This window comes from Corylus avellana, chromosome 4 (assembly GCF_965113065.1).
Source record: "Corylus avellana chromosome 4, dhCorAvel1.hap1.2, whole genome shotgun sequence".
Lineage (NCBI taxonomy): Eukaryota > Viridiplantae > Streptophyta > Magnoliopsida > Fagales > Betulaceae > Corylus > Corylus avellana.
This window is the reverse complement of record NC_142493.1, coordinates 31,523,106-31,625,073: the sequence shown is the minus strand read 5'-3', so window position 1 is coordinate 31,625,073 and position 101,968 is coordinate 31,523,106. Positions and strand designations below refer to the sequence as shown.

General features: G+C 36.2%; 15 protein-coding genes, 1 non-coding gene and 1 pseudogene across 28 annotated transcripts; 6 read left to right on the top strand and 11 right to left on the bottom strand.

Moving 5' to 3' along the window:
• The first annotated feature begins 2,748 nt into the window (after positions 1-2,748).
• On the top strand, positions 2,749-9,175 carry LOC132178549 (uncharacterized). Of its 2 annotated transcripts, none has more exons than XM_059590991.2 (4): positions 2,749-3,125; positions 5,396-5,631; positions 5,747-6,566; positions 6,729-9,175. In XM_059590991.2, exons 2-4 carry the CDS (start codon positions 5,398-5,400, stop codon positions 8,939-8,941), a joined length of 3,267 nt encoding a protein of 1,088 aa, XP_059446974.2. In that variant the 5' UTR covers positions 2,749-3,125; positions 5,396-5,397; the 3' UTR covers positions 8,942-9,175. The 2 variants fall into 2 exon arrangements, with proteins under 2 accessions (XP_059446974.2, XP_059446973.2); XM_059590990.2 differs by having other exon boundaries at positions 5,367-5,631.
• Positions 9,176-12,075: 2,900 nt separating this feature from the next.
• On the top strand, positions 12,076-14,430 carry LOC132178731 (Pentatricopeptide repeat (PPR) superfamily protein). Its single transcript, XM_059591248.2, has one exon. The coding sequence runs from the start codon at positions 12,133-12,135 to the stop codon at positions 14,269-14,271; it is 2,139 nt and encodes a 712-aa protein (XP_059447231.2). The 5' UTR covers positions 12,076-12,132; the 3' UTR covers positions 14,272-14,430.
• Positions 14,431-14,663: 233 nt separating this feature from the next.
• Positions 14,664-17,377, bottom strand: LOC132179332 (Tetratricopeptide repeat (TPR)-like superfamily protein). The gene has a single exon (XM_059592036.2). The coding sequence runs from the start codon at positions 17,205-17,207 to the stop codon at positions 14,820-14,822; it is 2,388 nt and encodes a 795-aa protein (XP_059448019.2). The 5' UTR covers positions 17,208-17,377; the 3' UTR covers positions 14,664-14,819.
• A 775-nt stretch (positions 17,378-18,152) lies between these two features.
• Positions 18,153-22,104, bottom strand: LOC132179241 (uvrB/uvrC motif-containing protein). Of its 4 annotated transcripts, none has more exons than XM_059591912.2 (9): positions 22,014-22,104; positions 20,783-21,268; positions 20,595-20,654; positions 20,147-20,241; positions 19,799-19,971; positions 19,343-19,455; positions 18,815-18,860; positions 18,623-18,663; positions 18,153-18,507 (listed from the first exon to the last, which is right to left on the bottom strand). In XM_059591912.2, exons 2-9 carry the CDS (start codon positions 21,122-21,124, stop codon positions 18,352-18,354), a joined length of 1,026 nt encoding a protein of 341 aa, XP_059447895.2. In that variant the 5' UTR covers positions 21,125-21,268; positions 22,014-22,104; the 3' UTR covers positions 18,153-18,351. The 4 variants fall into 4 exon arrangements, with proteins under 4 accessions (XP_059447895.2, XP_059447896.2, XP_088372151.1 ...); XM_059591913.2 differs by having other exon boundaries at positions 20,783-21,195; XM_088516025.1 differs by having other exon boundaries at positions 20,783-21,309; positions 22,014-22,101.
• A 1,602-nt stretch (positions 22,105-23,706) lies between these two features.
• LOC132177616 (appr-1-p processing enzyme family protein) lies at positions 23,707-30,611 on the bottom strand. 5 transcript variants are annotated; one of them, XM_059590007.2, is made up of 15 exons: positions 30,564-30,611; positions 29,497-29,956; positions 29,337-29,414; positions 28,969-29,024; positions 28,215-28,334; positions 28,031-28,101; positions 27,377-27,470; positions 27,000-27,203; positions 26,288-26,539; positions 25,608-25,716; positions 25,290-25,357; positions 24,786-24,855; positions 24,629-24,703; positions 24,419-24,510; positions 23,707-24,082 (listed from the first exon to the last, which is right to left on the bottom strand). In XM_059590007.2, the coding sequence occupies exons 2-15, from the start codon at positions 29,809-29,811 to the stop codon at positions 24,004-24,006; spliced, it is 1,683 nt and encodes a 560-aa protein (XP_059445990.2). In that variant the 5' UTR covers positions 29,812-29,956; positions 30,564-30,611; the 3' UTR covers positions 23,707-24,003. The 5 variants fall into 5 exon arrangements, with proteins under 5 accessions (XP_059445990.2, XP_059445992.2, XP_059445993.2 ...); XM_059590009.2 differs by having other exon boundaries at positions 23,707-24,079; XM_059590010.2 differs by having other exon boundaries at positions 24,419-24,501.
• A 1,426-nt stretch (positions 30,612-32,037) lies between these two features.
• LOC132179797 (UDP-glycosyltransferase 708G1-like) lies at positions 32,038-33,453 on the bottom strand. Its single transcript, XM_059592576.2, has one exon. The coding sequence runs from the start codon at positions 33,421-33,423 to the stop codon at positions 32,038-32,040; it is 1,386 nt and encodes a 461-aa protein (XP_059448559.2). The 5' UTR covers positions 33,424-33,453.
• Positions 33,454-35,686: 2,233 nt separating this feature from the next.
• On the bottom strand, positions 35,687-37,163 carry LOC132179342 (uncharacterized). Its single transcript, XM_059592047.2, has 4 exons — positions 36,873-37,163; positions 36,564-36,653; positions 36,379-36,475; positions 35,687-36,037 (listed from the first exon to the last, which is right to left on the bottom strand). The coding sequence occupies exons 1-4, from the start codon at positions 37,096-37,098 to the stop codon at positions 35,896-35,898; spliced, it is 555 nt and encodes a 184-aa protein (XP_059448030.2). The 5' UTR covers positions 37,099-37,163; the 3' UTR covers positions 35,687-35,895.
• Positions 37,164-37,954: 791 nt separating this feature from the next.
• Positions 37,955-39,748, bottom strand: LOC132179484 (UDP-glycosyltransferase 708G1 pseudogene; annotated as a pseudogene).
• A 394-nt stretch (positions 39,749-40,142) lies between these two features.
• LOC132178808 (Ankyrin repeat family protein) lies at positions 40,143-44,669 on the bottom strand. The gene is made up of 5 exons (XM_059591366.2): positions 44,376-44,669; positions 43,553-43,685; positions 41,945-42,069; positions 41,636-41,782; positions 40,143-40,498 (listed from the first exon to the last, which is right to left on the bottom strand). The coding sequence occupies exons 1-5, from the start codon at positions 44,565-44,567 to the stop codon at positions 40,364-40,366; spliced, it is 732 nt and encodes a 243-aa protein (XP_059447349.2). The 5' UTR covers positions 44,568-44,669; the 3' UTR covers positions 40,143-40,363.
• A 5,663-nt stretch (positions 44,670-50,332) lies between these two features.
• LOC132178899 (nodulin-related protein 1) lies at positions 50,333-51,163 on the top strand. Its single transcript, XM_059591475.2, has one exon. It carries the CDS (start codon positions 50,432-50,434, stop codon positions 50,900-50,902), a length of 471 nt encoding a protein of 156 aa, XP_059447458.2. The 5' UTR covers positions 50,333-50,431; the 3' UTR covers positions 50,903-51,163.
• A 2,120-nt stretch (positions 51,164-53,283) lies between these two features.
• LOC132178519 (RING/U-box superfamily protein) lies at positions 53,284-56,494 on the top strand. Its single transcript, XM_059590952.2, has 2 exons — positions 53,284-53,414; positions 55,329-56,494. Exon 2 carries the CDS (start codon positions 55,394-55,396, stop codon positions 56,186-56,188), a length of 795 nt encoding a protein of 264 aa, XP_059446935.2. The 5' UTR covers positions 53,284-53,414; positions 55,329-55,393; the 3' UTR covers positions 56,189-56,494.
• A 1,469-nt stretch (positions 56,495-57,963) lies between these two features.
• On the bottom strand, positions 57,964-60,072 carry LOC132179746 (uncharacterized). Its single transcript, XM_059592511.2, has 6 exons — positions 59,864-60,072; positions 59,364-59,458; positions 59,045-59,263; positions 58,647-58,965; positions 58,412-58,493; positions 57,964-58,318 (listed from the first exon to the last, which is right to left on the bottom strand). The coding sequence occupies exons 1-6, from the start codon at positions 59,887-59,889 to the stop codon at positions 58,127-58,129; spliced, it is 933 nt and encodes a 310-aa protein (XP_059448494.2). The 5' UTR covers positions 59,890-60,072; the 3' UTR covers positions 57,964-58,126.
• Positions 60,073-60,308: 236 nt separating this feature from the next.
• TRNAT-AGU (transfer RNA threonine (anticodon AGU)) lies at positions 60,309-60,382 on the bottom strand. Its single transcript has one exon. It is a non-coding gene; the product is annotated as a tRNA-Thr (tRNA).
• Positions 60,383-61,309: 927 nt separating this feature from the next.
• On the bottom strand, positions 61,310-65,918 carry LOC132180086 (uncharacterized). 2 transcript variants are annotated; one of them, XM_059592933.2, is made up of 12 exons: positions 65,524-65,918; positions 65,282-65,429; positions 65,114-65,185; positions 64,737-64,808; positions 64,362-64,433; positions 64,112-64,255; positions 63,939-64,019; positions 63,757-63,828; positions 63,518-63,589; positions 62,455-62,526; positions 62,237-62,354; positions 61,310-61,618 (listed from the first exon to the last, which is right to left on the bottom strand). In XM_059592933.2, exons 1-11 carry the CDS (start codon positions 65,612-65,614, stop codon positions 62,264-62,266), a joined length of 987 nt encoding a protein of 328 aa, XP_059448916.1. In that variant the 5' UTR covers positions 65,615-65,918; the 3' UTR covers positions 61,310-61,618; positions 62,237-62,263. The 2 variants fall into 2 exon arrangements, with proteins under 2 accessions (XP_059448916.1, XP_059448915.1); XM_059592932.2 differs by lacking the exon at positions 61,310-61,618 and having other exon boundaries at positions 62,153-62,354.
• A 6,337-nt stretch (positions 65,919-72,255) lies between these two features.
• Positions 72,256-74,608, top strand: PAP9 (purple acid phosphatase 9). The gene is made up of 2 exons (XM_059592154.2): positions 72,256-73,075; positions 73,161-74,608. The coding sequence occupies exons 1-2, from the start codon at positions 72,380-72,382 to the stop codon at positions 74,439-74,441; spliced, it is 1,977 nt and encodes a 658-aa protein (XP_059448137.2). The 5' UTR covers positions 72,256-72,379; the 3' UTR covers positions 74,442-74,608.
• Positions 74,609-75,317: 709 nt separating this feature from the next.
• Positions 75,318-80,582, bottom strand: LOC132178911 (putative SNAP25 homologous protein SNAP30). Of its 2 annotated transcripts, none has more exons than XM_059591492.2 (6): positions 80,215-80,582; positions 78,901-79,505; positions 77,614-77,707; positions 77,391-77,524; positions 77,207-77,304; positions 75,318-75,583 (listed from the first exon to the last, which is right to left on the bottom strand). In XM_059591492.2, exons 2-6 carry the CDS (start codon positions 79,405-79,407, stop codon positions 75,484-75,486), a joined length of 933 nt encoding a protein of 310 aa, XP_059447475.2. In that variant the 5' UTR covers positions 79,408-79,505; positions 80,215-80,582; the 3' UTR covers positions 75,318-75,483. The 2 variants fall into 2 exon arrangements, with proteins under 2 accessions (XP_059447475.2, XP_088371910.1); XM_088515784.1 differs by lacking the exon at positions 80,215-80,582 and adding an exon at positions 80,086-80,175.
• Positions 80,583-94,582: 14,000 nt separating this feature from the next.
• On the top strand, positions 94,583-100,217 carry WRKY57 (WRKY DNA-binding protein 57). Of its 3 annotated transcripts, XM_059591489.2 has the most exons (4): positions 94,583-95,229; positions 96,697-96,840; positions 97,394-97,773; positions 99,757-100,217. In XM_059591489.2, the coding sequence occupies exons 1-3, from the start codon at positions 94,841-94,843 to the stop codon at positions 97,767-97,769; spliced, it is 909 nt and encodes a 302-aa protein (XP_059447472.1). In that variant the 5' UTR covers positions 94,583-94,840; the 3' UTR covers positions 97,770-97,773; positions 99,757-100,217. The 3 variants fall into 3 exon arrangements, with proteins under 3 accessions (XP_059447472.1, XP_059447474.1, XP_059447473.1); XM_059591491.2 differs by lacking the exon at positions 96,697-96,840; XM_059591490.2 differs by lacking the exon at positions 99,757-100,217 and having other exon boundaries at positions 97,394-97,774.
• The last annotated feature ends 1,751 nt before the right edge of the window (positions 100,218-101,968 follow it).

Below are 101,968 nucleotides of genomic sequence, written 5' to 3'. Positions count from 1 at the left end.
TTAAAATAAATGATCATGATTAACAATTGGAGAATCTCCAACTTCTCTCAAATTGGAAGAGATCCGAATCCTGTTTTTATATTGTTGGATACGATCATTAATTAACCTATGTAGTGTGGTCGTACAATTGTCCACGCGGTTCTACCTTGTTTTTTTGTGCGCATATAAATAATACAAAGGTAATAAGTCTACTCCGATCTTAGAACTCAATTTTTTTATTTTATTTTATTTTATTTTTTTAACATGGAGAAGGAAACCAATTTTTCTGGACAAAGTGATAGTCATAGACCATGCAAATTTTAATGAAGATCGGCAATAGATATTGTGAAGTTTGTTAACTTAGAAGTCTCGTATGCTCATACGGGTCGTTCGGCAAGGGACGATTATTGTTTAGCAAACAAAAATTGTAGTAAAAATTGATTAATACGAGAAAAAAGTAAAAATATTTAATATGAAAAAGTGATATATATATATATATATATTCGTTTGAAATGAATTTTTTATATGAATAGTAATAAAAAATGATTGATGTGATGTAAAAAATAAAAATGTTGATAATTATTATTTTTTTAAATGAATAATAAATTTTTTTGCCTAAATTTGAATAACAAACAACTTATGAAAGTATTAAATGCATGAGTCTAATCATAGCATAAAAGTTCTGATTTTTCTGAAACTTAAAGTCACTTCTTAAAGATATGGGTTAGGGTTTAATTTTGATTAACTCTTTGTTTTTTTAATATTTATTAATTCTGAACTTTGTTAGTTTTTTTTTTTGTTTTTTTTTGTTTTTGTTTTTATATTTTAAAACATTTTATTATAGAAATACGGTTATTAGCCTAATTTATTTTAGAGGCTTCCAAAAAATTTCATGAATTCCTAAATTTATTATTGGACATTCTAAAATAGAGAATCACCAATATTAGCCTCTTCATACCTTCGCCTAATAGAGTTATAAATATTAAAGGCTGACAACACTTTAATCGAGCTTAACTATACGCTTAACTACTTTGGGACCAATTAGCTACAAATGGCTTTTGGAGCTCATTGCCTAAACTAAATGGATCAAACGTTTAAGTTGAATTAGTGAAATTTTAAGAAAAAATTATAATACGAACAAAACTAGTAAATTAATTATCGTGTTTAATGATATCTGATTCATTGAGGTTAAAAAAAAAAAAAAAACATCAACCTCGTTTTTTTTTTTGAAAAGAATCACCCTGGAATGTTACCTAGTTGAATAAAAATGCATATCATAATTTTTTTTTTTATTTAAAAAAAAAATGTTTGAAAATTTATTTGTAATACAAGTTGAGTGAAATTATAGAGCATAGCTTAGGCATTGGACCTCAGACACAAACCACCCACTAGGTCACCCCACCCCACCCCATGTAATAAATTTTTATAATATAGTCGCTTTTCTTTTGTGGGTACGATTAATGTTACAGTTTGAGGATTCGTTTGTATTGACAATGACGTGAGATATATGAAATTCTGATTCACTAAACTGCAATCAATGTTGTGAAGGGATTCTACTCCAAAGTAAAAGCCAAATAAAATCCATCAATTTCGTTATTCATTTTTAAATATTTAGCCTTTTGGACTATTTCTTTTCCAGTAATGCTATAAGTTTTTTTTAGAGTTTTTTTAATGTTATATAGTTTTTAAAACCACCAAAGATCAAAAGTCAATCAATCACATCTCAAATTAAGTGGTAATTTTAAAAGTTATATTACATTTGAGATGACTATAAAAAAACTCTAAGAAAACTTATAGTATGACTGATATCTTTTCTGCTTTGCTTCCACCTTCCACCAACTGTCAATTAAAGAGTCAAATTTTTCATCCCTCAATCTTATCGATGTTCTTCAATTTGAATTAATGAAGAGCATGACATCATCTAAATCTAGCATCAAGATGTTAAAAGAGTTTGAAAAAGATTACATTGGGTAAGATTTTGATCGAAATAAAAGGTTGTCTTTAATACTTTTTTTCTTTCATTGGGTGACGAAGAAATGTTTTGACATTCTAGTAAACCTGGCGCCCATTGTATGGAACTAAAGATGATGTGCCAAAAACAGCCACGTATTAAGGAGCCATAATGTTCTTTTTTAACTACACAAAAAGGACTTCTTTTTCTTTTTTAACTGGTCAGACAGAAAACAGAGGATCAGCCAATCAGAACCCCACAGAAGCACGAATCCCATTCTCGTAAATATCTACCACCCAGATGGGCATTTATTATGTCAATCCTAATCCTCCCCACAGTAGGAGAGTGGGGCACACACTTTTGTCAGCTACAATTAGCCAATTAAACAATACTTAATATGGAAATTTTGTTGGAAACAAGCAACTTACGTTAATTGATTCGGTAGTATTAATCTTTTGAGGTAAACAAGTAGATTAGAAGAACGTAATTGTGAAGTTTGTTGTAAATTGTGATTGTTCCTGCTGAAAGGTGTGGTACTGTTTAAAATAAATACAATAATTATATAGTATATACGAGTGCGTTGGATTTTTCAAATTGTTAAATGGTGAAGAAATAGTTTTTAATATCTGTACCAAAAGCAAGGAAGGTGGAGAGAATCTAGAAATGCCCATTTCTTTTCATTACCTCAAAAACACAGAAATAAATTAGATTTTATATTTATATATAGAAGGGAAAAGAAATGCGTGTGTGAGAGAGAGAAGTGAAGAAAAAGCAGAGAATAAAAAGAGACCGGATGTTGACAAATATCATGTCACTGTTCTTAGAAGGTCGTTTGTTTGTGTGAAGATTTCTTATCTGGGATCTCTCTTTTTCTCTCTCTCTAAAGGAAGAAAAGGAAAAAAACTCTCTCTCTCCAAAAACTCTATTCTTTGAGAGAGAAAGAGAGTGGCCCAGCAGATCGAAATCTCCTCCTTTTCTTCAATCTTGTGACGATCTAAGCTCCTTCAACGGTGTTGCAAAAACGCCCACTTTTTTTGTTTGTTGAATAATTATTGTTATCATTTTCTCTAGCTGCTTTGGTCTCAGTGGTGAGAGTCTGGGACTCTGAATTTTCCATGATGTGGAGTTTTCGTTGAATGATTCAATCCATGCGGGGTTCTTGAGGAGAGAGCTGATAAGAGGATGTGGGTCTGAGGTAAAACTTATTCTTACTTTCTTAGTAAATTGATTTATGATTTCATTTTGCTTGATGATTTTGTTAATTGGGTTTTACTTTATTTTAATTATGTACTTTATTCTGCCTTTTGAAATTGTTAAATTGTTGCCTTTTTTTATGGCTTGATTGTGCATTTGTTTTTGTGGTTTCACTGCAACTTATAAACTCCACTGATATTTCTTTTGATATTTAATTTGTATTTTGTTTTGATTTGATTTGATTTTTATTTTTATTTTTTATTTTTTGAATTTGTTTGATGGTTGATTATAGTATTTGTTATGGTCCATTTGTCTTGTTAATATTTGCTTACATATGTTAATTTTAGGTTGTAACTGGGTAGGATCTGTTCTATTAACTTTTATTACCGATGTAGATATTCGTCATCTCGATAATTAGCAAAGAGAACTTCGAACTTTCCATCTTGATCTTAAGGCTTCTAAAAGATTCAGCGTACTGGGTTTTTCCTCCAAATTTTGGTCGGCGTTGAGGATTTTTGTGCGGCATGAAAAGCTTATGGTGATTACCGGCTGTCTTGGATTCTCTTCGCTACCATATAATATTTTCTTTTTCGGCGTCTACTTCTAACTGCATTAGTGAAGGATTTTTTTGTTTCTTCGTTACAAATCTTATCAATACTTTTGAATTTGGATGCTTTATTAAAATGTTGTATTCATTTTTAGCTCAGTGAAGGGAAGGGTTATATGATTATCCCTGTTCTACTATTGGTATCACGGGATTGTTCCTTGAGTTGCTTGTGAGTTCTCCTAGTCAATTAGAAATGGAGATTCCTATGCTTGGAGGAGCGTTATATTGGATTTAGTTAGAGATAATGGCTACTATCAGTATGGAATGTGAGGAAGGTAATGTAGTTGCTGTTCTGAAAACAAAGTGTCAGATAGCAGTTGAAGTGTTCAGCCAGGTCCATGAATATTTATAATTTGAGACTCGTAACTAAGAACTGCGTTAGTTTTGTTGAATTGTTTCTAAAGAAGGCTGCTGATCCTTATTTGTCGCACTGTCAAACGGTGAATTATAGCAATGAATACTCTAGAGCATCTAAAAGACTTTTAATATAATTGTAGCTTGCAGTAATAAACTGCTTGAGCAACTTGTCACTAATTTTTTAGTTCTTGGAACATGCAGGGTTTTTTTTAAATTATTAAAGATGCATAGGTCCTCCTTTGCTTTCTTAGACCTGAAATGGATTTAGTGATAAGAGAAACTATAAGTTTTATTATCTATTAAAATCCTATTTCGTTGAATGAAATACAATAATACTTTCTAGGATTTTTTGTTGCTTCTATCTGTTTCTTTTAGTGAGTGCTTTTTGTTGAGAGTCATGGTTTCAACATAGTTATAGTGAATGTGATTGCTAGTGTTATTAACTAACTCATTCATGTTTCTCTAAATAATTATTGTACCTGTGCATTCATGCTGCTCGGAATGCTTGCTTTTTAAGAGCCAATTTGTTTATGGTAAGAAAGCCTATTAAAGTTTTCTCTTTGAAGGTGCAAGAACTTTTAACTTTTCATTTTTTTCCCCTTGATACTTATATACAGTATATCAGATTGTAGATGCTCTCTAGGCTTCATAGAGCTGTTTCTGGAGAGTGATTCTTGAATTTCTAGACTGGAAAGCCTTTAGGATAACTTCTGCTGTTAATTCGCGTGCTAGGTCTATAAGGTCATGTGACTTAGGTGATAGAGGGAGAGTGTAGAATCAATTAGTTTTACTGTGAAGAAGATTTAGGATATGAAATTAGTAAATAGAAATGGAACAAAGAAGCAACCAATCAGCATTAGCTTAACTAGGAAACATGAAAAATTAAGACATTTATGAGGGAACATCTTTGAAAATACATTGGAAGGCTGGCAAATATGAAGTGATAATATATGTGTAAAAAAATGTGATGCCTATTATTGTGCAAAATGAGAATCTTGGTACCAAAACAAGTGCGTTCTTGAACTTATGAGACCTTTAATGTTTCCACTTTCCATAAAAATTGCCTAATGGCTCATTTCGTTCCTGCCCTTGGTAAGTAATCTTAGCATGCTTTGTTGGTTGTGAATTTCCTTGTATGTATATAACTGTATCCATTGCTTTTTTTTTCTTTTTTCCTTTCTTAATAAAAACTAGGGCGAGCAGTTCTGCTAATTGGGAATCGTTACATGGAACTAGATTCGCATTGTTAAGACTGATTGTTTTGCTTATTTGTTTCAGTGTTGATAAGTTCCTTCATTGGTGTTCAGGAATGGGAACAAAAGTGCAGTGTAAAGGTTATCTGCCAGGATATTACACTATGAGGGATCTTAACGAGAATTCTAACAGTTGTAGCTGGCCCCTGTATTATGGGGATAAAACCTTGGTAAATGGGCAGTATTATAATGATTTCTTGCCGAGGGCTGCCACAGATTCGTATCCTGATTATGATAAGGATGTAGTGAAGCAGATGATGCTTGAGCATGAGGCAATATTCAAAAATCAGGTATTCAAAATTTCTTGGCCCTTTTAAATTCCTAGGGGTTCAATCAATTGTATTCTTAACAGATTGAGTTTATTTAGTTTTATTGGATACATCTGATTTTTCTGCATTCATCCAGGTGTATGAACTTCACCGCCTTTATAGAATACAGAGGGATTTGATGGATGAATTTAAAAGGAAAGAATTACATAAAACCCGGATGCCCATTGAGTCATCATTGTCATCAAGTCCCTTAGCATCTCAAATTACGTCTGAAGATCCTCGAAAATGGCATATCCCCAGCTTCCCTTTGGCAAACTCTGTTTGTGCTAGACCATCTGTTTCGGGTGTTGAGGACATTCATTCTACTTTGAGTTCTATAAAAGGAAACAGCGCACAAGGTGGTCCTTTTTTATCCCAAAATGGGGGTAATTCAAAGGATTTAGAGGTGCTGGACTCCAGACCCTCAAAGGTCAGGAGGAAAACGTTTGATCTTCAACTTCCAGCTGATGAATACATTGATACTGAAGAAGGGGATCAGATAAGCAAAGAAAACGGATCTGGCATGTCAAGTTATCATTCTAATAGAAATCATAAGGCTGGTCCTGAGAATGGTGTAAAGTTGTTTCCTATCGATGGTAGGAAGAGTGGTTTTCAAGGAGAGGCTTCGCCTTCTGTTTCATGTTTAGAGAGCAGAAATGGTTTGGCAGACTTGAATGAGCCTATTCAGATAGAAGAAACAAATGCTTCTGGATATGTTGATGTTCTGGGCCGTCGTGCCTGTCACCTTGAGGTTCAAGGCCCTGATCTGTCTGCTAAACCAAACTCGCAGTTTCTAAGTTTGCAAAAGGAAATTTCACTCAACTCCCACAATGGAACTGATAATGGGACTTGGAATACTCGGCACTTAGAGAACAATGGAAATGGAAAAGGGTGGTTTTCCCATATGCTTGAATCAGGTATGGTTTCTTCATCAAGTTGCATCAAAATTTCTTAAGTTGGTTCTGTTTGAATTCTTCAGTTTTCTCTATTTTTTTAAACGTATATGTCTGGTCAGCTTGTTTCATTGGATTACAACTTTTTTTTTTTTTTTTTTTTTCCGGGTGCCAATTTGTTTATAGGGCACAGTAAAAGCAACTTGAACTCTGCTTCTCAAGGTTTCCAACCAGAAATATCTTCCCAGCCAATGCAAGTTTTGCTTAACAAAGCTCATGAATCTTCTGCTTACTATCTAACTGATCAAAGCAAGATAGGATTGTGGAATGAAAGAACAGTTTGTGCTTTGGAAATGTCAGACAGAGGTCATGAAATCTCCAGTAATAAGCATCTGGGGTCAATTGTGGCCTCCCATGTACCCAGTCCATATACTATTGCCCCGTCCTCTGATTTTGCCAAGTCTTGGTCTCACTCAGTTTCATCTTGGGAAAGGCAAAGTAGTAGCTTAAGCCAGAAGTCAATATCAGTTCAAAAACAACCATGTTTGAACTCATCTGCTAACTTGAGTAAGAGTTCTCAGTCATCAGTGCAGAGCAATGGATTTTTGGGAGATGCTTGGCATATTAAGAGCAATCCTAGATGTGACCCATCATTTGGAAGTGAAGTGCCTAACAGAAATGGATTTTACCATGGGTCATCATCGGGGTCCAAGGAACCAGGTCATCTCCCTTCAATCAGCTATGATTATTTGAACTCAAGTAATGGTCACCACAGAGCTCCTGACCACTTCTTCAATAATGGCATGATGAAGTACTTTAAGGGTTCAGATTGCCTGGACATGAATTCTGTAAAAGATGAGAACGTGAATGCGGTGCTTTCAAACAGTTCATCCAACAAAGTAGCTTCCCAGCAAGGTTTTGAGATGATAGATGGAGGACAGAAGCATGAAGAGCATCTTGCAGTCTTGCCATGGCTCAGACCTAAGCCTGCTTCTAAGAATCAGGCATCCAATGCAGGGAGAATTTTAACTACAGAAGAGCCGAGTTTCTTGCAATTTTCACCAAAACAGTTATCCAACAAAATTGAAAAGGAGAAGGGAACTAATGAAATTTTTACACAGAATTTAAAATCGGATTCATGTTCTAATGATGTTGAGATCAAGAGGACTGAAGTAGGAGCCTACCTGAGTAATAGAAAAATTCTTGGGTTTCCCATCTTTGAAAAGTCTCATATTTCTAAGAATGAGTCTTCTTCTTTCACCTCCCCCTCTGTGTCCCTTCCTCTCCCATCTGAAGGTGAAGTTGTGGAGAATAACGGGAAAAACAGAGTCCTTGATATAAACTTGCCTTGTGAACCTGCAGTTCCTGACTTGGGCGATCAGATAACGGCAGAAGTTCTGGTTAAAGATAAGAAAACAGATGCAAATGTTTCCATTTTCAGACATAACATTGATCTGAATTTCAGTATAAGTGACGATGAAACATCCTTGGTACCTTCTATTCCTAGCACTAATGTGAAGATTACAGCAGGGATAGATTTAGAAGCCCCTGTAGTTGTTGAGACTGAGGAGGAAGTAATTCCTGGAGAAGCTGCAGAAAAGCAGCATGTGGTTCTTCTGCAATCACCACAGCAGAAAGCTGAGCACCCAGAGGATGAAGTTATGATGGTAGCAGCAGAGGCAATAGTTGCCATCTCATCAACGAGTCTCCACAATCAGTTTGATGATACCACTTGCAATCCGTCAGAAGCTTCTGTGGATCGCCTTAATTGGTTTGTGGAGATAGTTTCCTCATGTGGAGATGATATTGAGAGCAAGTTTGACCTTGTTTTGAGAGTCAAAGATAGTGAGGATAATGAAGAAGAAGAAGAAGAAGAAGAAGGGAGTGATTACTTTGAGTTCATGACATTAAAACTAATAGAGACAAAGGAAGAAGATTATATGCCTAAACCTCTGGTTCCAGAAAACTTAAAGCTGGAGGAAACTGGAGCCACTTTATTACCAAATCGGGCCCGGAAGGGCCAGGCAAGAAGAGGTAGGCAGCGAAGAGACTTCCAAAGAGACATCCTTCCAGGCCTTGCTTCTCTTTCAAGGCATGAGGTAACAGAGGATCTTCAGACATTTGGGGGGCTGATGCGAGCAACCGGTCATTTGTGGCATTCAGGATTGACAAGGAGGAGCTCTACTAGAAATGGTTGTGGAAGGGGCAGGCGGCGGTCAGTGGCGAGCTCCTCCCCCACTGTGCCAATGAGCTCAGCTTGCACTCCGCTGATACAGCAGCTTAATATTGTTGAAGTGGGACTGGAGGATAGAAGCCTAACAGGGTGGGGGAAGACAACTAGACGTCCCCGCCGGCAGAGATGCCCTGCAGGTAATCATACATCTATCCCTTTAACCTGATTGTGGGAAGAGGCTTTGTATTCTTAATTTAGAATTTTATAGAGGGAAGTAAGGAGTTGTTTCTCTGGCTTTGGGGAAGTGAAGTGGTTCTGAGCCATGGGGACTGCCTTTTGTACATTTCTTAGTCCAAAATTTGGGCTTGCTTGATTATCTACCTTTGAGTGTTTACCAACTTTGTATTACCGTAAATAATGTTGTATGATTTGTTCCGGGATATATAATAGCATTCCTTCACTTGTGTGTGCAGTCCCTTGGGTCTTAGGGGTATTTTCTTAATTGTTTGGGTGCTATTATATATTATTTGCTTCATCTGATTGACCCACCGGCCGGAGTTTTGTTAAAGATGAAGGCTAAGAATGTCAGGTTGAAGCACAGCTAAAATGCTATCATCTGAGGACACATTGGGCAAACGAAACACAAGGAAATATGTTGTCTTTTTAGATGGGTGAGCTTGGCCTTTAACGGGAGGAAGAGAATATATGTTATCAACTGCTTGGAACAAGAGAGGCATTAATAAAGGAATTTTAAACAACATAGAAACATATTTGCCACTGTAAAAATCATCTGACCTGAATTCTCTTCGAAATCAGATGAGGAAATTCTGCAATACAAGGAGCACTAGTGTCAATAAATGTCAAACCCACATGAAACTCTTTCAGAAAATGAGAGACGAATTGACATGGAGAAATTTCAGACGACTTTTGGAAAATGGGTGTCCCTGTAAATGAGGGTTTGTTTCCCACATCACATGGGACAATGATGCTGCAATTGAGGAACCAAACTTGATGGCCAACCAACTTTCACGCAAGTGAAATAATTGTGCGGGGAGAGTAATTTAGAGTGTGGTGACCCAGTCATTTTCATTTATGTGAATCCACTTTTCTGATTAACAATTCGCTCCATATTCAAACAATTCTTTTCCGCCAACATAATCAGAATACTACATCCAATCGAAAAGATTGCTGGCTCTATTCCTATTTTTATTCCTCCACATTGAATGAAAAATAATATTAGTAATTATTAACAACCTGCATTCATCAATGATTTCCACGAACCTTTTCCACTTTCCATGTCCTTCTCCCTCTCTCCCTCCCTCTCTCTCTCTCTCTCTCTCTGCCTATCAAATTAAAGCCATATAAATTATTCTATAGATCTGCCATAAATGATCGTCTGTGCAGCTGTGCTAATGATTTGGACTTATCAATCGGTGGGACTATGTTTGTTCACATACGTAATCGAAACGAACCAAGATCTGTAACAATTACAATAAATGTAAGAATTTTATATGAAATTTATTTTTTCCAACATAGCTTGGGTAAATTAATTTTATCTTCTTTTTTTTTTGGTATAAATTACTATTAATCTAAATAAAAAATTATTAAAAAACCGGGTCCCGGGTCCATAACATTGGGCCCAAGTAGGCAGATATTGTGGGTGCGTTGTTTGTTTCTCAAAAAGCGGCTTTAACTTCATTGTCTGTACTTGTGGGTAGCCAATCGAAACTTTTAGCTAAACTTTGTCGACCTGAACCAACATTTTCTAGGAATTATTTTTTCCATAAATGAAAAAAAAGGAGAAAAAATTGTCTACTTCAAGACTCCATTATTAAATAATTAAATTTAATTATTTAGTAATTGACGTATTAAGGGTGCGTTTGGAATTGCAATTTCGAAAGAATAATTTGCGTTTTTAAAAGATATCGCAAAACGTAAGACGTAACACTTAATTTAAAATAGAAAAAAAACAAATCTGCAATTTCAATAAGCAAGCTATAAGGTGCTTATTTGAAAAAATGCGAATTTAAACCAAAATCATGAATTCACATAACAAATATTTAATTAAAAAGTACTTTTTAATAGATTTTACTAAACACCTTTACAATTTTAGAAAATAGTAATTTTAAAATTGTATTTATTGAAATCGTAATTCCAAACAAATCTTAAGATTATTGGCTTTAAAAAGTGAACCATAATAAAATTGAATTATTTACTAGCTAAAATAATAAATATTAAAAAATAAGTTGGTTGGAAAGAGGGAGAGCGTGTGCACGCGAGTGGGAGGGCAGGTGGGGGGGTGGGATAGAGAGGGGACAGAAGACGAGAAGATCTTTCTTTTTGTACGCAGTGTGAGGCTGCATATGCGTCGTCGTGTCGGTGTCCCAGTTGATTTGTCGTACAGTGGTCATAGTCAATAAGTCTCCCTTAGATACTCCTCCAACCAATCGCATTTCACAACAACTCCTTTGCTTTCTTTTTCTTTCGTCATGCAAAAAAGCAACACCCACTCCACTTTTCAGTGCTGCCCCCCTCCCCCCTACTTATCTGTCCTTTTCTCGGACTTACTTTTTATTTTATTTTATTTTGGTTTTTTATCTTTTTTGCTTTGTACCCTACTACCATTAATTAATTGCACCTGGGGCCCTTCACATTTATTTATTTTTATATTCCCAGATCTTCTTGTATTTCTACTTTGTAACCCTAGTACTACACGTGAGAGTTGAGATCATCATCTCACAACAAGTGGTCCATGGAACACGATCTTATCCGGTTCAAATGAATCGTAGAATATTCAGTTAGTTATAGTGAAAGGGTATTTTTATCTTTTTATTTTTTGAGAGACAAAAATATCACTCCACTATAACTAACTGAATATTTTCCAATTTCAAATGAACTGTAGAGGATCCTAATTTAATGTCCACATGTAACCATGAAATATTCTTTGGACTCCTTACTTTTATTTATTTATGTACTTTTATCACTTTATAATAATCCTATTCTTTCTTTGCATTTATAAAGAAAAAATCTTCGTTTAATTTAGTTTATTAAATTAACATACATGTATAATAAAACATGTAGTTTAAGAATATACAAATTTTGGATAGCCCCCAACTTATTGTGACAAATGGGTTCCATAAGAAAAAGGTTGTCTTATATTTGCTATCAGAATTATTAACAATTTAGACAACAAATTGCTGAAAATCCGTATTGGACTTTGGTTAAGGTTGGCCCAAAACGAATATGTCCGGTAAACATTGGTGAGGCCCAATAGAAGTTGTCATTGGTATTATTAGGCCTTAGGGTTAAAAAGGGCGTCTTCTTTACGTTCTCGTTGGCATATTAACAATTAGGGAAGGAATGGCGGGAGCGCCACTGCTTTGCTTCTCCAGCAAACCCAGATGACCAAAACAGACCATGAAACTTGTTTCCACCTTACGTACACACTTCCCTCTTACCAAAAAGCCTTACCTTCCATGGCGGACTCTCACCTATGCAACCCACCAACAGCCCTTAGAATCTCCGGAGCTCGCTCTGGCTCAGACCATAGCTTCTATGCACTCCATTTCTTCAAACCCCTGTTTTGCTCTTCTGGGTTTCTGCAGAAACATCGATTCTCTCAAGATAATCCACGGCATGCTCATCGTAAACGGCCTCACCGGTGAACTTCTGTACGATACGAAGTTGGTTAGCTTGTATGGTTCGTTTGGGCACGTTGAGCATGCCCGCTTGGTTTTTGATAGGATAGAAAACCCGGATTTTTATGCATGGAAGGTGATGATCAGGTGGTACTATCTGAATGATTTGTATTCGGAGATTATTCGGTTCTATACCCGTAAGAGAATATGCGGTAGAGAGTGCGACAATGCTGTATTTTCATTTGTGTTGAAGGCGTGTTGTGAACTGCGCGATATTGATGATGGGAGGAAGGTGCATTGCCAGATTGTTAAGGCGGGGGGCCCCGATAGTTTTGTGTTGACGAGTCTTGTTAACATGTATGCGAAATGCAGAGACATTGGGAGTTCTCGTGAGGTGTTCGATGAAATTCTTGATAGAAATGTGGTTTCATGGACATCAATGATTGCGGGGTATATGCAGAATGACTGTCCCATAGAAGGGTTGGCTTTGTTTAACAGAATGAGAGAAGGGTTAGTTGAAGATAACGAGTTTACTGTAGGGAGCTTAGTCACTGCGTGTGCAAATTTACGAGCTTTACATCAGGGGAAGTGGCTTCATGGGTATCTGATTAAGAAGGGTTTTGAATTTAATCCGTTCTTGGTGACAGCGCTTCTAGACATGTATGTTAAGTGTGGGGATGTTAGAGATGCCCGTTCTGTCTTTGATGAGTTTTCTCCTACTGATCTTGTCTCATGGACAGCAATGATTGCGGGATACGCACAGAATGACCATCCCAATGAGGCATTAAAGTTGTTTATGGATAAGAAATGGGTTGATATATTGCCAAATTCCGCTACGACTACTAGTGTGCTTTCGGCATGCTCAAAGTTAGGCAACTCGGATATGGGACGGTCAGTTCATGGTCTGGTGATTAAGCTTGGGTTAGGAGAACCTACGGTGAGCAATGCTCTTATAGATATGTATGCAAAATGTCATATGATCAGAGATGCTAGTTATATATTTGAAACAGTTTTAGACAAGAATGAGATTACTTGGAATTCAATTATATCTGGCCATTCACTAATTGGTAACGCATATGAAGCTCTTGAACTCTTTAATCGAATGATATCAGATTCTGTCTCACCTGATGCATTCACACTTGTTCGTGTTCTCTCAACTTGTGCTTCCCTTGGTGCTCTTCGAGTCGGTTCTTCACTCCATGCTCTCTCTATGAAGAAGGGCCTACTATCATCCAGTGTCTATGTTGGCACTGCACTTCTTAACTTGTATGCCAAATGTGGGGATGTGAAGTCTGCTCGTATAGTTTTTGATGGGATGGGAGAGAAGAACACTATCACGTGGAGTGCAATTATTGGTGGTTATGGAATGCAGGGAGATGGTAATGGGTCCCTTGCACTTTTCAGTGAGATGTTGAAAGAAAAATTAGAGCCCAACGAAGTAATTTTCACTACCATATTATCAGCATGTAGCCATACAGGGAAGATTGGGGAGGGGTGGAGGTGTTTCAATTTGATGTGCCAGGACTTTAACTTTGTCCCTTCGATGAAGCATTATGCGTGTATGGTAGATCTGTTATCTCGTGCTGGCAGACTTGAAGAAGCCTTGGACTTCATTGAGAATATGCCTGTACAGCCAGATGTTCGTTTGATTGGATCTTTTCTCCATGGATGTGGACTCCATGCAAGGCTTGATCTTGGAGAAGTGGCAATCCGGAAAATGCTGCAGTTACATCCTAATGAAGCTAGTTACTATGTACTCATGTGTAACTTGTATGCTTCAGATGGAAGGTGGAGCCAGGTTAATCAGGTGAGGGAGCTGATGAAGCAAAGAGGATTGAGCAAGTCCCCTGGGTGTAGCCTAGTGGAGATGGATATTATTGATGATATCTCACCTGCCAAAGTGGCATCTCTTCCGTAGTTATAAGTTTATTGTGGTGGGGGTTGAGGAAAAGGCCAATGAATGAGTAAATTGTATATTTTCATCTTAAATTATAGGATTATTGGCAATTTAAAGCTTATATTTTTTTTGGTAGGGAAGATGGAAAATGTATAAATATGCTATTTATTGAGTAGTGATTCACCATCATATTTCATGACACAATAGTTTTAAGTTTATTCAATGTGACATAATATGAATTATGACGGAATATTTAATTGAAAATAATATATATATATTTGAATTTTGAAGGAGTTTGGGAAATAATGACATAAACAAAAAATATAATCAAGTAAAAGATATTGTTTGGAAAGAGAAGATTATTTGTAAGAATAAGAAACTAAGAAAATAGAGTATGAAAGGACAAGAGATGGGTAAGTTAGTGGAAATTAAGTTTACTACCAAGGAGGGTTCTTTTGCTACTGTCTTTGAAAATCTTGTCAAGTTTTATCCAGCAAACTAGAAGCATTAATTTCCCAAGTATTTTGCTTGCTTTCAACATCTTCCTGTGAACTGTAAGATTATCTTCCTTAGAGAATATTAGATATTGAACTATCATATTGTACATCATACCCTTGTTCGACAGCCAAAGTTGACAAATTTTCCGAAACCCTGTAAATTTCGTTCGTTTGCAAATGAGAAGTATCTCCAGCTCCAAATGTGTAGATTCTTTTGTCAAGTTCAATTGTACTCCATCCAGGAACCTTCGTCAGACCTATACCTTTCATCACTGATCTCACTTTCCCAAATTCATTCCAGTCTCCTCCTTCTGCATATATATTAGACAATAAAGTGAAGTATCCAGTGTCATCTGTGCGAATGTCTAAAAGGTCTCCTTCAATGCTTCTAATTATGTCCATCCTCCGGTGAATTCGACACCCATTAAGTAGAGCACCCCAGATGCTAGCATCTACAGGAAATGGCATTGATTTGATAATTTCATAGGCTCCATTGAGATCACCAGCTCGGCTCAGAAGGTCAACTACACTAGAAAAATGTTCTGTATTGGGCTCGATCCCAAAATCCTTCATTGAGCTAAAATATGAACTCCCTTCTTCCACAGATCCTGCATGACTGCAAGCTGATAGAATATTCATGAAGATAACTTCATTTGGTTGTATTCCGGAATCCACCATCTGACTGAATAGTGAGATGGCAGCATTGATCTGACCGTGTATTCCATAACCAGCAATCATGGTACTCCACGAAACCACGCTCCTCTCTGACATGCTATCAAAAACTCCTTGGGCTGCATGAAGGTCTCCACACTTGGCATACATGTCAGTTAGAGCTGTATCTACATAAAGATCTTTCTTCACACCACAGGTAATAAGCTTGTGGTGAACCCATTTTCCCTTTTCTAAATGACCCAGATGGGAGCAAGCTTGAATTGCACTTAAGAAGGTCACTTCATTCATCTCAGTGCCATTCAAATACATTTGATCAAATAGCCTGATTGCTTCTACTGAATTCCCATTCTGAGAAAACCCACAAATCATAGAATTCCAAGTTACAACACTTCTCTGGTTAATCTTTTCAAATATCATGTATGCGGAATCCACAAAGCCACATTTGGAGTACATGTCGATTAGTGAATTCTGTACAAACTCATCCATAATGCCTCTTTTGATAACATGGCCATGAATCTGATACCCAAGCTGTATTGAACCCACATTTCCACAAGCTGAAAGAGAACTTGACAGGCTATATGAATCTGGCATCAGTCTCTGTGTCTGTATCTGCACAAATAGTGACAATGCCTCCTTCAACAACCCTTTCTGAGCATAAAGAGAGATGAGCATATTCCATGACACAATATTTCTCTCCCCAAGTGCATGAAGAACCCCCTCGCAAGTATTTAGTTTTCCACACTCGGCATATAATTCTATTAAAGTTGGCCCTAAAAAATCAAGGTCAGCATCTAAAGCTTTTCTAATAACAAAGCAATGAACTGACTTCCCTTCTCTAAGCAAGCCTAACCTAGCACAAGAACGTATGATACTCATCATGGTTACTGAATTAGGTTCCGCTTTAGACCCTTGCATCTCAACAAAAACATCTATTGCTTCTCGGAAGAGACCATTTTGGTTGTAGCATGTAATCATTGCAGTCCAAGAACCAGTATGCCGGTGAGTGACATTTTGGAAGATCCTCTCTGCACTACGCAAGTCACCACATTCATTATACATTACAACTAGGTAAGAATCTAAAGACCCATCACTTTTAATTGCCCTTGTCACAACTTGACCATGAACCGCCCTCGCTTGTCTCAGAAAGCCCAAGTCACCACAAGCCTCGGCTACGCAAAGCATTGTCACTGAATCTGGTTCAACACCTTGAGAGACCATCCTACGGAACAAATCCAAGCCTTCTCTTGTGTATCCATTCTCAACATAGCATGATATAATTGAACTCCACAAAACCACATCTTTAATCAGCATTCCATCGAATATCATTCGTGCATCATCTAAGCAGCCCATTTCGCCATACACATTAAGCAATGAAGTTTCAACAATAGCATCAGTATCAAACCCACATTTGAATATCCTCCCATGCACCTTCCTACCAATACCCAGATCACCAAAACCAGAACAAGCTCTCAAAATGGAAGGATATATAAACCTATTGACCTGGACTTGATGGTACAGCATTTTATGGTACAGTGCAATTGATTCTTCAAAGAAGTGGTTCCAAACATAACACTTAATAAGTACACCCCACATGAATGAATCTGGGCTAGGGAAGGTTTCAAAGACAAGTCTTGAAGATTGGAGAGTGCCCATTTGGGCATAAGATTCAACGAGCTTGGTGGAAGCAAGTGGGTCTTTGTGGAGGCCAGTGACAAAGAGATGGGCGTGGAGTTGGGTTAGTGTTCTTAACATGGTGCAGCACCTAAACAAAGGCATGTAGAGCGTCATTATTCTTGTTTTTGAACAACTTTACAGGATTATTTATAGAGTCTATGTGAAGTCAAGTTCAGGCGAAGAGAAAAGAGTTTTCTTCCTTTCCGCTCGGTGGATTGAGCATGGAACAATACGGAACCAGTTTTGGAAAGGAGGTTAGTGCATCGGTATCAGGGGCAGACGTGTAAAAGTGCCACCATATACTACCAAATAGTCAGCGACTCAGCAAGAGAGAGAGAGAGAGAGAGAGAGAGGGAAGAAGAAGAAGAACATATAGTTAACCTCGGTCCCTTGGCATCCATTTCATACATGTAGCTTATTGATAGTTTGTTTGATTTCTGTGCATTTTCCACATTAAATTCAGAGTTGGGTAGTTAAGAGAAGCCATCCCGATTCCTCACCATATATCACCATCACAAAAATCTAATCCCAATTCTCAACAATTTTTCTGTTCAGTTTATTACTCTATGAAACCCGCATATCTCAGGTGAGTACACTAACCAAAACTTGTTTGGTCAAGTAAACCCGGTAAAAATTCTTTCATATTTGTTGTCTAAATTATTAACGACAATAAAACTATTCTCGAATCTTGACCAAAACTTGTTTGGTCAAGTAAACCCGGTAAAAATTCTTTCATATTTGTTGTCTAAATTATTAACGACAACAAAACTATTCTCGAATCTTGTTACTTACATCCCACTATTAGTGGCAAAATTCCAAGCCAAATTAAACATCTTGTTAATATGGATAGTTCCTTGAAAATATAGAATAGGTTCCAACGGTTGAGGGAAGGGCCTGGCCGTCTGAGCTACTTGGAACAGTAAAATTGTTTAGAAACCGGCGAAATTTCCACAATTTCAGTAAGAGAAAACTTCCACAACCGCTTTGTAAATCAAATCTAGCCGCCATAAGAGTTTGCTGAGAACAATACAATCTATCCAAAAACGTAGATAAACTGGATAGATGTGAACCAGGAATTTATATATACAATGTACAGCGCCTCCCAGGAAGCCAAAAGAATTCTACAAGTAAATGGATTACAGTAGATCATATCTAATGAGATTATAACAGTCAAAATAAACTTTCAGATAACGACTGAGACCCAAATTACTAAGTGCCATATGGTAATTATACTCCTAAAAGCTTAAATGTACATTCATTAAGCAACACCACCAGGCTTCTCATCTTCCGAATCGAAGGGTACTTCATGCCGCGGCCTATTGTATTTCTCACGCAGCTGCTTGATTGGGATGAAATCTCCAGCCCCGTCCACCCCATAGAATAAAAAGGAAATATAGGGATGATCAAACCTGCCCTGTACATGGTTAAGAGCAGCAGACGCACAATCAAGCAACATAGCACAGGAAGGGGTAATCGTGTTATTCAGGGCAATTCTACACACATTTAAAATAAGAAAAAGGGACAATCACCATATCTGGTTGGTCAGGGGCTAATAGATTCTCCTCAGGAACTGCAGCAAGGAAAACCATTCATGTGTTCGTCAGGAAATTTGAAAGGCAACCGGCAAAACCTCACAAAACAAACACTCAACCACCGCAACAAACAAAGCGCTCAAAAAAACCAATTTTAAAGAGTAATTGAATCAAGCAGTTGTAAATTACCATAAGCCACCAGTAGATTGGGGTCTGCATGTACATCAACCAAAACCTGCAAAACAATAAAAAGAATATTATTGGAAATAATTATTTGCACCATAGCTGCTCATTGAACTAACAAATAAAATGAGGCGAAAGAAAATGGAAACTGAAAACAATAAAAGAAAAAGGAAAAGAAATATGTTCAATTAACAAATTTAGGGCCAGTTACATAGAAATGCACCAGTGGATCCAAAATACTGGAAAATGTTTGAATCAGTCAATGTATTACACAATACTTTTTCTGCAGCCCCACATCCTTGTATGAGTTAATGTAACAAACATAAGGAAGAAACTCATTTTCATATGATATCAGAAAGATATATTCATTTCTAAGATGGGCCAACCATAGCGGAAAAAAGGCCAGGTAATTAAAATTCATGAGGTTAATCATATTTAGGAACTAAAAACAAATCTATAAATATTGTGGACTATGAAATAAACCTTCAATTCAAACATTGAATTTTTTTTTAAAATTGATACAGTTGGTTAAACCTGATAAAATGGCTGATTAGAACCCCGACTCAACTTTTCAACTTGAGCAATCTCCATCCATGAACTTGATTCACAGCACATAGGATCCATTCCACAAATTACAGCACAATAGCCTGAAGATGCAAGATGAGTCCTTAGTAACAAAAATCAGCAGGGAAGGGTAAGAAGGAAGATAACGTTCACTCATCAGAATGTGAGAAGCCAACTCCTGATTCTACTGATTTCACTTTGATTCATTTGGGTTTCTTCACTGTTTACAGATACTAAGGCAGTTAATATAATTTCCTTGTAAAGGCTCCAAAATCATAACAATCTTAAAACTAGATCTACTCACATCAAGGTTACAACCAAGAAAAAGAAGAAAAAAAATTCACATTTTACTCCGAGTTGACCCTTATATGGAATCAAACTAAAGAAATCTGAAATAATACAGTAAATGGCATTATAGTTTTATACCAAAGATTTTGTGCCTCACTTTCTGCCCCAAACGAAATGAATATTGTACATTTTCATATGCCAGAGCATTAACTGACGCTGCCAAGGACTCTGACTCAAGTTTGGAAATTTCATCCCGTAAGTCAGCTGCCAAAGCATAATTCTCACTCTCAATTGCGTGCTGCAGGTCTGCGCTGCAAGGAAAGAAGCAGAAGATGGTCTAATTTAATCTACAAGATGACACACTATGCCGCCAGACAAAGAGGACAAACAGATTGGAAACGATATCAGATATATTAGTATCTTTACTTACAGAATCACTTAAATCAAACTTTTAGCAGATGCTAGATTGAGAAAAGCAGGACTCACCGTAGACGTATGATACTTATAGCCTTATCTTGAACTTTGCTCTTTGAAGATGATCCCCTTTTTGCTTCTTGCTGTCTCATGACCTCTGCTTCTACCTTCCAAGAGAAAGACTTAATAAGAAGGTCGAAATTCACTTGATGCACTGATTACAAGGAAGCTTCTACACATGGACATGGAACAAATTAGTGCAGGCAAACATACTCATACTCATGGTGTCAAACTCTGCAAATCTAAAAGGTCAACTCAATAATAGTTCAAATTCCTATCATCAAAATGCATAACTGCATGCATTTTCATATAGCCAATAGTTTATAAAAACTTTATGAACTTCAAACAAAAATTACAGGAGAAACTATTGAACAACTTCTGAACAAGTCTTTAAAACAGGTAATTGATTGATATAATATCCATATGACATCTACATAGAAGCAGGATAGAGAGGACTAACCTCAGAAAGCTTGTTTCTCAGTTGTTGAGCGGTTTCATACTGCTCCAAATTTAAAGCATACTGCCATACATGGACCAAACCAGAGAAGAAAAAAAAAAAACTTGTTGGAAGGATTAAACTAAACTAAGAGATATGCTAAATCGCATTAACATTATAACAATTAAAACCTAAAAAACAGCCTGTTAAACCTGTACTCGAGTGGCCAAGTCAAGCTGGAAGAAGAAGATCAATATATCCTCATTAGCACTCTCACTACGTTCTGAGCTAGCATCCAACCCCTGGCCACCTCCTTTAAACAGCCATCCAGCTTCAACCCTTACATTTCTCTGTCTTAATATATTGGGATTAGCTGTTAAGAATAGACTCTGCACGTACTGAGGCCAGATGTAATGCCTATCAGTAGCAGAGGCTATCTGAGTTTTCTTCATTAGCTTGTAATGCTTCCTCCATGAAGTGATTGATCCATAGACCCCACTCTTTCCAGAGGTAGCAAGAGTGCTTAATGAAAGACCTTGCACCATTTCCACCATGCAATGATGTACCCTTTTTTTCCAGAAAACTATTCTATCTTTTCCACTCTTGCATACAATGACAGCTGCATCTACAGTTGGACAAAATGGCCTATATAGAGTCAATCTATGTAGGTAGGCCACTATTGGAACATCCAATCAAAACTGAAAACATGAATTTTGAATCTAAATTCCACTGAAGCAACCTAGAATCACATCACCCAAGAATACAAACATTAAAATTAAAGAATTAATGTGAATGAATTAGGCAACTTTACAAATCAGTAATAGTATGTCGTTTTAGACATTGGATCATGATTGCAAATCTGAGGCACTCATAGACACTGAGGAAACTTCCAACTAGATTCACTTTGAGATAGTTATTTATTTTTATTTTTTTTTTGAGTGGAGATATTTATTTAAGTTATATGTAAAACAAGACTGGGTTATGCTTCTCTCCTTCATCATTTAATTCTTTTATAGAACAATTTGTATTATGCTAAAAGATAGTTTGTTCTGTTTTCTTGAAGCACCTTTCATTTCTTATTCAACTTTGCTTTTTCTTCACCTATTGGGAAATAGCTAACTCACACACACTATACTATAAGGCGTCGATTTTCTCAACCAAACCAAAACTCAATATCATATACATAATGCATCCCATATTAGGGTTTGGGTCATCAACAATTTTGTAGACTATCACATAAATCCTCAGTAAGTGCATTTCAAAAATTACCAGAGCAACCCTAAAACCATTTTTAAGAAGCAATTATCTCGAGTGTTTCTAGTAATTCTATTCTATCGTCATTTTAACCAGAGAATATAATAGAATTGCATAACACCACTGGCATGAAAGGACTAGAATATTTTCCAGCATGTTGAAGTGTTTTCAGGACCAAGGATTTACTACCTCAGCGATCTTCTTCGTGGCAAAACTAAGAGGGAACCCTCCTGTACGGCAGCGTCGTTCTTCTAGGTTCTGACGAACCAGTGCGTGTGAGAGGTATGAGAGAGGGAGGAGATAAGAAAGGAGAGAGAGATAGAGGGAGAGGGTCTCAGAGAGACGCGAGAGAGAGTGGAGGCAGAAGATCCCAGAAAAATGATGTATAAACGTGTCGTTACGTGAGTGGATGATGGCATGTTTGTAAACAAGTGTAAAATGAAAGGGTTAAAATGTGATACTTCTATTTGCGTAAATATGTTGGGTTAAAATGACCCAAGACAAGCCAATTTACATTCCGCTCCTCAAATATTTTACAAGCTTATGGCACTCGGTTGAGTTAGCCTAAACAGTGAGAAATTTCAGTTCAACATGATAAGGTATTTCCTTAAATTTTATTATTTTCTCGGCATCCAAACAAAAACATCATAAATTCAATTCCCGAATCAAGATATTTAAATACAATTATCATGTACGTTCACCAAGAAGAAGAAGATGAGGTATATGCATATACAAGATTGGAGAAGTCACTAGAAAGTTACCGGAGAAGTATGAAAGGCAAACCTCAATTTTCTGTTCTTACGATAATTAATAAAAAATAATTGAAGAAGATATTAGTAGTGGCACATGGCACGGGAGTTCCACAAGGGTTGTATGATGTGCATTGCAGATTACAGCATTTAGTGTGGTGTTACTAGTGTGATGATGCGTAACCTCAGTTCAACTTATAAAATGGCTCACATCGAGTTCAAGCCAATCGGAGAGGATCCGGATCTCCTGTGGAGTAGGATTCTTTTTATTTTGATACATTTAAAGATGTATCATGTAGATCATTGTACATTATTTAATTTTTTTAAAAGATACACTAATTTTAAATCATGATCATAAAATAAATAGTATTTATTAAATTTGAAATGAAAATAGATTTCTTATGATCTTATCGATCACTCTTTGGGATCAATTCACAATATATATTTTTCTTTCTTTCCGATCAAACATAGCTTTTAAAATCACCATTAGTCTTGTGATTGATCATTATTAATTTTGATCAAATGATAATTTTAAAAACCACCTTATTTTTAGAAGAACAAAAGAGTGACACAAGAGGAACTCTTAAAATTACTTGTCAAACATACCCTAAAAGAATTAAGATGATTTTTTTTTTTTTTGTTTTTCTATGAAACTCGTATGAGATATTGATGCTTGGATTCTTTCTTTTTTCTTTTTTTTTTTGTAAATTGTTAAAAAAATGTTAGATCTAAAATTTTGTGACTCATACTAGCATGTAATCAGAAGTCAAAATGACCAAGAACATGCTGATCTGATTTCCTTCATTTATTTATTTAATTTTTTGCGCTTCCTTCGCTGAGAGGCCGAAAAGAAAAAGTCCCTCGCATATTGCTGACTAGAAAGATTCAATTAATTTTTCTAAGTTTACTTTTCATTTTTTCCTTCCTTTTTTTGGGCATCATGCTTCATTTCAGAGTAATGCATTCTATGCCAATTCCCATACATAACGTAAAGCTACCAAGAAGTCATATTATGAGGTAATGTCAAAGCATATGAAAAGTAACCAAACCAAATATTTGTGGAGTTTGTGTGTGTGGAATCCCCACAATTGCGCAAGGTAAATAACCGAAAGTAAACAAGAACTTCAATACCATAGAAAGCCAACCAACAAGCTTTGATGAGGCTCATACGCCTTTATTTTTTTATTGAAAACTCACCAAGATCATACAAAAAAAGAAAAACAAATGAACAACATTATTTCCATCTTCAGACAAACAGATCTCATCGCTTCAAAAATAAAATCAAAAAATTGATATGTATATTTTCTGTACACATTTAACAGACAAATGTGTACACCTCCACCTAGCACTGATGATAAAAGAGAAACATGCGAAGAAATCACAACCTGTGGACCGGCTTTTATCGCCTGATGGAACTGCACTTGTGATCCCTATGGTCGATGATATACATATTTTGTTCTCGGGTCAACAATGAGACCCTTCCCTCCATTCACTTCTAAATCATGCCTGCTAAACGTCAATAAAAAAATCAGAAACAAATATTGAATTTGTTGGATTTGCATACTTTATATTATCGTTGTACACCACAAATGGCATGCAACTTGCAACACATGCAGCAAAAGTGGTAAAGGAAAGGACTGTTAATCCAGCCATCTATCATGAGCCACTGGCTTCGACACCGAGAATATACAAATGAACGCAGAATCCTTGTGTATCATGTGTGCCGTCAGGCAAAGGCAAATTGCCTTGTAGTGCCCATTATTCAAAACTGTGAAACTTTTATTTAGTAATTGAGAACAAAACGAAACTAAATGGTGAGAAAAAAAAAGAAAAGGAACACTCAACTGAAATACAAAGTCGGGGATGGTCAACTGCTCACGGGGAACATATCTGAACAGCTGAAGAAGTCGATCAACATAGGCTACTTTCTTCCACACCTAAAGATTAGCTCTCATTAGAAATTTAAAAAAAAAAAAAAAAAAATTTCCATGTCGATGAACCATAATTTTGTTCAGGTCCCAATATTTGATAAACAGGAAATAAGTTCAGACATACCGTATTGTCTACAAGCAATTGCAGAGCAAATATTGCAGCCTTAAGTCCAAATGTTGGGTGAAGAACATATATTGCCTAAATATAGCAGATCAAGAGATCAGATCAAGATTGCGAATATTGTATTCCTAATTAGAACAAGTAATTCAGTAGTGCATACATGCAGATTGCGCTGGTGCTTCCGACCAAGTATCTGTTGTAATCTTCTCATCCATCCGAAGTCCGGTTGACTGTTTATTGCAAGGCGCATGCATAATGTACCGAGTGAGAAAAACTGGATTACTTCCAGAAGAAGGAACTTCACATGCAAAGCATAAAAACTACGCAAATATCCTGTACCAGTTCCACTAAGACTAAGAACCACATAGAAGAGCTCAACACCCTATTTCTATTGATACAACTAGTTCTATAGTTCTCATGAAATATTGCAACATTCTCTCATCCAATCTTCCAAAAGAGAAGTCCTGGTTTGTCTTCTTTTGTATGTAAATATGTCCATTAGTTCCTCCATGACAGAAAAGGTTACTACTTAAAAGGTTTCAGTAAACATCAACCATCTTAAATGAAGGCACTTACAACAAATAGTGTAAGATGGCAACAAAAATATAGGTCATGCATTTTGCATCTAATACTTTTTGATAGGTGTTTTGCATTTAATACTTACGGCTGTAAGGATGCAGCAGAGTGGAAGTAGACAATAGTATAAGGCTTCTGTATCAAGGGCTCGAACTCCTGAGATTTGAATCAAGATGGTAATCTTAGTCACAAAAGACAATACAAATAAAGAAAAAAGTAAAGATTATAACATTAGTAAAAGGGAGCATCATAAACAGAAGTATTCATTTTCCATCATCAAGGAGCTAAAAATCTGTTATAAGTTATCAAGATATCATTAAAAGCGTACCCAAGTACACAGGTTCCAAGCACTAACTATTTCTGCAGACACAAATTAATGTTATAGTGAAAGCCATAACCTAATTACCTTTACTACATGAAGCACAAATCGCTCCAAATCAAGACATCGCAGCAGGAAATGTGCCCCCACAACAACCATCACAGGACGACCTTCACTGTCTACCCCACCACGGTAACTGAAATAGAAATAAAGCGTTGATGTTAAATGTGAACCGAAGCCATCAATCCTTGAACACATGAATGAAAAATTAAATGTCTCTGAACAAAAAGTACTTCCCTAAGTTATCCATGTGGGAAATTTTAGAAAAACCCTAGGCAGAAAATTGTTGCGCAAAAATGAAAAGTTTAACATTTATGCGTCACATAATTGGGGCTCATCACACACTTAGTTTTAACCTTTATTGTGTGGCCACAACAAAAGCATCTTCCTTATGAAGTTGTAAACAAGGGTTTCTTGAAAGGTCTAGAAAATAACCACTGAAAGAGGAAATATACAATAGGCAAGGGAGAATCTAGGCCCAACGAGTTCACTATATTTGCAGCTGTCAAGGTGGCTAAGAATTCACAAACCCAAAGAGAAGAACTGCCATCAATTATACCAACTTAGTCATCTTAAGCATGAGAATTTAGTATTGACGGAAAAAATAGTAATTCAGAACCACAATCAAGTACTTTATTGATTACTTAGTAAAAACAAATACTATAGTAGGCATCTAAAACAGAAGAAGAAGAAATATGGATGCCTACACAATTTTCATCTCTGCAATTTCCGAAAGATTAAGAGAATTTGCTTTCGCAAGGTATCTAGAATGAAGTGAGTATTCTTCAGCAGCAGATAATGGAGGTGCACCAAGGTCACCAAATCCAAGCAGTTTAGCACAATTCCAACCCCTTTGTGCTTGAGCAGTTTTTTCCCATTGTTCTTTGCGTCTCTGATCTGGATCTTTGATTAAAGACATGAAGGCAGGATCCAGAAATGAACCCAAATGTGATGAATTCCTAAAAGAATAACAATCACCCAGTAAGGTAGTTGAATGTTGAAAACTGAACATCCAGTAATAGGTGCAATTTAGTTCCATCACAAAGAAACGATAAAATGATAAATACAAAAAGAGATATGTCAATGTATTGAGAAGCATAATTTAATAATGCTATTTATCCAAAAATTCAATAGTACACTTCAATCTAATAGTAGTCATTCTAAGGCTATTTTTCCAAAATTCAATCATAATTTAATAATGAAGTGTACCAATCAGAAAGAGATATGTCAATGTAACAGATACATATATATCTACACAGTGACTGTACCAATTCAAGCACATCTATATGATGGTTGCAATTAAACACCAGTCAGTAAAAGGAAGAATACATATTTTATCTGTTACCTATCAAAAAAAAAAAATGAATACATATTTTACAATGGTGATTGATTTTCTGAGATCTGCTAAAGTTCACTGACCTTCGTGCTAAGCCAACATCACTAACAGGAAGATCCACTGGAGCCTGGGGAGGTTTAGGAGCGGTCTTCTTGGGCAAAGGCTTTATTCTGATTTTACGTTCATCTATAATTGTCTCACCATTCTCATCCCCAACATCTGCAGGAAGCTTTGAGATGGCCACCTCCTCCTCGTGTTTATCTCTAGGAAAGTACAGTGGAAGCAACCTACAATGGAAAGATATGAAAAGAGATTATGCCTAAAGCCTATCAAGTCCTAAAACAAGTAGTCACAACAGAAGTAACAGAAAATTGCATAACATAACTGATGAGACATATCAAACAAAACAACACACTTCACATCTACAAGGTAACATATATAAATAGCAACATAGTTATACCTCTTGTATATTTCAGTATCAGTTGATGTGGTAGTACAAAAAACAACAGCTGTTATTTTATCTTTCTGCTTCTCAAGAAGCCGCCGCACAGTTCCTGGAAAGTAAACCAAAGGTGAATTGGACAAGGAACAAACTAAAAATATTCAACCTTCCAAAAAAAAAAAAACATGGACATGATAATTCACAAACATCCACAAGATCCTTAGGTTGTATCCACATTTAAAAACACTATTCTACTTCACATTTCTTTGTCATCCCACAGAATTTCACTGCCCCTATTGTATTTACTACAGCATTTGAAGCTATCAATCCATTGGATTGATTGAGTGCGGCCACTACTACTGGAGCAATCACTGCAGAAAAAAGTAAGAGATCCGTTTTTAGGAATTCATAAGTTAGACTACACCAAAGAGTTTCCATTTTCCTTTCTTTTTTTTCTTTTTTTTTTTTTGTTTCCCCTTATAATTACAGCATTTTAGCTTTTCTGATTGTTTGCATTGATGCCTATCGTTTAAGGATGGATTTGTACACAAACCCCATATGTAACAATATGGAACAGTTCAATTTACATGGGTTTCCCAGACCTACACTAAGGCAATTCGTGAAAACATCACAAGAATCAATTGAAGAACTGTAACAAGGAAAATATCTCACTTATAGCCACATGAGCAGCTGGTTCACGAGGATAGTTTTTAGCCTCTGTGTATATACATCCCATAGCAATGCTGCATTCATAAATGTCATGCAAAGTAAGTTCCAAGTTTACAAAACTACAGGAAAAGCAAGAGATGAGCAAGCTACAAGAAAGAAAATGACGTAGCATCTGCTACTAAACAACCTTTTAAGCCCATTTTCAATGAGAAGTTCAAGGCAAGAACGATAGCAATGACTAAGAGCATTCTCTGCAGCAGTATGGTATTTCACCGCATACTTGGGACCAACGGTATGGATAACCCTCCTGACAAGATTTACAAATAAACACGGATGCATCAGATACGAGGAGAGAAAATGCATCAAAATGAGACATGTAACACTAATCAAAATTACACATGTAACTCAATAATAAATAACTGTGAGACTATAGAGACCAGAGCACAACATGCAGCATGTGCATTATGATAAATCACCAAAAAAACACATGACAGCCACCTCATGAAGAATGAAGACAAAATTGATTGATGAAAGATCCAAATCTAAGAAATCCTCCAAGAATTTTGCTATGACAACCAACATTAGATATTTAATCAAAGCTGGTTTATTTATTCATCAACCAATTCATGTAAATAATTGACAATCACTCGTAATAAAAACAGAATCCTATGCTTCAGCCACTGCGAATTAAAACATAAACAACAGCAATGAATGCTGAGTCATTTCTTTTTTCTCTTTTTATTTTTTTTCAGGGGTTTGCTGTAAGTACTATAATTTCAAGTTAGAAATCATGGCACATCATCCGAGTCTATGATCTCCTAGGCAGTAGGCCCATAGGTGAAGAGCAACATGGTACAGAAATGAATTTCTGATATTGTCTATATTTCTGCTTTCTTCTTTTTCAAAAAGTAATAGATACAAAAAATCACAAACAAGCCCACCTAGCAGGAAGGTCATATGCATTAGTAACTTTTGCCATCCCTGTTCGACATCCACCCTGCCAAGAGACAAAGATATAACAGTTCAGTCAACTGTGGCCATTTCCCAAAATGCCTTGGCAATCAGACAAGCTTTATCTAAGAAAGAAATAACTCGCTTAATTATGCATGGCACTCTATGGTTTCAACAATGTTATGGCCTATCCTGACTATTGAATATCTTTTAAACTTATGTTGTAAAATCCTACGTACAATTTTCCGTGTCAAACTAGCAAGGATCTTGCAAAAAATCCACATCCAGTGGAAATTGGATACGTAATAGTGAAAGCTTTCCACATAAAAAACAAGTGCTTAACAAACAATTGTCGTACCAATGTGGCACATTCTTCTGCAAGACCAGGTCCAGCTGCAGCATGCAGACCAAGGCTGCTGTGTGCTTCATCCAAGTTCTGTTAGCCATCCAATTTTAAATCATATCAGGTATCAAATGCATTGTATCCAAGACCATACTACAAAGTATTAAGTGCTCACCTCATTTGTTGAGTTCACAACAGCATCTACCTCAAGATTCCATGGGTTCCCCCTCCAAAGATATATCTTTGAGTTAATTTCATGATCAACAGGAAACCTTGACACCATTGCATTGCTACCACTCTCCGCCCCCGGAGACGTCAAAGGATCAGGAAAGTATGAATTGGAAAATGAAGGATCTTCAACCTCGAATTCCAAAGAAGACCTATGCTCCGCATCACTCCAACGTGGAACTTGATCCAAGCTAACAATAGAGTCCCCACTATCTGTTGGTACTCCACCCCGGGTTGTGGCCGTAGCCACATTCCGGTACATTTTAACAACTCTCAATCAGAGTCTCACCCCCCCTTATCGTTGGATTTCTCAAACCACTACTATACACCAGTCCTTTCAAAATCACACTTCAACTGCCACAAGAACGAATTCTTGAATGCAAACCCAAATCGATCACAGACTTCCCCTGAATCAACACAATTAAACTAATCACATAGATACAAACACAACAAGCACAATTCAACCAGAACTTGTATCGTATGCTCAAAATAAACTTGATTACAATCAAGTCACCATAACCAGAAGAAGAATTTGTAAAACTATAAACCCAATCTTCATAGATAAACCATTTATAATTTCCCATTACGAAACATAAAAACAAAAACGAACTCAAATTTTGATAATCGTAACCCGCAAAACACAGCACAAGCAAAGAAAGAAGGATCACTCAAATTCTGAATCACTCGGCTCGGCAGCTGAGAAAATGGTAGCAAGAAAACAAACAAACAAAATTTCGAATCTCAAAATCTCAACACACAGCACCAAAACGAAACAAAAATGTCCTTCCAAAAATCTCCCCCTCAATTAAATTCAACACTACATTCGAATTTCGCTTTGTTTCGTATCCCACAGTTTTCGCAGCAACCAAACGGATAAGCAAAATTGAGTTTCGAACCCTAACCTGAAATTTTCCGCGGAAATGAACAATTATACAAAGAAAAATTCTACGAAACCCTAAAATTCGGGTAGAAGAGGTAGAGAGAGAGAGAGCCAGAGAAGAAAAAAAAAAGTACCTGTGATTGAGAGTTTCGGCTCAGAAATATTTTTTCTTTTTTTTTTTGGTTAGGTTAGGAAAGAAGTACAACTATTTTTGGTGGGTCGATGAGCTTGCGAAGACAAACAAGCTTAATTTTGCCAGGAAATTACGAGGAAAAAATGGTATCTTCTATATGTTTTTTGTCTTTTTGTGTAGTTTGACTCGGGATATCATCACAAACCCTCCATCTCTCTCTATGTTCCATCAAAGACCCTTCTTGATCCTTATCATCACCCACTGGAATTCACAATAATATTTCCCAACAGGTATGACGTGTTTTGAGCTGGTGTGCGAGTGTATGGAGCACCATGAACTATACCCGTTTACCATTTCAGGGGCACGGGAGGAAAAGCAATGCCATTTGGACAAAAATTTGCTCTAATCTCACGTAATAAAATGACATGTGTCTATATATTTTTTTAATAATATATATTTTTTATATGTTTTTTTAATAGTTATAGGATACATGTCATCTTATTAGATGGATTTGTATGAATTTACTACAAATCATTTTATAGCAAATTTTTGTCCATGTCACCTTTACGTTCGTTGTATATTCAGATTTGGATTTGACCTTTTTGCCACTTAAAGTGCTGCGCTCGAGATTAGGGTGTATGATATAAGCCCATCAGCTCGTTAACAAACGGCTTGGTTTGGTTCGGTTAAGATAAAAACTCGATTTTGTCTCAATTTGAATAATAAATTAATCGTTCGTAAACATAATAATATATTTAAATATTAAATAAGATATACTCAAATAAATTTAACTCGATTCGAATAACCTTTTATAAACTCGTATAACTTAATTTTTACAATTTTTTTAGTATTATTTTAATTTTGTAATAAGAATATCTTAAGTAAAAATGAATTTTTTTTCATAATATGATAGATATGACTTGTGAGTTTAGTTTTAGAGATTTGTGTGTTTGTATGTATGTATGGATGTGTGTAATGAATTTATATACATAGTATAAAATGTTTTATATAAACTTGAGATTCGATTATTTAAGATTCAAGTTAATTAATTCAATTAACTCAAATGATAAAATGTTAATAATTAATAATTAGGATAGATTTATGAAAAGATAAACAATCATGATATTTATTTTATATAAGAAATGAATAAGTTAATTAAATATGAGTTTGAACAAGTTTGAATTCGTCTGTAAAATAAATGAGCCAAACTTGAACATAATATCTAGCTCGATAATGAACTCGAGCTCAACTCGTGCTAAAAAATAAAATTAAATAAGCCAAAATTAAACATTCAATACTCGACTCAAAGTAGAATACAAAATACTCAATTCAAATCTTAAAAAAAAACACTTGTGATAATGCTCAATCATCCACACTAAAATGTACCAAATTTCCCATGTAGATTATTTTATTCGGTAACAATTCATTATTACAATAGGTTTAAGTCCCTATCGCCAATTACAATTGGGAAAGCATCAAATGTTCATATTCCTCATCTTCCACTCTTGAAAAAGTCTCATAAGATTTATCCCACAACATCCACCATCTCCAACAGCTTTCCTTGCCTCTTCTTTAACCCCTGCAGCTTTCCTCCTCAACAATTCACTCCCCATCATCTCTCTAATTCTGTCTCCAATCTCTTCCCCCTTTACCACAACCTGCTCTGCCCATCCCCAACTCCTCACCCACATCCCAAGCCCACTCATCTCCACCACCTCCGCATTAATCTTCTGATCCCCATGCTGGGGCCACCCTAAAATCGGCACACCATGCCAAGCAGCCTCAACCACCGAGTTCCATCCGCAATGGCTTACAAACCCCCCCACAGCTCTGTGACGCAGTATCTCTCCTTGGTCCACCCAATTCTTCACCACCAATCCCATCCCCTTCATACGCCCCATCAGCTCACGCCCCACTATTTCGTCCAAGCCCTCTTCTTCCTCCTTGTCAACTTTCTTGTCCTTCACCACCCACAAAAATCTACACCCACTTTTGATCAACCCATTCCCTATCTCTCTTGTTTGATCCCTCGACATGGCTGTCCGACTACCAAAGCTAACATACACCACCGACCCATTCGGTTGCTCATCGAGCCACTTCAATTGATCGCCGCACTCTCCTCTCTCAAACTCACATGCCGCGAAAGGTCCGACGGCAAATAAAGATGGAAACCCCTCAATTACTTTTCCGCCATTAAGAGCCTCTAGTGACTCTGCTTCAAGCCCTTCAAACGAATTGATTACAATCCCATTTAATTTTGGAACTTTAGGACTGTCTTCCTTGAATATGTTAGCAAAGAGATTATCTGAGATAAGAAGCAGGGGAGGGATTGAGGATCTGGGTATTGGCGTAAGGCCTGGAATTTGAGCAGAATCGTCGGTAGCATTGGATGCAAAGGTGGGGAAGTATGAAAAGAAAGATAACATCCTGGCTGATGATGTGAAGAGGATGTAGCTAGGGATATGCAAGGCTTCAGTAATTGGAATGACGGAGGAAATCAAAGTCACATCAAAGACGAGAGCATGGAGAGGTGGAGAAAGTGAGGCGAGGAGAGGAGAAAGCGGGTGAGCCGAGCGACGCATTTCTTCAAATCCGAGAAAGAAGGGGTCGGTAGATTTGGGTGAGGAAAGGTCCAAAGGGAGGAGGTGGAATTGCACCTCGGAGACTTGAGGGAAAGCAGAGAGGAAGCGGGAGACGAAGTGAGACTCGGCGAGTGAGACGGTGGGGTGGGTGGTGACGAGGGTGACATGGCAGTGGTGCTGCACGAGCAGTGCAGCAAGTCTAAGGAAGGGTGTGAGATGGCCCATGCCAGCGCTAGGGAGGAGAGCTACATGAAGATGAAGGGCTTCCGAACTCGACATGCTTGGTGTTGTTGAATCCTGGAGCCTGGGTCTTCGTTCTGGTATTCTTTTACGTTTTCATTTTTTTCTCCATCCAAATCCGATATTTGTTAACTATATAAGCCAAAATCTAAGGGTGAAAAGCGCACGGTTATTAGGTTAATAACCGCACTAACTTAACCGCTAATTGCCTTTTAAGGCGGTAAACAAAAATTGTTAACCGCTAACCATAAGTGGTTAGCAGTTTTAAGTTTTTTTCAAAATCACTAACCCCATATATATATATATATATATATAAATGATTTCATTTTTTCGTTTAAAATTTTAAATATATATAAAAATGTATAAGAATCTAGAAACGATGTTGTATATAGTATGATATTATTATATTACCATATAAAGTTATAAACGACATCGTTTTGGTTTAAAAAAAAATTAAATTAAATTTTTAACTGCTAGGTGCAGAGACGGAGCCAAAAAAAAATTTGGGAGGAGCCAACCAATTTTTTTTTTCTCTTTGTGAGTTCTTTATAATTTTTTTTTTATTAAAAAAATATATTTTGCTTTTTTTTTTTTTTAATGAACTAAAGACTACCCAAAACTATAATTATCGAATAAAAATTAAAAAATATTGCAGATTACAATTAAGTAACTATACTTATTAAATAATAACTAAATAACTATAATTCTCACCTTCCCTACTTGCATTGGTGCACCCATTCCCACACTTAAATTTTCACAACTTTGAAAAAATAAACAATAAAAAGTCACTACTTCACTCTTGTCTCTTGCCACGTGTGTGTACCCATTTACTCTCATTTTTCCAAACCACAAAACAAGTGAATAGCGGTCTCTTTTCTATGATTCTATAAATTTTGAAATGGAGGTTTTGCATGGTAAAGGACGTAAGGGCAAAAAATAATAATAATAATAATAATAATAATTAATGGGTATAGCCCAAAAAATTTAAGAATAGAGCCAAAAATTTTAAAAATATGGCCTAATTTTTTTTGTAAGGGCCAAATAAATAAAATTAAAATTTTACTTTTTTTTTTTTCTTATAAAATTTTTTTCCTTATTTTTGGAGAGGGTTCATGGCCTATGCAGGTCTCCCCTCCCTCTGTCACTGGCTATACAATTAATAAATTTTACTAATCCATTAGACAAATACAATTAACAGTTTTAATCAATAACCGTATTCGTAGTAAAAATCGAGTCAGCAAGAAATGAGACATTTCTTGTCTGTACAGGAAAAGAAGACCGACGTGTCCTCTTTATGTGCATGTGGAAAGAACGTGATACTAGTGAGTAGGTGCGGCAATTAACGTGTGTGGGGATGAAGTTTGGTTATGCGTCAGCAAGGGGGACCTAGCCTATATCATCGTGTAGGTGTAAAGGTGTGTCACGTTTGGAATAGGTTTTTTATTTTATTTGAAATAAAAAGGAGTCAATTAGGCCAAAAAAAAAAAAGAAAAAAAAGGACAGAACTGTTCTAATTTTAATAAAAAGGAAAATTTTATTTTTATTTTAATACTTTTTTTTTTTTTTTTTGCCTCTCCATTTCCAATTCTATTCTATCATGTGTAGAAAGAAAATAAAAAATTAATGATGGTGTAATTTATATTTTTATCATTTCAAAAGTAACATGAATTTTTAAATTATTATTGGATCAAAAGTTCAATAATAATTATCTTTTAAAAATATAAGATGAATAAAAATTCTACTTATAACCTTACTCATTGATGATTTTTGGAACATAAAAGATAAACACAGTTGGGGTAGTGAGTTTGTGTGGTGCAAAATTGCGTGAGTGTTTTCTTTTTTAGGGCACATTTGGTATGCGGATTAAAATTTTAAATGAAATAATTACTTCTTTCTATCATTTAATTGGTTGCTTTATTATTTCTGGAAATAGTTATTTAGCAGGAATAACCATTTCTCAAACAGGAGGGATTATGTATTCATTTCTTGATGGAATACCACACCCATTATTATTTACACAAAAGCCCTCCAAATATGTCTCTGTTCCCTCTTTCCATATTTCTGAAACCCTAGTTTTATTTAAACATAATAAGGCAGGTTTAGGCCACCATTGTTGATTGTTATTCATATTTTATCAAAAAAGAAACACTATAGAGAGAGTTTTCTATACTTTCCTATAATCTTAAAGTCTTTCTTCAGACTTCATTATAGAAGAGTTGTTGATCCCACACGATCTGCTGCATCAGAAAGAGCATGTTCAGCCACATAGGTTATAGTTATTATTGTCATTCAACCAGCCTAATTAAGAGGCAACTAAATATAGCAATAGATTAGCTAATCAAACACCCAGTCGCCCATATTACATAAAAGACAACAATTGAAAGAAAAAAAAGGATGCATATGCCATCCTGTTGTAAGAAACTGTTCTGAAATGTGATTTTACATGGTAAGATTTACCCATTGCTGCTAAGTGCTAACCCAAGAAACCATTACCTACAGGCTACAGCTGCTTCATTCTTTCACTCCAACCTTCTGCTTCAACATCAAAATGAACTTCTCTCTGTCCATAGGTGACATTCCCTCTGCTGAACAATCTCCCACACCCCATTCTGCCCCACGTAAGCAGTACTTGTCCTGTGTTTCTTGACGGTTCCTGAAAATTTCCAAAATGTGGCATCATTTACAATATAACATCACAAATCTAGTCAAGCAGACTTCAAACTCACAAGCCACAAGTAATCAACATCTTCTTATGTTACTTTCCCAATTTTCCTTTTTCCTATTTTACTACTTTCCTTGATTTGACCATGAAAATTATCATTGCATTTTAGACGGGTTAATGGCATCATCACAATATAACATCTCAAATCTAGACAAGGGGACATCTAAAAAGCTATTTCTAAGCAACACAAACACTGGATATGAAAAAAACCAATTCACTTATAGAGCCCAATTGAAGCTGTTTGATAATTAACACATAACCAAAAAAATTACTTTTCTTTGTTCGACTTGGATTTCTCTAAGTATTCTTTGAGCAGGGGAGATGATTTGAATCTTGAATCATTTTCCGCGTACTTCTTCTGGTTTTCTTCTGGAAAAGAAGAACAGTATGATGTCATTTGACACATCAACCATGGATTCAATGCTGATATTATAATAGAGAGTATCGAGTATCAAACCGTTGAAGCGATTGAGAAAGTCAATTTCAGGCAACTTAGGACCAGGTACTGATTCTATTCCAGGGGATCCTGACAGAAATCCAGCTTTGGCTGCAAACCCAAAAGAACGAGTAATCAGTTCTACTATGGACCTGGATTTTGTCACTCACATTTTGCGGAAAAGATTCAATAGGCAAATCCCCACCAATAGGCAAATGACAATAAGAGATATGAAATAGATGAATATAGGAAACTTGGGTTCTTTGTTTTTGTACAGGAGATATTAGAAAGAGAAATGAAATCGAGTTAATTATTGGGCTTTCCGGATACCTGGATTTGACGAGAGAAGAACAATAACTGAAGCAGCCAGAGGGAGAGACCTGTGAAGAACTCGGCGGCGTGGTAACGAAGATGAGGAAGAAGAAGAAGAAGAACCAGAACCGCACCCAATTTGGATCTTCTTTGGACGGTAAGTGGGTTTCTCACAGACGGTGAAGTTGGCGGAAGAAAATTGAGAGAGAGAGTGGGAGAGAGGAGAGAGTGAAGAGGAAACCATAGTTGTTTCTCCCTCACTGTCCGGCTTTGAGGGAGATGATAGGGAGGGAAAAACAAACGGTGGATAACAATCGCTGAGATACACTAAGAATGCTCTCGTGGCATACTTTTATTGGTTACATGTTTTTTCTTATGAATTATAATTGACCTATCAAACTTGTTAGAACATTCACAGCTGAAGAATCAAATGTTTCTCACTTATTTATAAGTTAAATGTAGCAGCATTTTTTAAGGTAAGTATTTTTTTTTTTTTCTCACTTGTTTTCTCTTTTTTCCAAATTTTTTTTTCTACTTTTTCTCTCACATGTTCTCTTTTTCCAAAACTTTTCCTATTTTTTCTATCTTAATTGGATGTATAAGACCTTTAAAAATTTATTAGCTGAACTAGATAAAATGCGTTTCGAAAAGCCATTTTATATAAAAATTTGGCTCCTCTATTAAAAATGCTCTTACAAAACATAAAACTTTTTTACAAGACACGTTTTTTCTTGCCTTTTTTCTATGCCTACAGTGTCCAGTAAGGACGGTACTCGGCATAAAAAAAGATTGGTGGACACCAAAACGGGATCTACAACCATATCTAGGGTTCTCTAAAGCCTAAAGGTAAAAATAAAGAACCAACTTTTGAAGTCAAGTGAGTGAAGTAGAGGGAAGTCAACGATTTAACAAGGTGTGGACCAAAAAGAGACAACGGATGTGGCGGCAAGTAATACACATGTGTGTCAGGGTGGCGCGTGTTGAGCCGGTGGTATTGGAGGAGAGGCGCATGGGCGTAGCAGAGGAGCATGAAGAAATTCATAAAATTATGAATATTAAATGCGAAATAATAAAATAAACACAAAAAAATTTATGTGGTTCAATCAACAACATACATTGCTACATTATGTTGTTATTCCTTACTAAGAAAAGACTAATCCTAGCATTACTGGAGGGAGGGGGAAAGACGAAGCTCTCCCACGATCGCCAAAAGCGTCCTTTATTAATAGAGACAATCAGACCAACCATTTGGGGTATCATCAAATGCTCCCTTGCTCGTCTTCCACTCTTGAAAAAGTCGCATAAGATTTATCCCACAACTTCCACCAACTCCAACAGCTTTCCTAGCCTCTTCTTTAACCCCTGCAGCTTTCCTCCTCAACAATTCACTCCCCATCATCTCTCTAATTCTGTCTCCAATCTCTTCCCCCTTTACTACAATCTGCTCTGCCCATCCGATCCCCAACTCCTCACCCACATTCCAAGCCCACTCATCTCCACCACCTCCGCATTAATCTTCTGATCCCCATGGTTGGGCCACCCTAAAATGGGCACGCCGTGCCAAGCAGCCTCAGCCACCGAGTTCCATCCACAATGGCTCACAAAACCTCCTACAGCTTTGTGGCCCAGTACCTCTCCTTGGTCCACCCAATTCTTCACCACCAATCCCACCCCCTTCATACGCCCCATCAGCTCACGCCCCACTACCTCGTCCAAGCCCTCTTCTTCCTCCTTGTCAACTTTCTTGTCCTTCACCACCCACAAAAATCTACACCCACTTTTGATCAACCCATTCCCTATCTCCCTTGTTTGATCCCTTGACATGGCTGTCCGACTACCAAAGCTAACATATACAACCGACCCATTCGGTTGCTCATCGAGCCACTTCAGTTGATCGCCGCACTCTCCTCTCTCAAACTCACATGCCGCTAAAGGTCCGACCGCGAACAAAGATGGCAACCACTCAATTACTTTTCCGCCATTAAGAGCTTCTAGTGACTCTGCTTCAAGCCCATCAAACGAATTTATTACAATCCCATTTAATTTTGGAACTTTAGGACTGTCTTCCTTGAATATGTTAGCAAAGAGATTATCTGAGATAAGAAGCAGGGGAGGGATTGAGGATCTGGGTATTGGCGTAAGGCCTGGAATTTGAGCAGAATCGTCAGTAGCATTGGATGCAAAGGTGGGGAAGTATGAAAAGAAAGATAACATCCTGGCTGATGATGTGAAGAGGATGTAGCTAGGGATATGTAAGGCTTCAGTAATTGGAATGACGGAGGAAATCAAAGTCACATCAAAGACGAGGGCATGGAGAGGTGGAGAAAGTGAGGCGAGGAGGGGAGAAAGCGAGTGAGCCGAGCAACGCATTGCTTCAAATCCGAGAAAGAAGGGGTCAGTAGATTTGGGTGAGGAAAGGTCCAAAGGGAGGAGGTGGAATTGCGCCTCGGAGACTTGAGGGAAAGCAGAGAGGAAGCGGGAGACGAAGTGAGACTCGGCGAGTGAGACGGTGGGGTGGGCGGTAATGAGGGTGACACGGCAGTGGTGATGGATGAGCCGTGCGGCAAATCTAAGGAAGGGTATCAAATGGCCCATGCCAGCACTGGGGAAAAGAGCTACGTGAGGAGGATGAGGGTGCAGGGCATCAGAAATCGACATTGTTAGAGGAGCCTGAGTAGGTGTTGGCAACGGTGAAAGCTTTAGATGCGAGAAGTCAGAATGGGACAAGAACGACGAGTTTGTCACATCTGTTCGCACAGGCCTTTAAATAGTTGATCGACACTACTTGGTAAAGTTCCTAAAATACATGGTAGCTGCACCTGCCTCAATATTGCCGGTTTCGGCTACACATGGTACCTGCACCTATCTCAATTTTGTATTAAATTTATAATGAATTCGTGAATTATGTTAAAAATTACATGTTATTATATCATGTATTAAACTCTTATCGTGTTGAAACATGAATATTAAACTGTATAAATCAACCATAAACCAACCAATTTAATTATATGAATCAAATTATTCAACCCTAATTATTTAATTTCATGTTAGGTTAGTATGAAATTTGTGGATCGTGTCAAAAATTATTAGCCCTATTATTAAGGGAGAAAGTACCATTTGAGCTCTCGGAATCAACCACTTTAACCACATAACAATTATCTTTTAAATTAAATCAAGCTTCGATAAATTTTTTTTTTTTTTTTGAATCTCCATATGGCACAAATTCCACAAGTTTGATTAAATTCAACGCATGCTCTGCTATCACCAATTACAAGTAATTTCCACCTGAATATAGCTATCAGCATAGTCTCTGTTATGATTAAATCAAGAAAATTCCTACTTCCTTTCATTGTTCGTAACTTCGTATTCAATCTCAACGACGGTTTAAATGTAAGCTGTACGGTGAATTTTCGTGCTTTTTGCACAACTTATGTCGAATTTATTCACAAAGCACACTTCATCCACTTAACTTGGAATTCCCTCTCCTAATATGCTATTCAGGAAGAAATTCATCCTTCTAGCATGGCCTTAGCAGCATCAACTAGCAATGGTCTAAAATCATCTGAAGCTCGACCAAGCACAGTGTATCCTTCCTTGTCTTCCACATCTACATCTGCTCCATGCCTTACTAAAAGGAGAGCTATCTGCCAACCAAACACAGATCAACAGATCATTTAAAAAAGTAATAATTGCATTCGACCTCGTATCTGATAGACAAGAACCAACTTTGTACCATGTTTAGCATTTCTCTTCAAAATTCATCTTGACTATAGTAATAAATTTTGGAAACCAGGGAAAAAACAGACTATTTAGTACTTGAAACGGAAATCATCTAGAAGAACCTTAAGTAAATCAACAAGTTTATCTTGCATATGACGTCCAATATACACCCCCAAACAAAACATTATAATTACATAATTATGAATAGTTTATCGTTGTCTCTTTAAAAGGTCATTGATAATATGGATATTCCACAACTCTCTTCTATTCCTCAATTTCTTAGTACACTGGGGATTCATGTCTAATAATAAAGAAAACAGAGATTTAACACCTCATGCAAAATGCCTCCTGTTTCAATAGGCTTCCAGCAATATAGAACCGACTCAATATACATTGCAATTCGTATGGTGAAATTTATTACTGTTTTTCATTCTAACGAGATAAATTTTGAAACAATCTTGGTAAAGCTTGTGAAGAAGCTCAAGCTCAGGGCAAGCTTTGTTAGAGAGAGAGAACAGCTTGGTTCAAGCTCAATCTCAGAAGAAGAAGAAAAAATAAAAAATGTCTGCGACATATATTTTGATCTTCAATCTTCGTAATAATAATAATAATAATAACAACAACAACAATAAATGAAAACTATCTTTATCCAGGAAGTTTTTGTTCAATACAGACCCATACGTGATTGATAAAATAAACAACCAACCATGCACTTGCTAAAATTAATCATTTTCCCCACCATCTTTCTTTCCCTTATGTATTTTGCTGGGAAAATCAAGAAAGCTGTATCATAACTATATTAGTAAAAAAACACATATTTCTTTCCATTTAGATTTTTGCTAGGAAAATCAAGAAATTTGTATCTTAACTATACTATTAAAATGATGAGGCCCCAGGCACAGGATAGGTAAAGTAGGCAGTAGGCTCAACAAAGGATTGGAAGAAATGGTAGGTCTAGAACACAATAGACATGAAATTAATAATGGAATAAATTTTACTGAAAATAATTTTCAAGTGAATATTAGAAAGAGGTGTTCTCTAGGAACTCTGACCAAGCATACCTCTTTGTTATGGCAAATAACTGCATTCATAAGACAAGTCTGACCAGCTTTATCAACAGCATCAACCTCTGCTCCTTCCTCAATTAAAAATTCACACAATTCTGAGTTGCCCGTGCTAGCTGCCCGATGCAATGGGGTGCAACCAACCTGGAGACGCTGAATGTCATATGACTGGTGTTGAAAGAGAAAATGCACAAGCATTCAAAAATGAACATTTTTTTACACGTAATGTGCACATGAAGATGGCAATATATGGAAAATAGAGTTATGCCAGATTAAGTAAAAATTCTCTATTGTGAAGTTACATGCCTTGTCCTTCAGATTAATCTTTGCCCCTTGCGAGATTAGAATTTCAGCAATCTTCAGCCACCCCTTACTGGCGGCATAGTGAAGAGCAGTGCGACCACCGCTATTTTTCAAATTGACATCAGCTCCTGTTAAGTGCAAAAAACATAGCATTTGAGATTACATACGTCGCAGTTTTCCACAACATAGGCATGAAGGTTTAAAAACATGCTGGGGGCTTTGGGGGGGGGGGGGGGGGAGGTGGGTGGTGTTAAACAGGAAAAGGAATTGACAACTAAAATGTTGGCTGTTATATTATCTTGCTGCTGCTACCATGAATTTGGGTGTGAGTGTAGGATATATGCTCCCATAAGCTGCTAGCATAAACAGCTTAGCTCCTAATCTGCTCCCATTAATTGATAAATCCATCATAAATAACAGTGTCTCCCTATGAGGCAATAGCACATATGCTTGCTTAAGATTTATGGTATGCAGCTTGATGGCAGAATTACAGAATCAGACCTCTCATCCGCGAAGTTGGGGTGGGATATATGTGCAAATATGTATGCATGTCATTTTTGCAGACAAACCAAACTAAAAATGTTTGATCAATCAGACGTGTGGATTGATGGGTGGAACAGTAACCATTAGCCTGTAATAAAGCCTAAACTGCCCCAAATATCTCTTCCTCCGATCAGACGCTATGTTGGTTCAGAAGCTTACCAAGTTAAGGCCTAAACTCAAAGAAGAATTTGGAAAAAGAACAGTATATTATGCCAGTGCCAAAATATGATGTAATAACCCACATAATAAAGATAACTTTTCAAAGCGAAAGAAAGATTTGGAAGTGAACAAAAAGAAAAAAAAGAACAGAAGACAAAAAAAAACTTATGATTGGGTTTGATGTGGACAAAAATAGGCCCAGTGCCTAAAGATAAAGGCCCAATCGACATAGAGGCCCACTCGCACAAAAACTAAAAAAGTCATCACGGAGCCTAAGTTAAAACACCCCATCTTCTCCAAAGGAAAGGTTTGTCTCTCACAACCCAATTTTTCTCTATTGAGTCCCTCTCTTTGAGAACTCGTCACTAACTTAACTATCGGAGGCCCCCCGTTGGCCCCATGCTAGCGCCACTCTGGTGGTTCTCCCCTTGTTTTGCAGGTATCAGCTGTCCAGTCCGGCTATGCGAAATTATGCATCATCAAGGTTGAAATTCAAATTCAATTAAATTCATTGTGATGAATGAATTACAATTTGAATTCATAACTCAAATTTGTTGATAAATTAATTTGAATTGGTTTTGCAGTTCAATCCATTTTATTTGGAATAGGCATAAATAGGAATTCATTTGTTGTGTTTAAATACAATAGAGATATTTCTGGGATTTGGTAAAAGGTGTCTTAGGTAAATTGAAATGAATCTAAAATGAGGCAAATCTGATGTGATTTAGTCCTTTGTTGGCCAAATCACACGAATCCTAATTCAATTCATTTTGGTCAAATCATGGGTTTCCAACTGTACCTACAAGCGACTAGCTTGGAGTTCTTTTTGTAACCAAGTAAACAATTCCAAGATTGACACGAGGAATAATAATTCAAAAAACAAATCAAGCAGAAAGTATGAACTCCTACCTCTGCTTAATAAAATTTCTACTATTTCTGAATTCCCAATGCTAGCTGCCGAATGAAGAGGCACCCACCCTTCTTCATCTGCACTGTTTATCACACTTTTTGATTCGTCAATTGCCGACAATACCTTTAACACCTGATCCCATCAAGTTTCATAACAGTTAAAATTCATGGATTAAAAAAATTCCAAGAACAAAGCACCAAAAGTAAAGCGGTAACAATATTTCTACGGAGGTTAACAACTCCTGGTGCTTCCCAAATCAATACAGTTATTGAAGTACCACAACAACGTAATACCAGTATCTCAACACAGCATATAGATTCACTGGTCTAATCTCGGAGGTTAACAACTCCTGGTGCTTCCCAGATCAATACAGATATTGAAGTACCACAACAACGTAATACCAATATCTCAACATAGCATATAGATTCACTGGTCTAAACTCGCAAAATGCGAACCATGAGGAACTACAATGCTCCTCAATGCAGAAAAGAAATTGATGATATCCAAACATCAAGTCTCCTATTTACCATTTCCTGGGAAATAGGACTATTTGGTCCAATTTAAATCAGATATTCCTTTCTCGGAAATCAATAGCAAAGGAAAGCAACAAACCAAACAAAATTTGCTTTGTCCCTTTCCTTCTTTTTTCCCAGCAACCAATCAGAGGCAGAAGCGCACACTTCGGGAAGGCAGACCAATTTACAGTTTGGATTTCAGATTTTAAATCATTCATTTGACATTGGTGTAAGTTTGATTCATATCATGCAATACTGACTAATTTCTGTAAAAAAAATGTAAAGTGACACCAGCATAAGGACCGACCTCGGATTGAGAAGAAGATGCGGCCACGTGGAGGAGGGACCGGCTGTCCTCGTTCCTCAGAGAGAGAGCTCTGGAGAGCAGCTCCTGAGAGAGAGATTTGAAAGTCGAGGCGTCTCCGGATTCCGCGGCTCTGAAGAGGTCATCGTCTTTGATCTGAAGTTCTTCTTTCCGGGTATCGATCTCCATGTCCATGGCGCTCGATGTGCTGACGGGTCGCTGGGGTTAAGGTTTTAGAGAACCTTTTGTGCGAGGAAAAAGAAAATGATCATGCGTTTTGGATTTACAGCGGATCCGGATCCCCTCATAGGGAGAATGCTCTTATATTTCCATCATATCGGTCCATTTTCATCCGATAGTCCACGTCACGTGTCTCACTCAAATATATAATAAAATATTAATTAACGTAAAAAAAAAAAATTAAAAAATTAAAAATTAAAATCAAATTTATAAAAAGCTGGGGTGGCCGCCTCATAGAGGGTGGCCGGCCACTTAGCTTTTTATTTTATTTTATTTTTTTATTATTTTTTTAAAAATAATTAATTAATATTTTATTAATAAAGTGAGACACATGACGTGATGTGGGCTGTTAGATGAAAATAAATGGTCAGGATAAACAATATGAGAGCTTCATATTCCCCCTCTAATATGAGGGGATCTGGATCCATTTTCATCCTTCAATTCGAGTTGACAAATAAAACGTCGAAGTATAGAGCAATTCGTTTGCAGTTTCTCACTCTATTAGAATGTTTAAATAAAATCTGGTCCGCTTTCGTCCTAACTTAGGTACAAGATTCTCTTAATTTCCGTATTTTTAGTTTGAAGAGCCCCAACATTCTGGACCATCTGTAAAAGGGCCATTTTGTAGCATTCATTCTCCATCTAACACATCATCATTTAAAAGTTCAAAAAATCAAAGTGAGAATAAAAATGGCAAATCAAAGTGAAAAAAAAAAAAAAAAAAAAAAAGGATCAAAAATACCCCTGCCGCCAGACTCCCACCTGAAAATTGGTCGTGACCCACTTGAAAACTCGTTTCTAATGCCTTAAAACTCGTTTTTTTATTCAAAACTAAAACGTAGATGTGAAAAGTTAACTCTTTAATAATTTTATCACCATAAAGGCAGGAAACCGGTGCAGGAGAGTGGTGACCCACGGCGTGGGTGGCCAGACTCACGTCGTGGGTCTGGCGAAAAAAAACTAAAAGAGTTAAACTTAAATCAGGATGAGCCTCAAAACCCCATGTTAGAGCCCCCAATCAACAATTGACACCTAAGCAAAAATATAAAAAGTGCACCAAAATAATCTAAGACCAAATACACTAAATTTGCTTTGAGAAAGAAAAAAACAAAAAAGCTGAAAGAACTGGTGAAGGGAGCCCTTCGTGAACCTGGCCAGACCCATGGCATGGGTCTTGTCGATTGGGGGTTGTAACATGGAGTTTTAAGGCTCATCCTGATTTAAGTTTAACTCTTTTAGTTTTTACTGTCAATATTTTATTTACTTGTATTTAAGATGTATACGATGTCATTTCAAATTTTAAATAATTAAATAATAATATGTATGATTTATTTGTTAAAATTTTGTTTGGTTGCATTTAACAAAATATATATATATAATGAAGTGTCGGTTAAAATTTTAAATGGCATTATGACAACATATAAACTTTTAAATCTCTAAAATCTAATTCAAAGTTTAAACCAAATCACGTCTCCATGATTCCATCTATAGCTTATAATATAATTTTATTACATTTAATGAATAAAAAAAAGAGAATAACTTGCTTTGGTGCTCATTTACAACATCCAATAAAAATTTGACACGTCAACTTATTTCACCAAATAGAGTAAACACAAAACACCAAATCTACCCACTCAATTGTTTGTCATGTTTCCCATCTCCTTCTTCTTCCACCACCTCCCTTGCCGCTGCCGACGGCATCACCGGAGCAAGACAACATAGTTGGCGGCTTCGCAAGTTGAATCTAGTAAACTGTGAGAAGAAAAAGAGTTTTTGTATCAATAATATTGTGGTAGAAGGGTTACGATGATGCTTCAAGAGAATAAAAATTTAATGTTAATCCAAAAGAAAAAGAAAATTTCCTCACTCCGATGTCTGTGTTTGTGATAAAGCCGGTAGAAAAGACGTTAGGTTGGCTGATTTGTTGTTTTTATGTTTATTTTTATTTCATGTTCCAAGTTGACGTGTCCAATTTTTATTGAACGCCGTAAATAAGTGAGTTTACAACTTTACACCACATTTCATAGTATTGACTATTATAAAACTATTAGCAAAAATAAACGGTAGGATTTGGTGTGACTTTTCAGCCCATTAACAACGCGTCTTCTGCAATATTAGGCTCCTATGGGCCTCTGGTTGAGTACCCACTCAAACCGCAAGAGACAATAACAACTGCATTTTCCTGCAAAGATGTAAATGATGAGTGACAATTTGATGGCTCATGTGATATCTGTTTTTTTTCCCCCTTAGCTGATGGCTTATGAATTGGGATCTTCAGCAATTTGTTGCCCAAACCGGCAAATTGTGAAAGAATTCATATGAAATTTACCTACGTGAATAGGTTGCCGAATACCTCCATTTATTTGGGCAAGAAATTGCTGGGGATCTGAATCCATGGCTTATGGAGTAAAAAGAGAAAACAGCCTGCTCCACTACTCCTAGTAAAAGGATTTCAAAAACTTGAAGATGAGATGCCATATAAACATGGTGCCCCATTAAGGGTGACCTGAGAACACAGGGCATTAGCCATGTTATTGTAGCCAACGCCCACTTTGTTCTCAGGAGTCAACCTTAATGGGGTGTACCCTATTATATGAAGTAGAATGTCATATAGAACATATGGGATAGTGGTTCGGATAGGATTTACAGCAATTAATTGTAGCAATTTGAGTAGTTATTGTGAGAGAGTTCATATAAGACCCAACTATTCGGGTCAAAAAACCCGTCTCACCGTAACTAAATAAATTGCTAGCCAATTACCTTGGATCCGAATCCGTGGTTTTCTTGGGTTCTCTCATCTCAAGCCATGTAAACAAGAAGCCCCAAAGGGGTGACCTGAGAACACAAAGTGCATTAGCCATTGTTATAGCAGGGCACCAACAAACTTTGTGTTCTCAGTCGTCACTCCTCTGGGGTATACTCTGTTATACGAGATGGACACTGTAAATATTAGAGATAGGAATTGGGTTACTGGGGTTCTCCTTTATAGAGGTCAGAAACTCTGAAGGGCTTCATGTCACACTATGTTGTCATTCTACCGACACTTTTGTATGTCGTCATATTTTGCACATTTTTTGGAAATCTTCCCAACCGCACATGGACAGAGATTAAACAAAAAAGGTTTAAATGCATAATTGTTATTTGTGCTTTATTAATTATTATCACTTTATCAAAAGGTACCCAATTTTAAAAAGTAAAAACAAATTCATATATCTATTTTTCATCTATTTACCGACTATAAACAGTAATAAACGAAACAACATTTTTTAATGTGTATAAAAAATATGTAAAACAAAAAAATTACAGGAATTTCCTCCCATTAGTCTGACGAATATATCTTTTAACCCATTTAAAATAGTGTTAAATGTCTATTTTAAATTTAATGTGTCTTTTAAATGTTTATAAACATTTTGCACTATTTTAAATTAATAAGAGGAGACAAAAATGCCCATCCGCTATAACTAATTAGATACTATCAAGTTCATTTGAAATAGAAATAATCCTAATTCTATTTTAAATGGGTTGAGGATCTTTCCTCTTGATTTGGAGGAAATTTATGTACATAAAAAAATAAAATTAAATTAAAAAATGCCATGTGTAAACATATCACCTTAGCTTGAAACTTAGTATTAAAAAAAGAAAAAGCATAGGTTGCAAAGAAGGGGAACATGATCCCCTCAAATTTCTTTCAAATTTGAGGTTCTCTTATTATTATTCTTAATTATGTTTTACATTTAATAATCTACAACGTGTCAAGACAGCTGTCACATAAAATAAATGCTAAAATTAATGAAAATTTATTTTCTCTCTCTAGTTCATCGAGGCAGTAAAGTTTTATTAACTTTAACATTTATTTTGTGTGACAGCTGACATGTTGTAGATTGTTAGATATAAAGTATGGTTAAGATTTAATAATAAGATAATCTCAAATTCAGAAGAAATTTGAGGGAATTCTAATCCCAAAGGAGGTGAGGTAATTTTCTCATTTTTGCCCATTAAGGTAATTTTTTTTTTACATGTTTACACAAGTTGGAGGAATATAAATTCGAACTAATGACCTCTACTTAATAAAATATGATCCTTAACCGATTGAACTCCCTGTTGAGACTACTCTTAAGGAGGTTTGTCTTACTTCAATGATACCAATGGCCCTGGGCTGTTACTGTACCAGGGCCAGCTTCAATCCCAAAAAAAAAAAAAAAAAATTCACCTCAAAATTAATCTTAATATCTCTACTTTTTATATCACATCAATCATTTTTATTATTATTATTCAAATAAAAAATCACTATAAAACAAATTTTTTACTTTTTTTCTATATAAAATATATTTTTTCACTTTTTTCCATAAAACATTTTCACTAAAACCAATCAAACACATATATTCAAAAAAAAAAGTGCTACGGTACTAGCCCTGAAACAGTACCAACCCAAGGCCATTGCCAAACGGGCCAATAAGAACTTATAAAATCAAATCCCATTGACCAATTCCAACTTCGCATTAATGGAAGGGTTATAATTTCAACGGCCAGAGGCCCACATCTCATTTTCTTAGGATTAGGTGTGTGTACTAATATGTTTTGGGGACTTTTCTCTTTTTTTCTTTTTCTTTTTTTCTTTTTCTCTCTCTTTTGTTTTTTTTTTTTTCAAAGTGTTTAGAAGTGACTAAATGGAGCAAAATGGCTAGTTTAGAAAAGAGTAAGGATACCATGAATCTGCTGTAAAATACTCAAGATAGAGGTGACATGTATGGTACACGCGCTACAACAAAGACAATGGGATTGAAGAAAGCAGATCGGTGAAGGTGGTGGAGAAGCACATTGATAATAGCAGTGGATGGATAGATGTAAATCCAACCTCCAAAACCCCATCCCCATATAAAAAGACAATGGATAAAAAGAACTAAAGATAAATACAAATCTAAAGAGGCTCCTGAGGAACATTTGTATTTGTTGGGGGGAGTATAGTTGAGAATAACCCCTTGGAGTAAAATGGGTTCGTGCTATATCACTTTGTAAAAATTTCATTTGTCTGCTTCTCTCTCAAGGTGTATTTTGAGAGAGAGAGAGAGAGAGAGAGGCAAGTTTCGCCTACTTTCAAACGGGTAGCATATGTTCTTTTCTTAACCAATCAATTTTTATTTTGTGTTTTGATTTCAAAAGATAAAAATCAAATTGGTTAGACAAAACTTTTTATTGACACTTTCTTTCAAAAAAATGCGAAGTGCTCTCCTCACACGGTGCCCCCCCCCTCCTCTTTTTTTTTTTTATATGGATATTATTTTATAAAAATAAATAAGAACAATTTTTTTAAAAAATAATATCCATTTAGAAGAACATGATACACATCATTCTTGCTTGCAACCATCTTTTAATCATCTATTTTTACAAATATAATAGATCTATTATTAAATTTGTGAATTCATATAGATCATATAATAATTCAATGGTAGATTGATCCATTTTTAGTATAGAAATGATTGAAAAATGGTTTAGAGAATAATTTTTATCATTTTTTAAAGAGAGCATCTAGGATTTTTTTTTTTTTTTCCTAAGCAAAAATACCACAATATCATTCACGCGCGAGTGGGGCAGTTGACAACCACAGCCACAGGAGACGTGTCGGTGTGGTCGACGTGGTGTCTGGATTGTATTATATGAGAAAAGGAACACCGAACACGCCAACGACACTGAAAGAAACCCCCATTTATTATATTCACAAGCAAGCAGGTCAAAGCCTCATCCTCTTCCGTCTTCAGTAATCTTTTGGCCTCCCAAATCCACCCACTTTCATCCCACATTTTCATACTTTGCCGGCATCAATGGATCAGTTTCTTCATTCAGATTCTCACAACAAACCCACCACCCACCCTCAGAAGCACCACCAACCGTCCAACAGTGAGCTCCTCGCCAGCGCCAAGTTGTTGGCTGAGGCAGCCCAGTCATCGATGCGACATGAAACCGACAAAGTTGACAAGGGCAGGGCGGCCGGTGCCGCTGCCGATCTCCTCGATGCTGCCTCTCACTATGGAAAGCTGGAAGAAAAGAGCTTCGGCAAATACGTAGAGAAGGCCGAGACTTATCTCCACCAGTACCACTCATCCCAGTCCTCCACCACCACCACCACCCATGGTTCTGGCCACTCAGCCACCACCACCACCACACACTCATCCGCCACCACCACCGCACACTCAGCACCACACTCAGATGGTGGTAGTACTGGTGATGCCAATTCCGGAAGTGGGTACGGGGAATACTTTAAGATGGCTGAAGGTTTCTTGAAGAAATATTGATTCCAACTGCTTTTGCAATTTCTTTGCTGTATTTTCGTTTTTTTTTTCTTCCTTTTCCTCTTTGTATGTTCTATCTATTCTGTAGTTGTGCTTTGTGGATTTGTAGCCTTTGGATCTTGGGTTGTAGTGTGTCACAAATATGTTTAGTGTGCTACAAATATGTTTAGTGTGCTACAAATATGTTCAGTGTGCTAATCTATTCGCCCAACATGTATTTCTCCCTTTTATCTCATCAGATTGCAATATTAGATTATAGATCTAGCACATACATATCTCTGAGCTGCGTCTTGACTCGGTCAAAGACAGATTTCAGGTATCATCTGGTCACAACAAACCCAAATTGGCTCCTCTCCACAAAGAATTCTCCATGGCTAGTCCTCCTATCCTATAAGCTTAACAATAACAGGGTAACTGGCTGGATAAGAGCCAGAAGGCCCAGACCCGCACCCTCAGCGCGTGCAACACGACTTAGCACCCAAACGTCCGGAGGAAGATATTTTACTACTGGAACATATTTCATAATTCAAATAACACAACCAAATACCCAAACTTAAAGTGAGACCAATCAAAAATTACCAGCCACATCTCCACCGTCGTCCCAAATGGGCCGGCCACCACCAACCACCGCACCCAATGTTGGTAATAATTAGCAAGGCAAAATACCACGTCGCCGTCGCAGTCGGCCCATGCCGTCTTCCTTTCAGTTGCCGCCAACTACCCACTGTGAGCGTCTCCGTCGATCTTGCAGGTGTTGTCTACCCCCATTTTTTTTTTGTGTAAAGACCTGGTCAGCCGGTAAAAGTTTGAAAGTGGGCCATGGAAGCAACACGAGAGGATCATTACGGTTCCATAATTTTCCCATGGAAACAAGGAAATTGTCATAGAGGAGAATGATGACATGATGTAATCATAAAGGCCCACCCTAGACTTGGGGCGTGTTTTGAAATTGCATTTAGGCTTTTCAAACGCAATTTTAAACCGTCCTTATTTAACACTTAAAAAGTTTGTTCGAAGAAAAAAAATATTCGTTTGGTAAAAAAAATTAAAAGTATTTTTAAGAGCCTAAAAAACTTAAAAATGGTTAAAACGCATTTTTGGCACAAATTTAAGAGCTTGTTTGAAATTGCGTTTGAGAAATAAAGCTTGTTAAAAAACATTTTTAACTTAAAAACTCTATTTCTCAAATACAATTTCAAATATACTCTTACTTGTTTGAGCAGGTCTAGGTTACTTGAAGAAAGTGGACCATGGCCTTCTTATAATCGCTTACCTAAATTACAAATAATATGGTTACACAATTACACATATTTTTCTTTCGCAACTCTTATTTATCTCTCTTTATCGCAACTCTTGATGAAAATATATAATCATTGTTAGTAAATATATGTATATTTTAATTAAACATAATTTTTAGGTTTATTTTCTAGTGATTTTATTTTAATATTTGAATGTTGTAAATAAAAGTTGATATATATATATATATAATTGTTGATTTTTGTATGAGATATTTTTCATCGAAACAAATGGTCGTAAAAGAAAAGCTGGAATAAAAAAAAAAAAAAAAAATCCAATATTTGTATTTGACAATAAACAAGATCCAGGCCATATATATATATATATATATAGAGAGAGAGAGAGATTTAATAAGACAAGCAAAACTTAAGATCACTTTGGGATAATTTGTTACGGGCTTAATTGCTTAATCACAGTAAGAGTAGTTCAAGAAACCCTAATACCTGCCAAATCAACTCAAGAGCTGAATAATCTTTGTTTCATTTCATTAATAAATTTGGTTTCTTTAAATAGAGACTAGACAAATAGAAATAGACTACTTCTAATGATAATATATTATCTTTAATGATAACATATAATCTCTAATATTTAAATTATAAATCTAATTCTATAAACATAACTTATTATTTTTAAGTATTTTAATCTTAAAATACCTCCATTACTAGACTCATAACATAATTATTCTACCAAAAATATTATACACACTCTAATTATCACACTCACAATTACAATTTTCATGGCATGACACAAAAATATTATTAAATTTTAGATGAAAAATTTTTAAATTTTGGATCAAATAACAATTTTTAATGTAATATCAAGAAATGCGTGGTTGAGAGAGACAACTTGGAAAAACATTCTCTCCATTTTAAATTTTATCTATTTCTTTTTGTTAGTACATTTAGAAGGGTAAAATTGTCCAAATTTTTTTGGGGTTAAATTTTTGGATAAAACTACCTTTCTAAATGTACTAACGGGAGAAAATTGAGGGAATTTGAAATGGAGACGAAACGTGTCTCTTAATCCACACTTTGTTTGTGAAGGCAATTGACTCCCGCACGACGCCGTTTCTTCAATATTGGGTCTTATAATCAGGTTCTTCCAGTCCCCGAAACGGTTATCGGGGGCGGAGAGAGAGAGAGAGATCTTCCTCCATCCACCTCTGCTCTATTCCTCATCTTTCCGACTTCCACCTCAATTCCTATATGAACCGAAGAAGGTAAGATTCTGATTCTCTTTCAGTTCGTCTTCCAAATTAAACGCCACTTTTCCGGTTTAATTCTGGATTCATTCTTTAATTCTCTTTGCCAAAATTATTTTTGCGTTATTTTTTGTTTGTTTGTTTGTTTTTGTTTTTATGCATCCGATTCCTGAATTTAATCATAATTTTTCATTGTCTCTACCAAAAAATTGTCTCTGATGGGAACTTCTTGTGCATCGCTGTATGCAGTGTTAATTTCTCTGGTTTTAAGTGGCACTTGAATATGTCCCAAGTCCCAACTTTTTGTTGCATTTTGTGATGATTGGAATTTAATTTTGGACTTAGAAAATCGTAGACTAAAATCAGCTTCTAATGGGGGAATTAATTTTAATAGAATTTGTCTTCATATCTTGCGGGTCAAGTTAAGGTTTTAGTCACTCTTAGATGCAAAGAAGAAGTTGTAATGTGTATGTGCGTGCGTGTATTGCAATATCAATGAAACAAGGAGAAATTAGATATGTAAGAAACTTATTATAAAGAAAAACATAATTCTTTTCTTACAAAACAAGATATAGAAATTAGATATGTAGGCGTCCGATACATTTGTTATAGAATTCTGTATGATTTTTTTTTTTGGGGGGTTTTATAGCAGGGCTCAGAAAGAGATTATACAAATATGTCTTGTAGTTCCAGGTTGTGATTTATGTAGTGCCTAGATATCCTGAGAGAACAAAACATCAGGCACTATGTGTATAACAATCCGACTTTAATCACTCCATCTCACCGCTGTCTGTACCTTTGAAGATTTGTCTTCCTAACTCTAAGAGTCCGTTTGGTCTTAGCAATTTTGCTTGTCAAGAGTGCGTTTTTAAACACAATCGCGGGAAGTGTCCCATTTGGAGGTGTGTTCGAAAAAATGGCAGTTTGAAAACGTAGAAAGAAATCACGTTTTCAAATAGCAAGCAAGGGCAGTTTCAAAGGCTGAATAGCGATTTTAAATACTAGATTGCGATTTTACCAAACGCTTAATTGCGTTTTTAAAAATTGCATTTTGAAATTGAAATCTTTCAAACTGCATATTTTGAAACCACTAAACCAAACGGACCCTAAGAAGGGTAGCATAATAAGCCTTTATTTTTGTGTAAAGGAGATGCAGGGTGTGAACTGGTTTCTTGGGTTCCCATTACAACACAAAGTTCTGTTTCAGCTGTGGTCTGTGTTCAAATGTCAGTTTTTTGTTTTGGATTTCAGGGAGCTCATGTATCACGTTGGTGGGATACAGTACTAGGGTTTTGTTGGATGAGACCTGAAAGTTGTGCTTAGGTTTGCATTTAGATGATTAGAGCTCAAAAATATATTGGATATATGTTTCTCTACATTTCTAGGGACAATTACTGCATCGGTTTCTGTAAACTTCAACCAAACAGTTTAGCTGTTAGATGAACACTGGAGTTGTACTTGTGAAAATACCTCTGTTGGGATGCTAGACCGAGTGCTAATTTCTTGTAGGCTTACAACTGCAGGTGTTATTAGCTGCAGTTTAAATTTGTCATACTAGCCATATAATTCTAAACAGGGCAATCAGGTTGACACGATATGCTAATGACTCGTTTTCACAATCACATTTATTTAGACGGTGATTGACTTCCTAACTATGAGGCTTTGTTTGTTAAAGCTTTTTCCTTTTTCCTTTTAATTTTTCTTTTCAAAACAAAAACATAACAAATAACTTAAAACACAAGATACTCACAAAACACTGAAAATTATTTTCACCTTTATGCCACATTAAAACACTTCAAAAAAAAAATAAATAAATAAATACTCGCCAAAGCACATTAACAAACGGAGCCTTCAGCTGTTATAGGTTTTATGTCAGGAACATGAGCTGTTGATAATTGACACTAAGCTGGTTGACCTTTGGTTCTTTTGCAGGAGAATGGCTAAAACTCACTGACTTTAGCAGTTACTGCTCGTCTTATAGGAGTTTTTCTTGTGTCATGATGTGGAAATTTGCTTCAAATGCCATTGCAAGCATTGGACTGAAGAAAAACTCACTAGAGTCAAGTCGAGCTTGTCCAGAGTGCTCAGATGATGAAGTGTGTTCAAATTCTAGCCGAGAGGAAGGACTGGAATGCCCAATATGCTGGGAGTCTTTCAATATTGTTGAGAATGTCCCCTATGTGTTATGGTGCGGTCACACGCTCTGCAAAAATTGTATCCTAGCGCTTCAATTGGCTGTCTTGAAATTCCCCGCTCAACAAATCACAATTCCATTCTTCATTTCCTGTCCATGGTGCCACTTGTTATCATTCCGGCTGGTTTATAAGGGAAACCTTAGCTACCCTCGCAAAAATTTCTTCCTTCTTTGGATGGTTGAGAGCTTGAATGGCGATGGATTGAAGTTCAATTCCTCCTCCTGTGGTGAAAATCAACCGACTTGGTCTCCAAGATGCAATCTTGCTCTTGGAAATCAAGCTACCAATGGTAATCTCAGAAGGGCCCCTCCTACCCGTAGCCCTGGACAACAGGGGTCTAACGTTGATAATGGTAGCAGCATTGTGGAGAGACACCAATTTTCCCTTCATAAATCTCTGGATTTCTTTATTCACTTCACATCCAAGTTCCCTTTGGTCATCATATTTCTTCTGATTGCCTTTTTTGTTGTACCTGGCTGTGCTGTCATCTTAGCCCTCTACTTACTAGTTACAGTTGTTTTTGCAATCCCTTCTTTCTTGGTATTGTATTTTGCTTACCCTACTTTGGAGAGGCTGGTGAGGGAAATAACCTCATGAGATGTAGTTGGTCCAATTTCTCTTTTCTGAATTCACCCCCATTGCCTGTTATCGAAATTGGTCACTCCACTACACTTTCTAGCAGTTTGTGTCTTTTCGAGGTCAAGAAGCTTTTAATATTTTTCCCAAAGTTTATATGTGATGCCATGGAAGCTTCAAGAACCTGAGAGGCATGGTCCTGTCATTGAATTCTTTACTTTGAGAGTGATTGTCAGTGATTTGGATGAACATATTGTACGAACTCGAGTGTGCATAAGAATATATTTTACCCAGTGCTTCTGGTGGTGATACCTGATTATTTTTTTATTACAATTTCTTCTGTTAGGATCATCTCCAGTTCATTTGAATTGGAGAATATCTAGTTAATTATAGTGGAGGGGTATTTTTGTCTTTTCACTTTTTGAGTAGACAAAAATACCTCTCAACTACAATTAACTAGATATTTTCCCGTTCAAACTGGAGATAATCCTAATTCTAATGGTTTTGGGCAGCTATTGCATGCAAATCATGAGAGTTTCAAGAATTTATTGCTAAACGGGGATAATATTTGTTTTAATAGCTGGGAAATGAGCTTAATTAGTTTCCTGAGTTCTCCTTCAAGACATAGGTCTATAAAAGGTGCCTACAACTATCCAAAGAGGTCACATAAAAAATAAAAAATAAAAAAAAGGTTAAATACCAAATACCTACATGGGGTTTGGTAACTTTATTTTTATTTCATTGGAGTTTTATTTTTATCCCAGGACCCCCCTGGGGTTTTAATAAAGGACCAAGTTAGTCCATCCGTTAGTTGACCGTTATGACTGACACGTGGACCAATCAGATGTTGACACGTGACACATTTATTTATTTTTTTTTAAATTAAAAAAAATGTTTTTTTTTTTTAAAAAAAAAAAGGAGAAGGAAAAAAATTGGGGGTGGCTCCTAGGCCATTTGAGCCACCCCCATCCGGCCCATGGCCAAAGGGGGTGGCCGAGCCACCCCCAATTTTTTTCCTTTTCCTTTTTTTTTTTTTTTTTTTTTTTTTTTTAATACATTTTTTTTAATGAAAAAATAATTAAATAGGTGCCACGTGTCAATATCTGATTGGTCCACGTATCAGTTCTAACAGTCAATGGATGGACTAACTTGGTCCTTTATCAAAACCCTAAGAGGGTTCTGTGATAAAAATGAAACTCCAAGGAGATAAAAATAAAGTTACCAAACCCCATGAGGGTATTTGGTATTTAACCCATAAAAAAACCCTATCCAAAGCGGATCCAGTTAGGGGGTTCATCTGTCCAAGTGTCACAATCGATTGTCCAATTGCAGGAGAATCATGGAATAATTAATTAAAATCAATGTTATTATGGGAGTGTAGAATTTTCCATCTCTTTGAGTTAGATAAGAAACTGTGAAAATATTTCTTACACTTTTAAAAAGGTCCATATAGAATTACTATTTCGAAGAACTGTAAAGATTGATATATTTGTCCATGAGAAACCAAGATAATGAGGTCACAGTCAGCTATTGCATGCAAGTCATGAGTGTCAAAGAATTTAGTCAGATGTTTTGAACATCATGGCATCATAATGGTAACAGCTCGGGATTTACTGCAATCCGACTGCGATTGTGAGAGGCCCATGAGAATCGATTCACTTGCCCAAAAATTACAATTGCTTGTACGATTGCAGGGGCAGGGCATTGCAAGGGATTCCGGCTCATTAACATCAATCATCATAATGTTGTCCAAAAATCGTGGATTAATTAATTAATAGCAGATGGGGGTGTATTAATTACTTGGAACTTTTTATTGGTGACTTCTCTTTGATATAGAATATTGGCAAATCATACAAATAGTTTCCCATGAGTTGGCGCTTTGAGTTAGACAAGAAACTGTGAAATTAATATTTACATGTTAAAGAACTTAAAATGTAAAACCAGATAAACAGATCACAGTCAGCAGCAGAAACATGTCTTAGGAACTCTCCCCGTTGTTCTAATGATGGTTGACTTTTCCTTCACCTTCAACTCTTCAACTCTTCGATTATCCTTTGCCTTCTCTCTTGCTCCAACTGCAATCTGCTCAATGTATTCCATATCCCTGCGGAATTCGTCCATGGCTTTTTTCCTTTTTCTCTCCAGTTCACTCTGCACTCAAGAAGATGTTATCATAATCAGACCCTATCCAATGTCCATTATTATTCTGAATTAGCTCATGAAAAAAAGAGAATGAAACAAAACCTCTGTCCTCTTTAGTTTGCGACTGGCTTTGTTCCTCTTCTTTTCCTCCCAGGAATTTAAGGTGGAAATCAACTTCTCATGCCTGAAATTCAAACTATCAGTGAATAAACAGTACATATTTCTTAATTGCTTGTAGCATTGGAAGCGAAAATTCTAGCTGAAAATTTTCTTTTTGAGTCCCCATATACTTTTATTTTAATGTCTATTATTTGCAATTAATATTGATAAATAAGACCTGTCTTTGATTTTAGCCAACTCAGCTTCCTCCCAAGCATCTGCTTCTGTTTCTTGCGTTGCAGATCTCATTGAGCTCTGCCGCCTGGAACCACTTGGTGGGATTCCGGTTCTTGTTGAACTCTGCCTTTGAATTTCGACTGGTTTTAATGTGGCAGGGACATCAGCTTCAGGTCTTATACTGTCGGTGCTTTTCAGGTGGTCAGCAAAAGTTGGAGTCTTTTTCATTGAAGGGACACGCCCTATGGGCTTTCCAGTCATTGCCGCAGTTGCAGGCACCTTTCTATCTTCTCTTTCAGAATATTTCATTGAAGTTTCACCTAAGACACAGAATGTCATGAATTTTTGTTCCAAAAAAAGTATATAATATAATCAGTTATCATGCTCTGCTTTCTTTACCTGGGAGTCGCTTGGATGCCCTTCCATCTTCTTCTATCAAAATTGCTTTACCCTCCTTTTTGCTCTTGATTGTAGTCAAAGGGGTTCCTGGCTCGTCCAGTGCGTTGATGGCAAATGCAGCAGCCGCCACTGTGGCTGCATACGGGTCAACCCCATTGCTTGAATCATAATCCTGACTCTTTCGTCCAGAGAACTGTCTCTGGAGCCAGTTTTTCTTCTCTGAAAAACACACACCATGCATTAACTAACATTAAGGTGTGTGGTTAATCAATTTGTTACTTCTTTCTCCCTTTCTCCATCAAGACAAGAAGTTTTTTACCTTTGAAACTTTGAGTCTTTTGAGGTGGTATTCTTCGATCCGTGAGGCTGCCAGCCTCCTGTGTCTTCTCCCTTCGTGGGCCAGAATATTTGGTCCTGATATTATGTATATATTTATATATATATATATCATCTCTCAGCTTTGATGACCACCAAATTGATTTGATTATCTCTTTTCATAAATTAAAAGTTGATTTTTACTGTCAAATCACTAAGTTGTACGACAGTCGTATAGTAGTCTACAAAATAACAAACAGTACCTTTTGCAAATAATCTTAATTACCCAAATATGAAACCACGGTTCCCAGGCCCCTTGGTTTCGTCTCAAATTAAGTATGCACAAATTTAAAAACCGTCTTTGATTACTACCCATGCAAGGTATGGTGATTACAATCCAAAATAATCATGTCTGAATAATGTAAATTTATGCAACGATGAATTCTCATCTTCACTTCCCCCATCAGCTATATATATATATTCATTGTTAAGAAGGAGAATTACCTCATTTGCTTGAGCAAAGCGTCCATAGTTTGAGAGCAGATCTGTTCTGAAACCTTAGTGCTTGAGAAATATTGATTGGGTTAATCCATGGTTGGTCTGGTGTGTATTTGAAGGAGAAGGGCAGGGAGAAAAGAAAGGTCTATAAATCAAGGTTGGGTATGCTTTGCATGTTAGGCCTGGTTTTGAATCTTAATCATCTTATGAGTGAAGAAAAGTATTCTTTCTTTCCCGGATGCTTTGCTTTCAATGTGGAGAGCTTTATATAATCTCTTTTTCTTCCCTTTCGCACTTTTTTTTTTTTAAAAAAAAAAAATTCTCAATAAATTGTCATTGTTTAGCCTTCTGGGCAATGGAGATTACACTTCTCTGATAGTAAAAGGAATAGCCTTGGCTGCCCAGGCAAAAGAGATGCGAAGAGCACGATTTTAGAATTGCAAAGGATATGTGCTTTCGTTGAGAGTCGAACTCAAGACCTCCCGCTTACTAAACGGGTGCTCTAACCAACTGAGCTACGAAAGCAACTTGGTGGATTTTGAAAACTATTTGATTTTACTCCCTTTTTGTTTTAAAGCAATTATCAGTTTTAAAAAGATCGTGATTATTAATAGATATTTCCAACAATAAAAATGGTTGGTAAGAAATGATAAATACTTACATGACACAATTTCTCCTATTTAATTAAAAAATAATGATTCAGATTTGGAATAATTTATGACATATTTGTTTGTATTCTTTGTAAGTTTTTTTTTTTTTTTTTTTTTTTAATTTATTTATTATTTATTTTTTTAAAGATGAATATATACAAACAATTCAAAATGCAAAACATTTATTAACAAAATCAAAACCCAAAAATTGTTTTCATTTTTATTTTACATCATAACACTTTTTTAAATTTAAAAAAAAAAAAAAAAAAAAAATCTCTCAAAACACATTAATAAACATCCCATTAGGAATTTTAGGAAATCTTGATCCATTTTGAACTAATAATTTACTACCTTGCGAATTCGAGTTTTCCCTGTGCAGACTACAGTGTAAAACTCATATTTGGTGAAGACTTCACATAATTGAAATAGAATTTTTAGGTTTCTGCCACTTATTAATTATCATTTCCTAGGTTTTGATAAAAACCAACCAGATGCTTACCTTTGTTGCTGTGTATTAAAAAAAAAAAAAAAAAAAAAAAAGATGGGTGCTCATATGATATCACACACTCGTAGGACTGTAGGAGATGCCTTCAATTGTTGGAGAATGCAAGAACATGGAGCAGATGAAGCAAGCTCGAGTAAAGTAAGGTGTTTTTTTTTTTTTTTTTTCTTGGTAATTAAGCAGTTTCTTCCAACACAATTAAACCCAACTGCATCATCAAAGCTTTCACATGACGGGAGCCTTACCCGTTGATTTTGAAAATTTTTTCATGTATATATTGGCTTAACCCCCGTTATCGTTTTAGCCCCTCACATGAAAAATGATGATTCCGTCCCTGATGGCTTGCCATGATTTCGTGGCATGTCAGGATAATTGTTTCAACGAAGGCTTCATATGTTCTTTTATGTAGTTGACTGTATACTATATTCATTTGACTTCGTTTGCCGCTGTAAAAGTAAACCAGGAACACAATTTTAAAGACAAACTAAGAAGTCCGCTCTCTTTTGATTCATTCATATCTACAATACTGCGACATAGTTTCATCCTTCAGACATGGTTGGATCCGGCCTTCGTCCATCCATCTCCCGTCAGGTCCAGCAACCAGCCATCCTGTCCAAATAAATTTTAAACTGTTTGGTTATCTACTAGGACAAGTGAGTCCCAAAGTGGGGTCTCTCACATGTACTATCAAATTGCACAATAAGACTGGACTCTCTCCTACTACTCGCAATTCAGACATAAAATTAATATAGGTCCTTATCCGATAAGGCGATAAGACAGGACAATCAAATCAAGGTTGGAGTTTCACCAAGCAGCAAAGGTGGAATGCCTTGGGTACCAATAACCACAATAACGGCTCCCGACATGGCCGTGCAACTTCATAATTTCAGCTATAACAACGCTATGAAACAATTTTCCCACTTCATCTCTATATCACTGCATCCTCATGCAACGATTCAAAAATATACCATCAATTCCTAATTGAAGAGAAAGCATGAAATGAAACCATTTACAGTATAAGCAACTCCCTAGCAACACAAACTAATCATCAACGATATACTTTTTTTTTTTTTTTTTTTTGATAAGTAATAAGAAGTTTTATTAAAAGCGTAAAGCGTAATAAGAAGTTTCATGACACAACCATAGATGGACACAAAATAAATTTTCCCATTTCATTTCAGAGAATCAGATCAGCCATTTTGGCAATATACAAATAAGATATCTAACCTAGTAAAGAATAAGTTGATGTCTTGACTACACAAGGAACTCAGTGTCAGAAACCTCAAGGACTTTGTGAATGCCTATTGGGCTTACACCCGGACGGAATGCATTTCCTTCAATATACCTGTTAAAGAACATTTAATAAACAATAAATTAGCTCAATTCAATGTTCAAACTCAGAAACTGCATAACTTTCCAAGATCCGAGCGGTCAACAGAACTCACATTTCTTTCAAGAAGGGGTGTTTATAGAAGGCATCAGGAATTCTCCCTGTAAACTGGTTGTGATCCAAGTATCTGAAATTGAACCAAGGGATCTTTCAAAGTTCACACTAATACAATTTCCTTTGCAAACATACATCAACTGCAAAAATACAATGCATTGATTCATGTATCCAACAACTTCTAAAATAGATAAAAAGAGAGTGCATTCCATGAAATGCCAACTAAAAGATGTATGCCGGCACAGAAATGCAAGTTTATTCTGTAGCTAAAACAAGCCATGGGACTTGTTCAAAATGCATCTACATTTTCCACATTAAGAAAGGCAAAAGATAAATATCGCAGTCAAATTCTACAAGCTTTAAGAATGGTGGCATGAATCATCTAAAATACTGTAATACTGAAGGTTTCCAATTCTAATCAAAGGCAGCAACCAAGACACCAAGTTAGGAAGATAAGTGGGCTGCATAATTCTGGACAGACCGAGATGTGTAGCAGACATTTCATTAAATTTAATTAATACAGTTCTTGTTTCTGATAAAACACTGCCATGGGCACCATTACCAAGTAGGTGAAAATAATAACAAACTGAATGCTACAAAACTTAGAGAGGATTTAACTAAATCATGAGAATATTTAGTTAAAGGCAATCTTGCTCAAATGATTAAACGGAGCATCAACAGCGAAAATAAAAGGCAAAATCAGATTTTAAGATGGCAAGATTCATTACTTTTTTCATTTATAAAAGTAGTTATAACCTTACACGTAGGTCCAAGGTCAAGTTAATTCAGTCAGCAAGAGACTGAATAATCCATTTTAATATTTTAAACTGCCTACCTATCAAAAAATATATATTTTAAACTGCCTAACCATTTCCCAGGGAGAGAAAGAAAGATAGAGAAGAAAAATGGAGGAACCAGCATCCAGGCTGCTAGTTTAATGTGTTTTTACTACTACCAAAAGGGCATCAGATCCTTCACACTCCCATCTCTATGAAAGTATACCACAATAGTAACGAGTCAAATACGACTGGAATTACCAATAAAAAATCTGAAAGAAAACTCACAAGTAAATCAGTTTAGGAATATGAGCAAGTCCAGATGGTATTACTCCAGACATTTTATTGTAGGAGAGGTACCTGTGAATGTAAAACAATCAACAATAAGGAACAAATACATAGTAAGATAATATTCTGATATATAGTTTACAGGAATAAGAAATGTTCATATCAACAGAGAGGGAATAGAAGGAGCAGAAGGGGAAGGAGGGGGAGGGGGAGGAGGAGAAAGAACAAGCAATACTTACAAGATTTCCAAGTTGGACAAGTTTGCAAGCTGTGCCGGTATTCCTCCCGTTAAATAATTATTATTTAGATAACTACACAACAGATTTACTCAGAGAATTACATATACTTATCACTTCAATGAAGTACACAGCAGCAATATATCAATGAAGTAACTGTAAATTCACCAAGTGAACCAACTTACAGGTTGCGAAGAGCTGGAAAGCACCCCTCAATGCGTATTAGTTCCCTTATAGTACCCACCAAATGATTGTTACCAACATCCCTATGAACACAAAAAATTTCAACAAACATTAATGGTGCAATGAAAATGCAAGGCCAACAACAAGATGTGCTACAGAGGATGTGGATTGTTACAGGTGCCGAAGATTTTGTAGAGTTCCCAATTCTGGAGGAATTCGACCGATCAAACGATTTTCCTGTAGATAGAGATAGCGAAGCGCTGGAAGGTTTGCAAGTTCCTTAGGGATTTCTCCTTTGAAGTTATTGAAGCTCAGGTATCTGTGCAAGTTTCAAGAAATAACAACTGAACTCTAAATACTATAAATAATATAAGCAGACACTCCACAAACTAAACTTTATGGTCATAGAAGTTAATGTTACTCACAGGTGAGTTAGACTCTTCAGTTCACCAATTTCGGGAGGAATAGCATCTTGTAGTTTATTCCACCTCAAATTACTGAGGAAAATAAATGTCAGCTTGGAGTGATAAACCAAACCTTTCCAACATTAAAAATACCATCAAGTAAAGCTTATAATCAAGACATGGGGGCAGAGGGAGGGATATGTTCTCCACAAACCAACAACTGTTGCTAGCAAAGAAGACACTCGTAAATCTTTTTTTATATATGTCCACTCTATCAAGGGACAATAAACCACCGCAAGCCTGACTATGAAATTGAAAATGCTATGTGCATAAATTAAAAGTATCAAAAACAATATTAAACAGACTTGTGATCTAAGAGGGAGTAAAGGAGTGTACAGTATTTTAAGACGCCTCAACCGTCCGATCTGAGGAGGAATTGGCCCGGTCAACTTGTTATTATGGAGATCCCTGTAATGTGGACACAATCATATATATATAGTAAACATTACCAGAAACAAAAAAGAATTTCTGAATTTGTGTTTATGTTTTCTAAGAACAGGAACATGTACCTGTGGCTACAATTTGCAGTTGCATTTATCAAAAAAGAATGAATTTGTATAATTTTATCTCCAGTAACATCATTATGCCAATTTATAAGTAAGCAATTGAAACCTAGTGAATTGAACAAGCCATGGTCATCGAAGTAACATTTCAGATGAGCCAAGCGACAATATACACAACAAAATTATTTCGAATAGAAGATTGAAGCTTACAGCCTAGTGAGATCCAACAGATTGGTGACAGCAGTAGGAAAAGGCCCCACAATCGACACCGCGTAAACTTCCCTGCAAGAAATACACGAAACAACTTTTACTCTCTCCAAGTCTCAACCTTAATTTCTTCTTCTTCGAGGTTTATAGAAATTTAGAGGTGGAGCTTACAATTCAGTGACGACTCTGTAATCTCCCTGAGTGGAGCAGGTGACCCCGGACCACGGCGGCAGATCGCCGTCCCCGCAGGGATCGTCCCCCACCCACGCGTACACCACCCTCCACCCCAGCGACGCCTTTATCTCGTTCAGCGCTTTCACTGAAGAAAATCATTTCACAATTTCACACATTCAATCTTATACAAAAAAAAAAAACAAAAGAAAAGGAAATGGGAGAGGCGATCTGAGAGTTACCGTCTCGTTTGAGGGTTTTGGAGAGAGCGAGGCCGAGTAGCGACGAGGAAATGAGGATCAGAGAAAATGCCAGCAACTGAAAACGCGCCATAAGAGACGCCAAGATTTCTCGGGCTAAGTTTGTAACTGTCAATAGATCTGAACAGTGATTGCAGAGATCTCTCTTTTCAGTGTTTGATTATTCGCTAGTTGAGTGAGTGCGAGCGAGCGGGCGAGCGTAATTGATTATTATTTAATTAATTTTCAGCTTCTAACGCGGAATTGGAAGAAAGCCTTCCCGTTTCGTCGGTGGGATTTTCTTTCTTCTTCGAATTCTGATTGGAGGGCTCCGTTTGCGTATGGTTTTGTTCAGCCAAAATTGGATTTGGGCTTATGCTTTTCCCCCTTTGCTGGAGAGCAAGCCCAGTTGGTTCAAGTTTCTCTCCAATGTCTAGGGGTGTATCTTTTATTTTGTTCAGTATTTTATTTTTCGATTATTTGGGCTAATGTCTAATGAATATCAAGTATTGACAAACAAAAAAAAAATTATTATACAATTCTGTTCAAAATAAGTTATTTATTTATTTATTTGATGAAATCTAGTACATATACTTTTTTTAACTAATTGTTGGATTTAAGAATTTCTCTGGAATGCTTTGGACATTTATATATACTTCTTTTTTGGAAGATACACATCTTTTGTGGACTATTTTTGATACTTAATCATCCCTAACTACTATTTATATACAAAAAGTCCATTCTATTAGTTGAGGGCATTAAATTTGACGGAAAAATGAGTACACGTGACATGCATGTACCTTTTTATTTTTATTTTTAAATACCTAATATGATGAAAATACCTTCCAAGTAAAAAAAATATGCACAAAAAAATAATAATAATAAAGAAAATAAATAAATAAGAAGAAGTAGTTGATTTGGCCATCCCCAGTCACTAGCTAGGGGGTGGCTAAGCCATCCTTAAACAATATCGGGGATGGTTCGAATAACCCCGAATCACCTGAGGACCGTCAAGCTAACCCTAAATGATTTCAAGGGTGATTAAACTACCACTAAAATGTTTTAGGATAGCTCAAACATCCCTAGGGGTGGTTGTACCACTCCTAGCGGCGACAACCATGCACCCTTAAGGGTTTGATGGCTAACCACCCCTTTTTTATTTAATTATTTTTTAAACTTTAAGTATATATATATTCAAGGTTTTTAGTCATTTCACGTTAAAGTATATGTCTATGCATATCACGTGCTCAATTTTTCGTTTGAGGTAACACTGTCAATTAATGGAAATTACGCTATTTGCATCTAAATGGTAGTTAGAAGGGGGTTAAACTTAAGCGTCACAAATAATAATTTAAGGAGTAAGTGATTATTTTCTATTATTTTCATATTTGTTTAAATGAGTGAAATAAATGGAAAGAAGAGCTTAATTTAATTTTTTTTTTTTTTTTTATCATTCTTGTCCAAAGAAAAAAGAAAAGGAGTAAATAGTCAATAAGCACTTACACCTAGGTCCTGTGTACTTATTTCATAGGCAAATTGGAATTTTAAAGACGAAGTGATTGTTGAATCTTTTCTTTTGAATAAATAGAATAAAATAGATTGATATTGTTGGGATCTGACCTGTCATCACATAATATTTTATTTTTCTAATATACGAAATATGGGATTTTACTAAATCAATTCTCATAAAATTCTGAATAAGACTACTTGTATTTACTTCAACAAAAGAAGCGTGGGCCTCTTCGACAGAAGAACTATTTTTGTCTTGGTCCCAATTCAACAATAAACATGTCCGAACTAACTGAAAAATCCTTTCCCTTTCTTCCAATCTGTGAATTACCTACTCCCCATAGCTAGTCAACATAATTATCTTTGAAAGGTGACTCCAATTGTGGTTGAAGCTCTTCAACACTCATTTATTGTGCAAGATTGAAAAATCGTTCATCTAATTTCAGACTCAATCTCTCTTATCCCAAACTTCCAGCCTCTTTCTCTCTCTCTCTCTCTTTTAATTTTTGTTTTTAAGGTAATAATTGATAATTCATTAATCAAGATAAGGATAGAGCAGATTGTTTTGTCAAAATAATATTACGGATAAATCCTGAAACATCAAGCCTTCAATACCTCTCAATGATGTGTTTACAAGTCTCTTTGGCTAAATCATGAGCCGCAGAGTTTAACTCACGGGTTACGTGATAACATTCCCCGTTAGGGAAAGAATTCAGCTTCCTTCTCTTAAAAGCCTAAGAAGATCAAAAAAAGAAGAAGCTAACTTTCCCCATTTGTAATGGAAAAATAAACCTCCTATATATTTGCTTGTAATGACTTCCAGTTGGTTTTGCTTCTAATTAAATGTACTTAATTAATTATATTATAATTGATATAATTAAATATATATTTTGACATGTATGGATTGATATATTTGATAATACTACAAATAAATAAAAGAAATGGTCAACCAAGCATAACAGTACTTGATTGGCCCGATGCGATAAGCCGATAACATTCTTCACCTCTGTCTCTCTCTCTCTACCCCGTGGACGTGGTCCAGTGTTGCCTGAGAGGCTGAGAGCCCATGGGGCGGAGGCCACGTTAAAGGGGACCCGTGACTGAAAACCAAATTAACATCAACTAATTAAAAGCTTTATACAATAAAATTAGCTGCTTCGTTAATCGTTATCCTCACATGCTGGTGAGAATTTGCGTCGTAACCGTACGTAAAATTTTTGGCATTATATCGTCTTTCGATCGTGATGCCAAAAAATTGCTCAAACACACGATCAACAGTAAGATCATGCTCGAGACAAAAATAGAGAAGCGATTGCACGTTTCTGTGCCGTGCGTCAAAGGCTTACAGCAGGGGGCCGGCCGGAAGGGGTTTTTGTACAAACCATGCGTTGACAAACAAGAGTTTTGTCATGGGATTCACGACATCCATCCATCTCTCACAAATTCAAAACTCACAACTGCATGCAATTTGAAAATCAAATACGGAAATTGCTTGAACATGACACGTAAAACAAGGATTTTAGCTGCGGATTTTGGAACTTACGTGTAGCAAGCAAGCAAGCCTAGTCTAAAATTATATATATATCATTATATGTATGCAAGAAAAAGGATAAAATACAAGAGAAAGAAAACAGGGAAAATTTCAACCTTGGCATATTCATAGCTTGAACATGAGTATATAATTAATGCCGACCGATAATATCCGACTTCAAAAGTCCATTTTGCCCTCGGAAAATAGCTCCAAATTTAATGAAAGTCATGGGTTTCTCTTGAAATTCCACCTCTCCCAAACTGCTTGCTGCCTAAATAATTGCACCAAAAGAGTAGACCATTTCCATTCTTGGCTTTTTTTTTTTTTTTTTGTTGCTTTTTCCTCCTTCAGCAAGACATAGAGCCAAAAACACAGTACAGTACAATGGAAACAGCAACACAAAAGAGTGAAAACCAAGAACCAAAGACTCTTTCTTTCTCAGTCGTACGTAGTCGTAGCCCATCATCAAGTACACCTTCTCCTTCTTCCATCACAAAGAAGAAGAAAAAGGGCAACACACATCTATATCATAAAAACATACCAATTAAGAAATGGTGAGGAAAATTTGCTAAATATATAAATATATATATATTTATATAGGAAGGAAAAGACGGTATTGGCACTGGTAGAAATTGTGGGGTTTCATCAGTTGTGAAGAGGGTTGGGTCCGGAGGGGACTAGTCGCTTCTCCACACCGTATCTTGGGTCAATCTCATGGTGCTGTGACGGCGACGGCGGCGGGAGGGATCGATATCGGTGGAGTCTTTGAATTTGAAAGCACAAAGAACGTGACTTTTCATGGGAAAGAGAAGCACAAGGATGGCGGTGGTGGTTGCTGCGAGGGTTTCTTGAAAAGCTACTTTCCGCCTTGATATGCATCGTTGGGTTGGAGAGGCGAGAAGAGGCTGACGTGAGAAAGAGGAGGAAGAAAACCACCAACATTAAAAGCCGGCAACTGTTTGTGGAAGGAGAGCTCTTCATGGCTGGGAGAGACGATGGATGAGACGAGAGTGATCTGAGGAAGAGGGATTGTGGGTGGGAGAGAGAGAGAGAGAGATAGTGATAGTAGGGAGAGTTTTAATGCGAAGCAAGAGACACATGAACGAATATAATTGCCGAGAAAATTGGGGTCACCAAAGGCATTGGGTAGTCGGCAATCACCATCGCTAATCAAATGAGTCACGTATATATGTATGTGTAGGATGGCCCCTACTACGCAATTAATTAATAATCTGCTCCTCCTCCACCAGATAATTTTTCTTTTTCTTTTTTTTTTTTTTTTTTAATTTTTAATTTTTATCCTGGGTAGGTCAAACTCTACAAAAAGGGTGAAACTGGTACACCGTATCATATATAGTAAACGCAAGATGCAAATTTTACAAGATGGATCATGGACTCACATGGAAAACGTTATTCCCCGCCCGTCTGCCGCCCTTTTAAAAAACAATATTGTAACAGAAATAAATTATATATGATAATTAATTAGATAATATTGGACCACATACTGTAATACAGCATATGACAAAAATACCTTGTATATATATATATATATATATATATATATATATAATCAATTTACTTAAATACCCTATATTTCGCACACTCTATCTATCTGCCTTATTTTTTATATTTTCTTTTTATTTTTATGGCCGTTCACATGATACAAGTCCAGCTTGTTTGATGTTTGAGCCCATGGTGGCCTAGGCCCAAAATTGATCTAGTCGGGTGGGTTCCAATTTTGAACTAAGACTTTTTGACAAACTCTCAAATTTATAATGAAAAATAGTGGTGAAAAATATATTCTATCCTAGGCGTAATATGGGCCCAAAAAAAGCTCAAACAATGCAGTGAACTGAACCCCCCACCCCTAGGGGCGCTGAAGAGTTGAGAGAGTCGGTAGTCTCTAAACTTCTAATGAGGAAGCTAGGCCAATTTAAGAGCCTTCGACCGATGATGCTATGAGTCTATGAACTGAGGGAAGCGTAATCTACAAGAATAAAGAAAGACAATCACCCTTTATTCGCTTGCCAATTTAGAATTCGAGATTTTAGGATAGATGATTGGTCCCATTACTTGCTATATTTCTACTTCCCTTAGGAGAATAAATATATAAAAAGGGATTGAAACCCTAAGCAAAGGTACATGAGTAATATACCCTTCCTTCTCTTAGCCTATTGTCTTTACAAAAGTTTTCCATTAACTTAAGGATTAGAGTATCTCTCGCCGGCTCAAAAAATAGCAAGTCACCCGTATCTTTTATAGTTATTTGTCTCTTAGCCTATTGTCTTTACAAAAATAGCGGTCAACTGTAACAGCATAACATTCTAATTAATCATACTCTTATTTTACGGCATCCTTAGAGCACTATTAACAGATTACTTAAAGGTAGGAAAAATCTCAAAAAAACCCACATGCAGCAGATTTTCCTTCCCTTCCCTAAAACAAAGTGAAAGCTACAATGTTACCCAAAATTTAGAGAAACACTTTCCATTATCCTTATAAAAAAACCGTGATTATAAAGTGTACTTGAATAAGAAAAAAAAAGTAGTTTGGTTTCCAAAATTTACAAAAAATTTAAGAGAAGCTATTAAGAGTACTCTTCATACATCATAAGTGTCCTAAAAAGTTTACTAACTTGGCAGTCAACCCAATTGTTTTTTTTTTGGGCCAACCTCTCTTATGAGTGGCCCAATTGAACCTCCGAAAATTGTCATACTACATTTAAAGTCTTCAAGGTCGTCACGATCATCCTCAACGTCCGATCTTGTGGTCGGGACACCCAATCCATTCCCGCGTGATGGGAAGCTCCGACTTGGAGAGAGTGTACAATTTTTTTGTTTTTTGCTATCGTAACAGTGCTGCATAAAAAAGTCAGTATGGTTAACATTACTCAGTGGATCATTAACTTTTTATAGGAATTATAACATGATTTGAGACAAAGTTCATTGATAAGACAGATTATAAATTCAAAATGTTATATCAATCTCTCATATATATATATATATATATATATATATGATCACAAATATATATTGAATCAGATTTTACAAAAAGTCTTGTAATTTACACAAAAACTCATTTCTAAGTTTCTAACACCTTCTCTTCTCTAAGTTCTTTCCCACCAAAGTCCATGAACTACTGGTTTGTAATCTATACGATGAAAAGCCCATAAACAAGAGCTTGGCCCAGCGGATAATGCCCAATATTAGGCAAGGAGAGCCCCTCCTATTAGATATGGTGCAAAATTCCACTTTACCGTAAGAGGTAAAAATATCAAATATAATGAAAATGAAAATACTATATATTTAATTCAAAACAATCTTATGAACTTTTCAATTTATTCTAACCCCAAACACCAACCACCAACCACAAAATCCCTTGCTCATTTTCGAGCCCTTAGTCTCCAAAACTAACAAAGACGGTGACACTAATAATTTTATCAATGAGTATTTTATCAAGAGAAAAGAGAAAGAAAAATTATTTAGTGTAAACAGTTATATTAATTTTTGGTGTTACAAGTTGAATTACTTATTCTGCAAACAAAATGAGATATTATGTTAATAGCCATGGATCATGATAATATCTATGACATAATCCATAGATATTAACATAAACTTTATTTTCAATTCTTTTATTAATCGTCAAAATAAAATATCTCTGTCATAAGCCTATAAGATTAGAAATTTAGAATATCAACAAGAATAAGAATATGAATATGCCTAATTTTATTAATCCAAAAGCAACCCAACTATTCCTTTTACCCACCTGATCTCCAAATCCCACACTTGTTCATCTTCATCAACCGAAAGAAATCTGAATATGAATCCTCTCGCACCCTTCCTTCTCTTCCTGATCTTCTCTCTCTTTGACCCATCAACCCCATCCCAGGTTTCCCTCTCTGTAACCCCCACCACTCTCGCAAGATCCGGAGATCCGATCCGCATCCAATGGTCCGGCATCGCCTCGCCCTCCGAGCTCGACTGGCTCGGCATCTACTCGCCCCCGGACTCTCCCCACGATCTCTTCATCGGCTACACTTTCCTGTCGTCTTCCACCACGTGGCGCTCCGGGTCGGGCTCCATTTCTCTCCCTCTAGTCAACCTCCGATCCAACTACTCCTTCCGGATCTTCCACTGGGCCAAGTCTGAGGTCGACCGGAAACGCCACGACCACGATCACAACCCCCTGCCCGGGACGGCCCACTTGCTCGCCGAATCCAAGGGGGTCGGGTTCGCGTCGGGCAGTCGGCCGGAGCAGATCCACCTGGCGTTCACGGACAACGAGGACGAGATTCGGGTGATGTTCGTGACGGGGCGTGGCGGTGACGGGCAGTCCGTGAGGTACGGGGAGAGAAAAGATCGGCTTGATGGCGTGGCGGAAGCACGTGTGGGGAGGTACGAGTTGGAGCACATGTGCGAGTCCCCGGCCAATGCGAGCGTAGGGTGGAGAGACCCTGGATGGATCCATGATGGGGTAATCAGAAAGTTGAAGAAAGGAGTCAGGTATTATTACCAGGTAAATAATTTAGTTGATTATCTCTCTGATTAATCTTAATTAATAAAACATACATACCCATGAACATCATGTTGGTCTATGACAGGTCGGAAGTGACACCGGAGGATGGAGTGCAATCCACAGCTTTGTGTCGCGGAATGAGGACTCTGATGAAACAATAGCTTTCTTGTTCGGCGATATGGGAACGGCGACACCATACTCCACGTTTCTCCGTACGCAAGAGGAAAGCATAGCGACCATGAAATGGATCCTCCGTGACATTGAAGCCCTGGGTGACAAGCCCGCATTTGTCTCACACATCGGGGACATCAGCTATGCAAGAGGATATGCGTGGCTGTGGGATCAATTTTTCACTCAGATTGAACCTGTTGCGTCCAAAGTAGCATACCATGTGTGCATTGGCAATCATGAGTACGACTGGCCTTCACAGCCATGGAGGCCTGATTGGTCTCAGGGGATTTATGGAACAGATGGGGGTGGTGAATGCGGAGTACCCTACAGCCTGAAGTTCCACATGCCTGGAAATTCTTCAGAGCTAACCGGAGCCCGAGCCCCTCCTACGAGGAACCTTTACTACTCATTTGATATGGGGGCAGTACATTTTGTGTACATATCTACAGAGACCAATTTCCTTCCGGGGAGCAGCCAATATAACTTCATAAAGCATGATTTGCAGTCGGTTGATCGAAAAAAGACTCCTTTTGTGGTAGTCCAAGGGCACCGGCCCATGTACACTACAAGTCATGAATACAGAGATGCCCCATTGAGGGAGAGGATGCTCCAGCACTTGGAACCCTTGTTTGTGAAAAACAAGGTGACCCTTGCATTGTGGGGTCATGTCCATAGATACGAGAGGTTTTGTCCAGTGAATAACTTTACCTGTGGAGGCATGGGGCTGAATGGGGAGAACTGGGAGGCATTTCCAGTCCATATTGTGATTGGGATGGCAGGACAAGACTGGCAACCCATCTGGGAACCTAGAGCTGACCACCCAAATGATCCAATCTTCCCACAACCAAACCGCTCTTTGTACCGCGGCGGTGAGTTTGGGTATACTAGATTGGTTGCCACAAAGGAGAAGCTTACGCTTTCTTATGTTGGGAACCATGATGGGGAGGTGCATGATATGGTGGAGATTCTTGCATCCGGACAAGTTCTCAGCGGCGGCGGTGCTGCCGCTGGTGCCATTGATGGCGCTGCTGATGGTGCTCCAGTTCAGTCCACATTCTCACTTTATGTCAAGGGAGCGAGCGTGTTGGTGCTTGGGGCTTTTGTAGGCTATGTTCTTGGTTTCGTTTCACGTGCCAGGAAAGAGGCTGCCTTGAGAAATAGCTGGACTCCCGTGAAGGCCGCCGATGATGTCTGAGCTCTAGATAGTATTGTAAATTTGTAATATGTCTCCTGTATTTCAATGTGTTCGCAATTAGCCATCGAGGCTATAAGCTTATAATTTTGTACGACCTTCAAAAAAATACTTTTATAACTTTTAAGTCTTTGTAAATATGCAATTTTCGGCACATATTTATATGATGATTTAACACATTGTACAAAGGGTTTCATATAGTTGAAGCCCATATACTTTGTCAGATAATTGCGAAGTTATATCCAATGTGACGACTTGAATGTGATCTTATATTATTATAACCATCTTGTGCCTTTTTGGGCAACTATCATATTACTACTGCTGAATTCTGCCGGAACTTTGAGAAGTGTAGATGCCAAAATGGTAAAAAAGCGAAGGACATAGTTTTCAAACTCAGTCAAGTATTAAATCAACATCTATCCTTAGAGCATGTGATTCTCAAAGGACAAATATTAGTTTAATAGACTGAATTTGTTCTGCTAGCAGGAAAATGTTCAGTTTATATTAAAAGTGCATGGTATTATCTACAACGGGCTGTGCGCCTGTGCCTCACGCATCAGCATCACCAGATCATTCAATCCCTAACTGATGAATACACTTTTTTGAAATTTTTGGTCGTTCAAACCCCCCTTTATCCCTCTCCAAAACAAAAATATCCAAACCCACTTGGTCGTTGGTACTTGGTAGTTTACTGTTTTATTTACTTTAGTTATATGTGATATTGGGGGTTTGGCACAGGCAAATACTTGTAAAGGAAACAAGCATATACAAAACCTCAGTAGAATAGGCACACCAACAACATGTACCACGCTAAACGATGAATTGAATTGATTCTTATGGTCAAAGGCAAAAGAAAAAGAACCGAGTATAACATTGTGGTAAAGAAAAAAATAAAAAATCTCATATTATTGCAGCATGAATGGGGGAAGAAAACCAGTTATACCAGTAATGACAGCATCCGATCAAAAGTGGGGGAAACAAATATATGACAATAATTGAAAAATAGAAAAGAACAGTAGGGTGGTAATTGAAGCCTTATCAGCTTTCACTTCCCAAGCAAACGACGTGCACGTTGATTGGCACCTTTCACTCGAGAGCTCAGCTCATCCACATCGTCACCAAGATGATCAAGAGCTTTATTTTGCCTGCAATCACCACATTGAACATTATAAGAGAGGAGAGAGAGAGAGAGAGAGACAGCATAATTGTATAAAATGCTAAATAAATGAAAGGAAAGATGATAACAGATGAATTCCTCGAGCAACTTTTCTACACTGCCAAAGAATCTGGTATGGCATGTGATTGTGTAAAGGAAAAAACATAAAGGAATCTATTAATGGTGCCAAGAGAATTGTACTAAGTTCTTTTTTTTTTGATAATGTAGGAGAACTTTACTCAGATTAATTGTACGTCGCAAACGCATACTGTACAACAATCCTCACCGTTAATCAAATTCCTACAGGTAACTGACCCCACCCGCCAGAACCAATTACTAGGTAACCCAGGAGCTTTCACCCCTGACGGGCTAAGCAGTTTATCCTCATGCCCAGGAGGAAGAATTGTACTAAGTTCTTGAAATAAGATTAACAAGATTTTCATAGCAACTAACTACCTGAATGCCAAAGACTTAATTATGTTATACCACGGCTTTGTTCATTGCATACTACAAAAAAATAAGTTAATTGAGCTAATCCTCTTATACCGTTAGTTAAGGATATTTCATAAAAAGCTTCTATGTAACCATGATTATATGACCAATCATATATCACATTTATTATTTTTTCCCAAATAATTTTATTAGGAACACTTTTAACAAATGAATTTGGGAAGTTCAAATTTTGTAAAGATGAATAAAAAGGCTTATATAAAAAAGATGCTATAAATATCCCGAGATAAGCTATACTCAATGCAAAACTTGCATTTGTCACAAATTCATACCAATCGATAGAATCATTTGAATTTTTATGTATTATAACTTGAGTTAACAATTTGGATAATATGTCCAAATCCATTCCTTGTTGATTGAAAGGAATTCCTATGGCCCCAACGAACAAAGTAAATATGCCAAATACAAGCATAGGAAATAGCATAGTAGTATCCGATTCATGGGGATACAAAAAAGTGTTCTTAATACCAAAATGCGTAATAGTAGTAAAGGGCCGCCTCATCTTTCTTACATTAATATCAATTGGATACATCTTCTTCAACAAAAAAGAAATCCTTTCATTATTATTATTCATTGTTAATAAAGATAATAAACGAAATCTTTTTTGAATTCTTTTTTTCCCTTCTATATCTTTACCCCATAGAGATATTGAATAAAACGAGTTATTTGTTTTGCCGCTGTAATTTTGAAAATGAACATTTAAATATCCTTCAAAAGTAAGTAAATAGATCCGAAACATATAAAATGCAGTTAATAAACATTGGCCTTAGGAATGTTTATTATAATTTTTCTTAAAAACATTGGATAAAATGCAGAGATATTGAATAAAATGCAGTTAATGCAGTTCATAATTTTTTTTTCCTCATAAGAAAAGAGGGAAATCTTCTCAATAAACAGCCTTAGGAACACAGCAGTATGGCTAGCTTTGGTGTTCAGCATTACAGGTTTTTCTAAAAACATTGGCCCCTATTGCTTCACTCAACACAAGCAAAAAATTGTCACTTCTAAAGATAGATTGTCAAACAAAAAGGAAAGGAAAGGAAATATGTAATGACTACAAGATGGAAACATGTAATTTGGACATGATCGGATCAACACTGACCTGTTAATTTCGCCTCCCATGTCAACTGCCATATTTTTCAAATCACCCAAGAGATTACTTAGATCTGAAAGTGCATCATCTTGCTTTGCCTTCTCGACCTGGTTTTGGTGAACCCATATCAATAAATCCAAAAGCAAATGTTGCTACATTCATATATACCTAATCAAGAATCACAAGCACGAACCTCAACTTTCTGCAAGGCATTTGTTGGTTCAGGAGGAGGTGTTCGAGAAGCTGACCGTCCTCTGGGTGCAGGAGGAGCAAAACCCAATTTCCCCCTCAGCTCTGAGTGGTTTTCGCTTCTTTTGGATGAATTATCTGTTCAGCCAACTTAATAAATATAAAACGATCCCAGTCACTATGCCCCATGATAATAAGAAGCAAACTAATTTTGTTAGGACTAAAACCTGCAGTAATTATAGGCCCAGTAATTTCCCGAGTCTTCTTTGGCTTCCAAGTCTTAGAGAACATGCCACCAAGGTTATTTAAAAGCTTCTCACCCTGATATTAAGAAGGCATTATAAAAAAAATATGTGAGCCACTTGAAAAGAAAAAAATAATCAAGAAAAAAAAAATACCAGCTTCAGGAATGGAATAAGCAAAAGGTTACTAGAAGAAAGAAAAAAATCCAAAGAAAGAGAGACATAACCGGGTGGCAATCCACTTTTAGGTAATGAGTGAGAAATTAATACTCTAATTTTGGACAGGAAATTTAAAAAATTGGGTCTTAATGATTATCAGATTGCAACTGAAGGTGGCAATGAGATGGCAATGGTTCGACTGAATTCAGGCTGGTTAACCATCTCCAAAACTGACACCAATTTGTATGTGAACACTATACTGAAATTTCAATTGAAGTTCTAATATGTTTAATCATAACTGAACAGTGTGTTCAGGTAGAATACGGTCAATTTGGTCTGAAAACCTACCCGTTCCACTATAGTTGCCTCGTGAAACTCAGGTTAAACTATATCAGTTCTAATTTGGCACGTAAAGATCTTCATGGCCACGTTTTGAAGATACCTAAGTAGCAAAACTGATAGATTCCCTTAATAAAAAGATAAATTTGAGTTATACTGGAGCTTTTTATGGTGTGCCTTGTGGAACTCAGATTTTTTTTTTGAAGTATTACGATTCTATTGAAAGAAAAAACGAAGGGCTGTAGTAAGTGGGCCTGAAAGATTATAAAAACCAACAGTATAATTCATATGCATTCCTTACAAAGCTTAAACACTTTAATATGCATACCAACTTCATAGTTAAGCTTCTTTGAATAGTAATTGTATTCTGCTGGCTTTCCTACCAAAGAGAATCCAGTGACGTGAAAATTATGACACATTCTACAAAATTCTAGGAATATTTGCACGTATTCACTAGGAGCTCCTGCATAAAGTTATATACCAGTGCATTCTGGATAATTTTTCGTTTTTTCCTATGTAGTTCATCCCTGATTCTATTGCAGAAGCCTAAAATGCGCAAAGATTTTACAAGTACTGGGCCTCAGATTATAAAAGTTCTAGCACCTTCAAGAAAGCAAAATAAACCTAGATGAACATGTTATTTGAAATAGCAAAATCAAAGAGGGGCAGGATGTCAAAAAGGTTCCATCGTATTAATTTGAACATCGCAGTCCATTCCCTAGGTTGCACACTTGCACATCCATTTCTCATGAGCAAGAATATAAATGAGCTTACCCGACTCAAATCCCTCTCCGTATCAGAAGCCATCATGTGGGTCCTTGTAATTTGCTCACCCTGGTGATGCAACATTTCAAGGGTCCTTGTACCATCCTCTCTGATGTCCTCTGCAATCTTCAGGCAATTGTTAACCGTATTTGTTGTCTCCTCAGCCTTGTACATAGCATAATTCTCCAGTTCTTGCACACTCTGGTTTTGTAATCCTCCTGAGTCATGAAAATCATTCTTGTACCTGTTTCTTGCCACTGCATAACCAGAGTATGAGGATGACGAAGAAGATGCCTCTCTTCTCCCATCATCACCATCATCAAAAGGGTTGGTATTGAAATTTGGGGTTACCAGCACAGGTTCTGAAGCAGTTCGTCTTGCAGGCTTAAAAGTTTGCTTGGTATCAGATTCAGTATCTGAATCAAAAGGGTTAGAACTAGAAGAAACTGGAAACCCAGGATCCACTGATTTCTGCTTAGAAATCTTATTTGCAGGTGATTTCAAAAATCCAAACATTTTGGCAAGAAATCGAGATTCCTATATATCAACACAAATGATGTTGGGTCCAAAGTCTCTAAACCGAAAAAATCTGTGTGATGATTTGATGCTTGCACCTAAAAACATAAACAATGTCGATTAGTAAGAATGGTATGAATCTGTTTGATTATTCATCTGTGGTTAACAATGTCAATTAGTAATAATTGTGTCATAGAATTCATTTTTTTTCAATGTTAGAATTGCACATCGTCAAAAGAAAATGCAAAAGATCTCTAATGGCACACATGACACAGCTTGGCGTGACACCCAGGAAGCGATCACAAATCTTTACTTGAATCATTTTTTTCTGTGATAAGTCAAGTAAACATTTTGCTAATAAAGAGAGAAATCTCGGGTATACAGGACGCATACAGAGAATTTCATAAATTTTCACTCAAATCATGTCGACTAAAAAGCGTTAAAACATGAACAGCTATAAAATTTGATCTTTTTAAAGACAAGATCTAGCAACAGAAGAGATACAAAGCAACTTGAATCAATAACTTTTATGCTAAACAAGTTTTATCAAATTAAAGCCATAGAGCAATCATGAATGGTTTATAAGCAAAGATACAGGTTTAGAAATAAAGCCTAAGCCAAGACACACATACACACACGGACAAAGCAAAAAAGGAAGGAGAACTGAAAATTACAAACATTTTCTGGGTTTGTCTCCGCAACCACATAAAGCAAGAGCAGAAACGTATTACAGTGAAGCAAGATCGGGATCCCGGAATAGTATCAAATGAAAACAAGACTAAGAGCGAATGAGTACCAGATGGCTACCTGAAACTAAGTTCCCAGAAAAAAGAAAAAATCAGGGAAATTCTTGATCTTGCCGTCTCGTCAAGAAAAGCTTCATACACGAACCAACGCCTTTATGGGCCTGTGTATGAAAACCAATAGGACGGACCCGAGAATAGAAATCGTCAATGGGAGAGAAAAAAATTCTCGAAGATAAGTCTCTCTCTCTCTCTCTTTGTCTGTCTCTCTCTCTCCCTGACGCTCTTTCTCTTTTAGTGTGAGAAAAAAAAAAAAAATCAAACAAATGGGAATGGAAGGCGCCGCGGAAAAGCAGATAACTGTACGGCTCGGCTCCTCTCAAAGTCGTCCTTTGAATTTTTCTTGGACAAATTTTTGGACCGTTGGAATGCCCTAATGCGGCACACATGCCTGACACATTAATCGAGAACAAATCCGACACGCTTACACTGGTTTCACTCCAAGTGATCCCAACGGTCCAATTTGAGTTTCCATGAAATACGGTTGAGAATATGGGCTGGCCAAACCTATTTTGAGCCTTGATCCATTTTATGGCCCATTAATAAGCTCCCATCCAACACGCTTAGATTGGGCTCAATTTATTAGCTCCTTCATATATCTTTGTTTATATTAATAAAAATAAGGGTAAACACATATCCCCTCAAACTACTACCAAATTGACAATATCTCCTCTAAACTTTCAATTGCGACAATGTACCCCCCAAACTCTCCCAAAGCTAGCAAAAATATCAAAATACCCCTATATATTTATCAATATGACAAAAATACCCCTAAAATTCAAAAAAAAAAAATTAAAACGAAAATTTTAATTTTTTTTAAAAAATTATTTTAATTTTTAAACGATTTTTTTTAAACCAAAATTTTTATTTAAAAAAAAATCAATTTTTATTTTTTTAGATTTTTTTTAAAATATGTTTTAAAAAACGATTTTTTTTTAAACGAAAATATTTTAATTTTTTTTAAACGGAAATTTTTATTTAAAATGATAAAAGAAAACATTCTTTAAAAAAAAACAAACGAAAAATTTTCAATTTTTATAAAAATTAAGATTTTTTTTTTTTTTTTTTTTAGGTTTTTCCAGAAATTTTAGTATTTTTTTTAAAAAAAATTTGACTAAGGGTAGTTTCTTCAATGAGGGAGACATTGACAATGTTTTAGTAGTTTGGAGGGTACATTGTCGCAATTTAAAGTTTGGGGGAGACATTGTCAATTGGGTGGTAGTTTGAGGGGGGTATGTGGACTTTTCCCTAAAAATAAATTATATAAATAGAAGTATATATATTAATTATTAAGTAATAAGTATGCTCCCCCCCCCCCCCCCCCCCCCCCCAAAAAAAAAGAAGAAGAAGTAATAAGTATGTTATATAAGTTACTTGAATATTTATATTATATGTATTTAAGCATAAATAGTAATATCCTATATAGTCTGGATAAATATTAACACACTAATTTTTTTTTTTTTTACAGTTATTAACATACTAATAGTTAGTTAATAAACTAATATATTAACTAGTTAATTAATATATACTAATTAGCTATAGTTAACTATAGTTAGCATATATATTTTCATGTTAAACTATTTATTATACTAATCATAGTTAGTATACTAAATGCTTAATATATTATCAAGCATTAATAAGTGTGGCAGTAGTACTATATATATACATATATAGAGTTTATACAAGTATAGCTCGTTTAATATTTAGCCTAATTGTGTGTGCACGGTTAGCTCATTTATTAAATGAACTAAAATCAAGTTGAATTTATACGACCGAAATTGTCGAACGGACTTGTTCACTTACGACCCTAGGCGTAGTGGTTGTGTCTCACTTGGCTACTATGAATTTAATACATCCCATTTTGCAAGATGAAACTAAAAGCCTTCATGGGCCAGGCCCATATTCGCTCGTTGCAGTTGGGCTCTTTCTGAAGGCCCATTTTCTCAGGAATTGTGTCCAATATTCCCCATTGTACGTAGTGAATTAAAAAAGTCTCCGAAACAGTAATACTGCATGGTGTGAAAGCAAGAATATGCTTGCAATCAAGCACTCTTTTAAAGGAAATCAACTTTTCAACTAAACACCAACCCCAACCCCAACCCCAACCACGTTAATTTGAATCTTAATTAGTAGGGTCCCCCGGAAATCTGAACCTAATTAAAGGCAATTGATCGAACCCCTGTTTTCCCTCTGAAGCAACGCAGTAAATCTCTCATTCATTCCTAAAGTGTTAATTTTCCCAGAGACTGAGATAGCTACAAACTAATGCTAAAGAGACCTTTTTCTCCTTTAACTAGATGCTTTAATTTGTCTGTAAAAGTGATTCTGTTGATACCCTTTAAAATCCTGTAGGAACCCCGGAAAATGTGTGTTGCATTTAAAGTGGATTGAAACTGGCCTAACATGCTTAGAAAATATACTTTGTTAAATGCCTTGGAATATGATTCCTTTTTCAGAAGTGCTTTCAAAGCTCCATATATATATATATATATATCTTTCTCAATGTCACATTGACACTAATAACTCACCTATCACCTAGAGCCCTAGACTCCCTAGACCTCAAGTTCAGCAGAGCAACAGACACAACTTTTAAACAGATAAAAAGTGAGATTAGACCCACTTTAATAATTTGGTTATTTCTTGTTCTCTCTCAATCTCTCTCAATCTCTTTCTCTTAAGACATATACTTTTTTAATTTTCCTGGGAAACACAGACACACTTAGTGACTTACTACTACCATGTAGTGTGTATATGTAGGCATGGGTCGAAGTATGGTCCATTTCCACTACAGTCAAGGTGCCCAAAAAGTAAAACCAAGGAACAAGTGTGATAGTGAAAGGAGAGAATCCACTTCATGCACAACAATACCACATCGCTTTTCCTCTACATTACCTTGCCCTAGTGCCTTAAACGCGCATTATTGATCCATCTTCCTCATCTTCCTTATTTCTTTTTTAGGTGCCCGAGAGTCTCTGGAGAGAAAAGCTACTTTTAAGTGCTTAGTCTCTGGCGCCACAATTAAATTTTAGACGGATTATTGATGATTTTCATTGAGAGGATAAGTATTTGAAAGTATACGTAGCATTTCTTTTAGTAAAATGCAAACAAAATAACCCTAATACCATGAACGACCCTACCATTGTATTGTATGCACAATGCACGCCACATGCTTGAAACATGGCGTGAACGAGATAGTTGTGAGTATGATCAGAGGTGCTGAAGCAGAAGCACCGGTTGGATGAAAACAATAAAAGGCAAAAGGGTTTAAGCGCTGTAGGGTTTACGGTTTACCGTCATAAAGCACCGCGTCAAACTGTCCTCTCATTGAAGAATCTTTAAAATGAACAAATGTTTTGAAGGAGATCGAGTACAGGCTTGTGATGGGATGGAACTGCGTAATCACACAGCTGTTCAAACAAAAAGGCGCAAATCCCTTTTTCAATCAAGTGCCACTTGCCAATAAGCTAGAGCTTATCCCCTGCCTAAAATGCCCATACAACTTTTGACACGTGGTCCATGTCTAATCTCTTAGCTTAGCATTATCATAAACCCACCTCCCTAATTAATTTGATTCGATATTATCTAAACCCAACCAATTTAAATCCATTTTTTTGTTATACTTTTCTCGCTATAGACCTCATCTTGTATTAATACAGTGACCCTAAACATTTTGTGGGAAATACCTATAAAGAAGAGACTCTGCAGGAGGGACAATAGAGTCACTTTCGATGCTTAAGTCAATTGAATATTTTAGAGAATAATAGACGGCAGAGTCACTTTCGATGCTTAAGTCAATTGAATATTTTAAAGAACAATAGGCCAAAAAAAAAAGAGTAGAGAGGGAAAAAATATGTGCAATGAGGACCGTTACCTTCATTTTATAGGGTTGCTGCCAATATTCCTCCTTTTATGGTATTCTATATGTCATACAAGTAAATTGAATCTAGTGTACCGCATTTATGTGCTATACAATAAATTCACGCCCTAAACTTGTGGTGGACTAAAATCATAGGCTTACTTGTTTGACTGGACTTAATGTGCCTTTAATAACCGGGTACTCCATCTTATAAATATCTTTCTGGTTTGTTTTCCTTGAAATTATTTCTCACTTATATATATATATATATATATATATATATCAAACAAAGGGTAGTAAGGTAAAACCAATATATAGTAATTTTAGCAACAAAAAAAAAACATTGTCATTGATGCATATATATATGACATGTTGGTGTTAATGTGAATAGTTGAGATTCTAGCAATCAAAACTTGGTGCAAAATTAATGATTTTACGTGTCACTTTCACCGAGGGCTTCTCAAAGGGAACACAAAATGGTTGTTCAAGAATCATGGCCTTGACTCCACTAACTGTAATGATGATATTTCATTAATAACAGAAAATTTTATGATGATTTCATCAAGGTTCAATGCTTCTACTTAGTACTGTATAATACCCTCTGGCCCACTCTTGCTTCATCGTATTACTGTCGTCATCTCTGTCGGTCAGAGGATCTCAGCCGTTGGTCATAATAGCTAATTTTATTATTATTATTGTAATTACTATTATTATTAATATTATTTGAAATTGTCGGCATATGAAACAGTCCGTGGTGGATGCATATACACATACGCAAACTGCAAAGCATCAATAATAGGGTAAAAGTTGTGGTGCCTATCGTTTCCTAAAAGCGAAGGCAGACCATAGATAGGAAAACTCTAAGGCATTTGGGCTCTGCTTCTTTATACGAAAAATAGGGGATTTGGTAATATTTACCTTTATGTAAGGTTGACTATTAGAATGGCTAGATCGTCCTTGACCAAAGGGTTGGTTCAATCACCTTTATAAAATAGTTTGAAGGCGACCGAATCACCCTTATTGCACAAAAAGTGGTTCGACCAAACTAAAAAATTGACCTAAGGAGTGGCTCGGCTACAATACTTACCTGTTACACGTACAACTTTTTCTTTCTTTTTTATTTACTGCTATGATTTGGACCATTCATTTTAAATAAATGGCTACACCCGTTGGCTGAGTGACACAAATTTACACCGGCACCTCACCTATAAATAATATAAGGAGGCCGAGTCCCAAAGAAGATTTGTCCCAAAAGGCTACAGGTACTTGACCATGGATTGGGTGCAATTGAGACAACTCCGGTCGGTCTTGATGCTCCTCCTTATGAGCTTGAACATGCTATAGATAAATATACAGATGATCATGAATGAGATGGATTTTCCCTGGTTTGATCTAAACAACATGCATGCCCCAAAATAATTGATGTGGAATGTATGTGTGGACCACTTGCATAACATGCATGGGGCGACTGGCTAGCTGGTCCATGCTTGATGTTTGGATAGGGTAGCAATAATGTAACGTGGAAATGTAAGATTATTAATTTGTGATTTTGTGCATTCGTTTCTTGTTAAAAGTAATGCCAAATTTATTTATTTATTTTAACGGAAATTTGAAGATTTCATTGATTAAAGATCACGAGCATAAAGTTCTTAAAGAGCAGAGCAAAAAACTCTTACAGCATAAAGCTCTGCAAAAATTATAGTCACATGCTATGAGGTTACAAAGTCATAGATATAAACAAAAAATTTTTACAATCAGGTGTTATCTATATCTTCAATCTTCCGCTAACCAATGTACAAATACAGTTAAAGAGCAGATTTGCTCCGAGCAGATTAGATCTAAGACATGAGTAGCCAAATTTGTTAACAAAATTTAATTGAAGCGGTCGTGAGAGATAACCTCTCACATATATTATTCATCCTCACTCATGAGGGCAGATCTAAAGAGAATAAACCTATTATTCAAAACAAAAAACACAAACAAATTAACAACCAGCAAATAATAACGGCGGCTGGGGAGGAGATGAACGGCATAACACGGTGGAAGGTAGACGGACACATAGCATAGAGGCTGAAGTTATTGATCTAATTGGAGAACACCTACAAATGTAAAGAAAAAAAAAATCCAGAAGGGAATGGGCAAGATAGGAGCGGGGAGTAGAAATGAAAGGGGTCCTCTCCTCCTCTCAAAACTGTTTTCTTAAAGTAATGCCAAATTTACCATGACACTTCAGCTAGAAACGGAAAATGTTTTATGATCTATTGTTGCTGTCCACGTAACACTTGACAAAATTAAATTATTCACTATTTCTCAATTAACAAAATATATAAATATATTTAATTACATGAATGGCTTTGCCTGTTTAGAAAAATATGCACATTTACTTTACGCCTACAAATCCAAGTCCTTGTCCGCATGCGTACGTATCATGGTTGTTGTCAACTTGTCATTTTTAATCTTCTTTACGTACCTTTTCATTTTCACGAAACCTCTTAAAGCGAGGTCGTTTGGTAAATGGTAAGTATTGAATTATATTGCGGTCCATCAATTTACATCTGAAACAATAATAATAATAATTTTTTTTTTTCTTTCCTGAAAAGCTTATTATAAACAAATAATAACTATATATATATATATATATATATATATATATATATATATATATATATATATGTTTGCTTAGAAGCAGATTAAGCCAACTCCTAGATCGATGGCTTGACTGGTTGAGTAAATGGGTGGTCTCGTGGCCCCATTGTAGCCAATAGACATCACAAAATCCAGCAGAAACAAATGTATTTACAAGTTGTTTTCAAATTTTAAAATGATCAACAAAAATGGTGACCATGACTAAGGCTGAGATATGATAACACTTCTCAAAAGTAATAAATGGCCGTATAATGTAATTGTCGGCCAAAACAGAGTATGCTGAGGGTCCACACTGTACGCTGAGGATGAAACCGCAACCAATTCGAATTGACTAATCAAACTTTGGGTGCCAACGTACGCCTCATTTGGATCTCTTAAGTCTTAATGCGCCAATTTTGCTTACCAAAGATGACGGCAACCATTTGACACTATAATAATCAAATCTACAATTTGAATTATTAATAATTTTGTGCCAACTTCGTGATTATTTTTTATTTCTTTAAATCAGGTAAATGTTGCATTAACTCAATTTGGGTGGGTTTAATTCACATGCTTTTCTGATCATTTGAACAATCGGAAAATTAACCTTTTAGTGAACCAGCTGCTTTATTACATGGCCTTATTATCAATGTGCGACTACTTTTTTTTTACGGGTGATCGAGGTGAAGGAGCTTCTTGTGTGTTGTGCGCTATCACCAATTTGTACACAAACTTTTCAGTTTCCAGAACATCATGGCTTACTGAAAAGAAAAATACTATACCTGCACTCATTTTATATATATTTCCTAACTTTTTCATGGCTCCAACGGTCCAACCGAACTACCTTTGATGCATTTAGAAGAGATACTGAGGTGGTTGTCACCACTCGGTCCACTCCCAATATTGCGCCATTGATGGTCGAGACAAACCCACATGGCTCGGGTGTAGTCTTGGTCACCCCCACCGTGCCATTAGGTGGTTGTGACCACTAGATGGCTCAGATCCTATGGTTGCAGCCATTGTATTTGAGCAAGATTTGATAGATCAACCACCATATTTGACCAATCTAGTCGTTAGGCCACCCCTGCATAGTGGTTGCTGCCCTTACGGGTGGCGCATGGATAGTGCAATTTTTTTTTTTTTTTTTTTTCTTCAGACATGGCAGAGAGTAATGGATCCCATAAATTTTATATGTAAGACCTATAATTTATGGGAGAGAAAACTATGTACTATTAATAAAAATATTTAGCTATATAGTTGGACATTTTTCACTAGAGTAAATGAGTAATAATGCTACACTTCCAATCATTTTACTACCCTATGCTATGTTTGAGATACAAATTTGCACTACTCCCCTTCTAGTCAATGCCACTCCCAACTATCATGCACGCATGGCCGAACCATCAAATCAGTCAAATCTAGTGATTGCGCACGACCACCAAATCTGAGGTTGCAGCCACCATATGGCCACCCCAAAAATATTAGAAATGGGTCTTGGGCATAACTCAACCAAAAAGCTAGCTCTAGAGTTGAGGTTTCTCATCATCTTTTTAAATGGCCAATCTCCTTAATACCTAGGTAATGTGAAACTTTCAACACGCCTCCTCACGTGTGGGGGGAAGACATCCAAGCCAACACGTGCGACAATGGGTGATGGTGGGCCACAGCCAATTGGGTTTGGCTCTGATACCATATTAAAAATGGGTCTTGGGCCTAGCTCAACCCAAAAGCTAGCTCTAGAGTTGAAGTTTCTCCTCACCCTTATAAATGGTCAATCTCCTTAATACTCAAGCAATATGGGACTTCCAACAAAAAGTTGCCGTGATGATCCCTAATACCATGTTCAATTTGGACCACAAGAGAGGTTGGTTAAAAAAAAAAAAATGTAGCTAGCCAGCAGGAAAATGCCACATCGCATTGCCACGTTAGGATGTTATAAACTCATAATAGATTTGAAGTTTTTATGATGAGATCTGTTTTTATGTGACATGTGAGACAATAGTGTTGCTAATATTGTGAACTATTTAAAAAGTTCGATCATCAAAATAAATGTTATTCAATATTGAGGCAAGCTGCAAGTGGGATATGCTCCACATCCCCACAAGTAGACGATTCAAAAGATTTCACAGCTTGCATGCGTGACTGTGACCGTCTGATCACTCATCATATTGCCCCACCCCTCTAAATGTTTCATATCTAAAGGATCTCGTGAAATGACATACCGGGGCCGTCTTCTAATGTATAACACACGTGTTCAAACTGTATCTCATTGCTAGGCCCCCCACGCTTTTCTTAAAATCGGTGAGTTAAAAATTACTTTAGGATGCAACACGACACAGCGAATCATTTCCTGCTTCTTCTTATTTTTCTTTTTGCTAAAAATAAAAATAAAAAGGTGATACTTTTTCTTTTCTTTACTCCCCATATAAAAAGAAATCTTCATGAAGTTCGGTTGAAAATGACGTGCTTGCTTAAGAATCAAGTTAACTTTTAAATAAAGAGATTCGGATCACTCCCCCACCCACACACACACGCACTCTCTCTTCTTGCCTTTTTTTTTTTTTAATAAAAAAAAACTATGAAAAAATTCCTGTGTTTCCGCACCCGGCCAGTCGGCGAAACCTGTCAAAAACCAAAAAAAAAAAAAAAAAATCGAAAGGATTTCTAAGTAATACTCAGCATTAATCTCGACAAGTACGTATCAAACATGTACAACATCAATGTTGTTCATATAAAAAACATGCTTATTGAACAAAATCCTTTTTATTTCATTTTTTTATAATTTTGTGTAGCGCTGTAAATAAATTAGTCTGTTTCAAAACTTGCACGGTTTAACTCAACTCAAACTCGAGCTCTATACTATATAAACCCGCTTCTTACTATGAAAACTCGCTCGATTAGTAAATTATACCCGACTTGCTCGATAAAACTTTATAGGAGCTCGTGAGCTCAACTCGTTTAAAATTTATCCGATTTGTTTGCCCGACTCGTTAACTCATTCATATATATATATATATATATATATATATTAATTTCTTACTAAAATTTAGTTATATAAATTTAAGTACGTATATTAGTAATTAAGTAATATATATAATATAAGTTACTTAATATTTATATTTATACTACAGATAAATATAAGGGTGTTCTTATGAGGGTGGGTGGTGTTCCGTTTCAAGGAGAGAGAGGTGGTAGAAAGGACCGACAAGTTCCAAACAATAGCTTTTATGCCTAAATTTGCGAGTAAATGGCTTATGCCCATACCTACGATGGCAAATTTACCGTTAACCTTGATTTTTTGTTAACAAGAATTTTTCGATAGTACAAAACACTGAAAAAAATAATAATAAATTTTTTTTTTTTTTTTTTTGAAAACATTTTACACACCGAAATAATTGTAGCATGAAAAGAAAAATAATTGAATTGCCTCCTAAACCGCTACGGCCATGCCATCAGAAGATCTCTGACTAGTAGTCCCAACTTCCCTACGGCTAGAGTGAATTAATTGGACCACATTGGTGGTGCCTAACCGATGGCCTATTGATGTACATGTTTTTGGGCATTAAATAGAAGCACTAAATCATCAACCACCCTTTCAGCTGCATATGGTACTTGAGTTAATTACAGCTTACAGGGTCTGTTAATGTTGAGTTGGAAATATTTATATATACATGATCATCTATTAATTTGGAATTCTAGATCCACTTGGCTGACTTTATAATTTATACTGTGTTTTAGCTCGAATTTGAATCATTTAAGAAAACAATTATTAAGATTTTTTTTAAGAACTCTATTATAAACTTACTTAATTTGAGAAATTCAGAAGATCCTAATCAAATTATTTACAACAACCCTTCCCTTATTCATCCAGGAAAATAAAAAGAAAAAATAAAAATTATTTCCCTTAAATTATAAAAAAGCACATTAATTAACTACGGATAAATTGAACATAATTAGAGACTTCCGCATCGAATGCTGTTCATGGACTCCGTTTATTTGGACAAGATACTTCAACTTACAGCAAGCAAATGAAACCTCTAATAGTGCTCGTCGTGTTTATATACGTTTTGTGATTATACGTTAACTATCAATAGAAGACTCGAAAAGAGAGAAAATTTTCTAACGGAAATTATGCACTCTAGTTAGGGTCGGTAATTTTTGACACAATTAACCTGTAAATTTGATTAAATAAATTAATCTAACACAAAATTCTAACTTATTTAATTAAATAAATTAAAATATAATTAATTTATACAATCTTATTCTTGGATATAGGATTAATTTGTCATCTCAATTGGTTTTCTTTCTCTCTGCATTTAAGAGTTGCTTTTTTTTTTTTTGAGTGAATTCAAATGCTCGAATCCAATAAGTTCGTTTGTTATCACATCAATTGTTGAATTGGTGGGCCAAAGCCTACAACCACTCGTGTAGGCCTAAGCAGTTTTATTTATTTATTTTGGTCTTTCCTGTGGGCATATCTATTGTTAAGTAATAGGTCACTGTTTAGAAGCGACTGGTCCAATCAAAATTAATATATAAGATGGCTATCTTTGATCGAATTTCCTAATTTAAAATAAGCTAGATTCTTTGTGACATAGAATTGGGACCAATCAATGAATTAAATAGGGTTCTAATAATTTATGTCTATTAAATTAAAATTCTTTTTTTAATTAGGAACTAGTTTTGTTCAATTTTTTTATAATATTTTGAAGATCCACATGTCACATCATGAGTCTAAATTATTAGAGGGTAATTTGTAATTAGTTAATGCTGCAATGAGTTACACTAAGGACACAGATTCGGTGGCCCTTTTACAACAAGTTCCACTGATTTGCCCTAGCTAGGACGTGCAATGTACGTTCACTAGTTTTTAAATAAGGAATTCCTTGTTTAAAGTCATCATTATTCATTAGGGCATGGGAATAGGATTAGAATCGGCTATAACCCTGTTAATTAATATTAACGGTATACAACAACTCCCAAATAGGAGTGGACATAATTCGCTTGAGCTGTAAATTTCGTATGCCCCGATCTGCCCTGCCTCAAAATGAACGAATCTAATATTTTTTTTACTGATACTCGATTGTAACTTAGAGTAACCGTATCAAAACGGGAGGATTGCATAATAGGTTTTTTTTTTTTTTTTTTTTTTTTTTTTTCTTTCACCTGCAAACACGCCCTACCCCACGTACACCATAAGACAGAAAAAGGTTGAAGCCTCAAGCCTCAACCCTAATCGCGCCGTCAGTGACTCAGTGTAGTTTGTAGAGCCTCAAACCTAAAGTCCTAAACATGATGAGCTCCTTCTCTTCTCTCACTCTAATGTAGATGGTGCACGGATCTTGCGATTCTTGTGGTGGATCTTTCCAAATTCTCCACATTACGTCGTACGAAACATCGGCATAGAACTTTCCATGAACAATTAATATAATTAAAAATCCCTTAGATTGAAATCTTCATTACCCAAGATCAACAACCTCTACATTTCAATAATAATTAAAAAAAAAATCAAGATATATATATATTTTTTGGCAAGCAAAATATAGTGAAAAGAAGAAAAGGCAATCAACAAAAGAAGAAAAAAACACCCAGTGGTGGCTCAGCCACTTCCAAAGACCTGGTTGGGGTAGCTTTCGAACAACCCCCTTTTTTTTATTTTTTTATTTTTATAATTTTATTATAACAAGTATTAGAGTATTTTTGTCTTATTAAATTAAAATTAAGGTCATTTTTGTCTTTTTGTTAGCCTTGGGGGAGGGGAGGAGAAGACATTGACATTTTTTTGGTAGTTTATGGGGGACATTGACATAATTGATAGTTTTGATGGGATATTGACAATAAAATGGTAGTTTGAAGGGATATGTGTAATTTTTCATAAAATATATTAAAAAAAAAATACAAAGTATAGAGGAATACTCCAAGCAAAATACCACTAAAAACACCAAAGTTGGATGGAGACCCTAATATTTTTGCAACTACAAGTTTCCTGAGATCATGCAAGAACCCATGATCTAAACCATCTTATTTAGGTTAGGAAAATGTTAGGTGCTTCTCTAGTGTTCTCCTCGTGTCCTCTTAGTTCCTAAGCATTCTCAAAATCAAATTATATATTAATATCCTAAAAACAAGATATTTTTCTTGTTAAATAAAAAAAATATTTTTTTAAAAGAAAAATATAAAAAACTTATACTTTCTGTGTCTCATAATAGATATATAATATTCTTTCTCTTAAGCTATATATATATATATTCACTTTTTTTTTTTCTTAAAAAACAAATAATGCTCTTATCAAAAGTTGTACAGCTTCTAATATAAAATAAATGAAAATTTAAGAAGATTATTATATTTACATGACGCAGGTCCATCATAATAGAAAGGTCATACCTTCAAATTCCAATTTCAAATGAAGACAATCTTAAGGCGTTTGAAAGCTTATTCAATATAAATTTATACTTCATGATCAAGATGTTCTAATTTTAATGTTTATTAGGTCAAAACAAGCATTGGTCAAAAGATAGACGTTGATACGCAGTCGAACAAGTGCTGCATCTTACAACTACCCAAAACGTTCGGTTGCTAGCCGGTCAAAGCTCAGTTGAATAAGGGCTTCGTTGCAAAGTTTCGTTTGAACGGAAAAAGTCTCGTTCGAACGCTAATTGACAATTTTATTGTATTTTACTTTTTATATTAGGGTTTGGACTTTTTTTTTTAAAAAAAAAAAAAAAACCTTAGCCTCGTTTTTGTGTGTTAATTTTGTGACCTACTATACCACGCTGCATCATTACACTTCATTATTAATATATAATCGTGTCATTTTACATATATTGTCATCTAGTATAAAACATATAGAATATTATAATTGAATTGATATTTTATTGATCCTAACATCAAAATCATATTAATCTTATACGATATTTTTGTTTCCTATTAATCACATGAAGATCGATAGGTAATCCACTTAAATGATTAATAGTTTTTAGATCAAATAAGGGGTTACTACTTTTTGTTTGGGTTTGCAAATTTAAAAATAGAGATTTTAAAACATGTAATTTAAAAGGATGGTTTTTAAAATGCACATAAGCATTTGGTAAAATAACAGTTTTGACTTTTGCCTTTAAAATGGTACGTTTTTTAAAAATGCACCTCATTGCATGCGATTTGAAAAACACGAAACTCTTGTATTTTTTTTTTTGTGATTCTGTTTAAAATCGCATTATGAAATCTCAGTACCAAACACACGTCACACATAATTGTTTGCTTTGCATCTATCCCATTATTCTTTTGGATTCTTTGGTTCAATTTGTTTAATAAAATTCACTTATCCAAACAAAAAAACAAAACAATCGATCTCAACTATATTTAATTCATATTTTTCCAAGTTAACTGATAGCTGGAAATGTATTTTCAATCATTTAGCAAAAAAAAAAACATTGTTTAAGATGCAGGATCTGCATTGATCTCAACCTTTTGTTTTCTTCTTTGGGTAATAAAGCATAATTAATTAATTGAGCTAAAATGGCAGTTGTCCTCATCAAAGCTGATCATATAAGATATTGAGATGATGATCAAAACAGATGTTTAAAAAAAAAAAAAAAAAAAAACAGAGGAATCATTCATGATTATATACATAGTAGATGATCCCCACGCCTTGTTCGGTGGAGTAAAATAAGGCATCGGATTGTAATTGGTAAAAGCTAGCCTAGCAAAGAGATTCCATTACATGAGATGAGGGTACAGAGAAGCATGGTGTGGCCTCTTGTCGGAAAGTTTCTCTCACTCATTTATTCATGCGCGTGGGGCCTCCCCCTCCTCCATGCTTAAATATCAGCCTCCCGTACTATATTAGAGGTTGACGGCGATTTTTCTAACTTATCTCCTTTCTATTCGCCTCTCTCTTATTCCTTTTCCACTATCCTTTCTCTCTCTCTCTCTCTCTCTCCCTCTCTCTGTGTAACTGTGCAATGACGAGACAAAGCTTTCAAGCCCTTCTAAAAGTTCAAAAACTACGCGTCCTTTCCGACCCGCAACGAACGCCAAAACCCTAGCTTCCCTTTCTCTATCACTCGCTCTCGTTTTTCGTCGGAATTCAGCTAGATTCCCGCCGGGAATCTGAATTCCGAGCACTCCGGGACAGATCCTTGTCGCAATTATGGACGACGGGGACAAATCCGATCCAGGAACCGAGTTCACAAGCGACTCGAGCTGGCCGCTCGGGCCCGACTCGGACAGCGTCTACTTCTTCTCGAACGACAGAGAGAGCAGCATACTAAGCGAGTTCGGGTGGAATCTTCAGCCGGACGATCCGAACCGGATCGGCTTCGACGATGCCTCCGATTTGGCGGGAAGCTTCGGTCTGCCGGAGAACAACACTAGCAACAGCAACAGCGCCTTGCAGGGCTCCGACCCGGCGGGTCCAGCCGGGTCCGATAGCAAGGCCGGCGACGCTACGACTTCGAATAATCCGTCGGTGTCATCGAGTCCCAGCGAAGATCCGCCGGAAAGGTCCACGGGCTCCGGCGGAAAACCGCCCGAGATACCGTGAGTGGGTTCCGTTTGAATACATATATTATATATATGCATATATACGCAGCATGTTCTCCATGTGACTGTCTAAAATCCGTACTTTCCCCCGCTTTTTCATGACCCAATGCCACTCTTTGAGTGCAGAATAATAGGAAACAAGTCGGATTCGGTATCCGATTGCGGTGGTTTTTCTTGTTCGACTTTTGAAGGGTCCGAAGGGAGAGAGTGCAAGTCCGTGTCCGTACGTCTTTGGTACCATCAACTAGTTCATGCAAGTTGGGGGGGGGGGGGGGAGGGGGGGGGAGGGGTGAGGTATTTTCGTAATTTCGCACAAAAACATGGGGGTCTTCCAAAGGGAATTCGAGTAAAATCAAGGGGCTTTTTCTATTATAAATCCGAGCCCTCGAGCATAGCCGCCGTTATTGCGGCGGGAATGGCGTGCCTTCACTTTTGTTTTCCTTTTTTTTTTCTCGCTTTTGGGGAATAACTTTGTGCCCTATTTTTTGCTGAAAAATCACGTAAAAATTCAATGAAAAAAAGAAAGAAAGGTGAGAATATAGCGCCAAACAGTATAAGATACTAAAATTTCCTAGGCCCTTTTTTCAGTTATATATTTTACGCATTACTTTTGAGCTAGCTCTTATTAGATTCTGATCACTTTGCTTTACATAAAGAATCAAGGATAATCTTGTGGAGTTTGTTTTATGTTCTTCATACAATGCCTTTGAATGTGAGTGCATTAGCATTTGGCATCGTTAATGTAACTAACATATGATATTTGTCTGTAAGTTGCATGACATGATGCTTCTCTAGAAAGGTGTTAGGTTGTTGTTTCTAATTAGGTGGGTTTCTTCTTTATACTATGGTCCATATATCTATAGGTTAGCTACACCACTTAGATATATAATCTACTTTTTTAGCTACCAAATATAGAATGTTCAATCTTAATTATACCTTGAGCTAATTATTTTTTGTTGGATTAATGCTACAAGCTTCAACATTTCTTACTGCTTTTGGAAGTTCATCTGTTCCCATATATATAATTTCCATTCTGTTTTCCCTAGCATTATAAAAAGGTTTCATTTCTAATTAAATACATGGAGTTTTTGCCCAAAATATATTAGCATCGATCAGGTTTCTTTTTTTGGAGACCTAACAATTTGACAATTCATCAAACTCTACCTACCATTGATTTTAGCTACCTTGGTGTATTTAGATTATTTGCATTTGTCATTCATTTCAATGTTGTCTTGTTATGCTGAACATCTGAAGCAATTCACGTACACTATCTTACACCTTCACATTTTCTTAATTTCTTGCTTTTGGAAGATATACAAACATCAGTTGAAAACAGTTCACAAACCTTTGGATAATTTCATCACGTTAAATTAGGTAGAGACAGGTTTTTTTTTTTTTAAGAAAAAAAAAAAAAATTAGGGTATCTTCTTTTTGTTTGTTAATTGTAGGTGAAATATTTTGTAGGAATAAAGTTAGAAAGAAGGGGCAAAAGCGAATCCGGCAGCCACGTTTTGCGTTTATGACGAAGAGTGAGGTTGATCATCTTGAAGATGGCTACCGATGGCGCAAATATGGACAGAAGGCCGTCAAAAATAGTCCATTTCCTAGGTCTGTAGATACTTCCCTTTACTTAATCAGAGAAAATACAGATGTTTGGCTTTAATTATCTTATGGATTGATTATATTTATATAAAGTTGAATTACCTAAAATTTTGCCATGTACATGTTTTCCTTTTCCCTTATAAATCATCACCAGTTCTGACTTGCTCTCTGTTTATTCTAGCTAGTTGAGTTAGTCTGTCATGTCGTTTTCATATCATGCCTAAAATATGAAGCCCCTGAAATTATATATATATATATATATACTGATACTTTTTGTGTAATCATGATTTGTACGTCTTGATTCGATCTCAATTATTGAGAGGAAGTTTAGGCTTACACATACATGCATATATGAGAGTATCAAAATACTAATACAATTATTAAATTCATCATTTCTTGTCAATATAAACTTTTTGAAAAAATAGTATTATATTTCATGGCTTTTTGGATCCCCCAACCCCCTATCCCTTCCCTCCACCCAAAAATAGATAAAGAGGGCAATAATAATTAAAATTAAGCATTAATTATAGTAGATATTTAATTTCTATATATGTGGCAGGAGTTACTACCGCTGCACAAATAGCAGATGCACCGTTAAGAAAAGGGTGGAGCGGTCGTCCGAAGATCCCACAATTGTTATAACAACATACGAAGGTCAACACTGTCATCACACGGTTGGGTTCCCTCGAGGCGGAGTCATTAGCCATGAAGCCTTTGCTGGGCAGCTGCATACTCCGGTCTCGCAATTTTATTATCCAACAGGCGCTGCTTTACCTCAAGAAAATCCTTTTATTATGACACAATCCCAGCAAATGCCAGGTGAAGCTGGTGATCATCAATCCCGTGCAATGCCACAACCAAGTACTCCACAGTTTCCTACTAATAATGAAGGACTTCTTGGGGACATCGTGCCTCCTAACATGCGTAACAGATGAGAAGGTAATTTAACACCCTACACTAATTCTCTCAAATTATTTCAATTACAATATCGAATCATCTTAACATATATATGCAACTCTCTTTTCTTTATAAATCTAGCGTTAATTTGGATGCGCCTTTGTGAGAGAGAGAGAGAGAGAGAGAGAATCCATTGTGGAATCCAACCTAAGTGGAATATTATGTATACCCATATTTAGATTAGCACACAAACTGCATGAGAGTGAACAAGGTACACATATTAGTTTCAGAGAGAGAGAGAGAGAAAGAGACTGTGTATAACAAAAGAGTAATAATGAAATTATTGATTTTGTGCTACATTTGATACATTGAATCAAGCCTGCCTGCCTCAAATTTACATTTACAAATCTGGCAAGCAATGATGAGCTAATTTGCTTTTTGAATCATTTCTAAATTGTGAATCAAAGAAAATGAGTATGTTGGTTGAAAGTTTTCAACGCAATATCTACATGGCAGACTCTTAAGCATAACCAGTACTACTGAGGAATTGACAATGTCAGATCTAAGACCTAATTATTGTTATTATCATTATACTTGTTACTGCTGTTATTGTGGAAATATTATGCATGCCGGTGTAAGATGCATAAATATATTATTCATTAAAAAAAAATTAATTAATTAATTTAGATGCGTTTAAATATGTATATAGTTGATTTAGTTTAGTTTTAGATTTAGGTTAATTAGCATGTGATCATCAAATGGTTTTACTTTTATCTTTGAAAATTTTTTGACCACGCCTTGGAACATATAACCCCACCACCACCGGCATAAAATATATATGGATAGCCATGGCCTTACAGTTTGACCATCTAGCTAGCACTAGACTCCTTAAAACGATTAGATGTATTGGAGCTAGCACTAAGATATAGTCTGATATTGAGAGCCATAGTGATGGACATACTGACATATATGCATATATATGTTAGGAAAATGTCATGCTTGGGATGCATAATGTGTACTAAATGTTTCCTTTTGTGGCCATGCATCATTGCCAATAACATCGATCATGTAGTAGTTCTCATTGGCTGAAAACTTATCCGTTACTATTAGATTAAGTGCATGTGGACTATATTCTCTATGGAAAATCGCCACTCCATTATGCTTCCTTATCATGTATCCAAACAGCTTTATTCAAAAGGCTGTGGTCGAAAATATAGAACAACTTTAACGAAGAGCTGTCAAATGTCCACTAGAATGTTCTGATCAAATGAGTACTAATTTCAATCGCCTCCCTTTTTAATTGGATAGGTGGTTGTTAAATCTATGGTGCAAATCCCATATAGAAAAGCTTTTACTACCTTTTATATGGTCCTTAACTTTTTTAAAATGAAATTCTATCTGTATATATGTTGTCTTTGAATTAATTAATACTCTCTTAGCTTCATAAGTTGTTGAAGATCATCATAGCCCTCCAATCTTCCTTTTTCTTTGGAAGGAAGGAGGAAGGAGGAAGGAGATACTCTCTACTTTTTTGGCATGAAATATGTAGAAAGAAAAGTGAAATACGCACTCTTTCTACTTTAATTAATATACAAATAATATTGTCTGTTCTAGTTCTAATGTTATTGTCAAGCTATGTATAAACTAACTTTAATATATGCACAGGAAGGTATATATATAGTAGCACTAACATAGCAGATAATTCTTCAAAAAAAAAAAACATAGCAGATAATTGGCAAGTGGGAAGAAATCGGATATGATCGTCATCAAAGTAAATCATTACTCAGAGTAATCATTGCAATAACACTAGGATTATGGAGGTGCACATGTCATTAACTTCGAAAAAGGAAAAGACAAAAGAAGGAATACACGTCAGAATGTGCACTTCATACGTGGAGGTGACTTAATTAACAAGCTAATATAAAATGTGAGGATAAAATATGATAAAAGTTTTAGAGCTTGAACTATTAATGGTTTTACCAATCGATCTTTCTCGAATTAATTAAAGATTGCCCATTTGTACAGGACAATGCAGTAGCTGGAATAGAGCGGACACATTGATTTTCTCAAGATTGTAAGAGCGAAGGCGACATTTTTCAAGCCGGTAGTGAGTCTTTTCATCCCCCAAAAACCATTTTCTGAAATATATTAGGTGCCAGCTGCTGCAATCCTGCAATCAGCATCTCATCATATTCATGCGCGTACGTACCATATTGATCATTCATAGGTCCACGCTCACATCCAGCTTGAGATATATTTCAGACAATCGTTTCGCAGATGTTGTTAATATGTATATAATATATTCGACATCTCCTTCAAAGCTGCTGTACAGCGTGCGCCCCGGCCCCCTTCCACTTTTTTAATTTTTCGTTAGGTTTTCAGCTTCAATCTCAGAGTTAGCGATTGATGTGAACCTTAAAACCATCTTCGTCCATATCTCTCGAGTGTTGATGAAAAAGTAATCAAGTGGTGGGCCATGCGGGGAACTGGAAGGGGGTTTTTCTTTCTTCTTTTTTTTTTTTTTTTTTTTTTTTTTCTTGAGCAGAAGGGGGCCGGAGTGGGTTTGAGAAGAGTGATTTTTTTAGATCTACTACTGCTCTTTTGCGTGTTCTTCATGGCTCGTACGTGACTCGGAAATAGAAAAGAAAAAGGCAGCGTGAATTGGACCGGTAGTTGGCTCAGAGTCAGCCGACAAAAACCTTTCTCACCTTTAATTATTTATATTTATGGCGGGGTTAAGTTACCGTTGTTCACCATGATGCAGGGGGTGGCTTTACCGGAGCTTTTTTTGTCTTTATCAAAATCCTGAGCAGACAAAGTCTAGTCAGTAGTCACCGACTCACCGTAAACCGTTGGCTTTTTAATGATTTACAACGAACCCTCTTTTTCTTTTCTTTTATATTCTGTTGCATGCGTTCTCTCTCATAGTACAATGTAAAAAGTTATATGTATTCGATCTGTTATAGAACGTAAAGGGTATACTACGGTAATTTTGCTTCTTCTTTCAAAGACAATACTAAAAAACAATAAGGGTGATCAATATCGATATATTTCAATCTATAATGCACCAACTTTCAAGTTTGTTGCATTTAAATAATTTTACATCTTTTTAATTTTTTAAAATAAGTGTCAATATTAACTTTAATACGGGAGCAATTTTTTAAAATATAAATTATATATACATTTTGTGGGGTAAAGTAAAATTTTAAGGATCTTTCTTTAAAAAGCAAAAAAAAAAAAAAAAAAAAAAAAAAATCCAATGCTGTTCTTGGATCCACCTGTCTTCATGTTTTTTGTTAGATACACAAACTTTGAAGGATAGAGTTACGCAATTTATAAAAATGGCATGTGTCATTTAAGATGCACATGTTTTTTAATAGCATAGACAAAGTTGAAATAAATAATACCCCTGACTTCAGGTCTCACCCACCCAAGCCAAGGGGTGGTCTCAAAAAATAAAAAATACCTTTAAAAATTAACTTTTGTCTCCCCCCAAACTAAATATTTTAGTTCCGCCCATATCTCACATGTTATTAAAAAAAATAGACAAATGTCTTTTTTATAGACTAGATTGAAGAAAGTTCTTACAACCTAGTTTGGAGGAAAACTTTGTCCAACTTAGAATTATAATAATGAAAAGAATGAATAATGCTAGAAGTATGACTTTTGCCTCTCTTTTATTTCTAAAGGTGATGTAGCATTTAAAATTACCATTAGATTGAAATCAAATAGTGATAATCTCAAATTCAATAGTAATATTAAAAGCTATATCAATTTTGAAATGATAAAATATGAATGAAGACAAAAGTCTTACTTCTAACATTACTCGAAATGAATGCTATCAATTTCATTTGAGATGGATCTTTATTAAATTTTGATCAAATTGTAGTTTTAAAAGTCACTTATAAGTATAAAAAAAAATTGTGTAAAGAATTAGAAATAAGCACAAAAACTAATAATCTTCTACTTGGTCATTGAAAAAGGTTAAAAAAAATTCTAACTTTTTGAGCGTTAATAACATATATATATATATATATATATATATATAGGTTGATAGTGGACCTAGTTAGGTCAACCTTGGTCCCTCCATGTCGTTGGAGGACATTAATATAGAGCAATGGCTGGGCTGTTACCCCTCCCCCTCCAATTTTATTTATTTATTTTTTTAAAATGGGTTTTATAATGATGATCCCATAAAAAAATTTCAGTAAAGTTCCACCCTCAAATTAAATTCCTA

Excerpts from the sequence above, each read along its gene's own strand:
- LOC132177616 (XM_059590007.2), bottom strand. The coding sequence starts at position 29,811 with ATGTACCGGAATGTGGCTACGGCCACAACCCGGGGTGGAGTACCAACA. Across the intron at positions 28,335-28,968 it reads GCATATGACCTTCCTGCTAG|GAGGGTTATCCATACCGTTG; the intron begins GTGGGCTTGTTT and ends AAATCTTGTCAG. Across the intron at positions 27,471-28,030 it reads AGCTGCTCATGTGGCTATAA|GAACTGTGCGGCGGCTTCTT; the intron begins GTGAGATATTTT and ends TTTACTTTCCAG.
- WRKY57 (XM_059591489.2), top strand. The coding sequence starts at position 94,841 with ATGGACGACGGGGACAAATCCGATCCAGGAACCGAGTTCACAAGCGAC. Across the intron at positions 95,230-96,696 it reads GGAAAACCGCCCGAGATACC|GAATAAAGTTAGAAAGAAGG; the intron begins GTGAGTGGGTTC and ends AATATTTTGTAG. Across the intron at positions 96,841-97,393 it reads AAAAATAGTCCATTTCCTAG|GAGTTACTACCGCTGCACAA; the intron begins GTCTGTAGATAC and ends TATATGTGGCAG.
- LOC132179241 (XM_059591912.2), bottom strand. The coding sequence starts at position 21,124 with ATGGTGGAAATGGTGCAAGGTCTTTCATTAAGCACTCTTGCTACCTCT. Across the intron at positions 20,655-20,782 it reads ACTTGGCCACTCGAGTACAG|TATGCTTTAAATTTGGAGCA; the intron begins GTTTAACAGGCT and ends CATGTATGGCAG. Across the intron at positions 19,972-20,146 it reads ATAAGTATCATACGTCTACG|CGCAGACCTGCAGCACGCAA; the intron begins GTGAGTCCTGCT and ends CTTTCCTTGCAG.
- LOC132178911 (XM_059591492.2), bottom strand. The coding sequence starts at position 79,407 with ATGTTTGGATTTTTGAAATCACCTGCAAATAAGATTTCTAAGCAGAAA. Across the intron at positions 77,708-78,900 it reads CGGAGAGGGATTTGAGTCGG|GGTGAGAAGCTTTTAAATAA; the intron begins GTAAGCTCATTT and ends TCTTAATATCAG. Across the intron at positions 77,305-77,390 it reads ATGCCTTGCAGAAAGTTGAG|GTCGAGAAGGCAAAGCAAGA; the intron begins GTTCGTGCTTGT and ends CACCAAAACCAG.
- LOC132179342 (XM_059592047.2), bottom strand. The coding sequence starts at position 37,098 with ATGGTTTCCTCTTCACTCTCTCCTCTCTCCCACTCTCTCTCTCAATTT. Across the intron at positions 36,654-36,872 it reads TCTTCTCTCGTCAAATCCAG|CCAAAGCTGGATTTCTGTCA; the intron begins GTATCCGGAAAG and ends TTGGGTTTGCAG. Across the intron at positions 36,038-36,378 it reads TCCAAGTCGAACAAAGAAAA|GAACCGTCAAGAAACACAGG; the intron begins GTAATTTTTTTG and ends GGAAATTTTCAG.
- LOC132179332 (XM_059592036.2), bottom strand. The coding sequence starts at position 17,207 with ATGACGCTCTACATGCCTTTGTTTAGGTGCTGCACCATGTTAAGAACA.
- LOC132178899 (XM_059591475.2), top strand. The coding sequence starts at position 50,432 with ATGGATCAGTTTCTTCATTCAGATTCTCACAACAAACCCACCACCCAC.
- LOC132178808 (XM_059591366.2), bottom strand. The coding sequence starts at position 44,567 with ATGGACATGGAGATCGATACCCGGAAAGAAGAACTTCAGATCAAAGAC. Across the intron at positions 41,783-41,944 it reads AGATTAATCTGAAGGACAAG|GTTGGTTGCACCCCATTGCA; the intron begins GCATGTAACTTC and ends CAGCGTCTCCAG. Across the intron at positions 40,499-41,635 it reads TTATTTGCCATAACAAAGAG|ATAGCTCTCCTTTTAGTAAG; the intron begins GTATGCTTGGTC and ends TTTGGTTGGCAG.
- LOC132179797 (XM_059592576.2), bottom strand. The coding sequence starts at position 33,423 with ATGTCGAGTTCGGAAGCCCTTCATCTTCATGTAGCTCTCCTCCCTAGC.
- LOC132180086 (XM_059592933.2), bottom strand. The coding sequence starts at position 65,614 with ATGGCGCGTTTTCAGTTGCTGGCATTTTCTCTGATCCTCATTTCCTCG. Across the intron at positions 65,430-65,523 it reads CAAAACCCTCAAACGAGACG|TGAAAGCGCTGAACGAGATA; the intron begins GTAACTCTCAGA and ends GATTTTCTTCAG. Across the intron at positions 64,434-64,736 it reads TTGAGGCGTCTTAAAATACT|TAATTTGAGGTGGAATAAAC; the intron begins GTACACTCCTTT and ends TATTTTCCTCAG.
- LOC132178731 (XM_059591248.2), top strand. The coding sequence starts at position 12,133 with ATGAAACTTGTTTCCACCTTACGTACACACTTCCCTCTTACCAAAAAG.
- LOC132178549 (XM_059590991.2), top strand. The coding sequence starts at position 5,398 with ATGGGAACAAAAGTGCAGTGTAAAGGTTATCTGCCAGGATATTACACT. Across the intron at positions 5,632-5,746 it reads AGGCAATATTCAAAAATCAG|GTGTATGAACTTCACCGCCT; the intron begins GTATTCAAAATT and ends GCATTCATCCAG. Across the intron at positions 6,567-6,728 it reads TTCCCATATGCTTGAATCAG|GGCACAGTAAAAGCAACTTG; the intron begins GTATGGTTTCTT and ends ATTTGTTTATAG.
- PAP9 (XM_059592154.2), top strand. The coding sequence starts at position 72,380 with ATGAATCCTCTCGCACCCTTCCTTCTCTTCCTGATCTTCTCTCTCTTT. Across the intron at positions 73,076-73,160 it reads GAGTCAGGTATTATTACCAG|GTCGGAAGTGACACCGGAGG; the intron begins GTAAATAATTTA and ends GGTCTATGACAG.
- LOC132178519 (XM_059590952.2), top strand. The coding sequence starts at position 55,394 with ATGATGTGGAAATTTGCTTCAAATGCCATTGCAAGCATTGGACTGAAG.
- LOC132179746 (XM_059592511.2), bottom strand. The coding sequence starts at position 59,889 with ATGGACGCTTTGCTCAAGCAAATGAG. Across the intron at positions 58,966-59,044 it reads GGCATCCAAGCGACTCCCAG|GTGAAACTTCAATGAAATAT; the intron begins GTAAAGAAAGCA and ends TCTGTGTCTTAG. Across the intron at positions 58,494-58,646 it reads TTGGCTAAAATCAAAGACAG|GCATGAGAAGTTGATTTCCA; the intron begins GTCTTATTTATC and ends TTTGAATTTCAG.